The 144,179-nt window shown below is 33.9% G+C and overlaps 5 protein-coding genes, 1 long non-coding RNA gene and 2 pseudogenes across 7 annotated transcripts in view; 4 read left to right on the forward strand and 4 right to left on the reverse strand.

Annotated features, from left to right (window-relative positions):
- Positions 1 to 687: 687 nt before the first annotated feature.
- LOC128162206 (uncharacterized) lies at positions 688 to 5,048 on the forward strand (annotated as a pseudogene).
- A 22,900-nt stretch (positions 5,049 to 27,948) lies between these two features.
- On the forward strand, positions 27,949 to 30,775 carry LOC128162653 (FMRFamide receptor-like). The gene has a single exon (XM_052825901.1). The coding sequence runs from the start codon at positions 27,953 to 27,955 to the stop codon at positions 29,114 to 29,116; it is 1,164 nt and encodes a 387-aa protein (XP_052681861.1). The 5' UTR covers positions 27,949 to 27,952; the 3' UTR covers positions 29,117 to 30,775.
- Positions 30,776 to 33,954: 3,179 nt separating this feature from the next.
- On the reverse strand, positions 33,955 to 45,121 carry LOC128162654 (secretin receptor-like). Its single transcript, XM_052825902.1, has 12 exons — positions 44,830 to 45,121; positions 43,153 to 43,263; positions 42,784 to 42,914; positions 42,517 to 42,611; positions 40,470 to 40,635; positions 40,113 to 40,269; positions 39,577 to 39,637; positions 39,007 to 39,076; positions 37,933 to 38,024; positions 35,190 to 35,349; positions 35,032 to 35,073; positions 33,955 to 34,922 (listed from the first exon to the last, which is right to left on the reverse strand). The coding sequence occupies exons 1-12, from the start codon at positions 44,978 to 44,980 to the stop codon at positions 34,599 to 34,601; spliced, it is 1,560 nt and encodes a 519-aa protein (XP_052681862.1). The 5' UTR covers positions 44,981 to 45,121; the 3' UTR covers positions 33,955 to 34,598.
- A 13,079-nt stretch (positions 45,122 to 58,200) lies between these two features.
- LOC128162651 (secretin receptor-like) lies at positions 58,201 to 89,898 on the reverse strand. Of its 2 annotated transcripts, XM_052825896.1 has the most exons (15): positions 89,751 to 89,898; positions 76,751 to 77,220; positions 68,724 to 68,838; positions 66,981 to 67,091; positions 66,586 to 66,722; positions 66,318 to 66,412; positions 65,598 to 65,763; positions 65,240 to 65,396; positions 64,799 to 64,859; positions 64,094 to 64,163; positions 62,718 to 62,809; positions 61,863 to 61,886; positions 60,025 to 60,184; positions 59,803 to 59,844; positions 58,201 to 59,694 (listed from the first exon to the last, which is right to left on the reverse strand). In XM_052825896.1, exons 2-15 carry the CDS (start codon positions 76,832 to 76,834, stop codon positions 59,371 to 59,373), a joined length of 1,638 nt encoding a protein of 545 aa, XP_052681856.1. In that variant the 5' UTR covers positions 76,835 to 77,220; positions 89,751 to 89,898; the 3' UTR covers positions 58,201 to 59,370. The 2 variants fall into 2 exon arrangements, with proteins under 2 accessions (XP_052681856.1, XP_052681857.1); XM_052825897.1 differs by lacking the exon at positions 61,863 to 61,886.
- A 3,687-nt stretch (positions 89,899 to 93,585) lies between these two features.
- On the forward strand, positions 93,586 to 95,189 carry LOC128162207 (uncharacterized; annotated as a pseudogene).
- Positions 95,190 to 97,083: 1,894 nt separating this feature from the next.
- LOC128163872 (uncharacterized) lies at positions 97,084 to 103,878 on the reverse strand. Its single transcript, XR_008240874.1, has 5 exons — positions 103,723 to 103,878; positions 102,446 to 102,573; positions 101,888 to 101,941; positions 98,694 to 98,847; positions 97,084 to 98,459 (listed from the first exon to the last, which is right to left on the reverse strand). It is a non-coding gene; the product is annotated as an uncharacterized LOC128163872 (long non-coding RNA).
- Positions 103,879 to 109,013: 5,135 nt separating this feature from the next.
- LOC128164064 (uncharacterized) lies at positions 109,014 to 119,780 on the reverse strand. Its single transcript, XM_052827788.1, has 9 exons — positions 119,689 to 119,780; positions 119,339 to 119,477; positions 116,916 to 117,071; positions 116,293 to 116,503; positions 115,357 to 115,573; positions 114,763 to 114,838; positions 113,681 to 114,314; positions 113,386 to 113,486; positions 109,014 to 111,176 (listed from the first exon to the last, which is right to left on the reverse strand). The coding sequence occupies exons 1-9, from the start codon at positions 119,731 to 119,733 to the stop codon at positions 111,043 to 111,045; spliced, it is 1,713 nt and encodes a 570-aa protein (XP_052683748.1). The 5' UTR covers positions 119,734 to 119,780; the 3' UTR covers positions 109,014 to 111,042.
- An 11,267-nt stretch (positions 119,781 to 131,047) lies between these two features.
- Positions 131,048 to 144,179, forward strand: part of LOC128163966 (alpha-1,3-mannosyl-glycoprotein 4-beta-N-acetylglucosaminyltransferase C-like) — a 16,552-nt gene continuing 3,420 nt past the window's right edge. The window contains exons 1-6 of the mRNA XM_052827666.1: positions 131,048 to 131,220; positions 133,402 to 133,472; positions 134,946 to 135,033; positions 138,906 to 139,000; positions 140,333 to 140,411; positions 144,162 to 144,179. The exon at positions 144,162 to 144,179 is cut by the window's right edge and continues 3,420 nt beyond it. Of these exons, the coding sequence (XP_052683626.1) occupies positions 131,121 to 131,220; positions 133,402 to 133,472; positions 134,946 to 135,033; positions 138,906 to 139,000; positions 140,333 to 140,411; positions 144,162 to 144,179 (451 nt within the window). The 5' untranslated portion in view covers positions 131,048 to 131,120. The remainder of the gene's footprint in view (positions 131,221 to 133,401; positions 133,473 to 134,945; positions 135,034 to 138,905; positions 139,001 to 140,332; positions 140,412 to 144,161) is intronic.

The raw sequence follows: 144,179 nt of genomic DNA on the forward strand, positions 1-144,179 counted from the left end.
TAAAGCCTTTCTGTCAATTTATATCTTTATGTTAGGTCTTCATAGTATATAAAAAATAAGATTTTTTTTTTATATTGGAAGTATTTAAAAAAATAATCAAAGTAACTAAAACATTTAAGAAAATTAGAGGAAATGTGGGATAAGCAGCATCAATTTTATTTTAAATATTAATTCCAATTTAGTATACTATAATTTCATTAATTAATAGAAACTTCATATACTAAACAGATGTCTACATAACTTCAGAAAACTACATTTATTTTTATCATCAGTTTAGTTGAGGAAAAATGTAGGGATATTAACCTCACCTTGATGCGAAAACAGGAAGGTCAAATTTGAATAAACTGACAAATCATTTGGTAATATGATCTGTATGACTGTGTCAAAATTTTAAGATTTTCTTAAAATAAGAAGGATTTAGGATAACGAGAAGACTCCTTCCTTAATCAGAAAGCAAACAACCTCAACTTCTATAACTCAAGTAAAAAACCCTTTATCGAACTGTAAGTTCAAAGTATTAGGTCAGCTATTTTCTTGATATACATGTAGTATGCGGTCACGCTCGCTATTAATATTTTTTAACGGCTATATACCCTATTGATATTATTTGAAATAAAAAAATACTTTTCCACATCCTTATCATATATATTTTTGTAGGAAATCTTGTTAATGCTAAATACGAGAAAGATGTTCTTATCAAAATATAAATCAACCCGGGGGACTATACATCTTGCTCGAATTGCCCGGGCTATATTGGGTCCCTGCATTGGTGTACTGCGCAAAGTTCTCGAAAAAGAGATATCTCCACCTGACTTGGAAAGGAAAGTTAAGACTTACATACATCAAAACAAAAAACCTTCTATCAGTGAACAACAAAAACGGCTCGTGTATGGCAAAAACTACTCTGACTTTGACGTAACGTTGCTCTATTTTCTCCTACGTAACATTTGTTCAATTCCTCAACATAGAAATAAATGGGGAAACGATCCAGAGCTTACTGATAAAAGTGTGTCGGCAAACATAGAACGGGTTCGTATTTTACGAAACGAATGGCATGGACATGCTACTGATTTTTCTCTCTCGGACTTGTGAAAGAGCTGGAAGGTTATCTTGGGACTGCCACCAAATACCAGGACACTCTGATCGAATTAAAAAGTTGTTGTATGGACCCTGATTCGGTACAACACTACATAGATACACTGAAGACTGTTGAAGTGTTACAGACTGATGTTACAAGTCTGCAAGGTAACAGACAAGTTGGTTTATCAAAATGGATCATACGATTTAATATATATAAATAGAAACATTGCATGTTTTGGTTCATTAACATCACATAGTATCATGACGCACCGTTATTTAAAAGTTGTGTGGGCCTTTGATTATAAGAAAGGAGAATAATTCACTTAACTGGCAAACACCGTCTTAATTAAGCAAATGTATGAAATATGATCCTAGATAATATTATACCTTAATTTTATAGATTTTATCTTCATTCTTACAGAGGATGTAGAAACTCTAAAACAGTTAATCCAGGTACCAAGTACAGAAGGTACAATAATTTAACTTTATTTGTTTGTTTTTTTTTTTATCATCATGTATATTTCTTTAAATTTTGAAAATCAATGTTTTAAATGGGGTACATTTTGAGATTGAAATGATTATCATTTACAAAATACATTTATAACAATTACATTTTGGACATAATGAGGATGTAAATGAATGCAGTCAAGGGTAGACAAAATGAATGAATTGCTGACGGCTGATAAATTGATATTCAAAGTATTTTCACCATATTCTCGATTTTATTTTACTGGGTGATGAATTTAGGGAAAATAGCAAATATTTATCCGGCGTGTTGATTAAATGTTCAACAGCAAAAAGTGAAATAGGGATATTTATTTATCAAGGTGTCACGTTTGCCATTATGCCGTCTATAGAAATATAGGCGGCAATTACGTCACATGTCTCATCCAACAACGTTTGGCTTTTTTAGAATTACATTTATTTATACGTTACGATTTATTGTTTTTAAACACGTTTATAACCAGCAAGTAGAGGGAACGATATAACCTTATGACATTGAAAAAAAAATTTTGCACCTAAGAGAATGCATAAAAAGCATTGAATTCTTTAAAATATATACATAATATATATATATATATATATATATATATATATATATATATATATATATATATATATATATAAAAGTACATGTACTATATTAAAGGATGATGTGAAATGCGACCCCCAGTGAATTGACAAAATATAAATGTCGGAATTTTTCTCTTTTTAATTTGCATGTACTTAATCTTTGATGTGTGTACTGTGATATCTGTGCTCTTATAGTACCCCTTATTTCCCCAAGAAAAAACAATCACATAAAAGATATTATAAGAATCATTTTCTTTTAATAGTAGGGGTACAACAATTATTTTTTAATCTCCGTAAACTTTTCTATCTGTTTCAATTTTAAAAGTCTTTACTAGGAACATTTTTCTTCTTTATCTGGTCAATAAATTTTGTCAAATTATATCGATAATTTTATGTAAAAGGAAAAAAAAAGTACATCACCATGCTCCTATATAACATAACATAAATGCAAAAGTGCAATGGGCCTCTCCTTTTATAAACTGATCGATGTTGTTAAACTGGTGTGAACTCTCTTAACCCAATGTACTCGTCTGTGCAACGCGTGGCGGGTGACGTAGATTTCGCGTTAAGCGTGTTTGACGTGACTTTATTCCATCTACCTTAATTTATAAGAATACTCAAGGCCTATTTGTAAATTGTTTAATCAAAGAATATCATTTCTGATCGCTAGGTTTTCCCTCAACTGATGATAATTTGACGATAAAAAAGTCACGTAATATGCAAGGGGGTATTTTCTGATCTGCAAAATATCTTTATAATAATATACATATCGTCTAATGATCCACGGTCCACTTATTCTATTTGTGTGTATTCATTGACAAGACAAGGTCACAAACCAGAGCAAAATTCACTGTTACAGGGTGAACAAAATCATCGATAATACGTCAATCGTTATAATAAAAAAGCTATTCGAGCTATCAACATTAATCGGAATGTGCAATTTTTATTCACTCTTGTTTTAAAATTTTCACCAGCATCATGCCATGGTAGATTTTCTTTAATTCATTGTTTAAAAAGAGACCGTTTTCATATAATTAAGTATATAATTCTTAATCGACCCGATTTTCAGCTTTTGTACTGGCAAATCGGTAGATGACCTTCTTGTTTTATATATTATAAACACTGTATCTTACTTAATTTTTTAAATCGAAAAGTATTATTTTCCTAATGGCGCTAATTATTCAATTTGATCTTGAATCTGGCAAAAATACGTGTAGGACCATTTTCTCATCATTTTGCCTACACCGGTGTTTGAACGGAAAGTATCTTTTAATAAAAAAAAATAAGATTCAGGTATATGTCGCAATATGATTGTCGAAACCTGTGTACTGATTTTACAATGGTGTCTGTTACCACTGATTTGTCATACATTTTGAAAACCTGCATCTAATAAACAAACATATAGAATTCTGTGTATAAAATCGGTTAATATTCTAAACCGTTATTACTTCCAGCGAAATGCAATGAATGTAAGTTATTATAGAGATCTTTTATGCTCATTTTCAAAACTGTATAAAAATGAAAAATGACAATAACAAACTGTCAATCATCTGAAAAATTCATAAAGCGAAATACAAAGATTAAGGTGGGATCAGATGCCTAGGAGACGTAAGCATCCCTTGTTGACCACTGTCTTTGGATTAAAACAAAATTCAAACTCACATATCCAACTATTTAAATGCATACTAACTATTTTCGTATATATCCCTTAACAAGCTATAGACTTTAATAATGTAGAGTAAGCTTGATCATTAAGACTATTTTTACCTGGTAATTGTGTAATTGATGTTTCTGTTGATATATTTAAACCTAATATTGTATAATAGTAAAAGAGTTTGATGTTTGCAAAAGCGCTTTATTTAGGCGAAATCCTATGCTAAGAGCGCAATCAACCTCCTCTTACTTTTGTAATTGCAAAGACCTGCGCTTTTGCCCAACATACATGTAGATTCTAGTGAATGGGGCGGATTCACATTTTATAGTTTTACATTGTACAAAGACTCTTGATGTACAAAAGAATTTTTTATAGAACACATGACGATTAAGAATAAACTTAGGACAGCGCACCATTGATGTCTTTATAAATGTGCAAAAGCTATGGATTTGCACGTGGAGTGAGTTACTGAAGAGTAAATACATGGACGTTTTTTCATTCAGGGCAAAATAAGGAAATATATATTTGAATATTTGAAACACGAAAATAATTACTGTAAACAGCAATCTCTCTTTAAAATACGTAGCGTATTTGTAGTGGCGAAGTCACACACAAGAAAATTGTTTAATTTTTTTTTTATTTGGGGAGGGGGGGGGGGGGGGGGCACCTGACAAAACAACATCGTGTTTTAAACTGTGACTAAAATATGTCGAAAAAGGAGAAAACATTCCACATACATACTATAAAACCATTTGAAACAAAATTAAAGGAACATTGGGTGGGGATGGGGCAAAAAAACCTTCCCAAGAGAAAGGCATTCTCTTCATCTGATCTACATCTGAAAAGTCTAATGAAGAGGTGTTTAAGAGAGAGCGTGGCGTAAAGGGCACGATTAGATACTCGATTAGCCTTGGAACCTGTGTGTGTTAATAGGTTACTGTATAGATATCTTTGAATATTATGGATCTACTTTTTTAAAGATAAACTCAAGAATTGTTTCTGTTTTAAACGTAAACGATTTTTTTTCATTATAGAATCACGAATTGAAAAGGCCATAGTTGACCAATGGAAACAGGACGACATTGATTTCATTTCAACAAAGGCGTGCGAGGAAGTAGAAAAAAATATAAAAAGCAGGAATCTGGTAATTGTTGCTGGTCACTCAGGATCCGAAAAGTCAGCCATCATTCAACATATTGCGCTCAAATACAGAGAACAGGGCTGGACAGTAGAAGAATAAAAAAAGTACAAGACATCGTGGATGAATATTCTTCAAGTCGATTTAAAAAAGATGAAACTATTTGTGTTTTTAATGATCCATTGGGAAAAGAATACTTTAATGAAATTTTCTGTTTTTATTATTTGCAATGCTTTAGGAATGCATTTCTAATGATCAAATGAAATTTGGATGCCAGTCGTTGAGTTTTAAGCAAGATACAGGGCTCACAATTCTTCATCATGTAAACAAGGCTTGTGCCCTGTTTTTGTCTACATAGGTTCAATATACCAGTAAAAAATCTTTTTAAGCTGGTTTGTCTATCTTATTATTCATTTAAAGCATAAATAAATAGTTCCAAACGATTCACACATTTATTTTAGGTATCTTCTTGCAGTTATTGCCCCTAAAAGTCTTGAACTTTGATAAAATCACTTCCAACTTTTTTTTACTATCTATCACAGAGACTTCGGACCACTTGGAATAGAGGCGTCAACCCTGACCAAACAAAATGACATAAAGGTCAAAGGTTAAGGCCATTTGGAAAGCTGTTAATTAATTAATTTTCATGTTTTGAAATACAGAATTATAGTAAGGGTTTCAAAAGCTTGCTGGATTGCGCAATAAACCATTCATGTGGATCAGTCAGGTATCACATCAAGTCCTGTGGTTACTCAAGTGGTACTTGTTTTTACAGTCAACCCATTCATTTTGTACAAAGACAGCTAGCCTCTAGAACACTCTCTTCTATTGTTAGGTTTACTGTTTATATGATTGTATGAAGAATATTTACTAGGCTCAGTTTTGTTCACAATAAGTGGGAAAAAAATCGGAAAAGTAATTTAATAAATGTTTACGATATATACAACATTGAATTCTTAAAGAAATGGCTTGAAAATCCAAAAAAGAATTAAATTCATTTATCATTTTATGGCTTAGTGGTTTTCCCATTTTATAGTACAACATGTATCATAGGTATAATGATTTTTTGTATACCTTATAGAGCAATCTAGCAATTCATTAAAAATATTAAGGTGGAAATAATTGTTCGAGAACATTAGCCTACTAGTTATGATTGCTATTCGTCTGCGATAAAATACAATGTAACTGTTTAACAGAACAAACGCTCGCGAGAGATGGCCAACAGTCTCTTTATAAATATATTTCAAGCGGTTGCAAGCATTTGTTTCTCTGAATAGGTCTCTTGTGTAACAAAGATCTCTTGTGTAACAAATGCAAAGGGTTTAAATACCTGTACGTTGATATTGAAGATAAATTTGACAAAACTAGAATGACATGTAAGTTAAGAGCAATTGCAACGGCCCATATGCTTCTAAAAGATGTTCAAACCAATATTTCGAACTGGATAAAACCTATTCAAATGTAAAACAATGAAACTGGAGACCACTTTAAAACTAAAATACACTAAATTTCAAAAGATAACACGCAACAATTTTTTTAAATTCAAATCTTTAAAAAATACCTTTGACATTAACCTTGATATAATTGAATTTACGGTGATAGGACCGACTAGACAAATACACTTGGTTGGTAAAAGCACACTTTTTCATACAACAGCAAAACATGTTGAAATGATATTACTTAGAAGATATATTCTGTAGGAAATACACATAATACATGCGTTTGTTTTTAAAAACTTCTTTTAACAACCTTGAGCTTAATGCGATTTTCTAGTTTGTCAATTACTTTTATCCCAAAGAAATTTAATTGATATCGTTTATATTTTGATAATAGAGCTCCGTTTTGATCAAGCGACACTGAAATCAAATTACCGTGTTTTGTTAAGCCAGTTGTCATTGACAAGTTTGTAAAGCAAATTGTGTTACTGAGAATAGGATTCTGTGTATTGTATTGTTCAATGAAAACCATATTTGGGTGTTTATTAATCGCTAGGGTCTTAGCACAGGGGTCCTTTGATTTTATGAACGTAAACTCTTTAGTTTATAAATATATAATTTAATTCTGGTTGTAACGCGCTTTCTGATTGGCTAAAAAATTATTTTATATCGTATAAAGAATGTTGCCTACGTCATAGTAAGACTAACGTCAAAAACGTATCAATACGCCTGACGTTACGTTTGAATTTTGTTCAATTTTACGTCATTTAAAAGGTCAAATGGCCGTTTTTATCTACAATGAAGAGTAGAAAAATTAAATTATAAGCAATGTATTCAATATTTATTAGTTTTATACGATATAAAATGGTTTGAAACAGTTTACGCTTTTTTATAAACCGCTTCGCGGTTTATAAAGCGTAAACTGCCCCAAACCATTTTATATCGTATAAAACAAATAAATATTGAATTCATTTCTTAAATAAATGGCACATTAAATTATTTACATTTAATGTATGGATCGTTATTTTCAATGTACATTAGATACATACTTTTTTGGATCTAGAATAGGAGAAAAAAATATTTGACCTACTTAGTCAAAAACCTCTTTGGTGCCCAAACAGATATATTCTATAAAAGAGACCAGACGAATGAATTTAAATCATGAGATTTTTTAAATTTAGGTAAAGAACAGTTAAACAGCACCTCATATGACAACAACGTTTCAAAGTCTACGCAAACCTCTAAGAGAGTCGACTTGTGTATTTCCATTAAAGTGTGTCCTGTGATATCGCGATATTTCTTTTCCTCCATTCTAATACTCAACAATTTCGTAAGTAAACAATTTATCTATGTTATGCTTGTTTAAACACTATTTTAATAACATTATTGTTGAAAAAAAATCCTTGCAGTATAACTTTTGTGTCCAAGAAGTAAGAAGTTATTCGGTATTAAAAGAGACTTAACTTAGGTTGTACATAGAGTTTTAACTTGTATCTCTAACCTTGTTGGTTCTCTCACTGGTGTGGAGAAATACAATTTATGCACGTAAATTGCATAATGATTCAATAGGTATAAATCTAGTTGAATTAAGTTACATGATGGTACTATGAAGAAATAGTATAAATTAAGAGAGAGAGAGAGAGAGAGAGAGAGAGAGAGAGAGAGAGAGAGAGAGAGAGAGAGAGAGAGAGAGAGAGAGAGAGAGTTGTTTTTGGATCTCATTGGTGGATTTGTTTGTTTTTTAATTTATTTTATGTTTTTGGTAAACGCATGAATTGTTTTGGAATCACATGTGTATTGTTTTTTTTCGTTTTTTTAAGAAACGAATTTTTTATTTACTAAAAATGTTACTATGATCAATTGTTAAATGGATTGGAAAAGTGTTGCATTTAAGAGATACTAGATAATAACCCGTGCAAGCGAAGGAAATATGACAGCAAACTGATTTGATTTGTATTTTGAAGCGGATGTTTTGGGGTAGTTTTTTTTGTTTTGTTTTTTTTTCATTTTTTTCTTGTCCCTTTACAATTGTAATAAAAAAGTAACTGGTTAGATTTTTATTTAGAGGAGCTGTCAGGGGCTATATTTGATTATACATATAAGTGACCGAAATTCTTTTTGTTGACCTGACAGGACACTGAGTTCTTTTCATGAAAACTGTAATCACCCATTCAAAAAACGTTTTATTAATTCTACATTTGTCAAATTATGTTGTTTCTGTCTACCCTGAATACGTTTTTGGTGTGTGTGTGTATATATATATATATATATATATATATATATATATATATATATATATATATATATATATATATAGAAACATGTTTTCAGTAGACGATAACACAATAATCCATTTCTTTCAAATTTAATCCAGAGCGCTTTCGCCTGATCGGCTCTTCAGTGGATTTCAAATTATAACAGAAATAACAAACGTTGACGTCGTTATTATGACGTCATAAAGTAGACAACGTCACGAACAGTGTAAACAATATTTGGAGATGGCGGCAAATATTTTTTACAAACACATGTAAACGTAATAAAATATGTACAAATGATATTGTTTTAAAATAAGAGGTTATTGAAATGAAAGCTAAATAAAGTCAATGCAGAATAAATAATGCAATTATCGATTAAGTTTAGGTTTAAATTTTTTTATGAAATATTGTTCTTTTGCAAGTCGCAGCTGATCACTTTCCTCGCGGACTTTGTAAAATGGAAAAATTTCAAACCGGCCTCTCCCGCACATATCAAAATGTTCACTACACGGAGTGTTACGAACAGAAGGATCCCTTATCTGCTGTTTATGTACCCTCACACGGTCGGCTAGTTTGGTCCCTGTTTGGCCAATGTAATTTTCTCCGCATCCATTACAGGTCATGCAATAAATGATGTTTTTAGATTTGCAGTTCATATTAGAGTTGACTTTGAAAACTGTACCGTTTTTAAATGAAATTGTTTGTCCTGTCTGAATATAGGCGCAAGTCCCACATCGAGAATCCTCGCATTTTGAAAATAATAACGACGTCAACGTTTGTTATTTCTGTTATAATTTGAAATCCACTGAAGAGCCGATCAGGCGAAAGCGCTCTGGATTAAATTTGAAAGAAATGGATTATTGTGTTATCGTCTACTGAAAACATGTTTCTATATATATATATATATATATATATATATATATATATATATATATATATATATATATATATATATATATATATATATATATATCAATTTATGATATAAATATATAAGTTTTATCAAAGGCCCTTAGCCTAAAATAGCTTTTATTATAATAATAACGTTGTTGAAATTGTATGTGAATTCAAATGTTTGGGTACTGTATTTTCAAAAAGTCGGTCTTTTTAAAGCCAAAAAAGCACTAAGTCGAGCAAGCACAGAAATCTATTATATAAATCTATTTATAGTGTTTTTAGAAAAATAAGATTCTCTAATATACCCTAAAGCAACAGTTTGTTCTGTTTGATAAAGAAAAATACTTAGTACCGGTATTGATCTATGGTGGTAAACGTTGGGGTTATGAAAATTTAGATGTATTAAAAAAAATCATTTGAAATTTGAAGATGGGGGAATAAGATGACGCAACTGCCCATTTGGTTTAATCGTACAATCCAATTTCAAATTGAACATTTTTTTTCAATTATATATATTTGATATATTATAATACAAGTTTACAAAAGGGTAATTTCTAAATATATATTAAGTTGAAATATTTGAAAAAACGATAAGAAAATAATAATAAATCCTAAAGTTTTGTATCGAACCCACAATCTAAAAACCTATGTTCTATAAAGTTACCTTATGCCTGGTTCTCTAACCACTGGGCCATTTCATTCACAACAAAGTCCGTTGTTTAAATGCTTTATGAGACGTTAGCCACGAATTTACGGACTTGTATTATTTTTCTAAAATGTTCAATTGTTCGGCTACAAAATGACATTTTTAAAGTATAGTGGGTCATCTCTACCACATCTTTGTTGATAAAAATTGGTTTAAATTCCACTAAACCACATTTAGACTATGACAAAAATATGGAGCTCAGACCCACTCTATAAAAGAAAAGGCATTGAAGGTATAAAAACGACACTATTTGGAGGTTTTGACACGCATACGCCAGTTTGAATCAATCTATTGCAAGTATTTAGAATATTTAATTAAGGGTTACAAACCGATGTTACGTTAAATTATACATTGTTTTTAATTATTTAAAAAAAAATTATAAGATTTAATTATATTTTAATTTTGCAGCATCTTATCATTCCTCATATGGGCATTTTACACGCCTTATAAAATTAGGTAAAGACATGGAACACATGGAGTACGTACGAACCTGACTACCAAAACCCCTACAACTTCATGATAAAAACTTATTAAACTTAAGTTTTATTCAGCTCTAATTCCTATTCCATCAATCTACATGGTCTCCGATGACAATCTTCCCTTTGCTCCTATCCTTGTCAGTCTGTCTTTTTTTCTTTCTTGGCAAAGTCTGTCAAACTTAACGGTATTACGGGTATACCTATCTTTCTCGTCGTCGCCATTGTTGTTGTGATAGACTTAGCGTGGTATCGCGTGGTCGATTTAAGGCGGGGTTTATTCAAATGCTGTATTTATTGTGGACGCGAAAATAATTATAAAAATTATATATTAATTTCTATATCTTTTTAACCCGATTGATATAAACTGCGTAATTTATTGTAAAGATATATATTTATATAACATATTTAAATAAATCAATCAATCAAATATATCTTAGCATGAAAAAATACGCCACATATACCTTTAATCAGAGATAAAAGAACAGAGGAAATTCAATCTACATAGCTGATATAGAATTTTTTTTAAAATGGGTAAAATAATACTCTTTATTTTATCTCCTGTAATTTCGCCAAGTGCATTAAGTATTTGCTGGTAGAAATTTGTGAAACAATGCACTGTTATGCAGCATATCATTTCTTACCGTCTTCTGTACCTAAAATCAACAGCAGAAGGATAAAACGTACGCTCAACTAGGACCCCAGGTCACCTGCTTATTCACAACTACCAAATCTGTGCACTCCGCTACAAAATGTAGTGCATTGCAACCGCAAAGTAAAACTAGAATAACTAGTACCACTACTTAGCATTTAGAAATGATATACAACAGGCAGAAATGTATTTTTATTAAAGAATACCCCTCTAAGTATTGGATGTACCCTATAGAGGATAAAAAATTCAACATTGACTGTTATTTGAAAGATATATGAGATACGTTATATAGACATAAGGTGACCTGTGGTCCCCCTAAGGATATATAAGTTAAATGTAACACAAAATCCTCCTCATTAAAATATCAAAGTACTTCACCTTCTTACTCTGTATTCGTAGGTGTAGCCTGTAGAAAGAATTAGTTTTGCCCCCCCCCCCCCCCCCCCGCCACCCACCCATAGATTTTTTACTGATACTTTAATATTATGGTACTGATTTGATTATAAATTACATTAGATGACATCTGGTTTCCGTAATGGATGCATGCCAAAACAGTTTTGTATAAAAAAAATATCTGACATTTTCGAGCCCGTTAGTGATGAGAACTGTGTGATATTTTTTTTTTCCATACAGAGCTGTTTTCGGCATACATCGTACTAAAAACACTGCTATTGAATTCCATTGTTGAATCACCTGAGACAGTCTGATTTTGAAGAATATCAGTACTGTAACCACGAGTAACGGTCTTATTTTAAGAAGCTCACTAATATCGGACTGTACATGTAAAATTTTAGACTGCTGGAACAAAGGAATGACAAAGGCAACCTTATAAACTTAATGCTCTAGCTAACATCTGGTCTCTTTATTGTCATTACGGAGTAGGTGTTCCCCTGTCTACAGGTGTTGCATGAGGGTTGGAGTTCACCACTCCCCCCCCCCCCCCCCCCGCTCCACCTACTACTTCCCTGGACTGGATTGTCACTCATCAAATTAAAAAAAAATATTTAAATTGCTAAAATAAACATAGTAAATACGGACCTTTTGTGAATTGCATCTAAGAAATAAATGAAGACGAGCAAATCGTCACCCCTTTACCCCCCCCCCCCCCCCTCCAACTTCCTTTGACGACAAAAAATAAGGAATAAATGTGATCGAAATGTGTACCGTTTTTGCTTATTTATAAAATCAAATCTGAACTTTTGTGTTCAGTAGATTAGAGTATAATTTTTCACACACCACATTTTTAACCTGTTGTCTCCTTATAAGTTATGCAATCTCAGGTCTCCCCAATGATGTACAATATATGGCGAACTCTGGTTCACGTATTTATTATCATCTTAAGTGACACATGTTCCCTCTAACAATTATGTTCTTCCTAATAAACAATATAAATATAGCGCTTGATTTTCGTTTTCTAAAAAGACATAAGATAACCTCTGGTATCCGTATTGATTTTCAAAATATAACATTGATTTAGAAGCTAAAGTGACCTCTGGTCTCCTAATAGACATTGGTTTCTTTACAGTGGATGAATTCTGCATGGTAATTCTCCATCTTGTAAAAGAAGGTGGCATCTGGTCTTTGTATTAATGAACAATTTACTACAATAATTTAGGTCTAAAGGTGACCTCTCATCTCCTTATTGATAATTCATAAAATTTTATCCCTAGTCTCTCTACCGTGGATTACTTTGGTCTCTCTACAGTGGATTACTTTGTTATCTCCACCTTATAAAATGAATTAAGATGACCTCTGATCTCCTTCTTAATTAACAAAATTATTACGACACATATATATCCAATACCTAAAACGAACTCTGGTTTACCTACAATAGATAATATTTTATGATTATTCATAAAATAACATTAACGGATCTCTTATCACCGTATTGATTTACAGAATTGATAATTATACTATATCAATTTCTATCATAAGGTGACCTGTGGTCTCCTTTTGGATATTCCACTTAAGGTGACCCTTGGGTCCCCTACAGTAGATGACTTTTTTGAATCTCCATCTTGTAAAATGACATTAAGTGACCTCTGGTCTTCGTTATTAGTTAACAAAATATAACGACATAGATCGATTACCAAAGGTGACCTTTGGTTTTCCTACAGTGGAAGGCTTGTTGGGAATCTCCATCTTTTAAAATGACATTATCTGACCTCTGGTTAAGGTATTGATCTTTGAATTAAATTTAAACCTTTTTGAAACTAAGGTGACCTCTAAATTCCTTTTAGATATTCCTCTTATAATGACCACTCGGTTTCTCTACAGTAAATGACTTCAGGTCAATGTCTTTCTTGGAAAAGAAGGTGACATCTGGTGTTCGTATTTATCAACAAACTAATACATTGATTTAGGACATATCGAGACCTATCATCATGAAATTCCATTCAAGCTGACCCATGATCTAACAAATGGATGACAGTGAGTATACATCTTGTTTAATGACATTTGGGGACCTCTGGTATCCTAATGATAAACAAAATTATTGCTTCATTAATGTAGGACATAAGGGGACCTAAGGGCTCCTCATGGATATATTACTAAATGTGACCTCTGCTCTCCCTACAATAAATGACTTATTTGAATCTACATCTTGTAAAATGACATTAGGTGACCCCTGATTTCCGTTATTAATGGACAAAATTACAACGACAGACATCGCTTTCCAAAGGTGACCTTTAGTGGATGGCTTCTAGGGATATCCATCTTGTTATGACATTAGCTGACCGTTTCTATATTAAAATTATTTTATTGATGAAGGACCTGAGGTGACCTCTGGTCTCCTTGTGCATATTTTTACTTCAGGTGACCCCTGATCTCCCTACCATGGCTGAATACCTATCATGTAAATGACATAAGGTGACCTCTGGTCTCCCTATAGATAAGGAAAATAATTATTTAATTGATAGGGGACATGAACTGACCTCTGTTCTCCTTATGGGTGTTTTTGTTAATGACATACGTTGACATCTGGACTTCATGTCATTTTAAGAAAATTAAAACTACATTGTCTTTAGACCCAGGTTGACGTCTGGTAGCCTTTTAGATATTCACTTAGGGTAATCCCTGGTCTTTCCACTGTGGATGGTTTTGGTAAATCTTTACCTTGTATATTGATATTTTGTTAAAACTCAGGTCTCCATATTGAATCAAAGAATTGCAACGTCAATCTAAAACTATTGGTGACCTCTGGTCCCCTTATCGATTTTTTACTTGAGGTGACCCCTGGTCACCCTACCGTGAATTACCTTAGTGAATCTCCATCTTGTAAAATAATCTGAGGTAACACCAGGTAGTCAACGAATGGATAAAGACTGATTAATCTCCATCTGCAAAATGCATCTGCCGACCTCCAGTTTCCGTATTGATTTACAAAATCACTACGACATGTGTGTAGGAAATATATGTAAATAGGTCACTTCTCTTTCTCTCATGATATTTCAATTACTACAGTGGATGACCGGTAGCTCTCAATCCTGTAAAATGACATAAGGGGACCCCTGGTCACCCTACAATGGATGACCAATGACTCTCCATAGTGTAAAATGACAGAAGGTCATGACTGGTGATTCTCTGTCCTGTAAAATGACATAAGGTGACCTCTGGTCACCCTACAGTAAATGACCGGTGACTCTTTGTATTGTAAAATGAAATAAGGGGACCCCTAGTCACCCTACAGTGGATGACCGGTCACTCTCCATAGTGTAAAATGACATAAGGTGACCCTTGTGCACCCTTCAGTGGATGACTGGTGACTCTCTATCCTGTAAAATGACATAAGGTGATCCATGGTCTCCGTATTGATATAAAGAATTAATACAACAGTGATAAAAAACACTTACGTTACCTCTGGTCCCCTTATGCATATTTTAAATAAGGTGACCCCTGGTCTCCCTACGTTGGATGGCTTTGGTAAATGTTCACCTTGTATATTGAAATATTTGTTAAATCTGGTCTCCGTAATGACTCAAAAAATTACAACATCAATCTAAAAACATTGATGACGCCACTTATTCATTTTTCACTTAAAGTGACCCTTGGTTATCCTACAGTGAATAACCTTAGTGAATCTTCATCTTGTAAATTGATCTGAGGTAACACCAGGTAGTCAAAGAATGGATGAAGACTGATTAATCTCCATCTGCAAAATGCATCAGCCGACTTCCAGTTTCCGTATATATTGATTAACAAAATCATCACGACATTTGCGTGTAGGCATATATGTAAAGAGGTGACTTCTCTTTCTCTCATGATATTTCACTTAATGTGACCCCAGTGGATGACTAATGACTCACCATCCTGTAAAGTGACATAAGGTGACCTCTGGTCACCCTAGAGTAGATGACCGGTGACTCTCACCTTATGTCATATAACATGATGGAGAGTCACCAGTAATCCACAGTAGGGTGCTCACAGGTCACCTTATATCATTTTGGAGAGTCACTGGCCATCCTCTGTAGGGTGACCAGGGGTCACCCTACATGTATGTCATTTTACACTATGGAGAATCATCGGTCATCCACTGTAGGATGACCAGGGGTCACCTTATGTCATTTTACACTTTGGAGAGTGATCGATCATCCTCTTTAGGGTGACCTGGGGTCCAGTTATGTCATTTTTAACTATGGAGAGTCACCGGTCATCCTCTGTATATCCTTTAACACGATGGAGAGTCACCGGTCATCCACTGCAGAGTTACCAGGGGTCCCCGTATGTCATTGAACACGGTTGAGAGTCATCTGTCATCCACTGTAGGGTGACCAGGGGTCACCTTATGTCATTTTACACAATGAAGATTAACCGGTCATCCTCTTTAGGGTGACCAGGGGTACATGTAACCTTATATCATTTTACACGATGGAGAGTCACCGTTCATCCTTTGTAAGGTGACTAGGGGTCCCCATATGTCATTTTATATGATGGAGAGTCACCGGTCATTCACTGTAATATTACCAGGGGTGACCTTATATTATTTTACACAATGGAGAGTCATCGGTTATCCTCTGCAGGGTGGCCAGGAGTCACTTTATGTCATTTTACACTTTGGAGAGTCAGCGGCCGTCCACTGCAGGGTGACCAGGGGTCTCCGTATGTCATTTAACACGATGAATAGTCACCGGTCATCCACTGCAGGGTGAACTTATGTCATTTTACACGATAGAGAGACACTGGTCATCCACTGTAGGTTGAACAGGGGTCACCTTATGTCATTTTACACGATAGAGAGACACTGGTCATCCTCTGTAGGGTGACCAGTTGTCACCTTATGTCATTTTACGCCATGGAAAGTCATCGGTTATCCTCTGAAGGATGATCGGTGACTCTCCATTGCGTAAAATGACATACGGGGACCCCTGGTCACCCTACAGTGGTTGACCGGTGACTCTCCATTATGTAAAATGATATAAGGTGACCTGTGGGCACCCTGCAGCCGATTACTGGTGATCTCCATCCTGTTATATGACATAAGGTGACCCGAGATCTCCGTACTGATATAAAGAATTAATACAACAGTGATAAAAAATAACTAAGGTTACCTCTGGTCCCCCTAGGCATATTTCATTCATTCATTGTGTAAAATGACATACGGGGACCCCTGGTCACCCTACAGTGGTTGACCGGTGACTCTCCATTGTGTAAAATGATATAAGGCACACTGCAGTGGATTACTTGTGACTCTCCATCCTGTTATATAACATAAGGTGACCCGAGATCACCGTATTGATATAAAGAATTAATACAACAGTGATAAAAAAAACTTAGGTTACCTCTGGTCCCCCTAGGCATATTTCATTTATTCATTGCGTAAAATGACATACGGGGACCCCAGGTCACCCCACAGTTGTTGACCAGTGACTGTGCATTGTGTAAAATGATATAAGGTGACCTGTGGGCACCCTGCAGTGGATAACTGGTGACTCTCCATCCTGTTATATAACATAAGGTGACCCGAGATCACCGTATTGATATAAATAATTAATACAACAGTGATAAAAAAAACTTAGGTTACCTCTGGTCCCCCTAGGCATATTTCATTTATTCATTGAGTAAAATGACATATGGGGACCCCAGGTCACCCCACAGTGGTTGACCGGTGACTCTGCATTGTGTAAAATGATATAAGGTGACCTGTGGGCACCCTGCAGTGGATAACTGGTGACTCTCCAGCCTGTAATATGACATAAGATGACCCGAGATCACCGTATTGATATAAAGAATTAATACAACAGTGATAAAAAAAAACTTAGGTTACCTCTGGTCCCCTTAGGCATATTTCATTTATTCATTGCGTAAAATGACATACGGGGACCCCAGGTCACCCCACAGTTGTTGACCGGTGACTGTGCATTGTGTAAAATGATATAAGGTGACCTGTGGGCACCCTGCAGTGGATAACTTGTGACTCTTCATCCTGTTATATGACATAAGGTGACCCGAGATCTCCGTATTGATATAAAGAATTAATACAACAGTGATAAAAAAAACTTAGGTTACCTCTGGTCCCCCTAGGCATATTTCATTTATTCATTGCGTAAAATGACATACGGGGACCCCAGGTCACCCCACAGTTGTTGACCGGTGACTCTGCATTGTGTAAAATGATATAAGGTGATCTGTGGGCACCATGCAGTAGATAACTGGTGATTCTCCATCCTGTAATATGACATAAGATGACCCGAGATCTCCGTATTGATATAAAGAATTAATACAACAGTGATAAAAAAAACTTAGGTTACCTCTGGTCCCCCTAGGCATATTTCATTTATTCATTGCGTAAAATGACATACGGGGACCCCAGGTCACCCCACAGTGGTTGACCGGTGACTGTGCATTGTGTAAAATGATATAAGGTGACCTGTGGGCACACTGCAGTGGATTACTTGTGACTCTCCATCCTGTTATATAACATACGGTGACCCGAGATCACCGTATTGATATAAAGAATTAATACAACAGTGATAAAAAAAACTTAGTATACCTCTGGTCTCCCTAGGCATATTTCATTTATTCATTGTGTAAAATGACATACGGGGACCCCAGGTCACCCTACAGTGGTTGACCGGTGACTCTGCATTGTGTAAAATGATATAAGGTGACCTGTGGGCGTGACCATGCCAATATAAGGTAAACTCTGGCTTTGGTAAATCTTCACCTTGTATATTAAAATATTTATTAAATCTGGTCTCAATATTGACTCAAAGAATTTCAACATCAATCAAAAACCATTGGTGACGTCACTTATTCTTTTTTTTTACCGAAGGTGACCTATGGTTATCCTACAGTGAATAACCTTAGTGAATCTCCATCTTGTAAAATGATCTGAGGTAACACCAGGTAGTCAATGAATGGATGAAGACTGATTAATCTCCAATTTGCAAAATGCATCAAATGACTGGTGACTCTCCATACTATAAAATGACATAAGGTGACCTCTGGTCTCCCTAGAGATAAAAATTATTACTCCATTAATTTCAGACCCACGTTGACCTCTAGTCTCCTTGTGAATGTAATTTGATATTTAGCCTTCTTACAGTGATTGCCTTTTGGTGAATATCCATCTTCAAAACTACATTAAGGTGACCTTTGGTCTCTCTATAGATTCACAAATTATTACCTCATTGATCTAGGACCTAAGATGGCCTCTGGTGTAATTTTGAATAGTTTACTTAAAGTGACCGTTACTCTTTAGACTAACAAAATTATTTTGTTGGTTAAAGACCTAAGGTTACCTCTGGTCACCTAATGGATATTCCACTTAAGAGGACCCCTTGTCTTCCTACAGTGGCTGAATTATGTTGAAGCTCTCCACCTTGTAAAATCTTGTTAAATGACATAAGATGAACTCTGATCTCCCTATAGGTGAACAACATTTTTATTTGATTGATTTAATACCAAAGGTGACCTCTAGGCTCCTTACAGTGGCTGACTTCTGGTGAACCTCCATCTTAAAAAATGACAAAATGTGATCCCTGGTCTTCTTATAAATTATTAAAGTTATAACAACATTGATAACGGACCTATAGTGACCTCTGGTCTTCCTTTGGATAATCTATTTAAAGTAACCCCTGGATTCTCTACAGTGGATGCCTTTTGGTGCACATCCTTTACACATTTTTTAAAAGATAGAGTTTGGTGGTGAACGTCAAAGCATCAGGTCTACCTTAAATTTTAGAAATTATGTTTTAAGCTATAAACTATATCTTTTTGCAGAATTTTATTATAAAGGAGATCATTATAACATAAAAATGATCACGATCATCGAACCTCCTTAATATGTGACCTCCAGTCTCCCTAAAGATTAACAACAAATTATTACTTCAGTGATCTAGGACATAAGATGAACTCTGGTGTCATTATAAATGGTTCACTTTAGATAACAAAATTATTTAATTGGTTACCTAAGGTAACCTCTGTTCTTTCTATTGGTGTTCAAAGAAAAAATCTTTAAACTCTTGACAAGCAAAAAATAAAAGTTCCTCAAAGTCTTCAAAATCCTAATCCGTGGGGGACTGGGGGGGGGGCAGCCCCCCCCCCCCCCTACTGATGCTACGTGCCTGGACCTCTAATTTCCCTATAGATTAATAGAATTCATAGGTCCTAATATTATATGAACTCTAGGCATATTATGAATATTTCACTTAAAGTGACACCTGCTCTATTAATTACCGAATTATTTTTTCTCTCTTCATATTTAGGACCTAAGGTAACCTCTTGTCTCAAACGAACATTCCACTTAATTTAACCCCCGGTCTCTCTAAAATGACTGACTTCCAGTAAATATTAATCTTGTAAATTGTCATAAGATGACCGGATAACATCTCCCCATTGATATTACACATTAGGTGACCCCTGGTCCCTTCAGTGGATCACTTCTGACGAATCTCAATATTGTAACTTTTGTTTCCGTATTGATTAACAAAATGATTACGACATTGTTTAGGACGTAAGGTGACCTGTGGTCTCCCTATGGATATAGAAAAAAAGAAAGAAGATTTACATTCTTATCTTCACTTGTAAAAGAGTTCCATAAGTGCTCATTAATACACTCATTTTGGAGAACTATTTTTGGGTGCCCCAAGGTCCTAGTTGAGCGTACGTTTTATCCTTCTGCAAATCAACAGACCAACCCGATAACGAACCCGATTGTATTAATAATTCACAAAACCCTGTCGATTAAATTTACAATACAATGCTTGACATTATTATACAGAACTTATTTGTTTGTTAGAAACAATAAAAGTAATGGTACAAGTATAATTGCACGATATTATTACTGACTATATACTTTCCTCGTTTATTCAATACACACCGAACCCGATAACGAACCCGAACATTAAAAAATTGTAATATAAAAATAAATTTTCTCGAAAATATGTCAACCAGACGCTACAAAAGTGTAAACTTGATCTGTAGTTTGACATTTTGAAACTGTTAAGCAAATTTCATATTCCTCAAACGCATAAAGAATTAAGTGTGGAAAACTGAAGTGGGACAGACAGACAGAGGGACAGACGGACTGACGGACGCAGAGGAAAGCTATAGTTATATAGATATAAGAACTGTTGACGACATAAAACTTAGGCGTTGACAGAACCGATATAAAGACGATATAAAGACAGATGCGACGTTCGTCAGTTTAATACACAATCAAAGTACCGAAGTACTGACGGTAGTTGATTTTATCGATTTTTATTTTCTTTAAATTCAAAAATAAGTTATTTTGCATTACAAGTACATGTAGTTTCTAATCTGTATTTGAATAACGCACATTTTCATAATGTGAATTCTAGGACTTTTCAGACAAGAATTACGAGTAAACTCCATATTAATCATGTTTAGTAAGTAAAGGTAGAAATATATCTATCAAATCATGTTTCAGTAATCGAAATACCGGTACTTTTGGAGAATTGTATGGAATCAAGCAATATTGAACTCTAGTCTCGTTCAACCAGACGCTCGGTCGTCGCCGTTAATCTTCGGGAGACTCTCTGCTTGTTGGAGATTTACAGAGACAGACGAGTGTCGGGTTGAACGCGACTATATATTGCACTCTAGATAGGAATACATACGACTACAAAAATTATCTAAAATTGTTTGTAATATTTAAAATCTGACTATTTTCAATGTATTTATATATAAGTTTTCTTGAAAAACAATTCTTCAGCATACATTACATTGAATTTATCGATTATTTTCAAGAAGTAAGTCTTGTCAGCGGTGATGATTTGTGCTGAGGTCCAAACATTGTTTCAGTTCCGGTTTGCCAAATTAACTGCATAGGAGAGTTGATCAAAATCAACTCCCAAAAAAACTGTAAATTAAATTATTCTTGATATAATATTTCTTATTTATTTGCCTTAAAACTTTTTATGCTCAAAAAGCCAGGGTGCATTACAAGGCTAATATCGGAGTTATAATATTTTGAATTTTTCTTGCATTGCAAACAAATTGCAATTAAAAGTTTAAAACTAAATCTTTAAGCAAATATAGACCATCATTTTCGCAGGTCATTAGGCATTGTAAACAGAACTTAAGGGTTCTGGCTATATCAACATTATTTTAATAAAATCAAAAGACTTCGGCCGTCCCTTTGACAGTTCATTTTCCGTGGTCCAGTTTGTCGATAAGCAGTGAAGTCTTCCGGCCTTCTGACGGTCCGACACCGAGTCCGTGCGAGCTCACAGGGGCTGTCAGATAAAGTCTGAATGCCCAGAATGACCTTCAAATAACCTAAATGGAAGTCTTATGATTGTCCGACCAATCAAGCAATCCAATGGTATAACAGTCCTCCAGAAATATCGCCGTCAAGTTAAGTTGGCTCTATACACCACTTTTTGATGACGCAGTACGCAAAAAAGTAAATCTGGAAGCATGGAATTCCGGTACTGGCTGATTTATAATGAGGCGAATTGTGTGGGGACCGCTTTTTTTTAACAACTTGTAAATGAATAGAATTGAATTTCATAATTGGAAAATTCATTACTTACAAGTAATGTGGTATGTGACACATTCACGTTGTGTCGTATTTTTTATCGAAATAAACAATAAAATCAAGAATAATTTTGTAAATAGTTTCTTTCCCATCACCGACATATTACAGCGTAGCGCAGTGGTGTAGTGGATTCCCTACAAACCTGTAGGTCATGAGTTCGAATCCCGACGAGAACGAAAAAAATTTTAACTTTCCAAAATTTTCTAAAAGGTATTTTTTGGTTAAATACTGTGAAAGAAAATTCGTAACCGGTGAAAGTATATCAATTATAATAAAGTTTAATCCACATTAATATTGACAGATGTTCCTTACCACCTTAAGGGGATGGAAGGTACGTGGCTTTGAATTTCTCTTAGGTTGGTTTACATAAATCCTATTATTTAATTTCCCTCTTTATTTATTTGACTTAGTTTTGCGTTAAAGCAAATATATTCCTTTATATAGGCCTATAATGAAATATGTATGTAGTTATAATCCCTACATGATATTTAGGAAATTTTCTTCAACTCAGAAATGAACAGTCCCCAAGGTGTTTGGGGCTTGGGAATTAGGTACAATAACTCTTACCTGAGGAACTTTCATACCAAATAAAATTTAAAATATTTTTTGTGTTTTTTTTGCAATGATTTTCATTCAATTTTTTTATGTCACATTTATTAAGATACATTTTCTTATAATATCAAGCAACTTTTTCGGATGATTTGTGAACAGAGTAAGAATAAATTATATGAAAAATTATGTTTTGAGAAAATACTAAAACAAATTGCAATAATAACATTTTTTAATGTTAAGAAGTGTTATATTTTTTTTAGGTGTCTGAAAGAAATATCAATCATATGACAACAAAATTTCTCTCAATTTGTTCATAGTCATCTTCGCTAGCCAAGGGTTTTCGGTCCACTTTGCTCCCCATAAACCCTTGGCGGATTTCATTACGAAAACTCGGTGATGTGGTGGCGCTACCTAGCGAGCAACCTGAGTTGCGCCCCTTACACATTTACATTTTAATCGAATTAAATAACGGGTTATATACACACTAGTGACACTACGGCATTAATATAGCTTGAAAACATGTTGACTACCGAATATCGGAACATAATTAACGATGCTATTAAATACGAATTAAGTTATAACCTAGGGAAAGCATGGAATGTTTTATACCTAGTGTTTTGTAAGGACCTGTGTACCGGTGTTATATAGTGCCTTTTCGGATAACCATGGCATTTAGTGCCCCGGAAAAATGGCTATACAGCAGTTTTTCTCCCAAGGAAAGCTGACTATATAGTGGGCTTTCCCCCTTTTTATAGCCAGATTACCCCCACGGAAAACCTACTATATAGTGGATTTTCCCCCATTTTTACTTTCCGGCCATGTTTATTGCGGACCATTCGTGACAATAATTTGCAATAACTGATATGATATGAATTTCTCACAAAAAAGGATAACCATGGCACTTATTTTTTTCAACTCCAAATATGAACTAAGGGATGCGCCTTCATAACATGCATGTGTCATCATCGTTTATTTCACCTGTTCTCACCCCTTTTTGGAACAACTTTTACACGGATTTCGGAATACCTCGAATCTTTTTCATCTAATCGATGCTTATCTACAGTTTTGACTTCGACGTTATGAACACGAGTGAAAATACGCCGGTTTGAAAATTTGATTTTCCAATGTATTACCATCAATGTACAAGCTTCTCCCAGGGAACTAACTGACCAATCTTGACTTAATTTTGTAGAGGAAGGGAATAAAAAGTGGAAATGTATTACTCCCTTCGTCCAAAAGGCTATCAAATTTAAATTAATACCGTTAGAATTGACGATCTTAAAAACAATTATATATTTCTTCTTCTAAATATCAAACGGGAGACAGGGTGCAATGATATAATGAGAAAATGAAATGTTTTAGTTTTACTTTGATTGATGGGGTTCTAAATCATGGGTAAGGGGTATTTTAATTATGTATTAAAAGCATGTGTAAAGTTAGTGTTTACCATTTCGTTTTAAAGTTACGCATATCCATATTTTCAAGCACATTTCTACGAAACGCGAGATACTATGATGTAAACATTTTATGAGTGATTGTGTATTTTTAAATGATGTTTTTACTTTTAAATGACCGTAAAAATATGTGCATGTGGTTATCTAGAGTTTTTGAGATATGGGGCCCTAAAAAATACATATTCTTTATAACTGGATTTCAAACATCGTGCTCGAAAACAACAAAGGCTCGTACCCTGCATGGGGGCTTAAATTTTTGGTGTCATCTACTAGTGGTATACCACTACCACTGTGAAAATATGGTTAATTGGTCATCTCTAGAATTTGAGATTCGGGTCCCCACTTATAGAACACTATTCAATCATAATAATGGGGTTTTAAACATAGGGCCCTGAAACATCAAGGGCCCCTACCCTGAGGGCTGAAATTTTCAGAGTCATCTTCAAGGGGTAAACCACTGCCACTATAAAAATATGGTGATATGGTCATCACTAGTTTATGAGACATTGGACCCTAAAGAATATGCACTATAATTACTATAATAGGATTTAAAAAATCGGGCTCTGAAACATCGGAAACAAAATTTCTCTAAAACAGAGGTTTAGCTTGGATGAAATTTTTACAAACAGACAAACAGTCTGATAGATTTATTAAGAAATTCTTAAAACATTCTCGTTTACTACAATTTCAGAACACAGAATTATGCATATAAGTGTATAACTTGTAAAACTTTTTTTCAATAAATTACCTAAATTAAGTTCCATTACACACATGTTCAACTTTCAGCATTGTCTATAAAAATAACAAATCGGCAAAACGAAACTTAACCTGTACAGATGAATGCAGATATGTACATGTGTGCAACCTGGGAGTGTAGAAACATTGATTTTAATCCTTACTGGATTTCCATAAATATTTTTTATAAAATCTGAACCAAAAACGTGAGGGAGAAACCCTACTATGGGGAAAAAGGTACTATATAGTAGCTTTCCCCCCCGGGGGAAAGGCTACTATATAGTAGGTTTTCCGGGGGGAAAACTGCTATAAAACACCGGGAGTGAAAAAGTCGCCGATTTATATGAAAGCTTTCATCCCATAAAACCAGGTATCGTTGTCGTGACCAAAGAAATTAAATAAAACAGAGCTCATTGAACCTTTAAAAGCAATAACCATAAACAGGAACGTATATACTAACGGGATAGGCAACTTCTACATTCGCCATGTTTACTTCCCATGCTATCACGCGAGCCTTGACAAGTTTGTAGAACTATGTTCAATCCCAGTAAAAAATATTGGTTTTTAAAGCGATCTGGTTAGAACATCGTTGGGGAGGCACTGTACTCGAGAACTGTTAAAAGCACCGAATGTTTTACCAAAGATCACACGTGTTTTCTTTTAAAGTTTATATTTACAAGCATGCGATTGGATCAGCTACTCGCAGCTGCAGCCAATCATAAAACGGAGCTTGTCACCGAGTTTTCGTAATGAAATCCGCCAAGGGTTTATGGGGAGCAAAGTGGACCGAAAACTCTTGGCTAGCGAAGCGAACATAGTTAACTTTTTAAAAATTATTTTACAAAAACACGAAAAAACATAAACAAATTCTTTAAAAATACCTATAGTATCCCTATCATCATTTTAATATTTGATAAGTATATGTTTTGTGGTCTTCTATTGAAAATTGGAATAAACTGTGGGTGTATAGAGCCACCTTAATTAAAAGGCAATATCTTTCTGACGCGTAGTGATACGGTCAGTGTGGTGTCACATTCCGCCATTAAAACCTTTACCACTTCCGGCGGTGTATGCACACCCCGTCTCGCTTCAAGCCAGATCGACGCGGGTCCACTTAAAAGAAATAGAACCCAGATTAAACCCCGAATATAAGATTCATTGATTGCTAAACAATAACAGTTATTATGGTAATGTCCGAGGGACATCGAAATTTAATAAAATTAAGCATACCAGCTTACATTGCATCTCCTTGACTGTCAAAGCATATTATTGTTCTGCATGTAAATCCATCTTGATGAATTGAGTGAAAAAATCGTAAAACAAATACCCAAAATAAGGTTGATTTTTCAGAATTATTATGTATATAAGAGGTGTTAACATCTAGTCATTTTGATTTGTGGACATAAATAAGATGTCACGAACTTTCAGTGTTTTCATTAACTCCAGGCAGTTTATATACATGCGGTTTCTTAATTGTTCTTATTTATAATAATGTGCCACTGAAACGGAAATTTTAAAAAATATATAATTAAATAGTAATTTGAAGCGATAGTGCATGGTCTGTGTTATCGCCTGGCTACGTGGAGCAGTTCAGGGGTGTTTCTTTGCTTATCATCCTGGGTTTTTTTAAAGGTAAGTCTAACTCACTCCCTCCCAGGAATGAGAGATATGAAATCTTTGCGAAATAGTCTAGAGTCGATACGCGTCTGAATTTTATTATCAGAAGAAAATGTCACCACAGGGATGAGCCAGAGCCCGACGTTAAAATCGTCATTCCAGTTGGGTCGTATATGATGCATTTTTTTCAAAAGACCAGCCAATGGTGTTGATTCAAACTTTAAATCGCCCCCTCCAATCAATATCGAATGCACTGATGGAGAATGACCATTGCGTAATCGCTAGTCACTTAACTATATAAACTTTTTCTGGGCGTTTATTTTGTTTGTGGGTAATATTGGTCCCCGTGTTCGCCGTTGCCTTTTCTATTGGAGAATATTCGCCGAATCGATAGGGTATTATAAAACAAACAAACTTTTCTCCACTTATCTCATAAGCAAAAAGCGCTCATGGTTGGATGTTGACAATTCCTGACTAATGCATGTATGAATGGAGTTTAGTCTATAGTAAACTTGTGTATTCTCAGGAGGTTAACTGGATATACAAGTAGGAAAAGGTAAGTGCGCGAACTTTACAGAACAATTTCCTTCTAATTAAGTAAACAACTTTAACCTAAGTAACTTACTGTCCTCCCTGGAATCCGATACGGTTTTAAAGCTTATGTAACGCCTGGAAGAATGAAGTTAACAAGATCTAATTATTTTTGATCAGCTGCATAAAATGACACGTTGTGCTCGACAGCGAGTATTCTATCGGACGGGTCCTCTCTGGACGCGTCACCGCAAACTGTACCACCAGTATAAACAGTTGTGGGATCGCACGGCACAGCTTCCCGGGTTAACGAGCAGCTCTAACAATTACTCAGGAATTTACCGAATTGAGCTCCTTCAGAGTTTTAGTTGATTTTTTTTTCAAGATTTGCGGTGAATCTTATTGTAACAAGTTTGCCAACAACAACCGTTGTTTTAAACATAAAGGAAGTTTCTCTTGAAGGGGTGTCTATAGTGTCTTGTCTTGCTCTGGTCACAGTATGTGTGCCCCTATTTAGAGAATCAAATGGTACTACTACCAAGAAAACTGTTCGCTTATTCAAAGTCATGTTCTAATTAGCAATCATCATGCCTCACTAGGAAGCTCTATTTAAGTAAAAATTGCTGAACTAATGTAAACTTATTTTCTTTACAGAGACTGAGGCACCATAAGTCTTAGAACGTAACTTCCGTCATGGTAAGGGGTGAGATCAACTTCACGCTGAACCTCTCCTACGGGGACGCAATCTTCCTCCAGGACAGCGGGGGAAACAACACCGCGCTGCAGAACGCGTTATACATGCAGTACGTGGTCAACGGCATAATCCTCCCGATTCTCTCCGTGTTCGGAGTCTTTGGGAACATTCTGACAATGGTCGTACTCTGGCGACGGGAGATGCATTCGACTACCATTTTGTTCCTGCGGGCTCTCGTGTTAACGGATACCGGAATCATTGTAGTAGTCGCGCTAACTTTGACCCCGTTTACTTTGTCTTTCTTTCACCCAGGGCTGTGGTATTTTAAAGATGTGATATACCCCAATGTATTTACCCCAGTGACGTATATTGTGATGGTCATCCAGCAGTGCAATGTGTGGATAACTGTGTCGGTCAGTGTGGAGCGATATATCTCTATCTATCATCCATTCAAAGCAGCCAAAATATGCACAAAGCGAAGGACATGGATTATTCTGTTCGCGATATGTGGAATTTCAATCATTTACAACATTCCAAGAATTTTTGCGAACAGGTCTAAATCCCCGTGTTCCCCTACAGACGACAGAGAATGCTACATGCTTGTGGAAACTACATTTGGCAAAACGACATTTTACAACAAAGTGTACATGGTATGGATGTACGCTGCTTTAATTTACATTATTCCACTGATTCTTCTAGCGATCTTAAACTGTTTGATTATCATAAAATTAATGCGCATGCGTGCAAGGAGAATCGGCACAAATATTCAAGATGACAATGAGGCAAATCTTAGTCTCATTTTGGTTTTAATCGTGATAGTCTTCATTTGTTGCCAGACTCCGGGACTATTCTCACAGTTTGACTTTCTCTTCGATCCCATTGTATTTATTCAGTGGATAGCGTTTGGGAACACTTTGTTTGTGACAAACTCGTCCGTGAACCTCCTGATCTACATGGCCGTCGGGCGGCGGTTCCGCAAGGTGTTACTCAAAATGTTTAAGAAAATTTTCGGACAATCTGTATTCTCGCGCTCAAGGAACTCTGGATCAAGCTCCGACCACGAGCTTTTGGAGACATTAAGATCTACTGTTCATTACAGAGACTCGGAAAAGACGCAAGTGAACGACATACACAAACTCGAGAAAATCAGACTTACTTCTTAATATGGTGTGATCTTTTATCCGCACAAGCGTCTCGTGATTGTGACTTACCTGTTTATCTTATTATTATTGTGATTCATTAATCAGTTGTTTTATTACGTTAAATTGTTAAAGGATGTTTATATGTATAAAGTTTCATTGACAAAACGGTTCTTTAAGTTGATATAGTTAAGTCTTGTCCTTCAAGGTATGATAATGAAATGAGAAATTCCTTACATTAGAATTTCAAATTCACTGTTGCATTATTTATATTTTAAGTATTTTAGTCTGGGCCGTGTGATGGCATTAGTAGGAATTCTGAATACAATTCATACTTCGAAATGTATAAGTTGTTGGCGTAAATTAATTTATTAGATATGCTCCATTCACAGTTCTCTGGGTGCACCTTCACGCGGCATGAATTATGCAATGGTTTCCCCCGGATATTTCATCACACATCAGAAACAAATATATGGAATACCCTCTAGATAAAAAAAAAATCAAGTACATTTGTATTACTCATTCGAACACCTCGTTTTATCACGAAGGACCCGCAGCCAAATCCGACTATTTTAAAGTAACTACTGTTCAATATTATCGCAAGGTAGTCTTTATGTGATCGCAGGTCTCCAAACAAAAAACGAAAGACCTGTCGCAAGACCGACACCGGTGATAGCTCTGGTGCTCATCTTGTTACAACAATAAGGTAATGTATACCAAAAGAAAGTCATTAATGCATGTTTAATTAGGTAATTAGTAGTTTTCTTAGAAATAGAATCATTTTTCCCCATTTTTAGATAGATAATTTTTATATATAGAATTTTTACACTTCGAAACAATGCGATACCCTGAATAATTTAAGGAACTGGATGCAAGCTGACTTTGTGGTTTGATGCGATCATTTTCAAACTTACTACATTCACTTATTAAACTATGAAATCAACAGTAACATTTTGACACTCCCATATATATTTAATATCATTCACTCTTCATCATCAAAAGGTAGAAATATACGATAAAGAGGCGACGACCATCGATCCTCATTAAGAAAATCATCGATTTGTTGTTCTGTGTAGCTTGCAGAGAGGTATTTCAAAAAACGGTGTCAGTAAAGGTGAAGTACGCCGCTCGCCAGGTATTCAAAGTTTATGGGGAAAGTCCTTGTATCGTTTTATCTGATATATTTAAATTTGAGGCATAACCCATTTTTACCATTTTAACATATACAAATATATGTATATATGTATAACATACTTCAATACTAGGTAAACTTTGTACGCTCTCAGTCTAACATGTACGGTGTATTTTAGGAACAAGGAATGTTTTTAGCACAATTCAGATACAGAAGCCCTTAATCAAAGATTCCAAATTATTGGAAACGAGTCAGTATAAAATATAGACATACGATGATCAAACGCAAAACTATTTTATATCAAATATTATCAATGCTAGAAATCTTGAACTTGTCACTACTGCGTAAAACAGAATTCTGATATCAATTTCAATTTATAAGTGTCTTATATCTGAATCAGTGAGGATATAATTTGGGTCCCTAACCCTTTAAATTTTTATTCTGAAGAAAGGATTTGAGACATTTCTTTTTTAACTTAATTGCGGGTGCTGATCAATTTTTGCCCAAAGAAAGATTTTTTTCTCCTGAGATACTATTATTTGGATAACAATAAATCAGATGATTTTGTAAATCTGCAATATTTTTGCGTTGTTTTCTTTTGCGAGTTTGGGAAAATATATATTATTCTAAAAATAAATTTAGACGTTCTGGGACGCCTAATTTTTAGGAACTAACATCAAGCCTAAAAATTGAAAACGCCGAAAATGTTAATATTTCCGTATTTGTTTGCAGGTTTCAAAGCGCTCAACGATGACTTTTTTTTATTACTTCCCTATGTGAAGAAAATACCTGACACTTACATGTATACATACTAGTATGCCAGTCTTTCACTCGGTTTGTATAACAATAGCTTCACTACCTTTACACCTTCTTCAATTTATATCTTCGCAACAATTGAAGTCATCAGAAAATGACACTTTATTTTCTATATTTAATTTGAGTTCTAAGAAATGTGTTCAGATACGCAAACTTGCTATAAATATTAAATTGATATTACAAATTTCCAGGTTTACGGTAAACATTTTGTACTACACCTGCACTGGGTACGTTAAACTTATGTGATGACACAATCTTTGAGCAAACAGAAATTCATAGGAACAATTTCTTTGCTATAGTAAAATTATTTTTCTTATTATAAGGTAAACGGATGTAAGGACTCTTAGCACGAAAATATTACTTACTGAAAAATAAAATAAATCACCGTTCTTACGCCGCCATCAATAATAGATTGAGGCGGGCTATTGTTTCTTACTGAATCTTAATTAATTTTTTCACTTTCTAGTGTGTATGGACACGAGAGGGTCCTATTGATTACCATTGGAATGGAAATCCACCCTCCTCTCCTTCTTCATCCACGGACTTGTCACCAGTCAAAAGACCAGTTATTTGTTACACCGTTCTGTCACGTTCAGAACCCGACGAAAAGCAACCACTCGATTGGATTGATACAGTAGCAGCACTTTATCACGTTTGATAAGATTTACCCACACAAAAAAAATCCATTTTCTGATATAAAAGTATAAACTAATAAACTCCCGATTTGAAAGTTTTTTTCAGAGCTTTTCATTCAATTATTCTAAAGTTTGTTTAAGGTTCAATTATGCAATTTTCCAGGTAAGATAAAAATGTTTCCATTATCAAATATTTTTAGGTGGGCTAAGATTGTTTTTCAAACGGAATTGTAAATCTCTTTTAACCGAATTGCACAAAAGAATCACTTCCAATGATACCCGATTACAAGATTTGTTTTGAAATTACATCATTTTGCTAAAATTCATGGATGTTATCAATTCCCTAAAGAAAACACATCCTTGATATTTTACATGTTTTTAATCTAAAATTTCAAATCTTCATTTCAGAAAATGAGGAATATAAATTTCAAACACATTTAAGAAAACTGAGAAAAGGGTGGCTTGAAATTGTTATCATATCTTTTAGCTGTCTTGATTTACTCGTAGAATATCTTAAAGCAATATGAGCTGCTATATGTATTTTTATAATTTTATTTTGCTGCAGAAACCTGCTAGTATGATAAGTCTGCATGTTACTTCAACTTTTACGGTGAATAAATTTTGAAAATTTCATAAATTTTTGTCAGAAGAAAGATTGCTCTTATAAGGAATAAATAGCAATTCAATTTTTGTACAGGACGACAATAATTTAATTGTGTTCCAATGAAGGCTTCTTTACGGCTTTTCACACCAAAATACAGCTTACATAATTTTAAAACCATGATTTTTTTGTCATTTTAGAAGAAAAACACTTTTTCGTCAAAAGAAATTTCAACATGAAAATCGCAGCTCATATTGCTTTAAATATCTGATATAAAAGGATTCAAAACACACACGCCCATAAACTTGTTTTTCCCACTGGTCAGACGTGCTCGGAGCAGAATAGTGCCCACGTGGCGTGATAGTTGTAAAGCCCGGTTGTTGATTGGACTTTGTGACACTAGTCGTTAGATCGGACATTTAAGACACAACCTCGAATTGGTTTTTCACAAAGAAAATAGTCATGTATTTAGTAAAGTTAAAAACCATGATTAACTACATGTTCTTGCAGTCAAGGGTTTGGTGATTTGTGTATCTTTTTCGAAAATTAGCAAAACATAAAACAGTCAATCAGTGAAACAAGCAAACAAATGTACTAAGGAGTTTTTGATTTTTCGGTTAATCGTGTAATATTCGCACTCTTCTGTATCTTTTATCAACGTGGAAAAAAACCACACCAATCTTTCTGCAATCTATTTTAGAGGGCCTTTCTCGGAGACTTTCATCATGTTCTCCCGGCATGCCTGTACTCTAAAGCTTAGCATGATTAATGTTTGATATCTTCATCTAACCGGGTATCAGTCGGCATAAAACTATTGTGAGTCTGCAAGAACGTCACCATCTAGTCAGAGAAAACAATACGGGAAAAGGCCTGAGTAGTAACGAAAGTCTCATCAGTCCGTGGGGGCTTACCTAGGCACTACCTGCTGCCTTATCCATTTATATATTTACATTATAAAATATGTTCAAATCAAATCAAATACAATACCTAGCTAAATGTAATACATTAACAGTAAGAGTTTTGCGATTTTCCAGAAGTATTTACATGTATTAGAGTAAGTTTATTCTCACCGAGTTTGAGATAATACTTTGCATTTGATAAAACCAAAAGCACAGTCGTCTCATAATTTATCGTCTGCTTTACAAAAAACAAAGTTTGATATACACAAAGTCGATATCTTTATTTTAAAAATGATACAAGTTTTCACCTCCCTCTTGTACAACTTGTAGAATTACGCGGTATGCAGAAATTATGACGTAATACTCATAAAATTAAATCATATCATATCATAAAATATATCATAAAAGGTCGGAACCCCTCCCCCAGCTACTGTGCTATTACACCCCAGAATGTGCCAACAATAGGGAGGGGAGAAGTCTGGATGGCTCACCCAATCCTAGACAGTTTGGGGTGGAGGTATTACTTACTTTTTTGAGTTGTTAAAGGGTCAGTGTACATAGAGAATAACGATTTTTATATACTATGACTTTATAACTTATTGTAAGGTTTCGTTAAAGTTAACGATTTGGAGAGCTCTAGAATTTTGATTTAACGATCGTCTATCAGCTATGTATATGTAGTTGTTTTCACATACTTATTTGTTGCTAAACTCAGTATTACATGTATATGATGATTGCTATATTACTAATGTTTTCTGATCATGAACGGCAAGGCTGAATATTATTGATTACTTCATTTTTATTCTACAAATGTTCATTGAATTTCGATGTGAGGTGTTGAAATACATAATTTATAAACATGGACACAAAAACAAGTATATTCTATTGTTGATGAAAAAGTTCATACATAACATAATGTTTAACAACAAGCATTAAACGCCGTTCTCATAAAATATCAGCACCATCCGCTAGCTTCACTGTCATAATAGAAAAAAAATTGCACACCATTTAACAAGTGTACAGACGAGTTCACGTAGACATGCATGTAGATACATGTTAAACACAAACAATTTAAAGTATAACTTTCTCATGTAATTTTTTCCATTTCCTGGCAAAAACAAAGTGTTTATATTGATCTAGTTAACCACCAAATCCATTCTTTCTTGATATCATGTTTTTTTTTCACGAATGAAGGACTTCCAACAGATTCAAGAATCAAACACCAAAGAAAAATTTAGTCAAGTAAAATACATGATTGAAGAACCTTGAAAACATCGATATGGTACCAGTTCCATCTTTCTTTTTCCATTGAAGTTCTTTCAAAAGCTTCTACATTGGATAATACTTAGTTGCTTTTCCATGTGTAGTCAAGTCGTACTATGGGTGACAAGCATGTCCGAAAAAGAAAATGCGCGTCAGTGTGTCAAAGTTTATCGTCACATTTTTCGGAAATTGATTTGTTATTGTTTATGCTGGGAAAATGCTCCTCAGTGAATTCTGTGTCGACAACCCGGATTTCGTTATCATTGTCAAAGTTTGGGTCCTTTTTAAAAATAGCTAATAACTCTGAATCGAGTTCGTTTTTTGTACTACTGATGACGTCACTATGAGGCGACACGTTTCCATTGGACGTCGAAGGTTTTTTCACGGAATTGCGCGTGCGTGATATAAATGTTCGTGTTGTTCTAACACTTCCGGTCAAGTTTGTTGTATGACGATGCCAAACCTTTTTAAATTCTGCTTGTACCTGAAAAGTCAGCGTACATGAATATTCATTCTGCAAAAAAAGGCTATAGTTTTTATTTAAACTTAATATATTTTCACCATTTACACGGTATTATCAATCTAAAACTTACTTCAGCGTTCAGGAAACAAAACAACATGGCGAGGATGAACCCCTATTGACAAAAATAAACTCTAAATTAAATGATCATTGATTAGAAAAACGCATTAGTTTCATATACATTTTTTAGAAAACGTCACACTTCTTCCCCATACCCCCTCAAAAAATTACCTGAAACGAGTTAAAGAACAATTCGGAGAAAAACAGAATAAAAAAAGCCATGGAGGTCTCGTCTATATAGTCGAATGTTGTCATCACGTAGTTCAGAGAGAAGATGATGTTATATACGCCAAACAGCGGGATCAGGATGAGGATAGATTTAGCCAAACGTCTGCAAAACCAAGAAAAAGAGAACGGTAGTATACAGGTTTCTGATTTAACTGTATAGCTTTCGAGTAACAAAGATATAAAATAAAACATGTTTTCAAGAATCACCACTCAGATTTATTGTGGGTTAAAAAGATCTTTTTGGTCACGTTGTATATATATAATTATATTAACAGCGAAACTTATGTGGCAAAGAATGACAAAGAATTTGGTTCTGAACATTTCATTAATTTTTGAGAAATGAATGAATAGCAATCTTATAGATTCTAACGTACATATACTGTGTATCTATATTCTTAGGAAAACCAGTAAAGATATTACCCCAAAAAAAAAACAACCTTTCACCAATAAGTCATACATATTTTGAATCACTTTTGACACTAACTGTAAGGAACAGGGCCGTGGGAGACATATATATATATATATATATATATATATATATATATATATATATATATATATATATATATATATATATATATATATCAAAGCAGAACTATCACCTTGACATGACCATCATCACAACATATTTCCATCTGCTCTACCTATTTTAATGTTAAATTTGAACAATCTAGCACCGTTTTTTCCTATCTTCAGGTCCAACATGATTTCGTAATATCTGTTTTCTTCTCTCTTTGTGAACAGTTGCATATGGTGCATTACAACACAAAATATGGAGACGCAAAAAACGCATCGAAATACATGGACGGGACGGTGGCCTTGTCCACTCTGTTTGAGGTATCACAATTAATGGCCTTGTAATTAATGTGTAGTTTGATTCATTTACCTGAACGAAGGTTTAAATGATCATTGATTAGAAAAACACATAAGTTTCATATACATTTTTTAGAAAACGTCACACTTCTTTTTCTTTCAGAATCTATAAAATTTTGGTTTTCGTATATATCGTAGGACATAACTTACCTACGCCACAATACGACGCACGTGCGTAACGTATTAATCTGCTTGACGTTACGTTTAAATTTTGTACAAATTAACATCTTTTAACTAATTAGTGGGCCCTATTTTCTGATTTTAGTACTAAAAAATTGAATCATAAGGAATAAATCAAAGTTCTACCTATGTTATACGAGTAGAACATAACTTGGAACAGTTTACGCTTTTTTATAAACCGCTTCGCGGTTTATAAAGCCTAAACTATCACAAGTTATGTTATATCATGTAACATAGGTAGAAATTAAATTCATTCTTTAAATAACATGACATTTTTCTTCTTAAAAGGAAGAGCTCTGTGTAAATAGCAAGTTATTTAAATTATAAATTTTTGAATCAAAAATTCAAGGCTGATATAATTATACATGTATTATATTCATTTAATAAGAGTTTATAGTTAAAGTCACTTAATTAAATCAATGAAAAAACTGATGGTAAAATATGCTGACTCTCCAGTCTCCTTAAGGTCGTTTTGGCTAATGTTAATCTGAATTACATGTAAATGTATCAATCTAGTAAAAAACTGAAATTTAAAATTTTAGATTATGTGTCTTTTAAAATATAGAATTTTACCCTATTAAATAAGGTATTAAATGAAAAATTCAGTGTGAATTTTTTTTTTCTATAATTGCTAATGACTACAATACATGTATGTGTAGTGCTTATAATGTTATCAATTGTACATATTAGTTTCTGAACGTACGAGAATAATATCTACACAATATCTAGAGAAAGCGACACTTAAAGCTGATCATGTGACCGACAATATGACCAAAATTATGAAAAAAGAAATTTTAAAAAGCACATCATAAACATGCTTAAGAAAAGTACCATAAAAGAAATCAAAATGAGACGCCTGTAAAATAAAAATATGGAAAAATATCCAAGGGATATTTTTAATTTCTGATAATGGAAATCAAAGCGATTTATATTTACACAATATGATATCCAATTTAACCCTATTTAAGCAACGATTGTTACAATGATTATCAAAATGATGATATAAATATTTACATCATTTCAGCATTACCTCCCATCGGGTAAGTAAATTAATAAGAAAAAGCAATTACCTTCATTAAAAGATTCAACTAACTAAACATGTTTTAAAGCCAAACCCGCATATAAATAAATACATTCCTTCAAATAGTAGAGTATTTTTTGATCCGATTATTAATCAAGGATTGAAATTATAAAATGAATTCAAATCCGTGATATGGACAAAACTTTCAAATATAAAAAAAACATGTTTTAAATAAACTCTTTGTAAGCTCTTCCATTTACACGTACATAACATAGCTACTGGTCTATGACATTATTTTTTACAGTATAACCTCCATTTCTATTCACTATTATGAATAACTTTCAGATAAATATAAACCAAATTGATTTAAAAAAAAACTTTCTTTGTTGTTTCATGCGAGAAAAAACAATTGTGGCCATGCACATTAAAGAGAAAAAAACACCACATATTATAGGTTCATTTTATTAATTATGTAATCAATCCAATTGCAATATAACATCAATTACATGCAGTTGAACAATACAAGTAAAATTGGAAAAGACCAGACACACACTAATATACCGGTAGTAATAAGTAAAACTGAATGAAATGTGGAAACTCTTATATACTTACCTATACCGGAAGCTGTTTGTTTGATGCCCAGCTGATGCATGAAGTTTAGTATGTAAAACTCGAACAATGTTGGTGAAAATGATAACCTGAATCTACAAAACAATTGTTATTTTTTATGACTAAATAGAATGTTTAAATGAATATTTCAGTTAAAAACAATTTCAAAACAAGGTTTTAATATATATATATATATATATATATATATATATATATATATATATATATATATATATATATATATATATATCTGGGCATCAATTTTCGTGGATTAAATGAAAGTCACTGTTTCAAGAATACGTAAATTCGTGGTAAACTATTCTATCAAAACATTATGTTATTGAAAATTACTTCAATAAAGTTAAATTTCGCTGAACAACTAAATAAAAAAGTTCATGAAAATTGGTATTCAATAAATATATATTGCAGTATGTGGAAAAACCCTCGCTTCTCAAGAACAGAGTCTATCTTGTACATGAAATGAGATTTACCAAACAAATTTTACATAAATTTTGTGTAATTACGTACATTTAAACTTTACTGTGTCGGCGAATTTGAGTGGTGTAACAAGTGTTTGAGATTGACTGCGTAATGTTATGTTCTTCTATAATAAGTTCATCTCTACAGACTAACAGTATATACTAGTAATTTACCAATATATTACTGATTATAAACACAAACAAACAAAATTCTTACCACTTCTGTGATTTTGAATAGACTTTAAAGAATAAAATCCTACCAGTACTGTGATTATAAATGAACTTTTGGAACTTATTTTATCTCTTATGAATACTGTGAGTTTTAATTAATCATATACATGTACAATAAAATCTTATTAATACTGTGATCGTAAAGGAACAATACACTGTAAACTCTCACCGGTAGTATCATTTCAAATGGACCATGGACACTAAAAATGTAAGTAGGATATAGACACTATTATCTTACTAGTACTGTGATTTTTAACGGACCATAAACACTAAAATCTTACCAGTACTGTGATTATAAATGAATCATTTATACTAAAATCCTACCAGTACTGTTATTGTAAATGGACCATAGACACTAAAATCTTACCAGTACTGTGATTGTAAATGGACCATAAATGATGAACATGACAAGCTTGTTTTTGCTGATATTCCAACAACTGTAAAGCAAAAAAAAAACATATCTGTTGAAATGGTACATTATATTGTGATACGTTATAGATAATCATCTAGTGTACTGCTGAACACTCTTTTGTTAGGTGTGGAACCGCTGGTCATCAATAAGAATTTTTTCCTCAACAAAATATGTAAACAGATTGTAATTCATGCATTCAATTTAATCCACTAAATAAAGTCCCAGCGAACAAAAAAAGAGACCTTCTATGATTTTGCCCCATATTATTATAAGGGTTAAACGATTCAAGTATTACAACGTTCACATAAACTAAAATAATCCAATTTTTTTAATAGTAGTAGTACTTCGAAAGAATAACATCATGATGAAAGACATAAACAAAAAGGTAGGTCAGGATAGCATGACAAAAAGAAGTGGGGGATTTTGATTGTTTGACGTCATGTTTTATAACTATAGATTTTTACTCACAGTACGTTTGTAATGATTGTTTGACGTCCTGTTTCAAAACTAAAGATTTTTACTCACAGTTCGTTATACTTTAAAATGCGAACAAGCACCCATGGCAAGATGGAAGTCAGTGGAAATACTGGAAAAAATTAAAAATTTAAAGATATATCTGTAATATTATACGGATATATTTTCCATTTGTAATGCCACCCTTATAATAATTCTCCTTGATAATACAAAACGTTTCTTTCATTTTATTTGCACACAAAATAATGAAAATTTTGTTGCATTTTTTATTCTCTGATGTGGATTCAGAATAATTATCAGACAATATACGAGCAAATTGTAATGTATAGTAATCTTTTAATAGTTTTGGATTATTGTTTGCCCGTATTATCAACAAGCCCCCTGGTACTCCCTTCCAGTGAGTTCTCCCTGGTACCCCCTTCTAGTGAGTTAGACATATTTACGGTCTTGGAATTATTAGATGTTATTTTGCATTGTACGACTAGTATCTCCAATTTTATTGCCAAGTCGATATTTCTTTATACCTTCAATGTGAGTTAAATAAAAAACTATATAGATATAAACATAACCGTGATAACCATACTCACACCATCCCAGAAGCATGAACCATTTGATCCGGTTCTTCTCCATGAAAACGGAAACGGAAATGAGTATCTGTAGATAGAGGGCCTCCACAAAGATCCACATGTAGCTGGCGGCCAGGATGTAGTTATATAGGGTGAAGAACAGATGACACTCCCAGTGCTAAAAAACAATGGAAATCTAAGTAACACAAATTTTAAATTATTTTAGCAATCATTTCAGTCCTATAACAGGGTCTGTTTCAATGTAACAATGTAATAATGTAACATCAAGATAACACCTGTAATATTAAAATTAAAAGTTAAAAATGAAAAGACCATCATGAGAAATCTAAGGGTATTTCAGGACTGAAATGTGCTTACGATGACGTCATCTCTAAATCTAATGAAGCCGTTTTCATTTATCACGTCACCGGGGAAACCCACGAACTTCACTAGAAGTTTGTCTCTGATGAAAGTCATGGTGGCTCGCAAGATGAACGACACAAACAGGTTGATGTGGATGAAGTTGCGCGCACAGTGGAGTTTTCTATAACAAATTCTCAAAGATGTAGTGATATACTAATTGGTATTAAGACAAAAGGCCTATGGGCCACATCACATACCTGAACATCATTCTATTTCAAATTGTTTTATTATGAAACTCTTTAATTGTTAAACTCTCATATAGATTTGACCATACCTTAAACAATTCATAAAAATAAGCCTACTTGTTGAACATCATATATAAATATCTAAGATGCATCAACTGAGTAATCTTATTATCCTTAGCATCAACATAATAAAGATAAAAGAACTCTGAAATGAACTATAAATAGTTATAAAAAAGTAAAATAAGGTTACTGTCACTTTCATATGAGGATATGAATATATAAAAATGCTTACATAGTAATAAAACTAGGCGTTGCATTGTATTTCTTGAAAAGAATATCGTTATTTCTTTCCATGAACTTTATAATTTTTTTTAAAAAATAATGAAAATGAGAAACAAGAACGGCTTCAATTCTTGAATTTATGAATCAACTGTCACCCAAATTAAACAATTGCTTTACGGTTAAATTTCAGCAAGAAATTGCTAAAAAAAAAAACCGGTGAAGTTCAAGAAAAATTGGAAAATCTTAATTTCGAAACGAGAGCTTGTAGTTAAACTGATCCCGAACAAAATTAAAAAAGTAATCATATATCACTTTTTTGCACAACGTACGGGTTGTTTAGCTTTAAAATGGTTTTGTTTATTTATTGATCTTATATATTGCATTTCAATTACTCAGGATAAACTGTATTGTTTTTTTTTTAAATTTCAATTTCCAAAATAAATCTGATCAGGATCACTTGTTTTCAATCAGAATCGGTTTAAATTTGATAAAGTGCAATTTTTCTTAAAATTTTGTATTTTTAGTTTATTTTAATTTCTTTGTAATATCTCATTGATTGTTTAGTGATTTATATGACTGTTTGATATTCTGTGGGTTTTATCCATATAACAATTTAAATTTTCAGAATTGTTTTAATTTAAAGACATGACCGGACATCTTTTGGCATGTATTTATTCATAGTTATAATTCACATCAAATTATTTTTAAGCTCTAAAATACCATATTTGCATGAGTCAAATATTTTTTTTCCATTTCACTGAAAAATATAAAAGCATTATATAAGATAAATGAAAGTCGATACTGGTCTCTGTTTTGTGAAATTGCATTAAAGAAAAGATTCTTTATCGATCCATCAAATAAATTATTAGTGTGTCAAGGAACCTTAACCATTTGCCATTGATGTTGCATTCTAATCTGTTTTATAAACTATACTAAACATGAAAAGTCATCATAGTCTATACATGAATTCTACATTGTAAAAATATCGTTTATCTTTCCATAATCTTTGCGATCTTTGGTTCCTTTGTCTTTCCTAGTAAAGTGTTCATGAACCAAAACTTTGTTAGATCTAAGATCCACACTTTTGAAATTGGTTTCATTTAGTGAATTTCGATCCCGATTAAGTGTAAACATTTTAATTCATAATATCAATGGATACACTTATCACCAAACTATTTAAATATGATAAACGTATCACCAAATTTTCTTGGTTTGTTGAATTCGGAGACCTCTTTAAATTTTACAATTTAGAATCTACACTATAGTACACTTTAATCTCACAAATTGAAGCATTGAGTTCTTGAGAAGATTTTTAAACATATCCCTATATATATACCATCGGTTCAGGTGAGCACGAAATGATACAACCATCACGGAATGAAAAAGAAAAAAAAAGAACACATTCTTTATAGTGTTGATAAAATTAATTGGTAAAAAGTTGATAATTTTCCTTTATACATATTTTTTAAAAAAGAGTATTTACCAATAATGTGATTTGAATAGTTAAAATTGTTATATCCGTGGCTAGGACTTACTTGAAATGGACCATGATAGTTACGGCTATGACTAATGACCCGAGAGACAACCCATACCCAATGTTGCACATAAACTGAACAGATTCTGCATATTTCTGGAAATCAAAACAAAAAAAGAAACGATTGATAAGGTACATCGAATAATATTTTACATTCATCATGTAAAAACGCTTTAAAGATACAACTTTTGGTTGCAATATTCTAACAGAAATGATCATTTTATTTTATACAAACTTTGCTACTTATTTGGGTTTTTAGAACATTTACCTCATACAAAGGCGGAACTGAGAAATGTTTATTGCCTCCTGATCCTGCGCACTGGCTGAAGTTGGTCCAGGAGCTATGATTCGGATGTACAAACCAGGTGCCGTTCTCCATACACTGACGGGAGGCATTTTCTAGAGAAAACATGAAGTGTTCTGACCATGTCAATAAATCAATCGATTAAGGAAAAAATAATCAATCAACCGACTTATTAAGAATAAGATGGGGAATACCGGTATCCACTTCCTTGAAACCCAATCAAACCATAGAAACTATGATATGTAAAAAAGCAATTTATTTCCATGGAAAAAATCGCAAACGTTTTACACTGATCTAACCACTCTAAGCAGGAGTGACCGGAAGTGGACTTACGGGAGTAGTCCATATTCCTGATGTGGCTGGGACAAGGTCGAACGGCTAGCTGACCCGCGGGGGTAGGCGGCCAACACATGATGTTGTCCCAAATCCTCACACACTGGGATTCTGTCAGAGAAAAAAATCAGGTCGTAATTTTCGCTACGATTAAATACATAATAGAGAATTTACAATCATTTGCTAAATCTTGATTCTATTAGTATTAACTACAACTGATGTATATTTTGTTTATCACAAAATCATTAATTATACTATTTCGCACCTTAACCTTGCATATAGAGTCACAATATGATATTCTTGCTTGACAAAATGTACCACGTGAGTAAACTTTTTAATCCAGTTGTTTAACAATCCCATGTTTTCATAACTCGGAACTCAGTAAATGTGTTTCTCGTTAAAAAGAAGAACTTTCTAAGAAAAGAATTGTTTTATTTACTTTGAAAATTTTAAAAGTCATGTTCCACAAATATTACAGGAAATCGACCAAAGTACTATCATTACTTTGATTCATCCTAGGCAGAAATCCTAGTGCGTAATATGTTTGACAACATGCCATTTAGCGTTAAAAGTTTTATGTTAAAAATAGAGGAATACTATCCATCACATATTTAATCAGTATACTCGTTTCATATTATCTTTAGAAACGTTACAAATTTGATTTCGTTGTTTAGTTGATCCACAGTCATTTCTCCATTGAATTGATTGGTTCGTAAGACAACAGACATGAATGCACATCCTACAAACTCTGATTTTTACTAAATTCACAAATATAAATTCCCATGAATATTAAAGAAACTACAGCACGATGTCATTAGCCTATTATAAAACTGGTACTTGTTCTCTTTAACAAACACTACGCGTTGGTATTAAATACGCGGATGCGTGATTTACCAAGTTTTGATATTTTTTTACAATACGCGCGGGGGTATTTTACACGTTTTCAAGCCTACCGCGTAACTTGTGTAAATTTCCTCAACGCATAAATGACCACTTTTATTACAGTTTGTAATAGAATATAAGAATAACGGAGAATGGGGGGGGGACTATTTTTGTACTTTGTACAAGATACGCTACTTCAGTGAACTTCACTGACTCCACTCACACAATGACTAATGGATGTAATGTTCACCATTAACTTTTGACCCCGATGGTTAACCCCACTCGTTGCAAACTATTACAATGTAGCAGCAATGATAAAATAGCGGAGATGAAATGGCGTATATATTCTCTGATCAGTTCATCAGAAGTTATATGTCTTAAGTTAAGAGACGTTTGCTTTAGTGGGTGCTTATCGTCTCCAAAACATACTCTATGAGTAATATAGAAATGTGATTAAGAAACAAACGGCGCATATGACAAGAGTATTTATATCCTGTTGCCAGGAAATAGCAAGATAATTGTCTAGAAAAAAGAAATTTTTCTACACATCTTTTAGGTGATAAGTTTCAGTAATACAATGCAGTACCTACATGTATCTATCACATAACTTTCGGTTTAAGGTTGCAGTGTATGACACAATTTTTAAAATTCTTATCATTTTTAAACTTTTATTTTTCTTTTTGATCGTAACTGTCGTCTGTCTCGAAACGTCAACAAACCAAATAATGTTCATATGTGGTCCTCTCTCTCTCTCTCTCTCTCTCTCTCTCTCTCTCTCTCTCTCTGTACACTCACCGTTAAACGTTGACATATTCCTCTCTTCAGCAATAAGCCCTTCACACAACAACCTCTCCTGAATTAAGATTTTTTGTTGGTCCCTACTGGTTTTAATCGAATAGGGGCCAACATCCTGGAAAGAGTCAACAGCACTGGATCGACTTCTCATTGTTATATTTAATATAGTCCAACTACAAGCTACACTTGTAAAAGGCAAAAAATAGCAGTACACGCTATGTTTTCAAACTTTGAAAAGCTATTGATGAAAAATCATAAATGTTTTGGCCAGTCCGGCTATATGGTACACTTATAAGCACAAAATATAAGGTTCACTTTTATACATGTAGCACAAAACTGGAGACACGATTTGTAGGCGGTGGGTGCCAACAGTCGAGAAGCTATTATGGATAAAACGGAAGGTATATCATTAAACAGATAACACATTATATGGTACTACAGTACTAGCATTTGTCACACCATGGTCGCCTGAATTTTGATTCTTGGGCACCCATTCAATAATCACTGTATATGATTAGTACGTTCGAGGATGCACCAGAAGTCAAAAGGCGTTAACGAACTCCGTATCTTCGAAACATTATGTAGGGGAGGAGCATTTTGTGTTTTAATATAGGGTTATATGCTCAAATCAAATTGAGTTGCTGCTAAGAACAAGTGTATATATTTTACGATGTACAATATGTTATAAGAGAGAGAGAGAGAGAGAGAGAGAGAGAGAGAGAGAGAGAGAGAGAGAGAGAGAGAATTTCATTTATCAAGTACATTGTCACATCACACGTGTTCTTTTTTATTCACAAATAAACCGAGAGGTACATATTTTATGTCAAAAATACTCCGATTATTCCGAGTAGCGAGTTATCCCCAGTGATGTAATCGTATACAGTAGCATTCCTCAACACGATTCGATGTTTCCACTTGAAAGCAGTTGCGATACTTGTACTTTTTGCGTCTCTAAACATGTCAGTCTTTCACAAAAACATTAAGAGTTATAATGGAATTCTCGTAAGAAATCCTCATTTATTTCAACGGATCATTTCTTTAAAAAATATGAAACTGCAACAGCATTCGTGCATTTTTTTACATCCAACTCCGTGGATGTTATCCAGCATGAGACAGAGATTTTTTTATGATCAAACTCATACATTTTGCGATCTTTTGATATTCACACTTACTTTTATTTTAAGATTTCTAAGTATAATTTTTTAAAGGGCTGGGTGGTTTTAATCATTTTAAACTTACGTGTAATAAACCTCATTATGAAGAAGAGATCGGTATAGATATAAAGCATGATCCAGATACATGTATTTAAGTATAAAAATAAATTTCCGTTACTACCTTGAATATTATTTTAAGGCTAAAAATATAATTTTTAACATGCTAAGATAAATCTTATTGTTACTGGTACATTTAATTTGTTAACATGTAGTGTAGGAGTCTAAATACAGGGTACTAAATTATTTGAACATGTTACCTGGAAGTTATAGTAGTAGTAGTAGTAGTTTATTGGCGTATACATAACATACATTGCCATAGCATAAACTTAACAGTAATTACGTCGGATGGTAAGGTTATCCTTCTTATTGAAGCATTCGTCTCACTCCTGGTCGACATATATATTTGTACTTTGATGTGGCTCTGGGTTTACTGTAGTGTTAGGTTTTATCTATTTCTGAATGTGCCTGCATATACTGCAGTAGGGGGATTTATGGAACCGTATACAAGTCTTCTCCACCACTAAAGAGGAGAAAACTTTGTTGCACCTCTGCGTTTTACAACACAGTGTGCATTATCGTGGGTCCGCACTAACAAATGAAAGACGTGAATTAGTTTAAAATTTACATTTATTCACTATTTAGGAGAAACATGATTGTGCCATGCCTGTAAATGACAATTAGCTGGATAACGGTTTGGAAATTGTCCCATATCAATGAAATCGTGCATTTAAGAACATCCATTATCACTGCTTGTGTTTAATAACAAAACGGCCATTTTCTTTACTAAATCAAAAGATTTTATTTAATTTTAACGATAGTGTAAAAAATGTTTCATATATCAGTGAAATAAAATTGTTTTTATAACTATCGCATATCACCTATTATATTTGTTGATAAAAGGACATTGTGTTCTTATTAAGTTAAATTCAAATTTAAATACAAATTAATACGAAATAAAATCTAAATAAAAGCATCTTTTAAGAGAAATAACCCTCCAAAATGCTAGAAGTGTAAAACATTCTCAGCTTTTTTATCCAATTTACAAAGCATCAAAAATGACTAATTTCGAACACTATACTAGCATTTATCAATTGAAAATTTTTTGAAATGATCATGGGAATTTGCAATCAATTATGCAACGGACCGATGATATAAGAATACAAGTCATTGTCAAATTGAATTCTATTTAATGTACATGTCTTTTACACAATGATGCCAGAAACTTTTTAGTGATATAGACCAGCAGTTGTCGTAAAGGCAGTTGTCGTATCGGAAATCATTTCGTTATTGACACTAAGTGTAGTGTTCTGTCGTTTATGTGCAATAATTTTAAAATAAGTTATTTGCAATAAAATTTCAATTTTTTCTGAAAAAGAGACAAGAATTCAAATATTACTCTATTTTCAAAGTCTCCCACCTCTGTGGGTCAACTGATTTGGAACAAAAATGACCTTGTCAGATTTGATTCAACTTAAATCAATAATCCTGATTTAGTCTCGTAATCTGAAATACAAGGCTCTTATTTATTATATCTTATTTATCTATTATATGTTCGTGTACCATGAACCTTTTGAAGAGATGTAATATAAATCTTTGAGAAAGCATTTGACTGTGGCCTGAGAGACTCTCTGAAAGATACTTGTAAGCCTTCCGTCTTACGGATCCAATTGAGGGTCAGCTCAAACTTAGTGATGACAAGTCCAGTATTTCTTTCTCAAGCGGTTTTATTAAGCGTGATCATATAGTTACAATTACATCAGCTAATAGCAACCCAAATCAGGAGTCTGCACAATCTCATTTCATATGGGTATATATAAGGTTTTACTTATGATGGACAGTTTTGACTAGTTCGGCCCATATACGACGATCATGAGTGAACATTTAGTGTTCAAAATTAAGATTAATATTTTATTTCTAAATAAAGTAACAAAACCGTCAAAACTGCCAATCAAAGAGTCTGGATGCAGGATGTGGGTCTCCGAGTCCTGGGTCTCGGAGCCCCCCCACCTAGTATGAGGCATCACTTACTCACAATACGTTCATTCATACACGGCATAAAAGGTTACAAAGGTTAATATATAGAATACACAATACATGACTCAATATAGAATACTAGAGCATTCGTTGCAGACACAGAATCGCCAAATAGGTCACATGTTGTTAAACTCTCAATTTGGATATTATTCTGCCCGTATTATGACCTGGTTTCATAACATCATTTAGGAATACTACGCATTGCTACAAGAGTCACAGAGTTCATTCTGTCAATTATCATTAACACCATTCAGTGCGCAGCATCTAGGTACACATAAATATCATAGTGACCATTATGTAATACTAGCAATTCAAGGTCATAGCATGGCTATCTGTTTACATACGTCCCCCAAACAAAAGAAATATCCCGAAGGGAGATTTCTCATGCCTGGCGCCCGGAATAGGAAAGCGTCCTTGATCTACCCTTGATCAGACGAACTTCCTAGTGACATACCAGTCAGAACATCTATGTTAAGAGATAGTAACAAGTGACATGTTTCCACCTCCGGCTTGGAACACCATTCATCTATAAAAACAAATCTATACCCAGGATGTATACATGTTCATAAAATCATATAGCTTGATTATATCGCATTACAATCATGAAAACAATAATGAATAAAGTATGATAATAATGACCAAGATGAAATAACCCTAGTTGAATATAATCGTAATTCATCATCAAAGTAATACTAAGTATGATTAAGCTTGATGTCACATATATATACAAAGTCAGTGCATGCTTATAAGTTCACAAAAATATCTCTTCCTTCCTAGGGGCGAGGTTCGCGTCATAAGTTCGGAGTCCATCGGTTTCTTCCTGAATTTTTCCAGAGTGAATCAACAAATACAAGATTTACATTAGCACAAGATAACGCACATTTCTACTTTAACACATTTCACATTTTTTTAATTTTCGCTAAATTTCACAATCCTTTCATAAGGAATACACAACTTCTTCGCGGCTGTAGCTCAATTATTCATCCATCATCGGCACCCGTGGATAGAGGGTCGGCGCGGATGGCGAGGCGACTTCTCGCGGAGCGTCTCCTGCGTTCCTCTGTTGCGTAGACATCGCGGCCTTCTCTTCCAGGTATTTACGTGCCAGCTCTGGGTCCGGTCGATAGTATTTGGTCCATGGATAGTCTTCATTTTCCTCCTTTCCAAGAAATTGTTGTGCTTTTTAGTCGAAATTGTCCCCTTGTTACTGGTCAATTTGCGAGTTGCGATTCTTCCGCTTCGTCGGGGTTTCTCTTGGATCCTAGTGTTTTTGGGATTGGTTCAAGTTCAATAATGTCACTAGTGGTCCATTTCTCTGGATTCACACAACAAAATACAGTGTCTTTGGAAGAACCTTTCTTATCTCCGTCACTACCCCTTTTTCGACAACCTGTCCAGCAACCACTACAGCATATACCACCCCACTTTTTAATAGTTTTGGTTTTCTTAATACAAAGTCCTATCGTTATTGTTACTGCCAAAGTTAAACACACATAAAACCAGGGGCTTCCCACCCAAGACGAGGATTTCATGGGTTGCAAATTAATTACTGGCAATTCCACCATTAGTGCATTCATAGGGACAATTTTAATATCTTAAGTCATAAGACATTAAACCATGAAAACCTGAGCAACCTTGTCCCAAACTCAAGATGTTGATCGCAAAATTTGATTGTTTTTACGAATTATCTTAAATCACTTACAAAAATTAGTCTTACAGTTCCTTTACTTAGTCGCTGTTTCATGTATTTCGAGTATATGTTAAGTCTCTTTAACTCCACATATACATACAAATAACCGAGGTGTTATGTCCGCGTTTGCTAGTCGGCGTATCTCAATACATGTTTTTATGTCACAGGGGGTCATCCTGTCATACCTTTTTAAAAGCGTGCAATATATACAAAGCTAAGCTTATTCAAGATTATTTACATCTACAATATACGATAAATTTAACTTATTTATCCTACTAAATTGAGTAATTGCTTCATAATAGCCAAACAATCCTCAGTATGCCTTTGTTTGCTATTTTCCTTACGGGGCTTAGGGATTAGTTTACGCGGTTTAGGAATTGGTTTGAAGCCTCGACCTACTTTAGGGGCTATTTCATCTATTTCCATATTTTCATCTAAGGGTACATTTGGGTTATCTAAGGGTATTTCATAGTCTTGACCACTATTTTCATCAGATTGTTCTGACTCATGGGTCTCATCCGATTCCGAATCTACGGTCTGATCGTTCTCGTGTTTATACTGCTGATCATCCATGATCTTCTTAGCTCTTATACGTCTTTGAAGTTCTGCTAGGGGAATATCCTCTTCATCTGAAGATCCTTCTCTTTCCCATTGTTTGGACTGTATAGCTCTTTCAAATGGTTCTGGTTGCATGTCTTCATTTTCTGACGACGATTCATCTTCCGGTGGCACCACATAGTTAGTTTTTCTTAGAGTTCTTCCACCATCTTCAGTAGTTTGTGAAAGGGGCCAGTGCGAAATATCTGCCAGTCTTAATTGTCGTGCATGGCATTTGGTGGTTAATCCAGTCAATTGATCTCTCACCACGAAACTAACTGGTCCTTTCTGCTCTATGATTCGATAATACGGTATCCACTTTTTATCTAACTTATTTTGTCTTCTGTTGTTCTTAAGGTAGACAGGGTCACCTACCTGAAAATTTTCATCTTTGCTTCTCTTATCGGCCTGAGCTTTCTGTTTCTTCTTGGCTTCCTTCATATTACGATGTACTAGCAGGAAAGCTTTATGCTGTTCTTGAAGGGCGATCTTGTGTTGATCTTCTCCCGCGTATCTCCTTCGAGGTTTCATCAACGTATCAAGAGGTAATACGACATCTCTGTTGTACATAAGGTAATATGGGGAAAACTTTGACGAATCGTTAGGATGGAAACGAATGGCTGCCAACGTCTGATTAAGATGAATATCCCATGTTTGAGCGTTGTCTGTTGTTTTCTTAGCCATCACGTCATGTAGAGTTCTATGAAATCGTTCTACTTTACCATTACCTTGAGGACTGTAATAAGATGTTTTGATATGGTTGATATTCAATTCTTTTAAAGTTTCTTCCACTTTCTTATTCACATTTTCTGTTCCGTTGTCTGTGAGGATTTGAAGAGGACAGCCATATCTTGGATATATTTCTTCTAAGATAAGATGTACTATGTTGTCAGCTGACTTATCAGGAACGGGAAAAGCTTCTGGCCAACCAGAGTAGGTGTCAATAAAAGAAACTATGTACTTGTTTCCCGACAAGGATGTTGGATATGGTCCTGATAGATCAAGTCCTACTTTAGCCATTGGAAAAGGTGGTATATCTGTCTCTTGAAGTGGAGGCTGATTTTTCTTATTGCTCCTCGTTTGGCATACTACACATCCTTCTATATAAGAGTATAACCTTTTGTACAAATTTGGTATGTAGTACTTTTGTCTGATTACGTCATATGTTTTGTCCACTCCCATATGTCCAAGTCCGTCATGATATTGCTGCACTACTAAAAGTTCTAACTCATGTGGTACATACAGGCGAAGTTTTGGGCCTTCTGAGTCTCCATCTGAAAGATAGTACATTAAACCATCAATTTCCAAAAACTTCCTTTCTTCGGTTGCCGTTGCTGTTCCCTTATTTAACCGATTCTTCAGTTTCTTGATCTGCTCATCGTGTTGTTGACTTTCTTTGATGTTGATTTCTTCTGGTAGATCAATAAAGGGTTTGACCAATTCGTCGTGTTGTTTAACTTCACATCTGGCTAATCTCTTAGGCGAAAAGGCATTGGAGTTAAGTACGTTCACTTCAAAGAAATTGTCCTTAACATCTGGTTCATCATGCTCTGATTGTTCTTCCTCTTCACACTCGAGGTTGACTGTCGGTAATCGGGATAAGAGATCTGCACAGCAGTTAAATCTTCCTTCTATGTACTCTACCTTACAGTTATATCCTGCAATACTTAATGCCCATAGTTGAATTTTCTTATTTTGCATTGGAGATTCTAAGATATACTTGAGCGGCTTATGGTCTGTTCTTATAGTAAACTGAGCACCGTGTAAATAATGGTCTAACTTCTGAAGGGCGTAATGGATTGCAAATGCCTCCTTTTCTATGGTTGACCACTTTTCTTGAGTTTTACTCAGCTTGTGGGATAAGTAATATATTGGCTTATCTTCTCCCTCATCTGTCTTTTGAGTAAGGCACGCTCCAATACAATTGTCGCTGGCATCGGTGTACAGGATGTAAGGCTTATTAGTATCTGGATATGCTAGTAAAGGCACTACCGTTAAACTTTCTTTAATAAAGTCAAACGCTTTTTGGCAACATGGCGTCCATTTGAACCTTGCATATTTTCTGGTTAAGTCAATCAATGGTTCTGCAATCTTAGAGAAGTTCGGTATAAATCTCCTGTAATAACTACACATACCTATAAAGCCACGAACTTCTCGGACTGTAGTGGGCGCTGGTAACTTTCTTATAGCTTCGACTTTCTTTGGATCAGGTGTAACGCCATGTTCATCAATGATGAAACCAAGATATTCTGTCTGTTCCTTGAAGAAACTACATTTCTTTAGCTTCATTTTAAGTCCATGCTTCCTTAGGCGGTTGAAAACGTCTTGAATATGCCGAAGATGATCTTCCGGTGTCTCTGAGAATATAAGAATGTCATCCAGGTATGCGATGGCAAACTCCTCTTGTCCTTGAAGAACTATGTTCATCAGCTCTTGAAAGACTGCTGGTGCATTACTCAACCCAAATGGCATCCGGTTGAATTGGAATAGTCCTTTGTGACATGCAAAGGCCGTTTTTTCTTTACTTGAATCTTCTAATTTCACTTGCCAATATCCACTCTTTAAGTCTAGTGCAGTGAAATATTTTGCCTTGCCTAGTAAACATAGGATGTCATCAATCAACGGTAGCGGGAATGATACGGGTTTCACTATCTTATTCAAGCTTCTAAAGTCAACGCACATTCGGTCTGATCCGTCCTTTTTCTTCACCACTACTAAGGGAAATGACCAAGGCGATTGTGTTCTCTCAATTATCTTTGCGTCCATCATTTCCAGTATGGCCTTGTCAATTATCTGTCTTTTATTTAAGGGTACACGGTAGGGTCTGTTCTTTATTGGGTGGTGATCTCCAGTTTCTATCTTCATTTTAACAGTATCAGTCACTCCAAGGTCACTGTCTTTCTTTGCAAATAAATCATTGTTTTTGCTCACAAGTCTTTTGATTGAGTGTTCAAATCTTCTAGGTACATCAATTTCTTCTTTTGTGTCTTGAGTAGTCTGTATTTCTGAGATTTCCTTCCGTTTTAATGCGGTAATTCGTCCTACTATGTAGCCTCTTGGAATTTTATAATTTTTGTTAGTTTGGTTAACGAAGATCATTGGAACTTTCTTATCCTTCCGAACTATACAAACGGCGTCTTTTAAATATAGTCCTGGGTCTTCCATAATGCAGTTATTGTCTATGCTGTTCACTTCAACCAAGTCATTTTTTTCCAGAGGAAAATTGTTATTTATTTTTCCATAGAATACAGTCACCGTGTTTGGTCTCATAATAAGTTTCTTAGGAGTTCTTACAATAGTTGAGATATGTAAATCTTCTTTAAGTTCCGCGTATACTTTGCCATCAATACGCATGAGTCCAAGATCAAAGTATAAACGAACATTGTTTTTCTTGAGCCAATCACGACCGAGAATCATGTTTCGGTTGAGTCCCTTTGTCACATAAAGTTTGTGGTCTAAAGTTAACCCTGAAATCTTAAAGGAAATATTTACATACCCTATCGCAATTAAAGAATTGCCATTTGCTGCTTGTAAAGAGGGGATGTCATTATTAAACAACTTGGGGCGGGGAAATAGATTATCATACATTTTCTTACTAATTAGAGATACGGCTGCACCTGTATCTACCAAAGCTCTAAATTTATTTTTACCTACTTTTAATAAACAGCTACTGGGGTTGTTAGTAAAATTAATTTCATATGTAGGTCTTTGTTTAAAGTTCTTTCTTCGGGCTTCAACGAAGGAAGAACGTCTTAGTTTTCCTGTTTTTGTTTGTCAAAATAAGAGCGTGATTTGAAATTTTGAGACGATCCCCTATTTACTTGGTCGCTAGATTTATATGTTCGGCCTTGACGATTTGATGGTCTGCCCCGATTTTGCTGCGCTCTTTGATACATATGCGAGCCCCAACAATCTGCACGCACATGACCTACTTTACCACAATTCCAACATTCCACAGGCGAACGGGGTTTCTGCTCTATATTATGGACGGGTTTGTTTTGACTGGGTCGTTTATTTATTTGAGGACTGGACCTGACTTGGGGTTTATTTTGAGTACAAAATCGAGCCCTATGACCCGTCTGTTTACATCTAAAACACCTACTATTACGCGCATGGTCAATTTCCATTGGTTCTACATGCCTTGTTTCTACTGAGGTAAGATTATCTGCTCTATCCTTTAATAAGGGAAGAGTAGTATCAAAATTTGAAAGAGTTCGTCTGTTGTCATTACTTTGTACAATTTCTGTCATATTTGACCCTCTTATCACTAGCCTCTGTCTCAGATTTTGTTCTCGCATTGCTATTTGAATTGCGGATTCTAAATCTTTAGGGTTTTCTCGCAAGATTTTCATTCTGAGATAGTCGAATGTCAATCCGTCACAAAAGATATCTACTAACTGTTGTTGTATCAAAGGATCTTTTAGTCTGTCATTACTGTAGGCGTCTTCCGCGATTTGCAATAGTCTCTCGGCGAACAACTGAACACTTTCATTTGAATTTTGTCGAGTCTTACGCATTACTGCTAACGCGTGTTGGGGATCTGTTATTTCTGCAAATCTTTTTTTAAGGGATTCCTTAAGATCGTTCCAAAATGGGATTTCTTCAGACGCATTTGTTTCATCTAAATACTTTTTAATATAATCCCCAACTGAACCCTTACTCGTTATGTATGCAAGCATGGGGATCTCATGACCTTGTTTCCCAGACATAACACTGTACTTTTCAACTTCCTTTATCCACTGTTTAAATTTTTGAGCATCTCCCTCAAAAGGAGTTATCACAGAAGATAGGGGCACTGAGAGTGCGGCTGTTATAGCTTTTACTTGACCAATAAAAAAATCTTTTTCATCATCCTGATCTGGGACTCGGTGTCGAGTTTCACGAGTTTCATACGGCCTAGCATCATGATATGTTTCAAAAGTATTTTGTTTAATCTGCTCTTTTTCTGGGGACTTTTGATCTGTTTCTTTCCCTTTATTTTCTTTGTTCTGACCCAACCCTGCGAATTGTTTTTCTAATTGCTCCATTTGATTTTTAAATTCTTTTTTATCAAACCCATCACCTGTCGCCATATTGGTTGCTTAGACAAAGTTGTTTACTTCGAGATAGCTATAAGAGACATATAGAAATGGTTCTTACCTTACTCTGTATTGAACTTCGCTCAGTCCTGGTCACTGGCACCAAGAAAGTTCATGTAAGCCTTCCGTCTTACGGATCCAATTGAGGGTCAGCTCAAACTTAGTGATGACAAGTCCAGTATTTCTTTCTCAAGCGGTTTTATTAAGCGTGATCATATAGTTACAATTACATCAGCTAATAGCAACCCAAATCAGGAGTCTGCACAATCTCATTTCATATGGGTATATATAAGGTTTTACTTATGATGGACAGTTTTGACTAGTTCGGCCCATATACGACGATCATGAGTGAACATTTAGTGTTCAAAATTAAAATTAATATTTTATTTCTAAATAAAGTAACAAAACCGTCAAAACTGCCAATCAAAGAGTCTGGATGCAGGATGTGGGTCTCCGAGTCCTGGGTCTCGGAGCCCCCCCACCTAGTATGAGGCATCACTTACTCACAATACGTTCATTCATACACGGCATAAAAGGTTACAAAGGTTAATATATAGAATACACAATACATGACTCAATATAGAATACTAGAGCATTCGTTGCAGACACAGAATCGCCAAATAGGTCACATGTTGTTAAACTCTCAATTTGGATATTATTCTGCCCGTATTATGACCTGGTTTCATAACATCATTTAGGAATACTACGCATTGCTACAAGAGTCACAGAGTTCATTCTGTCAATTATCATTAACACCATTCAGTGCGCAGCATCTAGGTACACATAAATATCATAGTGACCATTATGTAATACTAGCAATTCAAGGTCATAGCATGGCTATCTGTTTACATACTGAAGCACTACGGAGTACCCTAGAAACTTGTCTACCTAATTCATATCACATACCAAGGCATGAAATGCACTCTACCAATGCTGGCCAGATGTCTGACAGTTTCGAAGTCAAAACAGGAGTTCGTCAAGGATGTTTGCTGTCGCCATTTCTCTTCCTCCTTGTTATTGATTAGATTCTGAGAAGACTACCACATAGAACAGGAGGACTGGAATACAGAAGACACTCCTGACACAACTTTGCTAATGACCTGGCTCTCCTTTCACACAACCACAATCCGATGCAAGACAAGACAACTAGCCTGACAACTACATCAGCAGGAATTGGACTAAAGATCAACCTAAGGAAAACAGAATCGATGAAGATAAACACCACTGCCCAAATACCAGTTACAGTTGGTGGTAAGTCTTTCAAAGAGGGTGAGTCCTTCATCTACCTTGGGAATATGGTGGACAGACTGGGTAGCACAGACTCTGACATCAAGTCAAGAATCGGCAAGGCAAGAACTGCATTCCCCATGCTTAAAAACGTATGGGCCTTTAAAAACATCCGCATTACCACCAAGCTGCGGATTCTTAACTCCAACGTTAAGTCCATCCTACTAGATGGAGTGGAGACATGTAGAACAACAAAAACATCCCTGCAGAGGATACAGACCTTCGCTTAACACCTGTCTCAGGCGTATTTTCAACATTAAATGACCTGAGAGGATCTCAAATGAAGACTTGTGGAGGAAAGCAGGACAAGAACCAATGGAGATTCAAATAAGACGTCGGAAGTGGGGCTGGATAGGACACACCTTGAAGAAACCACCATCTAGCATTGCACGCCAAGCCCTTACCTGGAACCCACAGGACAAGAGGAAAAGGGGACGTCCAAGAAACTTCTGGAGGCGGGATGCAGAGGCAGAGCTACAGTCACTAGATATGATCTGGAAAAGTGCCACCAGAGCAGCCTAGAACTGTGTTCGTTTGAGGACTGTTGTTGGTGGCCTATGTTTCTCACGGAAGGACAGGCCTTAGTAACTAAGTAAGTAGTATAAATCACTTAACGTACATGTACTTTGACATGGCTCTGGTTTCTCTACAGAGTTGGTTTTAATAGTTTTCTGATTGTGTTTGTAGTTGGGGAACAGTATACCTACAAGCGTGTGCATCTTTTTCGCCACTCTAGGTGAGAAAACCTTGTCGCGTTAATTCGTTTTACGATATAATGTGCGTTTTCGTGGGTCGCACTAGTTTACACTAAATTTTTACATTTTTCAGTGTCTTTGTCTGTGATAACACTGCGAATCGATTTTGTATTGTAATAAAGTTCAATAAACTTAAATGACATCTTGTTGGGCGCAACCGGGATTTGCATAATTAAAAGAAATGAAAATTACATAAATATTTCTAATTCTAATATTTGATCGTACAATTGCTGAAAAGTTTATAAATATAATTAATAAGGAATCATTCTTTAAATATTATGAACTAATAATTTCGGTTAACCTGGTCAAACCTATCATAAAGCTCTTCAGGCTTTATTGGATTTGACCACGCCTCGACCAAAATTATCAACTCATAATACTCAAGAATGATTCCTTATTCATTAATTAACATACTAGTCGGTTCATATTTATTACTATAATATATGTATATCTGCATGAAAAAATTTCGCATTTGAACGTGTACGCCTACGGGTACGTGTGAAGCTACAAGTCTGCTTACACGTACACGTACCAATTTTCGGGGTATTTTAAATAAACTGTACGTGTAAGCGAACATTTAAAGTAATTAGAATTAACATTTTCAACATATTCAGTTTATTCTCACCGAGCTTGAAATAATACTTTGCATTTGATAAAACCAAAAGCACAGTCGTCTCATAATTTATCGTCTGCTTTACAAAAAACATCGTTTGATATACACAAAGTCGATATCTTTATTTTAAAAATGATACAAGTTTTCACCTCCCTCTTGTACAACTTGTAGAATTACGCGGTATGCAGAAATTATGACGTAATACTCATAAAATTAAATCATATCATATCATAAAATATATCATATAAGGTCGGAACCCCTCCCCCAGCTACTGCGCTATTACACCCCAGGATGTGCCAACAATGGGGAGGGGAGAAGTCTGGATAGCTCACCCAATCCTAAACAGTTTGGGGTGGAGGTATTACTTACTTTTTTGAGTAGTTAAAGGGTCAGTGTACATAGAGAACATAGAGAATAACGATTTTTATTTACTATGACTTTATAACTTATTGTAAGGTTTCGTTAAAGTTAACGATTCAGAGAGCTCTAGAATTTTGATTTAACGATCGTCTATCAGCTATGTATATGTAGTTGTTTCACATACTTATTTGTTGCTGAACTCAGTATTACATGTATATGGTGTTTGCTATATTACTCATGTTGTCTGAACGGCAAGGCTAAATATTATTGATTACTTCATTTTATTCTACAAATGTTCATTGAATTTCGATGTGAGGTGTTGAAATACATAATTTATAAACATAGACACAAAAACAAGTATATTCTATTGTTAAAGAAAAAGTTCATACATCACATAATGTCTAACAACAAGCATTAAACGCCGTTCTCATAAAATATCATCACCATCCGCTAGCTCCACCGTCATAATAGAAAAAAAATGCACACCATATAACAAGTGTACGGACAAGTTCACGTAGACATGCATGTAGACACATGTAAAACACAAACAATTTAAAGTCTAACTTTCTCATGTAATTTGTTTCCATTTCCTGGCAAAAACAACGTTTTTATATTTGATCAAGTTAACCACCAAATCCACTCTTTCTTGATATCATGTTTTTTTTCACGAATGAAGGACTTCCAACAGAATCATGAATCAAACACCAAAGAAAAATGTTGTCAAGTAAAAATACATGATTGAAAAACCTTGGAAACATCGATATGGAACCAATTCCATCTTTCTTTTTCCATTTATGTTGTTTCAAAAGCTTCTACATTGGATAATACTTAGTTGCTTTTCCATGTGTAGTCAAGTCGTACTATGGTTGACAAGCATGTCCAAAACTTCCACAAGAAAGTGTGCGTCACAGTGTCAAAGTTTCTCGTCACATTTTTCGGAAATTGATTCGTTATTGTTTATGCAGGGAGAATGCTCCTCAGTTAATTCTGTGTCGACAGTCCGGATTTCGATATCATTGTCACAGTTTGGTTCGTTTTTAAAAATAGCTAATAACTCTGAATCGAGTTCGTTTTTTGTACTACTGATGACGTCACTGTGAGGTGACGCGTTTCCATTTGAAGTCGAAGGATTTTTCACAGAATTGCGCGTGCGTGACATAAATGTTCGTGTTGTTCTAACACTTCCGGTCCAATCCGTTGTATGTCGATGCCAAACCTTTTTAAATTCTGCTTGTACCTGAAATGTGAACGTACATGAATATTCATTCTGCAAAAATAGCTGTAGTTTTTATCTAATCTTAATATGTTTTCACCATTAACATTGTATAATCAATTTAAAACTTACCTCAGCGTTCAGGAAACAAAACAACATGGCGAGGATGAACCCCTATTGACAAAAATAAACTCTAAATTAAATGATCATTGATTACAAAAACACATGTTTCATATACATTTTTTTACAAAAGTCACACTACTTCAAATTTTCAAAAACACATGTTTCATATACATTTTTTTTTTTACAAAAGTCACACTACTCCCCCCTCTCCCCTAAAAAAAATAAAAATACCTGAAACGAGTTAAAGAACAATTCGATCCACCATAGAATGAAGTACGCCATGGAGGTCTCGTCTATATAGTTGAAGCTTGTCATCACGTAGTTCACATTGAAGATAATGTTATATACGCCGAACAGCGGAATCAGGATGAGGATAGATTTAGCCAAGCGTCTGCAAAACCAAGGACAAGAGAAGGGTGGTACACTGGTTTCTGATTTAACTGTATAGCTATAGAGTAGCAATGATATAAAATAGAACATGTTTTTGACATTTTTCAAGAATCACCACCCAGATTTAATGTGGGGAAAACATATGTTTTTGGTCACGATGTATATATATTAACAGCAAAACTTATGTTGCAAAGAGTGACAAAGAATTTGGTTCTGAACATTTCATATATTTCTGAAGAATGATTAAATAAAAATCTTAAAGATTCTTACATTTATATACTGTATATCTATTTTCTAAGGAAATCCAGTAAAGGAATGACAAAATCATCCTTTCATCAATAGGTCATACATATTCTGAATCACTTTTGACACTAACTGTAAAAGACAGGGCCGTTGGAGACAAACTGATATATATGAAAGCAGAACCATCACCATGACATGACCTTTACATATTAGACACAACAGGTCTTGCTTTACAAATAACATAACCCAAACACAATGATAATAAGTACCATCAGTCCATCACCAAACGCTGACAATACATCAAAACAAAACCAGTTACTAGTATTTGATACTGACACAAGTAAGTTTAAATTTTCATATGCAAATGGCTATATATATATATATACGTATTTTTTCTTTCACCTGAATGCATTACTTGGGAGGTTTTGGAGACGTAAATACATGTAATAGATCATCGGTTTCTTTTAACTTTAAAGGGGCATGGTCACAATTTTGGTCTAATTCTATTTTTCTGATTTTATTATTACTATGCATTAGGAATGCATTTCTAATGATCAACGAAATTTGAGAGTCATTTGTAGAGTTATAAGCAAGATACAGGACTCACAATTCACTGTCAAATAAACAAGACTCGTGCCCTGTTTTTGTTTACATAGGTTAAATAGACCAGTAAGAAATCTTTTTTTAAGCTAATTTGTCTATATTGCTATTTATTTTAAGCATGAATACACAGTTCCTAACGTTTAACACATTCACTTTAGGTGTAAAACTAGAAATTTCGCCTCATCATTCAAAATGTAATCAAAAGCTTTGTTTACATAGCAAAGAATTATAAGTAACTCGCTTATAACTCAATGAATGACACTCAAATTTTGGTTGCCTATTAAAAATGCTTTACTGAATCATTATGATTTAAAAAATCGTAAAAATAATTTCCGACCAAAATCGTGACCATGCCCCTTTAAATAACATGGCATTTTCCTCCTTAAAAGGAAGAGCTCTGTATAAATAAATAGCAAGATATTTAAATTCCAAAGCTAAAATATATGACTATTTTATTCATTTAATAAGAGTTTATAATTAAAGTCACCTAATAAAATCAAGGAAAAAACTGATGGTCAAATGTGCTGACCCTCCAGTCTCTGTAAGGTCGTTTTGGCTAATGTTAATCTAAATTACATGTATCAGTCTAGTAAAAAACTGAAATTTAAAATTTTAGATTATGTTTTTTTTTTAAATATACTAATTACCATATGAAAATTAAGGTGATAAATGAAAAATTCAGCGTAAAAAATTCTTCTATAATTGCTAATGACTACAATACTTGTATGTGTAATGCTTATAATGTTATCAATTGCACATATTAGTGTCTGAACGTACGAGAACAATTTCTACACAGAGAGAAAGCGACACTTAAAGCTCAACTACCTCTTTACCTGATCATGTGACCGTCAATATGACTAAAATATGAAAAAGATAAAACATGCTTAAGAAAAATAACATAAAAGAAATCAAAATGATACGCCTGTAAAATAAAAATATTGAAAAATATTCAATAGATTTTTTTTTATTTCTGATTATGGAACTCAAAGCGATTTATCTTTAAACAATGTGATATCCAATTTAACCTTATTTAAGCAACAATTGCTACAATGATTATGAAAATGATAATATGAATATTTACATAATTTCAGCTCCCATTAGGTAAGTTGATTTATAAGAAAGAGCAATTACCTTCATGAAGAGATTCAACTAACTAAACATGTTTTAAAGCCAAACACGCATATAAAAATATACATTTCTTCAAATCGTTGACTATTTTTTGAGGCGATTATTAATCAAGGATTAAATTTACAGAATGAATTAGAATTAATAATATCGGCAAAACATTCAAATATGAAAAACATCTTTAAACTAAACTCTTTCTTAGCTCCATTTACAGGTACATAACATAGCTACTGGTCAATGACATTATATTTTACAGTATAATTTCCATTACTATCCACTATTATAAATAACTTTAAGATAAATATAAACCAAATTGATTTGAAAAAAAAAACTTTCTTTGTTGTTTCATGCGAGAATAACAATTGTGGGGATGAGCACTGAAGTGAAAAAAAAACACTACATCATACCGGTTCATTTAATTAATTATGCAACGAATTCAGTTGAAATATTACATCAATTGCATGCAGTTGAATAATTCAAGTAAAACTGGAAAAGGCCGGAAACACACTCCTGTATGGAAAGTTATACGTTAAACTGAGTAAAATGTGGAAACTCTTACTTACCTATACCGGAAACTGTTTGTCTGGTGCCCGGCTGATGCATGAAGTTTGGTAAATAAAACTCGAACGATGTTGATGAAAATGATAAACTGAATCTACAGAACAATAAAGGACTTTGTTATATTTTTATGCCCAAATAGAATGGTATGATGAATAAACAATCAAAAACAAAAAATTGAACATTTATTTCGCTTGATTAACAGACTGTGTAAAATGACAGGTTAATATTTCTGTTGAATACAATATCAAAACAAGGTTTTAATATAGTTGTTTCAATGATATATTTGGGCATCAGTTTTCGTAAATTAAATGAAAGTCACTGTTTTAAGGAGACGTAATACGTAAATACATTACCAATACTGTAATTTTGAATGAATCATAGACATTTTACCAGTAATAAGATTGTAAATGAATCATAGACACTAAAATCTTACCAGTAATAAGATTGTAAATGAATCATAGACACTAAAAACTCACCAGTAATAAGATTGTAAATGGATCATAGACACTAAAATCTCACCAGTTATAAGAATGTAAATGAATCATAGACACTAAAAACTCACCAGTAATAAGATTGTAAATGGATCATAGACACTAAAATCTCACCAGTTATAAGAATGTAAATGAATCATATACACTAAAAACTCACCAGTAATAAGATTGTAAATGGATCAAAGACACTAAAATCTTACCAATACTGTAATTGTAATTGGACCATAGACACTTAAATCTGATCAGTTCTGTGATTGTAAATTGACCATAGACACTAAAATCTTACTGGTACTGTCATTGTTTATGGACCATAGATACTAAAATCTCACCAGTTCTGTGATTGTAAATGGGCCATAGACACTAAAATCTTACTAGTACTGTGATTGGTAATGGACCATAAACACTAAAATCTCACCAGTAATAGAATTGTAAATGAATCATAGACACTAAATCTTACCAATACTGTAATTGTAAATGGACCATAGACAATAAAATCTCACCAGTAATAAGATTGTTAATGAATCATAGACACTAAAATCTCACCAGTAATAAAATTGTAAATGGATCATAGACACTAAAATCTTACCAATACTGTAATTGTAATTGGACCATAGACACTTAAATCTGATCAGTTCTGTGATTGTAAATTAACCATAGACACTAAAATCTTACCGGTACTGTCATTGTTTATGGACCATAGATACTAAAATCTCACCAGTTCTGTGATTGTAAATGGGCCATAGATACTAAAATCTTACTAGTGCTGTGATTGGTAATGGACCATAAACACTAAAATCTCACCAGTGATAAGATTGTAAATGAATCATAGACAGAAAAATCTTACCAATACTGTAATTGTAAATGGACCAAAGACACTAAAATCTTACCAGTGCTGTGATTGCAGATGGACCATAAATGATGAACATGAGTAGATTGTTTTTGCTGATATTCCAACAACTGTAAAACAAAAAAAAGCTATAGGTTGAAACGGTACATTATCTTTCGAACTTTTTTGAAGTATATGTTACAACTAGTCTTCTTGTGTACTGCTGAACATTTTTCTGTTAGGTGTGGAGCCCCTGGTCATTAATAGGTTGTTTTAGTCAACAAAATATGCAGATTATTGCATCATATTATTTTAATCCATTAAATAAAGTCCCAGCTCACAAAAAGACTTCCCACGATTTGACCCCCATATCATTTGAAGGGTTAATCAGTTTAAGTAGTACAACGTTCCCATAAACTTTAATCCAATTACTGTGGAATCATTATAATTCGTGGTGGCTCAATTTTTGTGGTATTCGTGGGTAGCCCTTGCCCACGAATTTATATCCTCAACGAAAAAAATTTAGAAAGAGTATTCCTTTTTACTAAAAGGGAAAACTGACGCACCCACGAAATTAAATCCCCATGAATAAGTAAAAAACCAACAATGCACAAAAATTAGCCCCCATGAATTTAAATGATTCCACAGTATATTAAAACCATTAGTACTTCAACGGAAGGACAAACATGATAAAAGACATGGGGGAAAAAAGAAAATTAAAATTGTTTGACACCATGTTTTATAACTATATGTTTTTTTTACTCACAGTTCATTATACTTTAAAATCCGAACAAGCACCCATGGCAAAATGAAAGTCAGTGGAAATACTAGGGAAAAAATTAAAGATATTTCTGTAATTATATAAATATATATTTTCCATTAGTCTTGCCACCCTTATGATAATTCTCCTTGATGATACAAACATTTCTTGAATTTTTTTTCGCAAACAAACAATTACAACTTTATTGCATTCTTTTTTGCCTTTGATATGGATTTGGAATAACTATCAGACAGAATACGAGCAAATTGTCATTAGTCATGTAGAGTAAACTTTTTAAAAGTTTTAGACTAATGTTTACCCTAATTACCAACAAGCCCCCTTATTTATATTATTTATAACTAAGAAAGGTTTATTGTTTATTGAAAGCAATCGAAATTAACACAAAAACTAAATAAATATAGATATAACCATGATAATCATACTCACACCATCCCAGAAGCATGAACCACTTGGTCCGGCTCCTCTCCATGAAAACGGAAACGGAAATGAGTATCTGTAGATAGAGGGCTTCCACAAAGATCCACATATAGCTGGCGGCCAGGGTGTAGTTATACAGGGTGAAGAACATACGACACTCCCAGTGCTGAAAAAACAAAGGAAACACAGTCACTTAAGTTTAAAATTATGTGTAGAATACAGTTAGGAACAATCGTTTTTTTTTTATAATTTGGAAAATCTGGTTCAAAGTAACATCAAGATAACATTTGTGATCTTAAAAACTAGTTCAAAAGGAAAGGACTATCATCACAAATGTAAGGGTATTTAAGGACTGAATTGTACTTACAATGACGTCGTCTCTAAATCTAATGACGCCATTTTCATTTATCACGTCACTGGGGAAACCCACGAACTTCACTAGAAGTTTGTCTCTGATGATAGTCATGGTTGCTCGCAGGATGAAAGACACAAAGAGGTTGATGTGGATGAAGTTGCGCGCACAGTGGAGCTTTCTAAAACAGATTAATGTAGATTGAGGGATATACTTAATAAAAACCAAGTTCTTCGTGGTTATTAAGTATCACGTTTTCATGGGCCATAAAAATTCGCTAAAAGGAACGAAAAACTACTATTGTGGTGCTCTTTTTCACTTTGAATAACTAGGTCAATGACCTAATTATTATGCTATTGATCCCTGAATGTTTACTGAAAAATTTGTCAAAATTGTCCAACCTTTCCAAGATTTTCTTTATTTTGTAAATATTTGAAATAAAAAACAATTTGTTGGTGGAAAATGATAAAATAGGAATATCTTTGAGAAGAAGATTTTTAAAGACATGGCCCCTATTTTCCTGTTTTTTTCTTTTAAAAACCTTCGGTTCAGGTGATAATACACAACCAAAAAAAATGAAACAGTAAAAAGTATGTATTTCTCATAGTTTTAAGAAAATTAAAAGATGAAATTTTGATAAATTTTCTTCATACATCTTTTTGATACATTGTATAAGTATTTCATAATAACGTAATTTGAATAGTTAAAATTGTGATAACCGTGGCTAGGACTTACTTGAAATAGACCATGATAATTACGGCTATGACTAATGACCCGAGAGACAACCCATACCCGATGTTGTACATTAGCTGAACAGAGTCTGCATATCTCTGGAAATCAAAACAAAAAGAAATGATTGATAAAGCACACCGAATAATATTTTAGATTTATTGTGTTAAGACGCTTTAATAATTTAACTTTTTGTTGCAATATTATGATGAAGATGATCATTGTATCCCTAAATTTAAACAGACCTTGCTATTAAATTTTTTTTAACATTTACCTCAATCAAAGGCGGAACTGAGGAATGTTTATTGACACCTGTTACTGATAAATAACACTGGGTGAAGTTGGTCCAGGAACTATGATTCGGATGAACAAACCACGTGCCGTCCTCCATACACTGACGGGAGGCGTTCTCTAGAGGAAACAGGTAGTATGTATTGAACCATGTCAATCAATCAATCAATCGATCGATTAAGGAAGGAACAAATATTTAATTAACAGATCAAATTAAAAATCAAATGAGGAATATGGATATTCACTTTGTAAAAACTCAATCAAACCATAGAAAATATCAAATGTAAAAAAAAAAAGGCAATTCAATGAAAAATAAAATCGGAAACGTTTCACACTGATCTAACCACTCTAAGCAGGAGTGACCGGAAGTGGACTTACGGGAGGTGTCAATATTCCTGATGTGGCTTGGACAGGGTAGGATGGCTAGCTGACCCGCGGGGGTGGGAGGCCAACACATGACGTTGTCCCAAACCCTCACACACTGGGATTCTGTATAGGAAAAAAATCGAGTCTTAATTTTTGCTACGATTAAGTAAAAGATAGAGCGTTTACAATCATTTGTTGAAACTTAATTTTAATAGTATTAATTACAACTGATGTATATTTTGTTCTTCGCAAAATCACAAATAATACTTTTGTGCATCTTAACCCTTACTGCATATAGAGTCACAGTATGATGTTCTTCCTTGACAAAATGTACCACGGGAGTAAACTTTTTAATCCTCTCGTTTAACAATCCCATGTTTTTTATAACTCGAAACTCGGTAAATGTGTTTCTCGTTGAAAAGAAGAACTTTCTAAGAAATTTATAGTTTTTAATTACTTTAAAAGTTTTAAAAGTATTACAGAAGATCGGCCAAAGTACTCTCATTACTTTGATTTATCTTATGCAGAAATCCTAGTGCGCAATATGTTTGACAACATGCCATTTAGCGTTCATAGTTTTAAGTTAAAAATAGAGGAATTCTATTCATCACATATTTGATCAGTATACCCGTTTCATATTATCGTTAGAAACGTTACAAACTTACACTGGAATCTAATTACATGTCGGTTCGGCGCATTGAAATAATATAGTTTCAGCGACCATGTATTAGGTAAACATTTTCGTTGATTTCGTTGTTGAGTTGATTATTTATGCATTGAATTGATGGGTTCGTAGGACAATAGACATGAATGCACATCCTACAAACTCTGATTTTTACTAAATTCACAAATAGTAATGTCCCTAAATATTAAAGAAACTACAGTACGATGCCATTAGCCTACTATAAAACTGGTATATATGTACGTGTTCAGTTTAACAAACACCGCGTGGGTATTAAATACGCGGATGCGTGATTTAACAAGTTTTTATATTTTTTTACCATACGCCGCGCAGGGGTATATTACACGTTATCAAGCCTACCGCGTAACTTGTGTAAATTTCCGCAACGCATAAATGTCAACTTTTATTACGGTATGTAATAGAATATACGGATAACGGAGAAGGGAGGGGGCTATTTTTGTACTTTTTACAAGATACGCTACTTCAGTGACCTTCACTGACTCCACTTACACAAGGACTAATGGATGTAATGTTCACCATTAACCTTTGACCCCGATGGTTAACCCCAACTTAATGCAAAGCGTTAGCAGCAATGCTGAGACGGAGATGAAATGGCGTATATATTCTCTGATCAATTTGTCAGCAGTTATATGTCTTAAGTTAAGAGAAGTTAGCTTTAGTGGGTGCTTATCGTCTACGAAACATACTCAATGACTGAGAAATATAGAAATGTGATTAAGAAACAAACGGCGCATATGACAAGAGTATTTATATTCTGTTGCCAGAAATTAGCAAGATAATAGTCTAGATGAAAGAAATTTTTCTACACATCTTTTTGGTGATGAGTTTCAGCAATACAATGCAGTACGTACATGTATCTATCACATAACTTTCGGTTTAACGTTGCAGTGTATGACTCAATTTTAAAAATTCTTATCATTTTTACACTATTGTTTTGAGTCGTAACTACCTTCAGTCTCAAAACGTCAACAAACTAAATAATGATGTGCTCTCTCTCTCTCTCTCTCTCTCTCTCTCTCTCTCTCTCTCTCTCTCTCTCTCAGTACACTCACCGTTAGACGTTGACATGTTCCTCTCTTCGGCAATAAGCCCCTCACACAACAACCTCTCCTGAATTAAGGTTATCTGTTGGTCCCTACTGTTTTTAGTCAAATCGGGGCCAAACTCCTGGAAATAGTCAACAGCATTGGAACGACTTCTCATCGTTATATTTAATCAGTCCAACCACAAGCTACACTTGTAAAAGGCAAGAAACAGTACTCGCTATGTTTTCAAACTTTAAAAAGCTATTGTGGAAAATTCATAAATGTTTTGGCAAGTCCGGCTAAATGGTACACTTATAAGCACAAAATATATGGTCATGTAGCACAAAACGTTTTACAAAACACGATTTGTAAGCAGTGAGTGCCAACCGTCGAGATGCTATTATGGATAAACCGGTAGGTAAATCATTAAACAGATAACACATTATATGGAACTACAGTACTAGCATTTGTTATACTATGGTCGCGTGATTTTCGATTCTTGGGAACCATTCAATAATCACCGTATATAATTAGTACGTCCGAGGATGCAATGAAGTTCCCAGAAAGTCAAAAGGCGTGAACATTCTCCGTATCTTCGAAGCATTATAAATGGGAGAAGTATTATGTGTACCAATATAGAGTTCTATGCTCAAACAAAATTGAGTTGCTGCTATGAACAAGCGTATGTATTTTACGATGTATAATATGTTATGAGAGAGAGAGAGAGAGAGAGAGAGAGAGAGAGAGAGAGAGAGAGAGAGAGAGAGAGAGAGAGAGAGAGAGAATTTTATTTATCAAGTATATTGTCACATCATGTGTGTTCTTTTTTTATTCATACCATCATATGTGTTACAAACATAAAATATAAACCGAGAGATACTTATCTCGTGTCAAAAAAAGCGACTATTCCGAGTAGCGAGTTATTCTCAGTGAATAAGTAAACGTACACAGCAGCATACTTTAACACGATTGGATGTTTCCACTTGAGAGCAGGTGCGATATTTGTACTTTTTGCGTCTCTAAACATGTCAGTCTTTCACAAAAACATCAACAGTTATAATGAAATTCTCGTTAGAAATCCTCATTTATTTAAACGGATCCATTCTTTAAAAATATGAAACTGCAACAACATTCTTGCATTTTTTACACACAACTCGGTGGGTGAAATGTAGTATAAGACGGGGATTTTTTCATGATAGAACTTATACATTTAACGAATCTTTTAATATTCACACTTGATTCTATTTTCAGATTTCTGATTATAATTTTTTAAAAGGCTGGATGGTTTGTTTTGATCATTTTAGATTAAATAAATCTCCTTTTGAAGGAGAACTCGGTATAAATATAAAGGTACGATCCCGATTTTAAAGCCAAAAGATAAAATTTTCTTTACTACATTAATTATTATTTTAAGGTTGAAAATATAATTTTTAACATGTTAAGATAAATCTGGTGGTTATTGTTACATGTAATTTGTTTACCATCTAGCCACCTTATTAAACAGTTAATAATTGACCACTACGACCAATATGTATGATCAACAACATATATACATGTATCGGTATATGGAATTCGGGCCCTGACTTAGAGTTACATGTCCTATGAGTCTAAAATGATGGAAACCTATTGAACAAATATAACCTTGTCAGCTTTGATTTAACCTTGAATTACATAGGCGTCGTAACCGGGTTAGACATAAGTGTAACCATAACCCCCCCCCCCCCTCCCAACTTTCAATTTGATTCCGAAGCCACTGAATTAATAATCCGGATCTTTGAGCTGAATCTACAAGTAGTCTCGGAGTCTGAAATACAGGTTACTAAAGTATTGGAACATGTGCCCTGGAAGTTATAATTGAAGCAGTAGTTTAATGGCGTATACATTACATACATTGCCATAGCATAAACTTAACAGTAATTACGTCGGATGGTAAAGTTATCCTTCTTATTGAAGCATTCGTCTCACTCCTGGTCGACATTTATATTTGTACTTTGATGTGGCTCTGGGTTTACTGTAGTGTTAGGTTTTATCTATTTCTGATTGTGCCTGCATATACTGCGGGGGGGGGGGGGGGGGGGGGTGTTGTATGGAACCGTATATTACAAATCTTTTTCACCACTCTACAGCAAAGTTCGTCGCGGTAATTCGTTTTACAACATAATGTGCGTTTTTGTGGGGTCGCACTAATTAACACCAATTAACACATTAACACATCTGTTGGTTCTGCGAAACACTGGGGTTTCATACCAAGACAAGAATTCAGAAGGTTTCGGATTTTGATAATCACACCAAAGCACACTTGTTGCTGTCATGTGTTTCTTTAAACCATTTTTGACAATTTTCCCCTCAGTAACTTATATTTTTCAGAACAGGACCCCTTTATATTGTGATTTACTTTCTTTTGGACTAACACATTGAAATAGCAATAATGTTGTGCATTTTGTTTTTCAGAACCTTGTTCAAGTCTGAAAATGTATCACTACGATGAAGCGCCATCTTATAAATAGCAAGTTTGAAACCTGCTTGGGCTGGTTCAGTTTTTTCCTCTCAAGAATGAAAAATGTATAATTTGAATACTTCAAAATTTAATTTTTTTTAAATATGAGGTTCTTTCATCCACATAAATATCTAACAATCGCAACTTCTCGGGCCTTTCCGGCAGGCTCGGAAAAAACATCTCAATGTGTCACATACCACCTAAAAGTTACTTTCATTTTTAATAAGTCAAGTACAGGATCGGAATCTCAATATTCACATTGTCATGTTCATGTTGCATTGTGTTTGAGCTTCATGCATCACACCAGGGCCAAATGAAGGACGTGAATTGGTTGAACATTTTCATTTATTCACTATTTAGGAGAAACATGATTATACCATGCATTTTATGGCAGTTATCGCATAGCAGTGTGAAAATTGTTTCATATCAATGAAATCGCGCATTTAAGATATATCCTGTATGACTGCTCGTGTTTTATAAGTAAAAGGCCATCAAACGATTTTATTTAGTTAAAACGATAGTGGAAAAACTGTTTCATATATCAATGATATAAAATAATTTTTATAACTATCGTTCCAATAATTTGTGTTGATAAAGGAGCATTCTGCTCTCATTAAGTTAAATTCAAATTTAAAAACAAATTAACAATATATGTAACCTAAAGTAAAGCATTTTTTTTTATCCTCCAGAGTGCTAGTGGTCTCAAAACTTCTGAGCTTTTTTCATTCAATTTACAAAGTGACAAATGACCCATTTCAACTACTTTGCTAGTATTTTTAACTTGAAGCTTTTTTTCAAAAATTATTGTGAGAATTGGCAATCAACTATCCGTCACCAAGGAAAAAAATGATGCAACAGGCCGATGATGTCATTGTCAAATTGAATTCTATTTAATGCACATGCCTTTCACAGTGATGGCAGCGAGATTGTACTGATATAGACCAACAGTCGCGTATAGGCGGAAATTATTTCGTTATTGACAATTAGCATAGTGTTCTGTCGTTTATGTGCAATTTAAGATAGGTCAATCAAGTTCCAATTTTTTTCTTTTCTGAAATAACAATTATATAATAATTACTCTATTTTCATGTGTTTTCCAGTTGTGTTCTCTCTCTCTCTCTCTCTCTCTCTCTCTCTCTCTCTCTCTCTCTCTCTCTCTCTCTCTCTCTCTCTCTCTTTCGTCGGTGGAGCAGTAACTGTACGTAAGAATCACGAGAAATTCTAGTATGAATTTGAATATATGTACTACACGCCCTTATACATGTATCTCGAGCTTTTGCAAGAGTGTATGCTAATAATAATTTCATTACTGGACGTCCATAGATGTATATGCCTAGCGCCACCGGGTGTAAGCGATTGTTTTATATCCTAATCAGACAAAAACTCCCAATGTTTCATTCATGCGTAAATCAATTATAAAACTGAAACAATGTGGGATAAAATCTCCAACCCCTCGCATTGTCCACGGCATGGTACAGGTGTCTACGCCTCTATGTCTACCTTTGTTTCCCCGAAATCAGATTGTACAGTAGAGCCATCAATATGTAATGCCAGGTGCAGCGGACAGTCGTATAAATCAAGTACGCCAATGATACAAAGCCCGGAAGTAATCAATCATTATACAGATCGGGACAATATGTACTGCCTTCCGCAAATTCAGTGTCACAGCAAAATCTAAACACACAAATATTCTTAGATGCAGTTTTTTTCTAAAAACAATACAATTTTATTATATCCATTTCTTGACCTCGAATATTTGAAGAAAAAAAATAAGGCACATAAATTGTTTCCTGTTTTTACGACAGCCATTTCGTAGAAAATTGATTCGTTCATAAAGGATAGCCCCACTAGGACATGTGAATCCAGATTTCTGATTAAAAAAACCTCTTGGAGTTCTCAAAAGACAAAATCAATCAGTGCTTACATTGAGGGAAAGAATGATGTTGTTAAAATTTCACATCAGCTTAAGGTGCATCGCCTCACGTTGCCGCCGGTTCGGCCCGTGTAATGAGAAAGTGATCCCAACTCATTTATAGCGCATTCCATTTCAACGACGAATTAAGTGAACATAATATGAGAGAGAGAGAGAGAGAGAGAGAGAGAGAGAGAGAGAGAGAGAGAGAGAGAGAGAGAGAGAGTTATAAATGTAAACTTTAAAGATTTTTTTAATTTTTCTTTGACTCAATGGTATGTTATCAAACTATAAGGAATAATTCATATTTTACCTATTTTATGTTTGTGTAAGATTTCTTTGAAGATGTTAGAATTTATTTCTCGCAAACTCCAACACTTCTTTCATTTCTTGTATAAAATAACTGTATATATACTCATTGATAAAGAGAAACGACAAATCAATATACGGAGAAGCGACACAAAGAGGGCATAAACTCTTCATGGGCCACAGGGAAATGTTGTCCGGACAGTATAGGAACTATGGACACTTGGAGAATACTCTGTAGTGAACATAGGAAGTGGGTTCTAGAATACATCCAAATTGGAATGCCTATAAAATCATGAATGTAATATTGAAGCCCGATTACAGCCCTACCAAAACACTCCAATGGATGGAACATATTAAATAAAAGTTTACCAAATCATAAAACTAATATATTATGTGATTCTTTTGTATTTTAATTTTTAATAATTATATGAATTTCATATCAACAATTTTTCTTGGTGTAAGTCAATTTGAAATTGAACTCGACAAATTGACAATCAATATTTCAAATAGGCGAAGGTAAATAAAAAGTGGAACTTTGCCTTTTCTAAAGTAGTCACTCCTCAAATTTCGCTATCAATTTTGACATTTTCTTTTTTGCTGCTGTAATATCAATGCAGGCCTTTTATGTAGAAAATAGGACGCTATTCTCCTTTGGTAACTACTCTCGCCCTATACACAATAGAGAATTGACTAAACAATAATACACAACACAAAAACTACAAACCATGCAGGTAAAGAATATAACGTACCGATTATTGTTGTTTGGATCCTAGTAAATAAACTTATAAAATAATAATATTGATGATTTCTACATATATAAAAAAAAAGATTACTGTCACTATGTATGATTTGATGTCATAATTTCCTAGGGGAGTAAACTCCTCCACCACCTGTGTTTTTGGGTCCCATGTGTAATGGGTGCACTTTCAAGACTGTTTGGAAAGGCCAGACCGTTTTGTCAGATGACGTGTTAAAATCGTTCTCTATGTTGATGACGTTTCAGTGTTGATTAAAAGGGATGAATGGTCGTAAACATTTTTAGACCACTTTGATTTCCTCGAAAAGAAGAGTTCTTAATGAGGATATTTAGTAAAAATACAAATGTATATGGATTTTTTCTTTACAAAATGATAGTTGATAGCCTAAAAATACAAAAAAAAAAAAAAAACAAAAAAAATAAAAATTTAATGTGAATCAGATGGTTAATTACAGCCTCCTTAAAGATATGCATATATTTTTTTTAGGATATGCCGGTTAATGAGGCAACTGAAACGCAACAGTAAAATAGCGACTTGAGTAAACTGATAGTGATCTAATTATACAATCAACGCCCTTCATTAAGTGTGTACCGGTTCCAGGGTAGAGCTAATCAAAGACAGGTTAACACCGAATTCTGGTCGTTTTTGTCATGCGTCGTGCACGTGGCGGTTTGAATTTCTGTTCCCCAAGTGACATTCTGTCTCCCACGGAAATCAAATGACTTGAACAATTGAATCCCAATTGCTACATATCATTCCAACTGATCTAAGATGCAGGAAAAACTTGCCTTGTTGCCGGTCATCTTTCAAAAGGAGTGACATCGATATTAAAACAGACGTGTTTATTATTTTTGCATTGGGTTATTTTTCACACACGCATTTACAGGTTATATTTATTTGATGCATTTAGTATAGACATTTGTAGGAGGATTTGTTTAGCATGTACTATATGATCTCTATAAAGTAGCTGCTAACGTTCAAAGTTTGTTTCATCAATAGGGGAAACTAATATTGGTGCTCTTGCAAAACACAAAGAAAGTGAAGTTCGAAATGCACTTATATGTACCAATCAGTTATAATCAACGCCAAGATGCCGTTTCCACCTCTTTTTGCTTAGTAATTCGATATTTACAAATACCTTCGTTTTTAGACTAAATTCATTCACTAGAATTTAGAAAGTCTCTTCTATCGTCTCAAGTTGCAATACAAGTAAAACCTGTACTTGGATGATAAGTTGAAACATCTTGAATTATCGTGCGGGGTATTCCGAGAAACTTTCAAACAGAAAATAGATGTAAGATTGTTCCGGTAAAAATCTCTATAAGAAATGTTTTCTGTATTGTGAATTTCGCCGGTTAAAAAAGATGACATGTCAATAATACAATTTGAGATTGAATTGTACTTGTTTGACAGATATGTTTCATTCATTAAAATTGTCACAAAAAATTGACGGAAATTTTGGAACTGACTAGATACATACACCCCCCCCCCCCAATCCCCGAATCCTTCTTCTATAAAGAGGTGCCACCCTCTCGCCGTCCCAACAATTACCCTCCCCCTTCCAATGATCACCGTTAATTCATACATCGATCTCTAACCGCCGGTTGAAAGCCTAACATTGTTTGTTGAACAAACTGTTTATTTCTTAAGGTAGATGTCAACATATGCTTTGCATTATCATATTTTTGTATTTGCCATATAAAATAAGCTGATCCTCTTGTACGAACCGTTCCATTAATCATCGTCTTAAATACAACTATTTTGTGCAATCATTTACGATGTCTACTGAAATATTTCCCAGAAGGTCTTATTGAATTAAATCCGTCGCGTTTTTGTCACACTTGAAGAGTTCGTCTGACGTTGATGAAGATGGTTCTGATCACCAACACGCTTTTATCAGTTTTGCATGCACAGTTATACATCGACCAAAACTCTATACTGATATAATATGAAAAATATGATAATGCAGTCAATAACTTTACGCATCTTTGTCAACTTCAGTTTTTTACAGCCAAAGCTCATTATAGAAGAAAAATTTACTCAACATACATGCAAATGCTTTTTGCCCAAGAACTTTTCAATATTTCTCTTCAAAAATCATTTGATATTTTGGGAGGGGGAATTTTTGCATGAAACTAAGCCATGATTTTCAAATATTGAACCTTGAGATTAAGTTGATTTTTAGCTGATTTTTTAGGTTCGATTCAGACTGGGAGACTGGGTGATTTTGTCCATCTGAGTCCCGAATCCAAATCCGGACAAAGGTTCTCTCCACGAATTTGCAACGTATAATTATAAGCAAATATCAACGCGCAGAGCATACTCTCTCTCTCTCTCTCTCTCTCTCTCTCTCTCTCTCTCTCTCTCTCTCTCTCTCTCTCTCGTGCACTTTGCATTGTCTTGTCTTTCTCTTATTCTTTTACATGCATATCAGTACATGTGGATAGGGAGTTAAATGACAATATTTGAAAAAGAAAAAAATAATGAACAAGATTATTTATTTCTTCAAGACAACAATAACCACTTCATCCCCACCTTGTGAAAAAATTAACGAGAAAAAGAAAACAAAATTACTTACGGTACACAATCCGATGTCCAGCAAAACAAGGGAGATAATTAACAGCCCTGTTGTTCTCCAACCCACTTTGGTCCATCCTTCCATTGCTACAGAGAGACGTTCACCAAATTACCTCATAATCAAAATAGTTGTTACTTTTTCAATCTTATGTATGTATCTCCTTGTATAATATATCACTGCCAGTTTTCCCCTACAGAGGGCGCTAAAGCTATCTCTACTTTATGAAGACGAGTGATTTTTAAAAAAAAAACGAATTCCACCACTCCCTTCCAATCAGAGAATGAATCAAATATCTCTCTGCTGTCACATGATATTCCCAGAATGTCTGCTGGAGACAGCGCGATGCACCGTTATTCCGGGAAATTCCGAGTCACTCGTATTGGTTTCCAATTCACATCAGATTTCGCAGGTAGTTGAGACGCTTAACATAATTGAATGGCGTATCACTTGTTTTGCTTGAGTCCCAAAATCTGTCAAAAAATTAAAAACATTGATTACAGAATATATAGTGCAGAACACATTATTGTTGTTTACATCTTACATATTATGCAGACTTAAAAGTTATGGAAAATAACAGTAAAATTGTTTTCTGTGTGCATATACTGATGTTAACATTTAAACCACGTGTAGCGTTGTATATATAATTTTTTTAAAGGAATTCTTTGACCTCAGAGTCTAAAAGTGTTGAAGTAAGTTACAAATAAGCATAATGCAGGTTTGACGGAAAAGTCATCAGACATCATGTATTGATTTTTAAAAACAAGAGGGTCGTATTGTTATTTCATTTTTTTTCATTGATACCTTTTTAAACATCAATTTCAAATCATCCCGATTAAACTTGAGTTTGACAGTAAACTCATTGGTTCTAAAATATTTAACTGATTGATCGATTGCAGGCAAAAAACTATTAACTTTGTCAGACACTCCAATAAAGAATAAGTATGCAGAAGTTTACAATTTAGCTTTTCAGACTTGTTACTGGGATATGATTGGCTCTCAGTTTGATATTTCACATTTTTGTATAATGCCCCTGTAACGTAGCAATCCTTTCCATTACATGATCTATACTCTTGATATTCATAGAAGAAATGAATGTTTATACAGAAAAAAAGATAAAACGTAAAACTTAATAATCTAGCAAACATAAAAGAAAGAATGTTGCGTTATAGTTATGTGTTAGAATTCTGTTTGTTTTTATTTTAAATTTAATTCACAGAAAACTGACACATCCTTCAGTAAAAAGATTCATTTTATCTTAGAGAATAACATTTAAATTTTTAAAACAAAACTACTTTTATACTTTGTTATATTGATTTTATATAAGAGAGACAACTCTGCATTAACATGTCAAGGTCATAGATGCGCAATTCTTATATATTCTCGTGTACTAGTATACCGTTATTTTACAAACAAAAATCATACCCTGATGAAAATTCTTTTTAATTCATTAAATCTAGGTCTGCAACAATTTGAACTTGAAGAATTTATTATTGAACAATTACAATTGACACATGATCGTCTTGTTGATCAGACCTCAATGATATTTTTCAAAACTACAAGCTTAATATATAGAAATGTTTGGTTGTCTATTATGTAGGTGATAATTCCAATTGGAGTCCATGTGCACGTCGGTACAATCCACACGTTGGCGTAATTCTTCTTCATCACGATAACATCTACTTCCGGAATGAACACTGTAAAATCAGTACACGACACGGGCCGAGTCTCGGTTTGTCACAGACTAAAGCCGAGCTTAACATAACACAGGAGACTGGTAGATCCCTCGCACGGGACCAGAGTGCTATTTGTCGTGTTGTACAAAAATAACTGAAGTCTTATGTTATCAATGATTTATTGTCTTCGCACAGACATAACGTTTATAAATAGATGCATTGTTTGTTACAGTGGGACTTAAAACAAGCATTGTTGTAACACCTTTTAATTCTATCTTCCGGAGATTAACTTTTTGCGCATGTGCGAAGACAATAAATCATTGATACTGAGAGTCCGTATGCCGATCGTAGAACCCTTCTTATGAGAAAAGCGCGCAATGTTGTAGAAATTTTATTAACGTTATAAATTTTCTGTCCAGATAAAATATTATGACGTGCGAAAAATTGCTTCCATCCAATTGAATATTTTGAAATCAATGCACATGCGACTCAGGATAACAAGCCTGATATAATTAATGAAAAATCAATGCTTCAAATGAATTAAAAACGAGATATGAGAGAGAGAGAGAGAGAGAGAGAGAGAGAGAGAGAGAGAGAGAGAGAGAGAGAGAGAGAGAGAGAATTTCATAGCTTGTTGATGAATGGAGAAACTTGCCCAGGGTTACTACCGAATGTGTCTGTTAATAACCTATTACTATTGACAAGGCAGTTATCTGTTTAACATCATCCTAATTTGATGAAGATGTATGGTCGATCTGCGTAATAAACCAGTTAGCAGACTGTTGTTTAAAACATTGTGAAACTGAAATCTCTCTCTCTCTCTCTCTCTCTCTCTCTCTCTCTCTCTCTCTCTCTCTCTCTCTCCTGTTTTTTACAAGGGAAAAATATCATTTTCTACAAACACTTATTCAGACAGGTATTTTTCCTGTAAGACTTTAAAATTTCTTAACGGATTTTAAAAATACTATGGGAGTTTTGTTCAAAACTTATCGGAATTTAAATTTCTATGAGAACTTTCTTATGGTACAAAATACCAAATATCCTTTAGAACAATAGTGTTTTTCACTGGAAGAATTGTTTTCCTGTAGAAATTTTTTAAAGGTAAATATCTCACCGGACAGGTGAGATAATCAAAAATCTTCATCATATTTTGTCAGGTAGAGGTGGCACAGCACAAATTAGAACAATAGTTTTGTAGAATATCGGTTTCTAGAGATAGTTTTTTTTACCATTCATTGTATTTCAAAAGAGCCTTGCGACATTAAAGTTAGAAAATGGTGTTTAAATATACTTTTCGACCGTTTTGCAAAACGTTTGTCATTTTCGAACATTCACAAATGCAACATTTGACCGAAAAACCTAGCCATGCCCTCAAATAAAATTGTTGCACAAGCGTCTGAACCACTCTACTTATTGGGACGATGTCCCATCTCCGGCAAAATACTCCAACTGTCGTCTTCCGGTCGATCGTTTCATAAAATATCTTCTGATCAGTGATCATGGCAGTGACCTCTCATTGATCGCATGCGCAGCAACGGATCTATTCTCAGATAATGTAATTACTCGCTTCACCGATAAAGAACACTGCAACTGTGTATCAAATTCAATTAACCAATAAATAAAGCTACTGAGTTTATATCGCTAAAGGAGAGACAATTCTAAACATGACGTCATTTCCTGGATGTATTCCCGGGGCCTTTGTCATCAGGTTTTATCTCTTTATATTTACATTTTCCAGTGTCTTTGTCTGTGATAACACTACGTATCGATTTTGTACTATATAACCCATAATACAAATGACGCCAAAGTGAGGCGCCAGCGGGGTTTGCTTATTTATATTTATATATTTAATCATATACGATGGCTTAAAATTATATAAATATAAGTAATAAGGAATCATTCTTTGAATATTATGAGGTGATAATTTCGGTCGGGGCGTGATCAAATCTATCTTTGGGCTTTCTTGGATTTGATCACACCCCGACCGAAATTATCACCTCAGAATACTCAAAGAATGATTCCTTATTCCTTATAAAATTTAGAAACAAAAACTTGATACAGGTTTAATTAGCAAACAACGTTAACGAATTTCCCAGTGCTGTGTCTAACGTGTTCAGTGCTAATAAAAAATCGTGAAAATTACCCTCCCCCTTTCCCCGCATTTCATTAACAAAGATATTTTAACATAACTTGGCATATACAGGGCAAACAGACGACCTGACAGACAAGTCAGACAGACAGACAGACAGACAAACAGACGGACGTACAGGGAACATCTGAGAAATTGGAAACCACCGACTTCTAAGTGCAAACTTGATAGCGTCCCATAGCGTCCGGTGTATTATCGCTTGCGACGTGTTCACACATACAAACGATTAGCAATCGAACGCGCCTCACGGGAAAACTCGGATATAAGCGATAAAATTAATGAAGATTTAGCAGTACAAATGAGAGGCGAATTACAGCGGGATCTAAGATATCGAATGCGCGCTGTAATACAATTAAGTTGTTACCACGGCACTTTCAAGCTAATATGTGGACGCAGACCCTAACAGTGAAATCAAGAAATAAATACTGGAAGAATTACATTGGAATTGGAACTGTTTGTCAACAGTCCAAGCCATTAAGGAACCAGCGAAAACTGTAATCAAAGCGGATACACATCAAAAGCGATGTTTACTTAAATCACCATGAGCTTCAAATTGCAACATTTCTCTATTTCGTTGAAAATAAATGATATTGGTATAGATACTGTAAGACTAAACCATTCCTTATTCGTAAGGACAAATACCTTAAACAACACCTTGAATTGGGAACTAATAACTTGTCTATACCACTAACGCAATTTGGCTATGTTAACAGATCTAGGCACCGTCTTTAAAATTTGTGATTCGGCTATTTCCAAAATTTCTGAGCACAAACAACTTTGAAATTATGTAACTGACGAACGGAAATCGGTCGGACGTTAAATTGTTAAGGATCGAGTCCGAAACCCAAAGAGTGTGGGTCTAGTATACCTGTCCACGGGTTCTGGGGGGGGGGGTGTCCAGAACTGTTTGCAATAGATATTCAGGGTTGTTTGATTGAATTTAATATTGATTGTTATGATCTCCCTTAATAAAAATATGCTGTTGAGATGAAAGTCAACTTATATTGGGAGCTGTATTTCTGCCTCCTCTTCTTATACAGATTGAGGTATGGGTGAAACTTTTGGTGTAAACATCTAGCCAGGGTCATCTCCAGGTGTTACAGATCACAGAAAAAGAAGTAAACTTTTACTTCGTTAACAGTAAAATTAAAAAAGGATGCAAAAGTTGGTATGACTGATTTGTTCACATGTTTGTTACACTCCATTAAATATATGTAGTTCTCCAGTATTTTATTATTATCATATCCTATAACAGTTTGTTCGTACGGTCTCTGGATCTACAATCCAGAGTTGGGACAATACGTCACAACTAATTAATATTCATCTGATCTTGATGGGACGAAAATCATCGAAAAATATTGCCACACTATAGATGTTGATTGCCTGTATATATGTACTTTTCATGCACGGATCCAGAATTTTTCCTAGGGGTTGAGGGAGGCAAGAATAATTATCTATATTCCACTGTTATGTATTGCTCATTAGAGTTTATAACTAGAGCAGAGCTCGTGGCAAAGCCCCGAGTAGGTCTTCCGTTGTTGCTGCGAGTTGAAAATATATGTTATATGGTGTCAAACGATTATAATGACTATACTTTCAGTTCTGCTTTTGTTATAAAAACGTGTTGTGATTAAAAGCCTGTATATAAAACGTGTTTTGAAACAAAGAAAGGAAGAAAATATTTTAGGAAAACTATTTGTCGAGCAGAGTTTATGTAATCGTTTCAAACATTCTTTAAAAAGTGAGATGTTTAATGGCGAGTTAAATTTTCAAGGGTAGCAAGCATTGTTATAAACAGTATGTACTCATGATTCATGTCAGGAATTGTATTTCTTTTTTAAACTGAACCCGCCTACAAAACACGTAAACCTTTCTCAAAGATAACTTCTATATTAAAATATTTCTAAATTTTTGAAGACTATGTGCAAGTTTAGAATTGCGTGCTGACAAAATTTACAGACCCTAAAACGTACTACTACACCAAAAAAGCGTGCGGCCTACGTGCGAGAAACGTTTCGTGTAAACCTTTTAGAGTTTCATGTAAACCGTTTAGCGTTTCGGGCAAAGCGTGTAAATCGTTTGGAGCGAAGCGTGCGAGAACCGTGTGAAACGTTCATCAGATTTCATTCGGAACTCTCTGACAAGTTAATTGTTTCAAAATGGCGCCCGTGTTTTACATTACTTTAACAAAATTGAGCGAATTTTTAACAAACAAAAGAAAGGTATATATATGAAAAGACGACTAGTAACAGATAATTACATGTATATTTAACGTTTTCATGCGATGTTTCAGTACTGAAACAATATTAAAATTCGCTATACATAAAAAATATTAAACATACAGTTAGCGAAACATGATTTCTATTGGAACAAACCTAAATCAACTTTAACTTGCACGATCATGATTTGATAAGCATGTATTTTTATTATTTATTTACATCGATAACTCTTACTGAGACCATTCCGCTGTGTACAAGCAGCACACATAACCTCGGACATCGGGTGAGACCTGCACCTGGCTAAACCTGTCAATCAAACTCTGTGTATTTGTTTTCATTGGATGGTCAGTCAAAAGCCAATGGAAAATTAATGACTTCAAGGTAATCGGAATACGTATTTGATGAAGCACACAATTTAAATGATAGAAAATTTATTAATTATTTGAACAAAATTAAATGTAAACATAGAAAGGTAATAAAAAATTAATTATTATGGGAATCTATACGCATGGTACTCAATTCAAATAGATTATATCATGATTTTATTATTTTATGTAGTAAAATCACCCTTCCAACTGTTACTCAATTACATAACAATTGATGACCTGGGGCTATAAATGTTCTGAGCTGTGTGCGCTGAAGCGACACAAGATTCTCGGTCGCATGCGGCAATTGAATTAACACAGACTGGCCGAATAAACAAAGGGGTGGGAAAGTGAAACAAAATGTTACACATAAGAAACCACCAAAAATGATTTTCGACAGATCTTGCTATCTCCAATTAAAAAAAAAACAGCGCGAGCACCTGTCAGCGGGGCGGGAGGAGGGGGGGGGGGGCAGCAATGAGTTCGCTTCCACAATGAAACTACAGTAGTGATTAATATGTGACCGATAGAATCTAATCTAAAGTTGTTTAAACTCATGTGAATATTTTTTGAAATAATCATCGAATGCCTCAATTCAGGGCATACCTTTATCGTGCTAGCACCTACCGCAAACATGTAACATGGAACTTTGATTATAATTTGATTTGATTTTTAAACTACCTTATACGCTATCGTATAAATCAATGCTTAATCAACTGTACAAGTAAAATAAATTTATCTTTTCATCTTAAACCAATATAATAGTTGAAAACATAATAAAATATAGTTGTGTCCGTGCAAAATATGAAACATAAACGCGTCATAAGGTACATGTAGAAGAACACTAACCGACCGCGGATCACTTATCCACTCGCGCCGGATCTCCTCAGCCATGTGCGAGGGATGATCATCATTTAAATGTTTAATATTGGAGGGGGGGGGGGTGTTGATTTATAACATTAATTGTACAGTTTTTAAAGTAGTTTACATAAACAAACCAACCATTAGTTTATGTCTAACGATTTTTCCGATTTGAAGTAATATCGTTCATTAATATTCATTTACACTCAAATATTGAATTTTATATATACAAGTAGGACAAACTTTTATAACATAAAATTAAAACAGTTCTTGTATATACGGCTATATTAACTCAAACACGTTCATATGCATGTAAGTGTAAGTCGCGGTGTGCGAATCTTGTGTATTAAATAACCGCTTACCGCTAGGTAATGCAGCCGTCGCTGATCTCCTCGGCCGTGGGCAAAGAATATATTTCGTAAAGGTACAACGCACAGAAACGCACAGCTCACAACCAAGGAAGATTTGAAAAGTTTGCAACATAATGACCTTACTCTATCAGATAGAAGTTATATATTTTAAACTTAAACCCCACAATTGATCTATGTCTATTATTGCTTTAGAGAATGACATTGCTTTTATTAATTAAATGAACTATTTCTTACTTGACATCCAATCGTTTAATTCATAAAAAGATTTTGTGTAATCAAAACTAAAACAATTCTTGAGTTCGCGGCTAAATAAACTCATATATGAGAGACGCAACTCTCGTGTATTAGATAACAGCTGACCGCTAGGTAGTCCAGCCGCGAGCACGGTGACCGATTTTCTCGGCCGCGGGCGAGGGAGAGCTTACGTAATGGTACACACACACACAGCTCTGATTCAAGGTAGATTTTAAATGCATGGAATTAATAAATAAAATGTAATGCATAGAGTTTTTTAATTCCATATTTTGTGGTTAAAAAGAAAAGAAAAAGAATGTTTTGTTTTCCAATTGCCGTTTTTAATGATTGTGCACTATAAGAACTTAACAACAATGACTTAATCTCCTAAAAAAAAAGCATGTACTCCAACAACAAAAAAATTCTAATAAATTAATGCCTCCTGTATAAACCAGCATACTTTCTGCGGCAACTTTATGCCAGTTGTACGCACAAAGACTTTCGTTAACTTGTCAAATGAAAACAGGTACATGTCAACATGTAAAGCTTTTTACACTCATACTACACAAATCACTTACAAAATAATATTGTTACGACCTTTATGAGATCCCAACAAACAACTTTTCTAGCGACATCCATATCAAAATCCAAACCGTTTTTGAGTTATTAAGCAAAAACTTTTAGGGGCTATTGGCCCTTAATTTAAGGGGCCAGCCCTTTTTTATTGGTGTCAAATGAAAGCCCTTGATATTCTGCACAACTTTTATTCTACATGTCTTAACAAAATATTTTTTGTTAAAAAGATATAAAGGAAAATATGTCTAAATTTTTGCACTTTTTGGAATCCTGTTTTTTGACCCCCTACCTTTTCCTAAATAAGGAACGTAATCCAAAAACAAAAACCGATGTATACAACTTCAATGTCTTTGTTATTCAAATTCGTTGGATTCCCATTCCCTGCTATCATAGTCTCGGAGCCTTTGTCTGGAAACCAAAGGCCCTAAAAATTTTTAAAAGGGGAATAACTCGTTAACGGAAAGGGAATTCTAACTTTTATGAATTGATGAAGATAGTGTTTTGTAAAGTCCATTAGCCCTGAAAATTTGAGCAAAATCCGTTCAGAAATGAGAACGATATGAAGCCTCAAAGTTCGCGTCTAGGAAGAAAAAAAACTAGAGCAAAGCTCGTTGCAAAGCAACGAGTGGGTCTTCCGTTAATGTTGGAAGTAAAGCTGGAAGTTCCTGTAAGAAGCAAAGCTCTTAAACCAATAACAAAAGTAACTAAAATAAAAAGATGAAAAAAATCGAATATTCCTGGTACGACTTAACAAAATACGAATGATTTTAAGTACGACTTAACAAAAACCTTTCCGATTTTAAGAACGACTTAACCAAAAAAAATCCGAATGTGTTACAGTACGACTTAACAATTATTTATAGTACGAGTTAATTTTACTTTTAACATTACGCTATTTTTTAAACCAAGGACGCGGAATCAAAATTTCCGGAAAAATCAATTTTTAAACCCCAATATCTCTGTAATGCATCGTCCGATTTTAAAACGGCTTTCAGTGTTAGATTCAGCTAAGTAAGCTCTATAAAACACATATTCATTTTTGATTTGATCTGAAAATTCATTTTTTCGAAAAATTTGTTTCACTTCCGGTTTCGACCGGAAGTGACCGATTTTCATTTCGAGCCTTATTACAGAGGTAAATCGATCAAATCATAACCATTCAAAATTTCAAGCCTCTATCTTAAAGCGTTTTTGAGAAAAGTCCGGGACAAAATGACTTTTTGAAATTTTTAAAAATGACGTCACGTCAAAACGGAAGTGACGTTCTCTTTAAAACTTTTACATTTTTGAGGGACGCTAACTTGCAAAAATCTCTGAAAATTTCATTAAAATCGGTTTAAAACCTTTTGAGTTATGAGGCAAAAAAGGAGTCAGAAGAAAAGAAAAAGAATAATAATAATAACTAGACACGATCTCGTTGCGAGCAACGAGGAGGTCTTCCGTCCGATTTTTAGAATATGGGATGACCTTACTCTTGATCTTCGTTAACGAAACGTAATTGGAAAGGATCTATGAGTAATGGGTGAAAGACTATCTATCCTTTTGGTGTCCCTTATTTGAAGGATCCGCTTAAAGTTAAAAGGTATTTTTGTGTACCGCTAATAAGTGTTTAGAAATTGGTTACCGTTTTTGAGATATCTGGGAAAAATCGTTTTGATATCCATTTTAGGATCCAGATAACAAACAATATATGGTTGTACATTGTTAAGCACATTTTTTTGAGTATCTTTTGTTAAAGACTGCTTTCCAGAACTGTCCTCTATTTCGAGCTATTGAGGATCAAAGTGATGGACTTCTGGCCCCTTAAAATCCCGAATTACATAACATAGGAGTAATGGATTACCATGTATAGGTTAAAAAACTTATAATGAACATAATTGCTTCTATAACGTATTAAAAAATATTTCACAGTAAAATGTTATCATTAAAAGACTTTAGAGCCCCCTCAGCCCCTTATTTGAAGGGCCAGCCCCTTTTTCTTGATTTCAAATGAAAGCTCTTGTAAATTCAAACACATTTTGTTCAACAAGTGTTTACAAATTTTGTACTGTTCTCGAGATATCTTTAAAGGGTCGTTTTAGGGGCCGACCCTTAACTCCTTTTAGGGACCGCATAACAAAGAAATTATGGTTGCATATTGTTAAACTCAATATTTTGAGCATCTTTTGTTTAATATTGATTTTCAAAATGTTCCTCAATTTTGAGATATTGAGCATCAAAGTTTTGGACTTCTGGCCCCTTAAAATCCCTAATTACGTAGTATAGGAGTAAATGATTGCAATGTATAGGTGAATAACATAATTGCTTCTTTAACGTATCACAAAATATTTCACAGTAAAAAGTTATCATCAAAAGACTTAAGAGCCCCTTCAGCCCCTTATTTGAAGGGCCAGCCCCTTTTTCTTGATTTCAAATGAAAGCTCTTGTCAATTCAGACACATTTTGATCAACAAGTAATTACAAATTTTGTACTGTTCTCAAGATATCTTTAAAGGGTCGTTTTAGGGGCCGACCCTGTAACTCCCTTTAAGGACCGCATAACAAAGAAATTATGGTTGCTTATTGCTAAGCTCAATATTTTGTTCAATATTGCTTATCAAAATTTTCCTCTATTTTGAGATATTGAGCATCAAAGTTTTGGACTTATGGCCCCTTAAAATCCCTAATTACGTAGTTTAGGAGTAAATGATTGCAATGTATAGGTGAATAATGTTAGAATGAACATAATTGCTTCTATAACGTATCACAAAATATTTCACAGTAAAAAGTTATCATTAAAAGACTTTAGACCCCCCTCAGCCCCTTATTTGAAGAGCCAGCCCCTTTTTCTTGAATTCAAATGAAAGCTCTTAACTTAATGAAGATTTTTTGTTCTACATGTTATAAAAAAATACTATCGAGGAAAAAGATATTGAAAGAAAACCACAAAAAATCAGGATGCTTTTTCAACCGTAATTTTCGAGCTCGGGCGAGCTTAGGCGCTTTTGGTCACAGGAAAATATATATACCACATGTCAGATCTACAACCTTTTGTCTACAATCCCTGAAATTTTGAACTCAATATCTTAAATCGTTTAGGAGTTTACCCCTGGACAAGCCGACCCTCTGAAAATCGTTAAATTGTGAATAACTCAAAACCGGAAGTGATTTCATAGGTAAAAAAAATTTCCAATAAGGTTCAGATCACTCTCTATCAAATCTGAAAGTTTCGTGTAAATTGGTCGAGTAGTTTCCGAGAAATCGCGTACACAAAATTTGTAAGAAAAAAAAAGAAAAATAATAATAAGAAGAATAGGGAAAAAGAAACCGAACGAAAACAATAAGGTCTTCCGTTGGAAACGGAAGACCTTAATAATAAAAAGAAACAATAGAATAACAAGAGGGTCTTCCGTTGGAAACGGAAGACCCTAAAAAAAAGAAAAATAAGAATAATCTTAACCCGCACAATAATAGAAAGGTCTTCCGTTGGAAACGGAAGACCTTAATAATATATACTTATTACATGTATTGTATTAATGTAGGTCCAAAATATTAAATTAATTTCATGCAATGTTACATAAATTAAACCTAAAAAAAATACAAATACATAAGGGTTCCTTCGAATGAATTGATAATTTCCTTGTCGCTCTTTTTGTTATTAAAAAATTAACGTAATGACGAAAAAATACTGTACATGTATCAATTTTACAGCGTCTGTGTGGCAGCAAAAAATGAATGGACAAGCGCATGCGTTGAATCAAACTATTAGAATATATTTAGATTATGCTAAAGCTGTATCCAAATGAAACGAATAGCATTGCCATGATGGCTTGTCTCCAAATGGTTTTATAAGTTTTAATTAAGATTTTGTTTATTATGGGATTTATTGTTTAACCATACTGGCTTTACATTAAACAAATCTTAATTCTAAAATAAAAACACATACTGTGAAATCGTTTATATTCGTGGGAGTTAACGTTCGTGGGTAGCCAGAATTTTCCTGGTTCGTGAGGACGTCATTTCTATGGTATTGTAATTGGGATAATTTTAAAAGATGTCAAACAAATTATTGTGTATAGGGTCGTGGGAATGTAAATTCGTGGGCAAGGGCTACCCACGAAAGCCACAAACACTGGTCCCCCACGAACAATGATGATTCCACAGTACGTTTTTAAAAGCAATTTACGTTGTTATTACTTTGCTCTGACTTTTTTCACTAGGAAGTGTTATCATCTGATACACCCAATTAAGTATATATCATACATGTTGACGCACGTCGTGCCAAACATTCCTTTACATGAACATTTTATGCATAATTTTTTTAAAGGTTTCCCTTGCCTCCCATAAGCACAAAAGCTTATAATTCTGTAGACGAGGCCCCCGAAATCTGACCTAGCGCAGTACTGCTAAATATCATTTGATTCTAGCACTGATCACCCATCCCTTCCAACATGTACTATATAATTCTCAATTTTCATCCTACCGATTTTTGTCACCAAACTGCGCTTTTCAATTTCTCGCGTGTTAAAAATATTCATTGCGAAAATGGAAGAAAAATAAGTGTCAAACTTACCATTGCGGATTTGGGAAATACATTGCTTACATTTCCTCAAATTAGAGTTGACACAGAAAAAAAAACCCCGAAAATAAGGAATGGCTTCTTTAGTCGTCTGCGATGAATCACTTTCTTCGGGCGGCCGAGACTTTGTGGAGCGCGCTGGTTATCAGCAATTAGTGACAATACATATTAATAGAGGCCTGTTCTGACCAACTCAGAGAAATAAAAGCGGAGGACCGATAAAAACGCTAACAACTTATTATAACCCAGGGATAAGGTAACCGCGAACAGGTGCCCGCCTCATAAAGCGGGCGGATCTAAGGATGGGTTACAAGGTGTGCTATATTATTTTTAGTGCTAGGCGGATCCAGTCCTCGGCCGGAGTGTTTTATTGGTGCTCATTATCATTGGAGGTAGGCGGATCTAAGAATTTTATTGACATATGTGTAAGGTGATAATAACTTTTTATTACGCTAATAGGCGGATCGACGAAACTATTACCAGGTGACAAACATAACATCTGCAGTGCCATGTGCGGCTCGGATTATGAGAGTGGCAAGGGGGGGGGGGGGGCAGGTGAAGGGTCCAAACCCACCCCACCCTCACTCAAAACTTTGTGAAATATAGTTACCAAAAATATATCCACCCTCAATATAAAAAAATATATTCCTCTTCCTCCTCGGACCCATCCTCTCCTTCCTCTAAAAAATAATGCAAACAAATCATGATCCGCCTCCTTATGTATTTATTCATTGAACTATAGAAAAAAAACCCAAAAGTCTGCAGTATCCCAAAACAATATTAATAAATCACAACGACAAAAGCAACCTTCGCGGTTTCTTATGAGGGCTTAGTCGATGCAGTTAGTTCATACGTACCTATTGATTCGTATTTATATATGATATGCCTTGCGGTTTCTTAAAACGCCGATTTTGTGTTACTTTTGATTAGTAAGTGCCACCGTTCAATTTACATGTAGTTTATAATTGCTGTATGTATAGATTTCTTATATAATTAGACAGCTACATAAATCAATAGATCATAACAGCTAACACTTTTTTAAAAAAAAAATTGCACGTCGCTGATTAAAAAGCTTAAACTCCTCCAATCCATTGTTTAAGGAATGCATTTAATTTTAAACTAATATTTCACATATTATGATAACTCATAAATTTATTAAGATGCTACCGCTTTATAGGGCGCGAAACGGATTAATAACATGTATTATAAAGACGCAGACATTCTCAAGTAATTATAGATTTTTTCACATTTAAGTCAATTACATTAAATCCACTCTTTTTAATTTATATTTTAGCATAAAGTTATAAAAAGTATTATAGATTCATAAAAAAATTAATCATTGTCGTTTATAGTATCAAATTTGTTGGCTATCAAAACCATCCTGTAAATGAAATAATTAGCTAAACTGTTTGTAAACATGATATTTTTATCAATACTTCACGAAAGTTTGATATAAATACGCTGCGACCGTAGGGGTGAGCATGGAACATAGTACATAACGTTCGAGCTGTGCACTATGTTATGCTTTTGACTGACTGAGCTGTGAAGTGAAAATCGAAAATACAGGATTTGAGCTTTTGAGCCAGCAGAATATATGACACAGGCATAGGATTAAATATCTAAGCAAAACTAAAGTTCTCATTAATCTTCAATACAAACATTTTACAACAGACTTTTCAGAGAGCATGTAAGACTTTAAGGTACTTCACAGGCACGTAGCAACGATTTTGAAAGGGGGGGGGGGGGGAGCAGACTCGTCCAAAAAAAATCTTGACAAGCGAAAAAGAAAAAAAAAGAAAGGAGAAAGGAGAAAGGCAATTCCCCAAAATCTTCAAATTCCTAACCCCTAATCCGGGGGGGGGGGGGGTATATCTTATAATTTTCAATTTTTCTCATTTTCATATTTCCATTCCAATTTTTTACTTACTCCCAAAAAATTGGGGGGCCAACTCCATGATGCGAGAAAAAGTTGGGGGGGGGGGGGGGGGGCAGGCCCCCTGGTGCTACGTGCCTGCTTCATATACACGAACTTACAACTGTCATCACATTCAGTTCCTTACACAGTATGTTGCCGAGATATTCCCTGTCTCCTTTAGACATATAAGCACCATACCAGTATCTAATCCTTTAACTCACTTGTAGTAGTAGTTTCCTTGTCGTATATTCACCCTTGCAAACGTGTTTAACTATCTTTTCTAAGTTTGTAAGGAATCCAGAGCTCGCTCAAATGAAACTGAACCAGGCTTGCCTTCTGATTTATGCAGTTTCTGTAAAATTGTTTTTCAAAAGAGGGATGGTACATGTATAATTTGTTTGCTTTTCCAATTCATCGCCAGTGATTTTCAGTAATAACACATTGCGTAAGTAAAGGTCAAATGGAGTTTTCCATGAACAGATAAAGGATGGATATCATTTTATAGTTGTCATAATAGCTGACTCCTATTACACCAACGATCAACCAATACAAGCCAAGATTAAATGTTACGATCTTTTCAAGTTTACACGAAAATCACCTTAAATATAATGTATGTTAACGTCATAAGTCTGTCATATTATAAACAAAACCCAAAATTTTTGGGGGAAAAACATTGTAACAATCATGTTAAAACATGATTTAAAAAAACACTATGATAATCCTTTATTATAATCCCATTAATTAAAAGGTATACATATAAATGTTAAATTGTTAATTGTCACTTCACACATGCTCAAAACAAACTGGTGGTACGATCGAAAGCGCTTTGCTTCATTTTTAAATTGCACTGTGGCAACGCACTTTAAAAACCAGAGTACTGAAAGTACTGAAAGCCGGCTTCCCTTTTTTGGTTTGCTTAGGCACATAGGTTCAATTGCACAAATTTCTTTAAATAGTGATTCATGTTTCAATAAGGCAAATATCTACTTTTGCCAGAGTCTTTAAATATTACTATCCCTATAGGACTGGTATATTCACACACAAAAAACATCATCTGTTTAACAATTTGTGAAAACTCCTTACTAACATCCAGATAGTGTAGAGTGTAGATTTAAATTCGTTAAATCCTTGAACACCTTCCATCTTTGATCAATTTTTATGCACTTCAAGAATTCAAAATTCAACGCAAGAATATTTTGGAGAAACTGGTTGAAATCTTATCACTTTCTGTCATCCTACAATTTGTGAAATTCAGCAGTTAAAGTTCAAGTTGTTACATATCTTACAAAAACGCAAAGTTACTTTACTAGAGCTTCAAGAATTAACTGGGTTGCTGAACTTCTGTATTCGTGCTATCCCAGCTGGTAAGGCATTTGTTAGAAGGTTGTATGATGCATCCTGTGGGCTGTCGCGTCCTTATCACAGGCGTAGAGTTACTGAGGATATGAGAAGGGATATTGACAATTGGTTAATGTTTCTGGAAAATTTCAATGGAGTTACATCATATAGACTGGTCTATTAGTCAAATGATTTTGATCTCCAATTATATACAGATAGTGCAGTTAATGCTGATTTGGGATGCGGGGCAGTTTTGGGTCATCATTGGGCATACTTGGGTTGGCCTGACCATTGGAAGGCATCGGATATCTTCTCAGACATAACATTTTTGGAGCTAGTTCCTATAACTATGGCTTTTGCAATTTGGGGCAGCAATTTGTCTGGTAAAAGGCTAATAATTCATACTGATAATGAAGCCTTAGTTTCAATTCTCAATTTTAATACCTCAAAGTCCAAAAGAGTCATGTATTTGCTAAGGCATATAGTTTTGCAAGGTCTGATGCTTTATATTCAGTTCAAAGCTAAGCATATAGCAGGGATATACAATGTTCAAGCAGATTCTCTTTCCCGACAGCAATGGAATCGATTCAAGGCCAGTTTTCCAGGAGCAAACAGCCATCCACCCGCAATTCCTGCATCATTTCTGCACATGATTTACAGCTTAGATCCCAGGAGCTCCTGAGTTATGCTTTGTCAAACAATACCTGCAAACTGTATGATACTGCAGTAAACGCATTTCATTTGTTTTGTCAAGTCTATCAAAGTCGGCCAGTTTGGCCCCCATCTCAGTCAGATTTAGTCAATTTTGTGTCATATCTATCACTGCGGAAATTTTCAGCCAGCTCAATTAAAACATATATTGCAGGTATTTCTTACCTTTGTAAATTACATGGCTTCCCAGACAGGACCCAAGATTTCTTACTTTAAAAAAGTTTTGCTGGGCCTGAGCCGCAGCAATCCCCACCATGACACTAGACAACCAATTACCTTGCAGATTTTAACCAGCATGGTCCAGACCCTCTCAAGCATCTGCCATTCATATTATGAATCTACACTTTTTACAACTATATTTGTTACAGCATTCTTTGAGTTTTTCAGAATGAGCGAGTTAGTACAAAACACAAAGCAGGATGTGGGGCATGCTTTTCAATGTACAAATTGTGTCATATTCACCACTGGACAACACAATAAAAATTGTCCTTCATCACTCAAAGACTGAGCAGGCGGGTAGGGGTGGTGCAACTAGTATTCAACTTAAGTCTACACATAGGATTGTTTGTCCTGTGTCCTGTATTAGGTTATATTTACAGTTGAGGCCGAAGTGTAGGGGGTCATTGTTTTGTCATATTTCAGGTAGTCCGGTGACTAGATACTAGATAGTATCAGTTTTCAATTTGTTACCAGAGAAATTAGGTTTAGACACTAGGGTGTACAAGACACATTCATTCCGTATTGGTGCAGCATCTAATGCTTGGGCGTCAGGAGCAAGTCAGCAGTCTACCGCAATTGAGGGTAGATGGAAATCTTCTTGCTTGCTTAATTATATAAGACAGTAGCTCCTCTTTAAAAAATGTTAAGGTATTGAAGGTGACAACCTTATCTCATGTTTTTATTTACATGTCAATTTTTTTTTAGATTATACAAGAATCTGGATTGTTGGGTCATCCATCATTAAACATGCTTTTTGTCTTGCAAGGAAGTTTTGCCGGGGCACTGATTTACAGCTAGATAGACACAAGGCATCCATTTTCTGGCAGGGCAAAGGGGGCATGAGGTGGGGTGAACTTTACTCTAAGATTAAGACATTGCTTAAGGTAGAAGATCCACCTCTGATTTTGGTCATACATTGCGGAGGCAATAATATCCCTATGCAAAACGGGGCTTAATCGATTGAACTGCGATTTAGTATTATCAAAACCTTGGAAAAACTTTATAGACTGAAACCATCCACCACTTTAGTTTGGTCCCAGATTCTGCCAAGGGGTGTATGGAGGGGTGGGAGGAATCCAGTAGCTTTAGAAGAGGTTAGGAAGCCAACAAATAGGGCTGTTGCGTCTGCACTAAAAAAGTTGGGTGGTAAATATATAAGATATCCAGAGTTGCGCATTGATAGCCCTGGTTTGTTTGCCACGGACAATGTACATCTTTCTGGCCTGGGCAATGATTTATTTCTGTATTGATTGCAACAAGCACTACAAACATTCTTGTCCGACCCCACTGTGTTTGCGTCGCCTAGAGTAGGGGAAGAGGGGCCATGGCTGCGCTATGACTAATTGGTTCATAGTTAGTCACACTTGACGGTGACTTCATGTTGTTGTTTCTTCACCTAGTCTACTTGGTCTCAGTCATGTTGACTTGAGAACAAATTTGTGTGTTTTTTTTTCTTACTTGGTCAATTTTCAGACCATATAACTATTGATAACCTATTGTTTTACTTTATCATTTCAAGCAAGGGCATTATTTCACTCCGACAACAAGTAGTTGTCTTATACTCTTATGCCTTTGGGCATTAATCTTCCCTGCCCTTAATGCTTTGATCTTGCTTTTTAATTTGTAATGGCTTTATAGTATATAATGATTAATCTCAACCTATAGCCCTCGTTCATGAGTGTAGCTCTACTGGTGGCGCAAACTATGCTGTGCATAGTCTCGTGGCGGCATTCTGGCTTACCAGTAGTGCTTATTTCAACAATATCAATTGACAGTTATTTGCATTTGTATATATATTATGGACTAGCTGAGCAAGCAGTTGACCATCTGTTCCCAGGGCTCAAGCTTTTGCTTTGCTTGTTTGTTAGGGGTGCTCTGTAAGGCAAGAATTGATGCCTGGCTGCCACATTTTTTAAGCAGGCATGGCCAATCATCGCCAAATAAAACTTAAAATAATATACTGTGTAGTTGTTTTTCATTGGGCAATTCCCCAAACTTGTTTTGTTTTCTGTATTTCATCTTTGATAATTACGATACAAAAGTTCTGAGATGACTGCAATTACAAACTGACTGTAAGCTCAAACAAAATAAACTTGCATTGAAGGGGATGTTAATTATACGTTTAACAAAGGAATATAGAAGGAAAATGGTTTATTTCAACTCATTTTCATCCAGGTGTCATATATTAAATTTTGCACTTACTGGGTGGGTGTAAATACAAATTGTACATTGTTGTAATTTTTTTATTTAAACCCACCCAGTAAATTCAAAAACTAAAGTTACTATATGTGATTTCACTATGCAAGTATCCGGATATATAAATATTGTTAAAGTTCTGACTTTTCAGCAAAACAGAGCTATTCATTACAATCAGTCATTTAATTTCAAGGCATGTGTACGGAGCTCTAATGATATTGATGGTTTTTTTTTGGTCAGCTGTTTTATCAGCTGTTGTATCACAAACACTGTCATGCATCATCTCATGACAGAAAATCATTCTTTCGAGACGTCTTTCTAAATACACTTAACTGTTATATTAACTTAAACCAATGCTAACTGAAACAGCCTTTCTGGATCATCTTCGACGCCTCCAACATACTTTAAAGTCCAACAGTTCGATAAGATAAATAACTTTATTTGTTTAGTGCAGAATCAATGCGAAGCCTAGTCAAACATTTCTTGGAAAACTAGAACTATTTCAAAATACCAATGTTTATTTGGTCTACTTAAAATACACAATAGTAAGACAATCACCTGTGTTATGTATACTCAGCAGAAACGAATAAATAACTAAAGTCGACGTTTGTTTACATTTATGGATGATTTTGATTTTTCATATTTCATAACCTGTCAAACAATATGTTTGACAGGTTATTTGTCAGATAATTATTTGTCAGATAATTTGGCACTTTTTTGCTTATAATGGGAAAAGTCATCATGCAATATTCAACAACTAAAATTGGATGAAAGTAAAGATCTACAAAAATGAAAAGAGTCTTAAGGTTTATGAAAATTAGATATAAAAATTCTTCTTTACATATTAGCACTTTAAAAAAAAATAGCTCCTATGAATAAAGTGTACAGAACTTAACTACTAGGTGAACACGAAAAAAATATTGTAATTTAAACTATGTTGTTGATAAAATATTTAGGATACATGCATCTATATTTCAGTAAAATGATAATAAATATGTTTTTGACCTTTCTTTGGAAAAATAAATGGAGTAAAGATTCCCGTTATACTTTTTACAAGAAATGAAATCGAAAGTTTCGAAAATATCTTATTTTTGACATACATATTTTCTTAAAGTATAAAGTACAGTTAACATGAACAAAATCATTTATGATATCAAAAAAGCTCTGGAAAAAATCAACTTAAACCCACGAAAATCATTTTTAGATTTTGACACTAGGAGATAGTTATACATACATGAAACATCAGTGTAAGGCAGACCTAGCAATGATAATTAGTTATCAGACCTACCTTAAGTTTTAATGTATGATTTTTCTAGCTATAAACTACCGTAAATTCCTTATTAAACGCGAGAAATAAATATCCGCGTAAAATCGCGATAAGCACATCTCGCGGATTTTAAAATCTCTCTTTAATTTGTGTACAGATGTAAACTATTTGGAATATGATAAAAATTCGGCGTTCGCGATTTTACATTCTCGCGATTTGATGCTAAATCGTTGAATCGGGGAATTAGGTACTCGAGTAAAATAAGGAAATTACAGTATTATTCAGTGAAGAAATTTTTCATAGATATGTATTGTAGGTTGTAAAATTTTAATATCTTTTTATATCGTTGTATATTGAACTTATCTTGAGGTGATCGATATTTTCTATAAATGATTACAAACATCCAGCCCTCTAAAGATGGGTCCTTACTGGACAACATCGTCCATAGTTAGAACCATTTTAACAAGACCTTGGACTTTCAGAAGTGCGTAGCTATCTATCTCTTGCGTTGAAACAAGTTACGAATGACGCTGTTTCAAGCAAAATATACACTGATTGCGTAGTCTTAGCTCAAAAGCCAGACAAATCTTGCTGATTTCAAAGAGCCATGGCTGAATTACCAACAATGAAATAGACAGGCCTATGTCACATTGCTGTTTGACACAACTACCCAAAGTCCAAGCTCTTGTTAAAATGGTTCTATATTGTACTGTATGCAATGTACTGAGCTATATAATAATCATTATTTTTTTTATGTTAAACCCATTGTCAGTGATAATGAGCTTACTAGTATTTAGTAGCAATGCAGTGAATGAATGTATATCTTTTCGGTTTCAACTTCATATGCACAAAGCCATGTCTAAATCTTACATTATTTATACATATTTATTTTTGGAATAACAAATACTTCTCATAAGTTAATTACAATAATTATTTAATCATTAGGGAATAATTTAATGCTAGTATTTTAAATATTTAACAGTCCTCATTCTTCTGAATTTTTGTCTTTTTCAGCTGCCCTGCGTGAGGCGTAAACATCCAGCCTTTGTTCTAAATTCTGTGGAAGAAACATAGTGATAATGGGTGCTAATTTATCTTGATAGAGATTTTCATAGTTTGATAATAAATAACAATCTGGTAATTTATTTTCATGCACCAAAATTAGATGAAAGCAAGATCAAAGAATTCGTTAAATTCTCTCTCTCTCTTTCTCTCTCTCTCTCTCTCTCTCTCTCTCTCTCTCTCTCTCTCTCTCTCTCTCTCTCCTTTTTTTAATTGATAAAATTTTTACCTCTAGTTTACAATCCATTTTCTGAAACTCCTTCTCCCACTTCATTTGAGTTCTTTCCACTTGCAGAAGTTGGACATTCCTTTCTTTCAATGACTTCAAGTATCCAATCCATGCTCTTAAGATTATTTCACTATGTCCTTGACCATTCCTATTGCTTTTTAACATCAACAAATTAGTCAACAAATGTTTTATCTGATTCACCTTAGAACCGTTCAAGTAATTTTTAGCTCACCTGAGCTGAAAGCTCAAGTGAGCAATTCTGATAACATTTTTCCGTCGTCCGTCTGTCCGTCCCTCCGTCCGTCTGTAAACTTTTTACATTTTGAACTTCTTCTTTAAAACCGCTTGGTCAATTTCAACCAAATTTGGCACAAAGCATTCTTATGGGAAGGCAAATATAAATTGCAAAAATAAAAGACTGACCTTAATTCAAAGCGAAGAAAACCTCGAAACGAGAGAAAAAGGGGATGCATTTTTAAAAATCTCAACTACTGAGTGAAATTCAATGTAATTTAGCATAAATAATCCTTATGGAAAGGAAAATATAAATTGCAAAATTTATGGGCTAATTCTTTTTCAAAACTGAGTTATTACGAAAATGATAATAAAGGAAAGGCGTGTTTCAATCAGTTTACAGCATTCCATGAGTCTTGGTAAAATGGGCAGGCAAATCCGGGCCGGGGCTAAACAAAAGATTGGCAGTTATTAACCTGCCAATCTCATAAAAAATTTTAGGATATGTTATGGACCAGTTTATTTGTCTTCGCTTTAAATATTGCTGCAAAACAATGCGTATTTTGGAATTGGCGATTGTCGATTTGCCCCGGCTTTAATTTATTCTGCCCCGGCCCGGTTTTGCCTATGCATTTTACCAAGACTCGTATTCCATACTTCTAAAACGGGGTTCTTGTTTAAAACAGCCATGAGATATGATAAACGGGTCGATCTGACTATGATGGATTTGTTTGTTGTGCAATAGTTCGCATACGAACAGAATCTTTGAAACATGCAAAATACATTGGTGCCGATTTTGTGAAGAAAATTAAGGTTAAATATTTAAATGCGTTGTCAGTTTTCGCATATGACGGTGGTGGTAGCTTGTTTTGATTTTCGTTTCGTTTTCATTATTTATGCTTTGTAACCTGGGAACTATCGCCTGTATTTTGTAATTTTTACGAGTCAAATCAAACAGAGACTTCGGTAAATCAGACAGTTAACTGTTTACCTGCGCAAATTAAGGAAAATCTGATGTATCAAAAAAGTACTAAAATACAATTCATTCTATCGATAATTCAATATCTTTTGCGTAATGGAAGATTAATGCAATGTGTTTTGTTGAGATGCTCAGCATTGTCTCGAGTTTATTCAGTTTAAATAGAGTTCAATATCGTTGACGGAAATATGTAGGTATATACATGTATATGATTCATTTTGAAAAATAAATTGTGCTCTTTATTTGTTTTAGTGCATTTTTCTAATGTTTAATTGTTTACAATTTCTATTTACTAACCATATTTGAGTGTTTCGAATTATAAGCAAGATACAGAGATTTGCTCACAATTCTACGTTTGTACACAGATCTGAGGCCATTCTTTTTTCCTTTTTAAATGCTGAATAGGAAATACCAAGTTAAAAATCTTAAGCTGAATGTAATAAACTCATGTGAACAAAATCTGACACAAACCTAGCAGAACTGTGAGCTCTGTATCTTGCTTATAATTCTATAATTGACGCTGAAATTTTGGTTGATCATTAGAAATGTCTCGCTAAATGTTAAATACCTGTACAAAAAAATTAAAGGGTGATATGCTGTATATAACTACTCTCTGGGGCCCCCTCTTTACACAATGAATGTGAAATCTACACCAATTTGATAGTTTTCCAGACAGGAGTAAATAAAAACGACACCGTTAAAACAGTTTCCATGATAGTTCTGACACATTTCTGCTGGGATAAAGGAATTATTGCTATTCCTAAGAAAATTTTACAGCGGAAAATTATCCTGGTTTGTAGCCATTTGTTATTTTTTAATATAATAAACAATGGGTGGGCCTTAGTAAAATAGAGTGATGTGCATGCAATACTGTAAAATTGATTTATTAAAGCTCTTTAACATGTCACATGACAACATTTTTTCATTCCAGTGTATTCATCAATCAAGTGTGGGTAAAGTTATAAAAGTCACACGAGTTTACGCCAGGTAAACAACAGTCATTTAATTATAATGGAGAAGACAAATTAAATTTTTGAATGTTTTTAATTTGAGGAATTGAGCGCATTAAGGTACATTTTTCTTCTTCACATCTATAGGATTTTTTGTATTAAAATACAATAACTATTTTATTATATTTAAAAAAATACAATAACTAGTAAGTAGTTGAGGAAGAAAATGTACAATCATATGCTCGCATAAATTTTGATCGCTTTATAAAGTGTGGGAGAGGGGATTTAGAACGAAATGTAGGGAATTGGAAGTTAACAGTGTACTCCTACCAAATGTTTAGTTTCATATTTTGCGTAGGATTTTCTTATTCTGGGTAAAAATAGTATTCCATAAAGGTACAATGTCAAGGATTACGTGTATGCAAAAATAAGTGTAGAATTCGAATACTTTACAATATTTATTTTTTTTTTGTTATTCTACCGAGGGGCAACATGGCACAATATCTTTTGAACGCCCATTGTTGCTCAGGTGTCGGGTGAGCGATGTGGCCCCATGGGCCTCTTGTTTAACTTTACTCTTCTTTACTGAACTGACGTTACATGTAACTGTGATTGAATGGTTTCTCTGTGGGGTTTTTAAAAGAAAGGTTTTTCTTTTTTGTAGGTAAAAATAGTATTATAAAAACTGTCATAACTATTAAACCCTTACTTATTGGTTGTTGTGGCTTTTGTAGGAGAAGAGGAATTGTCAAAAGAAGATATTTGTCGATTATATACATGATAGATTTTTCATTGCATGTACTATACCTCTGAGTACGATGTAGGGTTGCTCTTAATACTCTTTGACATATAAAGACTAAAAGGAAATCTAGTTAGTATAACAAATTTTTGGTTGAGACAGGTGGGTAAAAGATGTAGTTTGCGTTCTATCGACATATTTAGGTAATGATATGCATTGGCTGGGTTCTAAATCAAACCAAATAAATGAAATAAAATTGAAATTAGGTGTTATTTGCTTTCAAAAAACTTACTTCTTATGAACACGCTCTTTGACTAGTCTCTTCCGGTTGTTCATATCAAATTGGCTATAAAGAAAAAACATTGGAGAATTGTTGTAAAAGGTGAACTTTGTTTTGAAATGCAAACATAAAATGAAATACTTATTTGACGTTTTTGGGAAATATTGCAAGTGTACATACCGTACGATATATTTGAAACGACTTATTATTCAGTCATGATACATAAGTCAGTGTTACAAAAGATCTAAAACATTATTTTACATAGGTGAACATATTTTAAACACAAGGAAACTTAATATACAGAATAAATTATTAAATAATGTATATCACACATATATATATATCAAAAGTTTGACAAAGTACATTAGAAGATTTAGAAAATGTCTTTGATAAATTATGATAAAACATTTTCATATAATTGATAATGTTTATCAGATTTTAAAAAAAAAATAGAAAATGCAATCATACGGTAGTCTAGAAAATATGTATTCTTTTCAAGTTTGTTAGGAAACTTCGTTAGCAAATAATACAGTTGAAAGAGAATGGGTCACCTGCCGCAGGGGATCTAACCTTAGATTAAGTAAAGATACCAGCACTTTTCGATAACTTCTTATTCGCGTTTTTACTGGTAAGCATCACCTGTTGAATTTTACTTCCGAGTGTTCATTTGTTTGGATTTTCTTAACTTTGAAATCATTCTGCAAAAAAATTGCAATTGACAAATGTACAAAACATGCATCAGGGTTTATATGTTGTTCCGGCGAGATAAAATTATGTCAAACATTATATGATTACTGTCTTCAGCAAAAAGAAAAAAATTGTTAAAGATATAGCTTCATACAAACATTGTAACAAAGTAATAGTTCACTGTGTATGTTTGTAATCTTTGGAATCAGTTGAATTTGTTTTTCAATTTTTTTTCAAATCATATTTTTCCCCCAGAAACAAATATTAGACGTTTTTGTCAAAGGCAGTACACTTTATTCTGCTGTGGATTGACAGGTTTATGTTGTATTTAATTGTCATCGTCATATGTATTGAAAATGAATTGATAATCTAAAATGGAAACGTTCAGCATTGATGATTACTTAATTGTAGTGCATGGTATGGCAACATGCGTGTCAAACTTTTAAATATTTGATAGAAAGTTTTTATCATAGTATTTTATTCACTTTTTATTCATTTTTTGCGACAAGCTACACGACCTAAGACAATTTGTTGAATATTAATTAATCATTTTTTCAAAAACCACATAAGAATAGTCAAACAAGATTTTAATTTATTTCTATTTTTATCACTGTTCGTCAAAAGTAATTGAAAATGATCTTACATTTTCGTAATCTTTTTTATTATTTAAATTATTAATTATCCGTGCAAATCTTACATGACAAAAAGATTTACAAGATGTACAATGGTTGTTTTAGAAACACTTTCCCCCAGTTTTTCTAATATTTTTTCCAAATAATTAAAGGGTCTGGCAACTAGATTATACTTGCTGAATTACATTTATATGTAAAGTACAATATTTCGATTCTCCAATAACTTTATCACAGAGATTAATTGCCAATATAAATTTATGAAATTGTTTCAGTATAAAGAGTATGCAAATTAACTTGTAAAAAAAAATATTTATATAGCAATAATTCATAGCCAAACAAACTGCTGAAAATATTAGATACAAAGAGCCAGTAGACAACTTACAGATAAAGTGAATAAAAGTCACTGGGAAAAAGATATAATTCATTGAATCCCATAAATTAAAAAATAAGAAATGGAAGAAAATATCGCTCCGAAAACATATTTTGTGCACATTAAAAATAATAGAAAATATAACGATAATTGTTTACCGTGTCGGTGTGGAATTACTGGCATCCCCAGCCTGATCAGTCTGTTGAACAGGTGGATTTTAAAACAGCTTTTTGGCTAGTTAACAAAATAAATGCAATACTTGAATAAACCTGACAGGGTGCAAAAGTGTCAAATGTTGAACAAGGTGTGAGAAGGTGATGGCTCGGTTAACGATCTTAATTTTTTTAGTCTCTCTCCGGCTGGCACGTTCAACTTTCAGCAATAAATCTCAAGAAGTGACAGCTATCATAGATCTTCACACTAGATGGAATAACATAATTAGTATGAGAGAGAGAGAGAGAGAGAGAGAGAGAGAGAGAGAGAGAGAGAGAGAGAGAGAGAGAGTTTACTTTGTGAATTTTTCAAGATAACATCTTGCGTTTAAGAAATGAATTTTATATCTTCATGTAATTCATGATATGCCAAGCACTTACAGACTTTCTGTGGTATATAAACACACGTTTATTTCAATTCCCAGTTGGCGTCTTTACCTGAGTTAATCCATTTTTGGGTCAAATTTTTCAGCTTTTAATTTAAAACTTTGTCGTACATCTTTTGGGAAAACGTGCTTAAAGTTAAGGAATTGACGAAAACGTTAATAAAACATACATGTATTTGGAAATAGGAATTAAACTAACGGGGTTAATTTTGATTTTTTTTTTTATTTGAAAAAGATCGTTTGTCATTGCTGTGGAACCTATCATTACCAGAAAGAGTTGTTTGTTTTCTGTAACCCTTCTGATAAAAAGATGATATTGTATAAATAGATGTGGTTTTTCATGTTGCACTGAAATCTATTTCAGATATAAAGTTTGAATCTATTCTTCGATGAATGATAAATCATCACACTGTCTATCATGCAGATTATACAACTAAATTAAAATAAATATTTAAAGAAATTGATATTGCTTAGTCAGTATTTCCTCTAATTTTCCTACTTTTGATAATATTTTGATTATATTTATATGTATCTAATACTGAAATAACTCTGATTTTTTCACATCTTGAAGACTTTATAAAGGCACGTAGCATCAATGGGGGGGGGGGGGGGGGGGGGGCTGCCCCCTTTTTCTCGCAGCAACAAATTTTCTGCCCCCTTTTTCTCGCAGCAACAAATTTTCTTAATATAACATACAAAAAATTAAAATTTTTATGGAGTTGCCCACTCCCCCCCCCCCCCACTTTTTTTCGGACCACACCCCCCCCCCCCCACCCCCCGGAATAGGTTTTTGAAGATCCTGAAAAGTTGAGTTGCCCCTTTTTTGGATTTGGCTTACCTCCAACCCCCCCCCCCCCTTTCACAAATGATGCTACGTGCCTGTTATTTATAGATTTAATTGACAAAAAAAACTATTATATATTGACCGTTGAGTAATAAACTCTAATTTTACTGAATTTTGTTTACATATATTTATAAAATAGGCGCTTAAAAATCTAACAAAAATGTAATTTGCTTGGAAAAACATATTTTAAAAACAATCTGAGACCGAATTATCTAGTCATTAGTTCTCAGTAGTTGAAAAAATTCAGCGTTTATGTTATTGTATTTAAAATGCTTATGAAGACCATAAAGCTACAGTAATTCTGAATTACCAAAAAATGTGATATTTTCCAAAGTCACTCTTCCGCCAAAAATATAGTTCCTGTTGTTTTCTATAAACTTTGATTACTATTTCTATGCCAAGTTGTAAAATAGCAAGTATGATAGAAAAATTTGATCTTTTAATTTCCTTTCAGCTTGATCAAATGAACTTTTGATATTTTGACAAGACTTAGTCGAAAACCAAACACGGCTCCTTCCTTAACGTACCAACTCTTTGTTCCCAGCGACCACATACAAATTCAGCGACTGTGTCTTTTCTTTAAGGTGCCTCACTACACCGTGGAATATTTTCTCTAATCAGCAGAAAATTACTTGATTATGATAGATATCACTATGGATAAGAAGTATTTAAGTCTAAAAGGCAAAAAAAAAAGTTCAATTTTGGATGAAAAATTACATTTTTAAAAATTTAATTCAGTTAACATGAACAAAAGCTCCAGGCGGATTTGAACTCATGATCTGCGGTTCAGAAGTCTAATACTTTAGCCACTGAGCTACGACGATATACAACCCAATCGAACAATAAAAAAAGTTTAACAAACATTTAAATCGCCATCTTGTGACGTAGTGTCTTAAAAAGTATAAGTGTAGGTGTAGTGAGGTACCTTAAACAGTCTATACAGGGATATAGAGGTGCATCCCACAAAAACTACTGTAGTGTACACTATATGCATAGTGATTTTCTTATATCTAAAAAATCAAAAAAAAATTGTTCCAAAAAGCTTGTTTTTTTGAAACATTCTTTACATTATTACCCTTTATGTCATATTTCAAAGTCAACAGTTTCTGATCCGCTCCGCTCTACATAAACTGTGAGAAGCGGAGCGGATCAGAAACTTTTGACTTGGGAAGATGCCATTCTGTAAGGATAAAATTTTAAAATGAGTTACTCAGTACACTATATATGTTATTCCAGAAGTAACAAATCTGTATGTTGTTATTCAGCAACAGATGGTTGTTTAAAATGGAATTCAAAATCAAAGTACAGCCTTTCAAAATTCAACTATTAATAATGACGTCGCCACTGCTGTTGTGTGTAGCTGATTTAAAACAAATTGTAAATAATTTGACTGGGAATGAAGCGTTTATTAACTTCTGATAACCGTTCGCTGCCCTTTGCTTAAGGCCTTTCTCGTAGAGATCTGTTACCATTCCCATACTGTTTTAAAGTTTTTTGTTTTTTTATTTTGTGTTTTGTTGTAAAATACCAAATAATGTCATGTGATTTTGGTAAAAAGAAAGAAAGCGTAACCAACGAGAAAAAAAACTGCGCAGGTGTTGATTTATTCGGCCGTTAATTGTATTTTTCATTAAGCGATATAGGTAACATTTATGCAACGAAGAATTTCCAAAATATACTGATATTTAATATTTCCATGCATATATGTAATGTAAATTATTTTCATTTCCATTGGATTATAATTTTTCATGATTAAAATCTCACCTGTCAGGTGTGCCAACAAAATGTGTTTTGTACTCTCTATATAGGCAATGGTCTATCATGTGGTATATATACGGATTTTATAAAACGGCATATTAAGCGGGATCGATGATCGTGTCCATTTATAGACTGTATTGATCTCACTTAGAAGAAGAGTTCTATATAAAAAAAAAAAAAAAAAAAGCAAAATTGAAAAGAAAAACAAAGAACCTTTTCTTCACTGAATAATAGTTTTGTAGTTAAACATACGATTTCTTAAAATTCTGGTTAAATATGATGGTTAATTTGTAGACCTCCCAGTCTCCTTAAAGTGACATGGGACACCTGCCGATATTTAAATGCAGATAAAAGTACATTATAATCAAAATGTCTTCACCGTTTATGAAATTCAAATTTTACAATATTTGACCTATAAAATAATGTGTACAAAATTTTGGGATATGGTAAAAATTATAAAAGAGCTGGATTCGAACTCATATTGTACAATTTTCGTAGTTAGTTTACGCTCTAACTCCTTGCGTTACGCTGTTAGGTCACAATTTTGGGAAAGAAAAGAATCACACTGAATGTTATAATTCATTTCGATTAGGACTAGAGAGGGAAGTACGTCACATAATGGAGGTGTCCCATGCAACCTTAAGCGGATGCAAAAATGCAACCTTGGCACTGGCACACCATCCGACACAGTGTTATTGTTTGTAAAATTCTCCAAAAATTAATGTTTTCGGTAACATACTAGTAATATCTTAAATAGTTATTCTTTTTTTTTTTTGGTATGATTATAATCTTAAATGAATTGTTTATTTATTTGGTAAATACATACAAACGAAACATAGAACGACTTTCAAAATGAATTAAAATAATTTGCACACAAGCAGTATTTTTTGTTTGAAGTACATGTACAGGCTCGTAGTATTGGGGGGGGGGGGGGGGCTCCCCCCCCCCTCCCCCTTTTTCCGCAGCAACACATTTTTTTAAATTTATATAGAAAAAATTGAATTATCACGGAGTTGCCCCCCCCCCCCCCCCCCCACACTTTCTTGGGAGCATTGAAAAATTTAATATGGAAATAAGGAAATTAGGATTGAAATTGAAGTTATACTTCACCAGGCGTCATTTCGAAGAAGAGAATAAAATGAATAAGCTTGTCTGTAAATAAATTTACATACAGGTTACATTATGTCCTTTTAAAATAAAGAGCTGAACACACAATAGGTTTATTCTCAAATGATAGGTCTAAAAGGTGTCTTATAATTAGTTATAAACCTACTTAACTTTAAACCCCCCAAAAAATCATTATAAAAAGTACTAGAGTTACATGCACAGCCATCATGAAAAAGTATTAGGGCATGCACATTTTGCATTAATTTAAAAAAATATATATATCGTATTTGATAAACACAACTTACGTAGATTTTATGCCATCGTGCTTGTTCATAAGCTTATGAATTTAAGACAGTTAAAACAAAGTCATACATGTACATTGATCTCTATAAAATTCATCATTTTTGTTTCTGACATAGTCCAATGTTTTTAACCAAATTACAGATCCACTTGGAGTTAATTTGTCGCAAACATATTCACATAAAGTAAATTGATTTTATATTGGGTGGACACTTGATACTCCAGCGATGCAGTTTTATTCTCTAGTTTAATAATACAAAAACTCGTGTTCTCTATGTGTGAATTGTTGAATTACACAACCTACATGTAATAAGAAAACTTTCACCGAGACACTGCTAATTGGATAAGCTATTTGGAAACCATTCCGTTGATATTCCATTAAGCAAAAATGTCAATCATTTTGAAAGTCTCAAGAATTTGGACCAAGACCAAATTAAAGTAATTATCACTATCAGAGAATGCTAACATACTAATCCTGCAAGTCGCACCATTGTTACAGTAGTTTTTGAAAAGATTTAATTACATTTCCCTATATGTTTAGAACTACCTTCAATTTTTAACCCCTCTTTGGGCTCCGGTGTTGGTCCAGGGTTCACGGGGGGGTTGCGCTTGTGATGATCAATTTTGTTAATTAATGAAAATCAATCTTTTTAGGATACGTTATTTCATAAACAATGATCTTGTCATTACAAAATGTTAATTGAAATGCACTTCAATGGACATTCAATTTTGTGGATCAACTTAACAATGAAATCCACGAAAATGGTATTCACCGAATATATTAAAATATGAAACCAAATTATATCGAAAGTTTAGATAATAATAAAACTAAGACAAAAAAGAGCAGTTATACATGTGTATTTTCTTTCAGTAGATAAATATAAGTGAACAAAGAATGATGTTTTTTTGGTAAAATACAACAGATACAATGCATTTCTAAGATGTGAATTTAAACAAACAACGCCCATCGGCGCATCGCCCTTTTTGACTTAATTAAGTTCCGTTTTTTTAAGTTTTTTAAACGAAATACAGAAAAAAGCCTCTTAATTCCACTAACTCTAGCAAATTAGCAATTATATACTTCAACAGAAAATTATTTGCATTAAACTCCAACATGGCAGTTTACACCCCTCCAGAAGCTCCACTATTGTCCAACGCTCAAAGTTTGAACTTTGCATTTTTCACAAGCGTACGTGTGACATGTCAAAGTTTGGACAAACTTGAATATACACTATATCAGTTACTTGCACAGCTTCCTTTATTAATCTTTCCACTCTACTATTTTTTTTTCAAACAATGAGACCACTGTAATTTTAATCAGAAGAGCTCAATTGAGCCTTACGACCATTCCATTCCATATTTTCAGCACTATTTAAAATAAATATTAAGTTGTATTCAAATCATAATAAATACCGACTTATCTAAACTTGTGTTAAATGTAAATTGGAAAAAAAAATAACAAAAAATATACCCCGTTTCCAAAATTTTAACAACAATGTACATAGGTTTTCAACTGTTAGCCATGAAACAACTGGAGCATTGACACTCGAGTGTCAATCTCCTTAAAGTGAACAATAAAATCCGTCTATTGCTGTTTACATTTTTTAGATCAATTTATGCTTAACAAAATAACAGCAATTTTAAAACATAATGTAGCAGACGGGCTTTTTATGAGATTTGCAAAAAGATATAACTCAATTTTCATATAATGACTTGAAATTAAATAGAAACTGGTTTATTTCCCTCTTCAATAAAATTAATTCATATGGCAGCATTACATGTAGACCTTATGCAGCAATGCTTGAAAACTTGCCCATTAACTTTTTTTGCTTCAACAATAAAACATCAGCTGTAGTGTGTAATCACAAGATATTGCTTTTTTTAGTGTGATATTTCATAAACTTTCCATCCAGAGCTAATTAACGCTTAAAACACTTTTAAAAATGTATTGTACACACTGTAAATACGTATCCATAAACTGGGTCATTTAACAATTTTTTTTCCACAGAGAAACATTCAAAATATTCTTTCCCTTAATGGTTTTTTAATTCATATAATTATCAAGCAATGCTTGGAAATATCCACAATTAGGTTATATCTACTTAATATATAATCGAATTAGTCTTCCACTCTTAATCCAAGTTTTAAAATCTAACATGATTAAAATATTCTGTCTCTAAAACACAAACTTTTATCACTCCATCCCATTGCTAAAATCTTTAAAAATCATTGGCTCAAACATACAATGACTGATTTTAATACCAAATATTAAAAAATAAACTTGTACATTGAATGACCAGCAGGCAATTCTTTCAAACACCTTGGGAATTTCCATAAATATCCAATAACCACTTTCTGAACAATTTCAAATAAAAGAAAGTATTACTGGTAATTAAATTTAACAACATTTTGTTATTTAATGGTTTTTTATTTTGTTCAAAAAAGTAGGTACTAGTTTTTTGCAAGAATAAAAATTTTAAACTGTATTCATTAACAGTGAAAAAAATCAAAGTTAATCCCCCCCCCAAAAAAAAAAAATTAACCCAAGTAGTTTGTGAACTAATCTTGGCATCAGAATGAACACGTTTCCATGTTCCTGTTTATACATATGCTGATGACTATCTATGAACAGGCTTATGATATTCTCCGACATCTAAGCCTAAGCAGAAAATGTTCTTTACCCTGAGATTTTGAATGTACATGTATCTAAACAAATCATCTAACAAAGAAAGGTCTTAGCAGCAAGAAATATATTCAATGCACATTAATGTATGATCTGAATGGTAAAAAATGACATCTAAACTCTGTAGGAAATGATATCCAAACACATGAATCTGAGCTGACCATGTCCTAAGAGACTTTAGCCAGAAATCACACCATGCAGACAGCAGCATGTACTTCTATTGTTTCCTTGGAGAACAATTCAGAACAGAGTGGACATTCTACAAAGGCTGACGGAGAGTCCAGCGTATACTCCTCAAATACTGGTGCCACCTCTGGTAAGACTAAAAAAAAAATATTGAAAAATATCACATTGAAAAAAAAATAATACAGATTCAGATTGTTTTCCCCTGCTAACTGTAACTGATTTAAATGCTAAAGAACTATATATGATAAGAGTTAAATTTGGCCCCCATAATTCGCCATTTTTTAAGTTTTTCGGGTACAATAAAATGTTAACTTGTTTTTTAGAAGAGTTGATATTAAATATATTTGCCATCTATTTATTTGATTTTTTGCACTTACTGGCAGTATATGACGTCAGAAGTGACGCTATTTCTATAATTCAATCAAAATCAGCCAAAAATTGACATTTTTCGTATCTATTTACGAATGGGAGATAAAGGGCGCATGTTTAAACAAGGAAAATTTTTTGTCACTTATTAGTCTTGGCTAGCTACATCTCTGATTAAAATATTTTGTTTGTTCAAGCATGCGCTCAATGTTTTCGGAAGGAAAAACTGCTTGAAAACATGCAGTTTTATGCTAAAAATGCAAAAATGGCGGGAAAAGGTTGTATTTACGATGTCATAATTCTAAATTGTGGGCACTTGAACCAAAACGAATATTATGTAAACACATCACATACATATCTTGACTAAGAAAACAAAGAATTATAGTAAAATGATGATGTTCATTTAAGGCCCACATCATATATATAGAGGATATCTATATTGTGTGATTTTATATTTGCTTTATCCAACGAGTTGAAATGGTGTATATATTCGCGAGGCTTGCCGAGCGAATATAACCATTTCAACGAGTTGGATAAAGCAAATATAAAATCACACAATTATAGATGTTCTATTTATCTCATTCAATTTGATTTATATTATGAAGCTTTTGAGACAGTCCCTTGTGTGACCCAAGGTTTTTTTTTTCAAAGATTAAAAACGATGATGCAACGTTGTGTTATGCGGCTATTGTGACCTTGCGCAATACAATTTAGTACGTCATTCCTGAGATAAATCTAACTGTTTTAATGTAAAGTTTCACTGAAATAAACCTTAAAATAATTTTTTAGCTCTAGATAATTTTTCTTAGAGCTTATTCACTTGATTAAATGGAAATTCCGATTAGAAGACTTAAATAATCAAGTTTGTTGACATACACAAAGTTGCGAATGCTCGTTAGTTTGAATATTGACTCGAACGAGGAACAGTTGTTGATGCATGATGTTTAATAAAACAAACACTAGGCTAGCCTTATGAAAATTGAAAATAGTGAATAAGGATGCTTACTGGTGGTGGAATAAAAGTCTCATGAAACATTATTTCGGTAAGTTCTTGTATATAAACACAACCCGAGCGGTCTGTTTTCATCGCGTCGTCAGGATGAACTCCTTGATAGTTAACGTAATTTGTAGTTTTATAAACTTCACAAAGCAAATTGAAAGTTGGAAGTGGGCTAAATTTATCAAAAATCTTGACAAACAAGAAAAAGGGTCTTGTGGTTACGGTTATGAATAACTTTGCAAAAAAGGTATGGGGGGGGGGGGGGCTAACCCCCCCCCCCCCCCCCACTCATAATAGCCCCCCGGTTCCGACGCCTGTGCTACGCAGTTATGTGTTTTCCTTCATATTTGTAATTCAAATCTTTGACAAAATCAATTTTATATTAATTTTTGTAGTAGATATAGTTATGTTGAAAGTACTAGCAAATCTTCGAAAATAGGTCACTGAGGCGTTGAAGCGAGGGGCTGTGTCAAAAGTAGTTCCGACCGGAAGTATTTGATATAGCATCACCCGTGTGATATAGCAAAGGTTTATCACACGGGTAATATACACCACACGTATGAGATAAAGTCCTTTATTGAAATGGGTCAAATATTCTTTGTATAGAAAGGACCCAAAAGGCAAGGATTGAATACCGTAACCCACTCATTTAATAAATTACTTTAAGAAGTCTGGTTAGCCAACCAAATTACCATTCAAATTCACTTATAATTCTAAATATGATACATGTATATATCCTGCAGTTATATAACTGTACCATTTTTTAGGCAGGAGAGATCAAATTCTTTTTAGCTGCAAATTCTTAAATAATTATATATTTCATGTAAAGTTACACAGCTCCTTTTTTTCAGGACAAAGAATATCCATCCTGCCCCTTTAAATCATAAAAAGAATCACCCTTGTGGTGTATGCAATGAATTGTGAGCCACTGAGGATTAAAATCCGATTTGAACCGAAATCTCCACTTCTGTACATGTACCTGTTTCAACTAGGCAGATGTCAGGCTGTTGGTTTCCAAAGGTATCAGCAGACGTCTGCTCAATATTTTTTCTTCCTCCTATGTTGATTTTATTATTTTTCCTATTAAATATATAAATAACAAATACAATAAAATGCAAGTTAGTCATTACCATAGTTTATTGTATTGAAACATACTTACAGGTACTGTTACTTTGTTATTTTCAACATCTGAAAACTTTTGAATCCCCTAACAATTTCAGTTTTAGACTTTCTATGTAATCTTTATCTAGCAACAACTCCTGCAAGTATCTCACCTTGGTTTGCCAAAGTTCCCTTTGCCCTTTCCCCCAGATGACCCTGTGGCTGACCCTGCTGCTGTAGACACCCACCTCGACCTCCCCACCCCCTCCATCCCCAGCCAACTCCTCTCCTCATCCTCCAGCTGCTGTCGCTTGGCTCCCCTGTTCAACTTGCTATCCGACCCACTGATGTTCCTTTTCCGTTTTCCGCTGCTAGGCGGAGTGGAACAGTTCAGCCACTGATCATCAGTGGATGAAGGTGGATGAGGGTTCACGGGTCGGCTACAGACTGTCTTACCCACAAAGGAGCTCGATTTTACTCTCTTGGGACTTGTCAATGAATCAACATGTCTGCCATGTTTATGAGATGGTCCAGTTTTTGTCATATGTAAACTTGATGATGGATTTTCACTAACTTTATCTACAATTTTACTCTTGTCTTTTTGCACAGGAGATTCATTAGACATGGATTCAGTCTGTTTACACTCAATTCTAGAATGTCCTGTCCCTGCACTGTCATTTTCATCATTTCCATTCTTATTGTTCATGAATATCTCACAAATATATTCTTGACTCAGTCTAATGAACACCTTTTTTTCTTCTACTGTAAGCTTTCTTTTTAGTTTCTTCTCAAACTTGTGCCTTATATCTGAAAAAAGAAGTCTTGTAGCAAGAAACACTGCTGCATAATTGCAAATTACAAGTAAATTGGACTAAAACTTATCAATTTTGGTGTCTGATCTGTCTCTGGGTTTGACACTTTCAATGGGTACAAATAGCTTGAGGGTCAAACTTGCTGAGCCCCTGAGAATCATTTATCAATTAAAAAATCCAAAAACCAGGTTACATTGCAGCTTTTACACCACAAGTTGCAAGAAATATATTCGTATATGTATAAATGTCAGCAAAACATATTGTAAAATATTCTACAATACAAAATACCGAGGGATTGGTAAATGATTCAGTAAATGATACGCATGTTTTTTCTGAGTAATTTTGCTACAATTCACTATGTTTCTGTCAAAGTACTCTACATGTTTAAGATGTCATTTTGCTTTTAAACAATTACAGACCAAAGAACAATGAAATACTTTTACCTGCTATTGTGATTTTGTCCAGTTCTTCCCTCTTAAACTCATGGTCATCTAGAAATGTGAGGGCTTGTTCCTCAAACTAGAAGAAAAAAAATTGCAGGATAATTATGGTTTTGCTGCATACTTAAATTGGTAAGAAAGTAGACCAAGAGGAGCACGCACAAGTAGAACCATTTTAACAAGACCTTGGACTTTCAGTTGAACGTAGCTATCTGTTTCTTGCGTCAAAACAAGTTACGAATGACGCTGTTTCAAGCAAAATATACACTGATTGCGTAGTCTTAGCTCAAAAGCCTGACAAATCTTGTTGATTTCAAAGAGTCATGGCTGAGTGGCCAGCAAAGAAATAGACAGGCCTACGTCACGTTGCTGTTTGATACAACTACCCAAAGTCCAAGCTTTTGTTAAAATGGTTCTTAAATGTACACAAACTGTTGAACTGGGAGGAAAATAAAGCAAGATGAGTGACCAAAAAAAATTGAAGGATTTAAAGAAAAGTAAAAATTTAAAAATAATCTACTCGAATCAAGAAACGAAACGAAATGGTGTCATATTTAAAACAAGGGCAGTTTGTGGATTTATTTGTAAAACACAAACCTGTGGCGATGCCTGCTGAGCTGTATGCATCGAGTACAGTTTTGATTTTCCTTCAGGGGACTCGAGTTTAGAAGGGACTGAGAGCTTGTTCACACTTCCTGATGCAGCAAGAACCAGTTTAGCTGTCCTGTTCAGACAGTGCTCCTGTCCAACTCCATCTTCACCCGACCCTGCTATCTTCATTAATCTAGATTTCAGTTCTTTGGTTTTGCCATCACTGGAAGAAAAAAAGATAGAGAAAACTAGACATATATGTACATGTAGTTCATTCGTTATGATAAACATTAATGAGTCATTGCAAAATTCACTTTTAGTACATGTACTGTAGACTCCTTATTTTGCGTGGGTACTTAATTTAGCGATTCAACGAATCTTTATCAAAATGCGAGAATTAAAAACGTGAATGCCGAATTTCAATCATTGTTTCATGTAGTTTACTTTCATCCGGAAAAAGCGAGATTTTTAAAATCGCATGATGTGCTTCTCGCAATTTTACACAGATATTATTTCCTTGCGTTTAATTAGGAATCTACAATATTTGTTTAAGTAATAAATAACTTTAAATTATAATAAAGAAATATTGATAGTTTTTATAAGGATCCTTGTGCATCCATGTACAAGCAATTATCTCCTCTACCTGTTAGCTCTCCTTAACAGAAATACAGTTTTTGATGCATCAATATTAAAAACTCAACAATAAAATCCAAAGAAAATTAGATAATGTAATCACCAACAATGCCAAATACTGTTTTAAATCTTCAGAGTATGCACACAGCACTAACATGTAATTTAGATATTCCATAAGTTTATAATTTCTGTCAAGAATTTTTTAAAGAAAACTGAAGAACTTATGATATTCAACTCCAGATTTTGCTCCCATCAGGGTGAAAAAGACATTAACAAAGACTTCAATTGCCCTCTGACAGAACTGTTTACCTGGAGGATAACTTCCCAAAGAAATGTTTCTGGATGGACTTGACAGACTTTGGTGTGTTTAATTTATTTTCTGGAGAAGAAATTGCATCAGCTTCTGTTGTCTTAAAGCAGACAAATGATAACCCCATCTGTACATTTCTTCGGAAAGGTTGGCGACAGATGATTTTCACCCTGTCCCATTTCTGTTTCAAAACATCCGTGGCAAAGTCAGCTGAAATGTAAAATGAATTGATACACTGTACTGTGATTTCATATATATATATTTTCTCTGACAGCACATCAATAGTAATTTCGCAAAGAAAATGTACCATAAACAAAATATACCAGTTGGATATATTTTTGATATTTTCTCTCTCTCTCTCTCTCTCTCTCTCTCTCCTCTCTCTCTCTCTCTCTCTCTCTCTCTCTCTCCAATCAATCTAACACAAACTGCATTATAAAGCAATAAAGCTATTGCCAATTTAGTAACTACTTTCATTTATTTACAGATCCCTATATGTACATGTATAAATACATTATGTAACATTTTAAAAAAACAATATCTAATAAGTTTTATGGTCACATATCTTTAACTAAAAGCATAGTTTCAACAGAATTTAATTGTTTAAAGAGAAGATATTTACTTGGTCCAAACATGCGTGTTTTGTTGAAGCTGGACTCCAGCCTACAATCCTGGGGGGTCATCACACTAGAGGTGGGGGCCAAGGTAACAAATTCCTGATTCAGCAGCCACTCTGAGCGCCCGACCTTGATCTCCACTGTAGCACACCATATTGTGCCTGTGTCAGAAAAAATTAGACAATGATAGCAAAATATAAGCATAAAAAGAATCTTAACCTCAAAATCTTTCCAAAATTTTCCACTTTCCGTTCATGAAAAAGTTGATTTGTTAATGGTTTTCACTGTGTCGAAGCATTTAATATACTCTTTGAATTAAAAGAAATAAATTATGGTAATAAAAAAACATTTTTTTTCTTTAAGTCTCTAATTAATTTAAGTGCCTTTATCATATGCTAATTAAGAGGTTGGGTATGCAAAAACCTCATTGGAATAAAGTCTCAATTATTCACAATTTTTTTTACCCCAGAATCAATTATAGATCATTCATACTTTAAAAATGGAAAAATAAAATTTTAAATTACACTGCCTGGTAGTGCAAGAATGGGCAATGTGATTAAGGCCAAAATAAAAAGATTGTATGTTTGCCCAAATGCGACCGACCCAAAAAAAACCGCCGACTCAAATTCTTTTTTTGCTGTTTTTTGGAAGAATTTTTTTTTTTCAGATATTTTTCGTGTCCGCTCACAGGGGCTTGTCACAAAGTTTTTTTCCCGAACCTTTTAAATCTACCACCTCTATACAATAAAATACACAAGGGAGGAATCAAAACTCGAAAAAATCGCTACCTCCCGATTTCGGTCGCCTCGTATTAATTCTTCTCGGACGTTAAACCCTGCACTCTAGGTATCATTAGATCGGGAAAGGACCATAGTTTTTAGGAATACCAGCAAAATTTAAACATCGTCAACAATTTAAGAAGTTGTCACGCATTTTCTTTCAGTTTACTCTCCGGTGACACTTTCTTCGATCAGATGTTGCGCACCAAATTTATTCATGCGCTCTCATTTGTTAATTTTGTTGATCAAGATAAATCGTACGTTGACTCGTATTTTAGAGGGATATTCAAACGATGAGTGAAGAAGTTCTTATTACGTGGTGAGTATATGTATTAATTTTCATATTTATATAGAAATAGTTTAACCATACCTCGGAAATTCGGTAGGACGTGACTATGTATTTCTTGCATCAAAGCAAGTTTGAATATCGTTTGAAAATCCCTCTAAAATACAAGTCCGCGTACGAGTTATCTTGAGCAATATTGAATTGACCAATGAGAGCGCGAGAAGAACGTCCGAGAAGAATTAATACGAGGCGACCAAAATCAGGAGGTAGCGATTTTTTCGAGTTTTGATTCCTCCCTTGTGTATTTTATTGTATAGATGTGGTAAATATAAAAGGTTGGAAAAACTTCATGCAAATTCTGAAAAAAAAAAAAGAATTTGCCTACCTACCTACCCACACCCAGTCATCATGGGTCGGGTTTGGACAAACTGAAATATTTTTAATTGTGGCCTAAAAGTAAAGTAAAAAGAATCAACTGCGAAGTATGAATATGTTGCAAGTGAATGAAATGCATTTATGCAGGGTTCGACACTAACATTAGACTGTTAGTCACAGACTAATAGATTTTCCTTCCAACTAACAAAATTTCTGTCCAGTCAGTCCAGTCGGACTAACAAAAATGTTTGCTTAAAAAATAAGTAAATTAATGATGTGCGATTGATACAGGAAAAGCATGACTATACTTTTATTATCTAGCATATGATACATTGCGCTGATTATAGAGTTACCTAGCGAAAAAAAAACCAGGGGTATGCATGATGTTATGGGTGACATGAATATTTCTTTGCCCTAGGGGGATTTTTGAGATCATAGATGATAGGTGACAAGCGTGCATGTTCAGAACAATAGCTTCGATAGGGACGCTTATGTGTTTAAAAAAATTAAAGGTAAAGACGAATCTTCCGTGAGTTGTTTAATTCAAATAAATTGTGTTAAATCATTTGTCAAAAATTGCTAATTATTTTTAACCAATTTTTAAAGAACCTAGATAATGAAATTAAAGAAAGCTCATAGACCGGATCTATTGCACTGATCTATTTTATAACATCTGTAATGGCGGCATACATCCAGTACATGGAGATGATGAATACGCAGCTGATTGCTATGTGCTGAATAGAACAATACAACTAAGCCAGTGCTACGCCTGTAAGAAAAACATAATGGTGTATATTATGCACCCTTTTTTTTATTTACAAATTCTATTTTAAAAGTGTGTACCTATTATATTAGGCAAATATTACGGTAATGCAGTTTAATTTATTTTTGACTTAAATTATAAAGACACTAGTCCGGCTGGACTAATGCATAAAAAAGTTGGTGTCAAACCCTGAAATGAAGTCTGAGACAGCTAGTATAAACTTACCTAGATCTATGTACGAAAGGTAGACAGCCTTTTTCAGTTGGAGTGTTACTTCTGCTTGTCCCGATTTATCCGCAGCTGAAGTGAGCCATTTCTTAAAGCCCCCATTGCTTATTAAGTTATTAACTTTGAATTTGTCATCCTGAAAAAAAGCGTAAATATATATCGGTCAACATAACTTCACCTGTTGTTTGATACATACTAACATAGCCTACATGTTCGGTGATGATATGGTTTTTACTCCATTGATCCCTTATGATTGCATAGCTATAATATTCTCGGACAAAAATACCTCAAGCAATTATCATTGTGTATAAAAAAAAATATACATATATTGCATACAATACGCTTACCTGTGAACTGAAAGATACGATATATTCTACAGATATTTGTCCCATGTTTTGAAAGAGCGCGCTAAATCATCTTTACTTCCGGTGGTACTTTTATAGATCAAGCGTACTTGGAATCATTCTATTAAGTAAAGACAATCAATGTCCTGAAAATACTGATGCTAGTTGATAAATGGACCAAGTTTTACGTGGTAGGTAAGTGTCAATGCATCTGATTTTTAAACAGATAAGATAATTAAAAATCCATTTAATGTTGGCTACTGGCCCTCTCTTCTTTAGAATATGATATTGTGATACCCCAGCATTTGATTTATCAACATAATATTTGTATTGCCAATTCAATGTTATTTTCAGAATTATTGGTAATAAAAATTCACTGTTTAAATGTGACTAATTGTACACGTGAAATTTATAGGCAGAGCTCCCGTCGGCATTGTGGAAATACTTGAAAATTAAATTGTGATTTATTTCACACTTTCCTGAACACTTTGGGTAATTTTTCATCATTATTACTCCAGCAATTTAAATATCATTTGATCCCCATATAATTAAATTGTGCCCACCAACCTTCACATATACATATATTACCAAGGTGACATATAGGCCCAATGGGCCGGGTGACCAATATTAATGTACAAGTAGTTGTTATAAAATTTGTATCATATATGGCACAATTGTACATAATATGCACATGTCACTATGATAAATAATTTACTTACTATACACCTGATTTTGCATTGAAATTTACGTCATATAAGTATACGTATTAACATGACATAGGGCATCCAACTCCAAATGACGTATACATGTATACACCCCTTCCGTGAAAAGCAGAGAAAATCGGTTTATAGTTACATTCTCTTATACGATAAACTATCTACAAAACCAAATATAGAGTAGATATGGCGTTTAAAACAGACTTCCAGGACTTAAATTCATTATAGTGAATTCAATGAATTCATTTAACATAGCCGTTTGGAAAACGCAGACTTTTCATGCATGAAATAGAAATACTAAATAAGAAATTATTATAATAAAGCAAGAGAACCTTGGACATTTTGATATAATTAGGCAGACTCGTTGAAACATTTTTTGGACAACCTCTGGAAATACATTTGATAAAGGAAAAATCATATCGGTGAAAGTTCATATTTTAATAAACACACTGAAAAATATTTTAAAATAATGGAGCATCGATATCGATTTTCGGTACAAGCGGTTTTTACATATGTACATATATATACATAATTGTAAGTCCACTCACAGTTTGCCTCGATTTACTACATAGAATTAACTCCTACATGTAATTACATAACATTCTCATATTCTCAGACGTCAGGGGCTCAGCTGAGACCCACGGCCACGAGTGGGCTGAGTCAAGACCCCCGAGATAATACACAGTACATGTAAAAAAAAAAAAAAGGCCCTGCCATAGCCATACTGTACATAAAGGGGTTGTAAAACAAGATGACATCACAATCACCCACATGAATCTATATAATCTAAACTGGACCTGATAATACAATGCATGTGACTCTTTTCTCTACCTGATAGTTCATGAATCTTTGACAATAAGAGGACAGGATAGTCGGGGCCATTTTGAGACTACGCTGATCTATCAAACTTTACAGCTAAAATATATGATAATTTTCTTTACTACAGGCACGACGCATCGTTTCGGAAAATCGGGAGGCTGCAGACTTACTAAGTATATTAAATCTTGGGGGGGGGGGGGGGTACCTTAAACTCATATTTCTAATTAATGTTAATTTTGCATTTTGCATCTTCATTTTTTTTTACAATAGGGGCATTTGAAATACAATTTTCTTTATGTTAATTCAAAATAAAATGCCAATTGTGATAAATTGGAGAAGGTCGGCAGGGTCCTCCCCTTCCCTCCGATGCTACGTATACGTGTCTGTGCTAAAAATAGTTTATAACTTTAAAAATCATATCTTAACTGCATGACTGCTAATTCATTGAATACTGAGTGGCTAGTTTGTTGATCCTAGTCTTCTAAAGCACCCTCTTGGGTGTGTACATTTCTGAAAATAGTTTTTCACAATTCTTGTCCCGAAAAACTTCTTCCACTTGAAACTAAAGAACACACATGTAATTTGATCCAAACATTACGAACCAACTGAAAACAATTTCACATCAATTTTAAAATGTCATTTCCGATGCATTTTATTCAAATTTTGCAAGATGATGGGTGGATAAGGCGTATAAAATGTCCATGCACGGTCGGACAAGATCCTAAAAAATTAAAATATCAGATCAATCTGATATTTCTTAAATCATCATTTCAAACAATATATATTAAACATATCATTGATTTTTAACCTATAAATATGTTCAATACCGGGAATATGTTGACTCAAACAGGCGTTTACGTATCAAAACCTACAAATAGTGTCATTTTTTAGAACTTCAAGGCATATTCTTCTATATAGAGAAGGTATGTGTTAGGTATGTGTTCCATATTTTTCTCATAACCTAAATAAGGTCTAATGGAAAACAAACTGACTTCAATCAACAAAAACGTGGAGAAGTGATCCACTATTCATTAAAAATATCATTTTGTATCCCAACGATTGAAAGTTTTGAAAAAAATAAAACAAGTCCGTAAATTCCAGGCCAAAGTGACACATAGTATATAAACAGCCTACTTTGTTGTATGTGTCTGAAATGGCTCAGTGGCTAGCGCACCCGAGATAGGCTTAAGCTAACCTCATATATCTAGGGGTTTTATGTTATGGGTTCGATACCACAGAAATTTAAGGCAACTTTTTTTCTTCTCTTTTGTTAAATATATCAAAAACTGAATATAGTTATAAATTATGCTTTTGCAAACTTGAATTAAAAGATATTTGAATAGATTCAATTGGCAAAAAAAAATTTCAAAATTGTATTTTGCGACTAAACTGAATGGGCACTTGCGCTTTCTTATCCCCCCATCTTCTTTGAAAAAACAATACTGTTAATATTTCAGTATCAGTGGTCAATTGTTGTTGTGTGTTGTGTCCTTAGAAAAGGCACTTAAAATATTCACACTGCATTAATCTATATCCAGCTGATACTGGGTACGCACCGGCCTGTGCTGGGATTATCCTGCAATGGACTGGTGTCCAATCAATGGGGAGTCAATGACTCTCATCCGCTTATAGGTAGCACCACGGACATCTGGGTAGCTTCCGGTCTGTAGCTGCCGGTCTGAAAAAATTCGGACTAATAACCTGGTCGTTCATCCGAATTTTTTCAGACCGGAAGCTACAGACCTGCAGCTAACATCCGGGATAAGCTGGCCCTATACACTATATGCGTCTTAAGTTTGATCATGGCTCGGGGAAGGTATTAACTTTACCCCCTTTTTGGCCTCCTGTTGTGACATGCCTGTGTGTACTTTAGCATTCAATTTCTGCACACTGAACGTGTTTGATTTTGATTAGAAAACTAAGAGCAGTACATAGTATTAATTTATAATGTAATCAACTCACTATTTGCTCATGTTTTGATCGAATAGTACATAGCTAGTTCTTTAAATAGGGAGCGGTTGATTAAATATTTATATTATCGACAACCATTCATCAGATAATTAGATGTACAGATACATTATCAGGTCCGAACGTCATCTGGCGTGATCAAATTCTCATAAGCTACCTCTGCCATATTCAAATCGAAAAATACAGTATTATACTAGCAGTTCTTTAAAGGGCCTTGGACACGATTTGACTTAAGATTTTCAAATTTTGTTTTCCCATTTTCAATGTTTATACTGATAAATATAGAAGTTTATAATACTATGTCAAAATTTGAAACTCAAATATCAAGTTATAAGCAAGATACAGAGTTCATAATTCTTTGTTTTGTAAACAAAGCTCGAATATAGTCATTTTTACATATGTGTTGTATTGGTATAAGTTTCATTCAAATGTATCTTTCTTTTGTTGATAATAGTATTTATGAAGATATTGAATTAGTTTAAATTGTTTCTTACATGTCATTTTGTCTAAGAAATGGTAAAATTCTACATAACATTTTTTGTAAACATCTATAAGACTCGAGCTTTGTTTACATAACTATCAATTCTTACCTCTGTATCTAGCTTGTAACTTGACTTTAACATTTAATATTTTGGTCAATCATTTAAAATGCTCCAGTAAACCATTTTATACATAAAAAATAAAAATAAAATTTTTGATCTCAAATCGTGTCCCTTTAAATTATAGTTTGAACTGAACAGTGAAATTCAAGAATCTTTCCATAAATGAAATATCATTCTTGACAATTTGAGAATATACATCCAATCGAAACATCGATCACCCTAACAATTTATGTCCCAAGTCGATGCTACAAAATATAGTTTTTCTACATTGAAAACAATAAAATGGCATTTTCAATTGCACTATTTCCTACAGTTTCTTGCACGACAATGGAACAAAACCTTCATTAGTCGCACACATAGGACATTTTCAAAGCGGGTACAATTTATAATGTCATATATTGTGTAACATAGGAATTTATCCTACATTTGGCAGTAATCGTTAAAAAAACCACAACAACATTACAATTAGGGGCAAAGTCATATTGAAATATTTGTACCATAGGCCCAATCAGAGGGAAGACTCTTTTGCAGAGTAAGATATAACCATACCAGGCTTGGGGCGAATTACATTGTAAAGTAATGCATTACATTACCATTACTTCATGAATTTGGGCATTAAATTACCATTACCATTACTTGATTTTCTTGAAGTAATGCATTATACATTACCATTACATGAGTAAAGTAATGCATTACCATTACCATTACTTTGTTTTTAAAAAAGTAAAGCTAATAAAGAGTTTTTGCAAATGTTTCAAAAATAAAACACTCTTTAACATATCTACAGGTTCATGCTCAGTATCAGGTTCAAATTCAATGACTATACAAGAGTCATTCTTTATTTGCAAAATATATAATCTTCTTATGAACAACATATTACATAAGTAAAATGATATTTATAGACATTTGGCATGATACAATGTCAGATACGAAATAGAGACACAGAATTACATGCATAACAAAAAACAATTTATGGAAATAATGTTGCGGTTATTAAAAGCTGAAAAGAGATATTTCCCCAGATTACACAAATCTTTATAATTTTGGGCACTTAATTGTATTAATTCATAAACAGATGGTTTTTTTCAGTTATATTTCTTAATATATTTTAATCGGATTTCTTTATGCTGAGGACACTTTAAGACAAAAGATTGCTGTTGCACTTTATGATCAAAGTTTCAAAGGGTTCATCTTTTAACTGCATCCTGTTAGTTTGAAAATCTTCCCAGCTATACTTAATATATGTTTTACAGGAGCAGTCGAAGCTTGGACTGAAAAATTACTGTTTGACGATCTTTATCTTAGGATATATTAAGTGCAATAATAGAAAAAATACATGAATCTTGTATTTTCTATCAGTCCAAACTAATGTACAGTGTACTTAATATACAAGAGAGAGAGAGAGAGAGAGAGAGAGAGAGAGAGAGAGAGAGAGAGAGAGAGAGAGAGAACATAAGTAAGTAAAATTATTTTCAAATGGGTTATAATATTGGAAGTGATATTGATTTTCATCATGGATGGACAGTGCATTCATTTTGCTTTCAAAGGTGCATGTCTGTCTCCTATTCTATTAGGACATAGCGAAGGGAAAGGGATTGGGGTGTTTAGCACTTCTTATAACAATGATTGTTTTGATACTTAGATTATCCTGGGGGCATAGTGTGTTGTTGACACATTTCTTATTGAAGTGCAAACTGATTGGAGTAAATTGTTTAAATGATTAAAAACTCTTAATAACAACTCTCTTAAAAATGTTATGAAATTGTGCTGTTAATTTTAGTAATATTAACAATTCAAAAATTAATTTAAAAAAATCTTTTTTAATAATGCAATTAAAACATTTTCATCTCAAGAATTATTTCTTTCTTCTTTAAAAGTAAATTTAATCAAATTCAGTTTCAATTATTCATTTATTCATCACATTTTTTTAAAGTGAACATGCATAAATAAGCATAGTAATGCAAAGTAATGCCATGTAATGCCAGCATTACACTAGGTTTTGGAAAGTAATGAATTACATTACCATTACTTGTAATGCTAATTTTTTGGCATTACACATTACTAGCATTACTTTGAAAACATGTAATGCATTGCAATGCATTACCATTACATTTAGCATTACCCCAAGCCTGAACCATACCCATGCGCGGATCTAGAGGGGGGGTCGGGGGGGGTCCCGACCCCCCCTGGAAAATGAAAATTTATTAAATTTACATAGTAAAATTATCGCGAAAATATGCCTCGGACCCCCCCCCCCCCCCCCCCTGGCAAACACAATTATCCTTCGGACCCCCCCCTGGAAAAATTTTCTGGATCCGCGCATGATACCCATAACCCCCCTCCCCCTTTTTTTTTGGCTTGTCAAGATTTCTGATAAGGTCTAGCCCTAGCCCCCCCCCCCCCCCAACTTTCAGTTTGCTTCCGACGCCAATGTGCACCATTAGTTTTCAAGTCTGGACCCCTCTTGTGTATTGAATAAAGTAAAATGTTCACGCGAGAGAGAAAAATCGTTGGTACGCGCGTTTTACTGGATGGGTGTAAATAAAAATTTACAGCATAAGTACTCCCCAGAGATCTCCTGGTGTGCTCTACTAGTATTTCGCATACACGATAATGTCTCACATCTGGACTTTTTCTCTTTTTATTTAAATATATATAAAATGATATCTTTTGAAAATGTTCCATTATATAAATTCATTTTTTAACTAACAGCATTGATGGCACAAACAATTTACTGTCAGTAACAAAACAAAAATTCAAAAGAGCACTTAGAGACTATCTATTTAAATATTTTATTAAAGAATGGAATTCTAAATTCACTATACACGCTGACAAAAAACTAAGTTGCTACAGCACTTTTAAGCAAAATTTTGGCCAAGAGAACTACCTAAGATTACTTAAAAATTTTGAGCAGAGGAGAAGTTTAACTCGTTTTCGCATTTCCGCTCATAGACTTAATATTGAAAGAGGACGATATCAAGACATTCCACGACAAGAAAGATACTGTAATAGATGTAATGTCAAATCAGTGGATGATGAAAAACATTTTTTATTCTCATGTGATCATAATAAGGCATTAAGAGATACTCTGTACAAATTAGCTAATGACTCTTGTAAAAATTTTCAATATATGGACAATAACCAAAAATTTTACTGGCTTATGACAACTGAAGATCTACAAGTACTTGTACAACTCAGTGAAATGATTCTTAAAGGTGGAATATAATGATTATAGTTATATATACAGATATATTACGCAGTGTATTTACTTTGGTGGTGGGGGGGGGGGGGGTTATGTTATGTATAAGCATACTGGCTTGAACACTTTGAGTACAAGTAGACCAGTCTTAACGACTTTGCAGGCACCGTCCCTTGGTACTCTCTGTTTTCAGGCCACTTTGTTTCTGTATAGCTGTTGTATTCACTGATGTGTAAATCCCATACATATATTTCATTGTATTAATGAAACAATTTGCATATTGTTGCCTGGACATTGTGAGCAGTATTTCATTCATTATTTGTTATAATCATGATATTATTATTATTTTTTTTTAATGTATATGCCCCCTGAGGGCCCTTGATTGGTGAATAAATAAATAAATATACATTTATAAAATGAACCAATATCACAAGTTTACGAATTCAAATTTTTGGTGCCTGTAACACGATATTCCGCAAAGTATATCCTCTAAAAATAAAATATTAATATTAAGCTCAACTCTGATAGGTACATGTACAAGGTACTTTACAGCATTAGACAGACATAGCTTAATTTACATGCGCGTCCACTTCACTGAGAAAACCATTTATATATAGATCCCATTCCCTTGCAGAAGATCATGCATCCTGCCAAGACCAGGCGCTGAGGAGACTGCATTTATAGCACACAGCTCATTCCTACCCAGACAAACGGCAGAAGATCGTATAAATGTATAATTATATTGTCGGTGGTTTACGGATCGAGGTGATTATTAAAGCACAGTAGAAGAACCACAGGGCTTTATCAGGTCATGGAGTGTAGGTGTGGGATGTGTTCCTAAAGAGGCCACTTTGCAGCCCTTAAGCCAGAGCAAGATAGTTACCATATGAATTTCATTGTAACGCTTCCATTAGGTGGCAGGGGATAGTTTTTTGGTCGAGGAAATGTGAGGCAGATAGTGCTCATATATGTGATTTAATTTTTCAGTGGATTTTTAAATTTGCTAAAATTGGTTTGCATGCAGGGGACACATGGTCCCGACTCTTGAGAATTTTTAAACATTTCAGAATAAAACAAGTACAACTTACATATAGCACTATAAAGAATAGCCAGGGACGGTCTCAAAATTTTCTGAAAAATTGCCCTTTTTTCACATTTTCACGGGTCCATAACCACGCTCCAGTCCCGAGCAACTGCCATAAACTACCATAGGATTGGTAGCTTAATGTATACCCATGCAAATAATCACCAATTGATGGGGGGTCAATCACCTTCTTTCCGAGTGACATTTCGTGTTCTGAACCCACCCTACTTTTCAAGCAGAAAACCGAAAGTGAAAATTTTGGCCACAGTTTCGCATTTTCATTCCATATCTGATGAAAAGTGCTACCAGTATTAAAGTGTCATATATCAATGAAATTGACATGAGCTCCTCTATCCACAAAATGAATGCAGTAAATATTCTACCAATTTATACCCCTCAAATAACCAGCCAAACCCCAGGTTCTCCCTTTATTTCAAAATTTTGACGGGTCTTTCCTTCGAAACTATCCCCTGCCACCTTAAAGATTTTATATTAAAGCCTAATTTAACGTCTTCATGTTTTCTTTTAACTTTTTATATATTCATAGATTTGCAACATTGCAATAACTCTCAAATTAGATCTACATATTAGGTGAAGTTGGCTTAATTGGGAGTGTTTTTTTTTTCAATAACAAAAAAGAAATTGTGTAAGTCTCTTTTACATTTTTGTCTGTAAGTTCTTGCAGGTGTGGATTCGGGAAATTTTCCAGGATATGCGCGTGCATGTACGTGTGTGTTCTTGTGTGTGTGGGGGGGGGGGGGGTAGGGATGGGCTTTAGTTCGCACATGTAACAGTTGATGGTTTTTCTATTTTCTAAATTCTATCCCACTAAGATCGATTGTTTCCCGAATCATTCGATAAATTAACCCAAACAAAAATTTTTCTTACGAAATCATGTCAAAATCACTTAAAACTCATATTCAACTCACAAATTCATGATTTTGTTCTATGATTTAGACATGATCCATTAAATGAATCATACCCAAATCATAGGTGACAAATAAGGAAGTATGATCCTGATGTGGTTTGTTTCTTGGTTTTGAGTCTGCTATGATTTTCTTGTGATTCTGGTATGTGCTATTATCTTAGAAGGCGACAGAGCATGCGTTTGAAATGATTCGTTAATTGCCAGATAAACTGACCACTAAGAATTAAGATTTCTGCATAACAGGAAGTTGAGTTGCAAATTTTGAATGTTCATCTTGGAGCCTAAATGTGATGTACATGTCAGGAAAATTTGTTATTGTTGGGCATCTTGCTCTATCTTGTCATATTTATAAAGTGAATTTATGGAAGTATTTTGGGGGAATATATTCTTATTCACTTGAGGTAAATAATATTTGATAAAGACTTATTTACAATACACTATCAAGTGATTTATTAAGTGAAGCAAGCAACTAATGCATGGATGTACATTTATCATTAGTTCAGACCGGGAGCTACAGACCTGCAGCTAGGTTTTGAAATGCATACATAATATTTTAATTTGAACAATTCACGTAATAATTGCTAGAAGAGTTTGAAATAACAGTATAATTATCATCTTAATTATGGAAGACTTTAATCCTGCGTTCTAATTCAGATTATATTGGCTTAACGATACAGTTCATGTGACATATATGTATACTATTTGTCATATTTGATAATTGACAATATATTTCAAATATTAAAAGTATAAAGTTGTCTGTTGCAAAATATAAATTAAGTGGTCATTTTTTTTTTTATTGTATAATTGTCCTTTAACAGGTCATATAAGGACCATGGTTTTGATATAAGTTGTTAGTTACAACAGTTCATACCAGGACCATGGTTTTGATACGAGTTGTTAGTTACAACAGATCATACCAGGACCATGGTTTTGATATGAGTTGTTAGTTACACCAGATCATACCAGGACCATGGTTTTGATACGAGTTGTTAGTTACAACAGATCATACCAGGACCATGGTTTTGATATGAGTTGTTAGTCACAACAGATCTTACCAGGACCATGGTTTTGATATGAGTTGTTAGTTACAATAGATCATACCAGGACCATGGTTTTCTTGCAATTTGTTTAGTTTAACAGATCACCCGAGAATCATGATCCATTAACTCATTTGCATGTGAAATTTTCCTATACCGAAATCATCTCAAAACCATGATTTACACACAAGTCATTGATATGATCCCGTAGGCTATTTTTTCTGTTTGGGAACCCCGGGGAAGCGCGGGGGTGGGGAGAGAAGGGTGGGAGGTAACACAGAATGTCAAGTCCAACGGAGAGGAACTCGTAAGTTATAAGAACTCTTTCATCGATTTAATCAATAAAATATGTTTAAACCAACAGAGAGTTCACTTATCCCAGAGTATACAATTGTATAATTTGTAGAATGTCATATATTTAATTGTACGTTTCAGTAAAATATATATTTCGGTTAAATCATAAGAATCATTTTCTCGAATTTGTATAAATACTAATTAATAAAAAAAATCCACGTTTTTCATCAACTAGTTTATTTCTTGTCACTGTCCATGCAATAAGATTTTGAAGAGGCGCCATATTATACTCATTTGCACCTTTGTACTAGCTATATTCTGACAAACCGAAACTATATATATATAATGCATGGATCCGGGTTTTTTTTTCAGGGAAAGGAGGGGGTCCAAATGTATGATACTTAATTATTCTTCGTGATATTCCGAATGCCGAGTTTAATTTACTCTCGAAGTCTTCTAAATATACAAAACATTTAACAATTGAAGGACTATTGATGCTGATTCCGAGAAAAGTTCGATAAACCCAGCGATGTATTCCCATGAAATGCAATTTATTATGGTAATGGCTCTAAGTATAAAGATACCGAATCGTTTATAAGTGAAAAGCTATAATTCTCTGTGTCTAACAATCCTTTAGAATCCGTCTAAATATCTTTTTACCTCCGCAATCGATATTACCCCCTTATGTGCCCCTCGCTGCATTTACTGAACTGATTGTGACGTAAACCCACCTTGTTTCTAAACGCACATGTGTATGTGTAGGCAGAAATGTTTTCGCTAGCTAGAGGATGAGGATAGGGTTTATCAGAGGTGTTGGTTATGGATTATTGTTTATATCCAGTCTCTCTGTCATTTTTCAAGTAACTGTTTACAAGCGATGGAAAACTCGTAAGTACATTTGATTTCATGAATGATATTTAATTATGAGTGCGCATTGTGACGCATTTAAAATGCATCAACAATTTATATTTTTTCGTCGAGGAAATACTTTTTTTTTTAACAAAGAATAATACTAGTTCCTCATATTTTTATTCTCTAACTTGAATTGAATGTTTTCGGAAGTTTTTTTCATGAAGAAGGTCACAAATTGAAATTTTTTGTATATTTGTTTTTACAAAGATAACCTAAAGCATACATGCTTGAGGCACGTGTAAAATTCAAAACACTAGCTTGTGTCATAGGTCTATAATTAAACACAGCAGATGTGAGGTTGTCCGTAAACCAGTTGATACGATAGATGCTCTCTCTCTCTCTCTCTCTCTCTCTCTCTCATTGAGACTCCATTGATAATGCGTCGCGCTATCAATTCTGTTGATCATACTATGGAGAAAATCGTGCGAAGATGTTGCTGAACAACTCCATTGGACTGTTACGATCAATATAGCCTGACCGTGCATAACGTGATGATGCCCCCATACTGATTACTGAGACATATGGCCGCCAAATGTCAGTCTGTGTCGGTACAATTGCCCTGATCGGGGTTTTCTAATCTATATCCTTGTTGCAAGCGGATATGTCTGGTTCCAGAGAAAACATAACACAATAGGCATTTTTCTTTTTATAATGCATTTATGTTGAGACTTTAGAGTTAAAAATAGCAGAGAGAGAGAGAGAGAGAGAGAGAGAGAGAGAGGGAGAGAGAGAGGGGGGTATTTAGAATTATGTTTGAGGTGTCAACCATTTCACTTTTGATAAACGTGCTTTGAAATATTGGCTGTAAAAAGTCAATATTTTTCAAAAGGTTTCATCATTTCAACAAATTGATATGGCTTAATGTAAAAATTGCTATGCCATTTTTAATATCACAGTGTTGCAAATTGCCATTAATGAATAATGAACTTAATAACCTGCAATAGTGTTTCTTTAAGTTCAGTAATCTTGAAATATCTATAAATATATTAATGATAAATCAGAAATTCCCATGAGCATTAAAGTCATCAAAAAGTAAGGGTTGAGTTATTGAAATGCTAAAATATCAAGTACATTAATGTACATGTGTCTGCATACTTGTTTGTGCTTGGGTTAAAGCAATGTGAGGCTCAAGAAAGTTTCCCTTCTTCAAACTAAAATTCTTATAGATTCTGTCAAGACTTCATTGAAACAGGCCCAGCTGACAGGAAAAAGACCCTTCAGTATTCAAAAGGCCTCTTTTTGCACTCTTCCTAGTCAGCCGAATATAATCCCAGTTATATCATTCATCTTTATCATGGTCATAATCGTTGTTGTTGTCTTTCTATTTTTAACAAAATTGAATTGCACAAGTTTTGATGTAAATTTAAACCTTCTTTAATTAAAACAAAATTTAATCAACAGTTATTTTTTAGAGAAGACAATGAACTTACTCGAATAAATTGGAGCTCAACTTTAAGTTACCTGTATAAATTTTTTTTGGAAGGGGGGGGGGGGGTGATGCCATTTTTTCTCAGCTTCAGGCTTGGTGGTGTAGACATAAGTGTAAATTATTGAAAACCTTAGGTATTTACAGATTTTGATTTCAGTTTTGGGAGTTTTGTGCCTCTTGAAATTAAATACATGTAAAAATAAACAAAGGAATTTTGCACTGCATGGTTGTATTGGCCCACCTACTTTCATGAATTTGTTTCATTTCAATGGTTTAAAAATAACAAGAAACTATGATAAAAAAAGAAAAAAACATTGCATAGTAATAATTTTTTGGCAAGGCCTAAAAAAAAAAGTTGTGTGTTTAGGGTAACCCGACCTAACCTACAAAAATGCCCCGATCCTACCATTTTTAGATGTCTGTTTTTTATCTGATTGTGAATTTTACATTATTTCTATTAAAAAATCCGTTTGTAAATATGACACAAACAAACATTCTTAGGATTCATGCAGAAAAAAATATGATAAAATAAAAAAAATCCCTAGCTACCTAACCTAATTTTTTTATCAGTGTTACCCTAAACACACAATTTTTTTTTATAGGCCCAAGCGAGTTTTGTATGAATTTGAGAGCTCTATAGATAATTTACATGCATTAGATGAATCGCCACTATAACTTTTTTATTGTTGATACATATATCACTATAATTTTTTATGTACTATTTGTAGGTGATGTGGTTTCCTTTAAAGCTGAAGATATCTCCAAAAGAGAAAATACATGGCATCATTATGAGCAAAAAGTATGCTTGCTCTCTCTCTCTCTCTCTCTCTCTCTCTCTCTCTCTCTCTCTCTCTCTCTCATACACACTCACAAAGAGTCAGTCTTCTTACCCAATATTTGATATAATCTTTCTCAATATTAGCTTAGCTATAGGTTCAGTATTTAATTTTCAAATAAAATGCAGAGCAATATTGAGTTTTCCTATTATTTGTAAAAATGGTCGAGGCAGTTAGGTAATAGACATTAATGCCAGTTTAGGAGGCAGTGAAATGTTTAATTGAGCTACAATTCAATAATTTGTGTTATGCCTGTGGATTAAGATAATTAACATAAACAGAGGACTACCCGGTACTTTGAAGTTAGGTAAACATTTAACATGTACGTTTAAGAGCCCTAAGGAATGAACACAAATAAATGACTTAGAACCAATTAAGAATGAATGTCAATAAATGCTACAAGCTGCATGTAGAAGCGCTGTGACAGTCGTAATAAATAAAACAGCATGTCAGCACGACCTTAAGCTAGATTATTTATAATATACATGTACTAATTAATTAAAAACCATTTCCTTAGGGACAAGATCAAAAGTTCAGTATCTGGAAAAGAAAGATATTACAATGTAAATTCACATAGTTTTATTCATGGCCACTCTACCACAGCCAAATTTATTTTTATGCTATGAAAACATTTCCTTATGAGTGAGATAAAAAATTCAATTTTTCAAAACAAAAATCCTAAATTCACATATTTTTATCAAAACCTCCTATCCATTGTTCATCTATTCATCTAGATCCTTTATCTCCTTCAAAACTATGATAAAAATGCAAAAATTTTATAACTTCTTTAATTTACAAGATAAAGAAATTCAGTTGCCAACAAATGCAAAGTCCCATGCAGTACATTTTACACTTCAGATTCTTGATTATTGCTAGGGTAAAAGCACGAGAAGCAACTGCCTTCATCGAGGATTTCAAAATCCCTGGAGCTTTTATTTTTCAGACTGTTGTGAACTAAGTGATATATTATAGAGAGAGTTTGTGCTTGTGATTTTATACTCTCACGATTTGATAAAATTGGCAAATTTACAGAATTAATATTACATGTACTCGCATAAAAAAAGGAATCTACAGTGTGCATTAATTATTTTATGTATAATTATAATTATGGGAATCTTGCATTGTACAGTCAGATGGGGGATCATCACATGTGAATTTATGGTAAGACAGGCCTTGAGTTTCTCAAATTTCCAATGGGACCTTTTTTAACATATGCACTTTCAGTCAGTGTGTTTCAAAAGGAAGCTATATATTTTCAGCAGATTGTGTTACAGAAAACACTGTATTGTTACTGATATCTAATCTTATTTCATTCCCTCTCTACACACCATACAATGTCTCAAAAAAAAGGCAAAAATGTCTAACAGGGAGACACAAGGGGGTAATGGAAAGGCAATCTCTGACAATTTATTGATGTATGGTACTCACATTTTCAGCTGGATCGATACAACAGGAGTTTGACTACAGGCCAGAGGATCCCGCCAGAAGATGCTGCTGTCATACAGAAAGTCAATCAAACACTGTGTAAGTCCTGCTACAGAATGTTTTAGCCCTTACTCCCCCCTTTTTTCCTTTTAGAGCTAATATGTATGGCACAAAGTTATCCCTTAATCCTTTAAACAGGAAGTAAGTCAATCTTATTCTCATTAAGGAGGCTGAGTTGTCAACAAATTAACCTTCAAATCTACCTTAACAGTGAACATTTGATCTATTTAGCCATGGACTAATTTACTAATTTAGTAAAGAACAAATTGGGTGTTAGAATTTGAGTATTTGTAATAATTCCTTATACAAAGCTCTCTTTTTAAAGAAGATTGATACAGTCTAAAAATGGCCACAACCATCCAGCGTCTTAAGTCATTAATAATGAATGTAAGTTAATTATATTGTCTACTTATAGAAAATATACCCTTAATTTCTGCCCTGTGCGATATAAACAGAAAATTTGCCTACCCTTCTGGCTCTCTGGCTAACATGTGATGCCATATAAAAATTGCCATGTAATAATCTATATATATATATATCTCATAATCTGTTTGTCCACAATATTCTTTATCTGTTGTAGGAAACAGCTGTGATAATCAAACTCAGAGCTCACAGCTATAGTGCAAATTAAAAGTGATAGAATATAAAATCCATGAAAAGCCAAGTTTACATGTAATTCATCTTCCTACCTTTTTTCCTTTAATCTGAGTTTGTATGGGAAATGGAGCATAAAAATCAGCAATAGAGATTTAAGAGATTCATGGAATTTTGAAGTATTTTCTTCAGAATATGAGAAGTTTTGAATTATTTTGTGGGAACAAGCTTTGAATGCCCCCTTCTTGTTCCCCCCTGTTTAACTGTCATATTCTCCCCCTCTCTCTTTCTCTCTCTCTTTCTCACACACACACACACATATAACATAATAGATAAAAATACTGATAAGTATTTAAAAATAGATCATATCATTATAATGTTCTCTAATGGCAAGCTCTTAAACCTGAAATAGCAACAAAATACTTCAAGGCTCATTTTTTTTCAGCTTCAAAAATAGCAATGATCTAAAGTTGTAAATCTTAAGTTAATTTTAATTTGTGAGGACCTTACTTTGCCATTCAACAGGTGGGCAGTCTGTTATGTGATGACAAATTGGCACAAATGAGCCACTTTCAGTCAAAGGATGAACTTAAGTTTCTAAAATAAATTTCAAATTAAAAAAAAATGTTTTTTACCCTATTAATAACACTACATGTAACTAAATTAAACAGGAAGAGTTCATTAGTTTGATTGAACTAAAAATCAACATTTTAACAGGACACTCTGAATCTTTTCTGATATTAAAATTGAGGAGTATTATTTTGCTGTATCGATCGAGGCATAGCCTGAGGTTAAAAGTAAGGCCTTAGCGAGTCCATTGTTTAGGCCAAGTCGGGTTTTAGAGAATGCCTATGACTTGTAGAAGATAATAATCATTTTTACAAATAAACCACAAATAATAAATTTTATGTTCTGTATTAGAATTATAACTATGTTATTTTTAGCTGTTATACTTTTATTCGCAAGAAATTGGTGTATTGTTAAATTATTCTATTAGCAAATTGTTAAAAACAATTTTAATTGGAAAATATAGAGTTCTTCAAAAACCTTTTAACTAGCAATCATGCATGCATGTGTGATTTCTGGTTCAGAGTCTTATAAGTCCATATTGAAGATTTAAATCTCTCTAGCAACTGGGTATATAAACATGGTGTACTTTACTGAAATGCTGTACAGCCATTACTTATATACCATACATATTAACCTTTATCTGCAGTTTTTTTTTTTAAAGAGAAACAATAGTGCTTTGTAAATTTTATTAGATATTAATCTAGCACTCATTGAAATCTACATATATATCCATCACATGTCCCTATGCAAGCAGGACATTCCCCTATGACCTACTTCCCCCCTTTAATCTTATCTACACATAAAGTGAGATACGCAATTCGAATTTCACTCTAGGAAAAAAAAACCTTTTTAAAAATCTGACATTTTGAAGCTTTATTTACACGTCTATTCTATTGAATATATAGGGATGGAGCAATCATTATGGTTGATTTTTTAATAAGAGATACAAGAGAGATGGCAATGTCATATTGATGAAACAAGTCTGTACAGAAGCAATTAAAGGTCTCCCCCCCCCCCCCCCCCCCCACACACACACACATGAGGGAAAATGACATCCTTGTTTTTATAGGATCCGGTTTAATTAACATTAAAATGAATGATTAACACAATAGAAAACATTTTTCAATCAGATTTTTCATTGGGTCTTTAAGAACTTCTAATGTACTTCCTTGTGTGAAATACACCTAGTGCTTTCACTTTCGTAATGTTGCCGTTCCTTATCTGTTTAAGAATTGATTGCATGTGGTTAATTCAAAAAGTGCAAATCCCCCCCCCCCCCCCACCCACCCCTTTATACATTTTAGATATATAAGCTGAATAATTTGAATGATTGATCTGACCAGAGTGTTTCAACGTACGACCTGTGAAAAATTGAATTTGATAATCGATCATTTACGATCTCCAATACTTCCCCAGTTTGAAACTCGCTGTTAAATGTTATCATGATTTATGTATATTTTTAGTTTCCTCCACTTCTTCTGTTGGCTCTTTACAAGTTCTTTACCGGCAATTGCATATCAAGAATTATGAGGACACTTGAAATATGGATATGATATGGAAGTAATTTAGCTAGTGTATAGGCGTTTGGCTACATTAAAAAGAAACAACCCAGAGAATTGTGTATGTGCATTTCTTCATCGTTCATTGTTCATAAGTGAATCAAATTCTGTTCAGCATTATACTCACCATTTACGTTGGAAAGTACAAGACCCTTTCAGGGACTGTACTGAGGCCCAGATGAATTTTCCCAACAACAATTTGATGATTTTATCCAAATTCTTAAGCCACAGGCTCCTTTTTAAAACCAGAGAGAAATCATCTGCAGTCTGTTCTTCGTTATAATTATTTAGTCATAACAAAGGGAATAATTTCTGCAATGACTTAAGGGGGTAATGAAATCAACAGTTCAACACCTGTGCAGACTTTGACAAAGACTACTAAAAATCCATGTGTTCATATTACAGTAATCTATAATTATATATTGTCAGCAAATTCTTGTACTTGGCAGTGTTTTTTTGCTGTTTTTAAAAAGGGGCCTTTGGCAGTTGAATTCTGAAAATTCATCAAAATTTTGGAAAAACTAGTATTTAAAGTTTATATTATTAATTCCTTTTTGATGTGACTTTCATTTAATTTGACATCAGCGTGGAGTATAGACAATACCTGCCTCTGTACCACAATCAAATAAATGAGTCACTGTTAGATTATAGACATGATTATTATTAAACATAAATGTACCACTCCACTGAACAAAAATTTATGTGGCCACAATTATCTACACAGACAGTTTAGAGTGCAGGCTTGCAGTATCACTTACTGAAATGTTTCGGTGATGGATTGCTACCAATTATGTATATGTAATCCACATGAAACTTGTCATCATCATGAGCAAAATTGCACTGAATTGTTATTGACCACATGATCTTAATAGTCATCATTAAATATGAGAGAGAGAGAGAGAGAGAGAGAGAGAGAGAGGGGGGGGGGGAGGGGGAGGATCTTGTTTGTCAGATTCATAAGTATGGTTATAAAAAAGACTGAATCATTGTTGATATTTTTTACTCCTTGAGAGGGGTAGGAGAGGGGGATTTAGATTTATTGGGAGGGGGAGGGGGGGACAGCTTTAATTGACAAAACCATTAACATTTGCAAAAGGAAAGGGCCAAGATTTGGATATAAACTAACAGTTGAAAAGTCACTGCTCAAGAAAGCGATGTGACTCATGGTTTTTTTTTCCTCTCCAAAAGATTTTACCTCTGACAAAGTGGAAAATGAAACACTGGGGACTGAGTTCCTGGACTATGGTCGCCACCAAATTTCCTACGAAGACTTTCTTGACAAGGTAATGATATAAGTAATAATTAAGGTTTTATTGATTTTGTATAGAATCAAGAATTCATTTCATTTGCATGAGGGAAAAAATTTAATAAATTGATTGGTTTTTTTTCTTGAAAATTAACCCTTTGAAGGAACTTATAGTTTATATTTAGTGTAGAAGGATATATGTGTCACTTGTATAGGGCTATAACAGGCTCTAGTTGGCTCATAAACCTATGACTATTTGTGTACATCTATGAAGTCAGACAAAAAAATTATATTAAGAGTATCTATTTCGAATTACGTAGACATAGCCTATCCATTTTTGACTATTTTCTGGAACTGCTGCTGGATGAAAAATTGTTTTCCATTTGAAATACAATGTATAAAGGAGAAAAATTGGTGTTGAAGCATTACGCAAGTCTTGCCATATAATGTGCATTTATTTTTTATTTTTGTTTAAATTTGAGACTTAACTGTAAGGCTTTGTGTAAAGATATAGCGCCTCATCGTGTTGGATTTCAATTTCGGCTTTTAAACAAGCAATAGGCATACAAGCTTAATACATGTAATTAAAATCAGGGAGTTTAAATAATTTGACACCTTATTTTCCCTACTTATCTTTTATTAAGAGACATGTTCTAGTTGCAGGAAGTTATATAATTCAAGTGTTTGTATGAAGTCTTTTGTTCATGCTGCAACTCAACCATTCAGAGCACACAGAGCAGCTATCAGTAGTCATATTGTGTTTCAAGATTTTGAGATATCTCTGGTATATTTCCTGTTCGCTATTTTTTAAATGGACTTAATTGTTTAATGTTCAACAACAAGCAAAACACACATGTAAATTATGTAATTTGGGACAAAACCTAAGTGGGATTAAGGATGTGCTCAATGCGATCCAATTTTATCGAATTGTGCACATCAGAGTAAAACATTGTACTATTATATAGCTCTTAATAGTTAGTCTCAGATACTTTTTATATATTATCATCACTGGAAAGGAAGAGCAATTATCTTAGCCAATCATAGGATTGTAATCTCAATTGAAAAAAAAAAACTTTCCATGTGGGGAACATGTTACTTCATTAATACATACATGTATCTAATAACAATACCAAGAATTAACTTATTAAATACTATTTAAAAGTGTTTAAAGTTAATTTTCACTATCCAATTATACCTGCGTAGAATGTAATAAAGTAATTTATAAATATTGTCAAAGTTGAGTGTCCAGACAAAATGTGAAGGCACAGAGGCAAATTGGCTCATATATTTATTTTCCTTTAGGAAAAAAAAGAAAAAATTGTATTTCTTTCTTTGAAAAAGTTGTTACATGCCAGTTTGATTTTTCAAGCCATCAGTGGATCTGACCAAGCTCCGAACGAACTGGAGAGCAGATGCCCGGATCATCCAGAATGCCAGCAACAAGAAAAGTAGGTCATCTGGATCTGTATACAATTTAATTACCACAATGTACCAGCAGTATTTTTTTAAAACTTAATTCTTGCTCAATCCACAAAAATGTCTGTAGAATCATTTATTTTTCTTCATTTTTGCCCAATTTTCTGAGATTTCTTTGATACCTCCATCAAATTAATATTTCCTTAATAAATATTGGACCACAAAATAAGAAAAAAGTTGTTTTGGTCTCAGACCAGAATGACACAACTTCATTGGATAAAATGTGTCACACGATTGTCTATATTTCATAGTCGGCAAGATCTATATTATATACTGTATATATAGGGAATTCGAACATAATATAATCCTGTTATAGTTCTTTTTTCAATTTACTAACTTCCAAAAAATTTGCAAACAGGGGTTCAAAATTTTTTTTATGATGGTCAAGTCCAGGACTTAGAGAGTAAATTTTAGGCAAGTCCGAGGAAGAAATTCCCAAGTCCACATTGTCATGATTGATAGATAAAATTATACCAACCTAAACATCACTAAAGCTATTAATTTTAATTTGTTGCAATGAATAAAAACTATATGTTTGAAATTATGTTTTATTTTATATCATTGTATTAAAGCCACGGCCTATCGTCACGCCAGTGGCTTTTGGAATTCGCGAATTCTTTTCTTTTCATAAGTTTTGTCTGAGGAACTATTATTTTTATCACACCTCATGTCACCCCCGGCTTCATGTTCCTCACAGGGTCTTTCATTTGTCGTTCCTTTGCGTATATTACTGCTCGTAAATTCAAAATTCAACAAACTTACTGCCGTTTGTCATAGGGGAGAAACATGAGAAAATGTGTAAAAGCAGGTCTTACCGCAACGGAAAATAAAAAGACGGATTGTATTTTCGAAATGTTCGTAATGCTTATGTGTTCATTAATGCCAAAAAATAACACATTTTTATTAAATCCATGATGGAATTTGATTTATTTTTTATTGTATGAACTTTTTTTTTAATTTAAAAAAAGATAAGCAAGACACAATGCCAAGTCCCTGGACTTTGGCGATTCTAAATGCCGAGTCCGGATCCGGAATTTGTTAGTCCGGGACGTCGGGCTTGAGGAATTTTGAACCTCTGTGCAAATCGTTGACATAATAAAACTTTTATTATAAAGGGTTGAAACTATATATGTGGGGGTTGTAAAAGTCCAAAAAAGGCTCATTCTATGGACTAAATTAACAATCCAACCTATAATCACCTATTTCCTTAGACATACAGTATAAAATAAAACTTTGTGAGTGATAAAATAATGACAGTTCCTGAGAAAAAGGCCAGCACCACAAATTCATTTGATGCCAGAGTAACTTTGAAAAACTGCTAGTTAACATTCCTCTTTTGACCTTTCAAGTTAAGTTATGAAATTGTTGTTGAATTAGCTTTAAATTTGTCATCAATATCCATAGTGATTATGTTTATATGAAATGAATTCAGAAGCTTCAAAGAATCTCAACATTATGACCTTTAAAAAGGATTTTATTTTGAATTAAGTGCCTGTATGTCCTGTAATGTGAAAGGGAAACAGTTGAATAGGGATGAAACACTGCTCTTTTCAGACAGAAGCGATGAGTTTCAATGGCACTATTGTTTATCATAAGTAACAACAAATTTAAAGAAAGCATTAATTTCCTAATTACATGTAAGAAAAGATTACACCAACAGATTCCGTTCACTTTCTTCGCAGAGGATTAACATATTGGAATGAAATTTGGTATACAGGTTTATCCTGATCGATAATATGATCTATATCAAGTTAGATGTTGGGAACAATGGAGCAATTTACGACAGAGTTAGGTCCCTTGGACATAGAAAAATTCCAGTTAGTTGCAGTTTCTGTTCATTTTCTTTGCAGAGGATAAACATATTGAAATGAAATTTGGTATACAGGTTTAACATGATAATATCTAGGTCAAGTTTGATTTTGGGTATGTGTACATGTACGATCGAGCTATTTTCAACAGATTTATGCCTCATGGACTTAAAAAAAAATTCCACAAAGATTTGGTATATAGATTTATCATAATGGTATCTAAGTCAAGTTTAATTTTGAGTACGATCAAAAATAATTTTTAACAAAGTTCTATGTGCCTTTGATATAGAAAAAATTCCAATTATTTGCAGTTTCTGTTCATTTTCCTCTCATATGTTTCAAATATTTGCAGTTTCCATTGATTTTATTTGCATAAGTTTGTTGCAAAAATTTCAATGATTTGAACGTTATCTTGTTTACTGATGTTTTAAGTAATAAATAGGTGAGCTGACTAAAATCTACAAATATCTAAAAAACATAATTTTGACATCACTTAAATAAGGGACTAAACATAAAATTCTTCCCCAAACTCTTCAAATTTTAACATGAATGATATATTGCCAAGTTTGGAACCTTGCATTAACCACTTTTGCAATACACATCCACTTTATCATAATTAATTTACACAAATAGAGTTGTTAGTACGTATTTATGGAATTTAATTAGTAGATTTTGGGGTATTGCATTTTTAATTCTGTTGTTTTGTAATGAGTGGACATACTTGTTTTATAATTATCTTGATATAGGATTAAGATACGCAATGCATTAAGTTAAAATGTCTTGGATATCAAAATGTAAAGAAAATGAAAATTCAATCAGGACCTTAAGAAATGGGGAGTTTTTGATTGCTTGGATTTCAATGTGTAAAGAAAATATCAAGACAATGATAGCACAAGTTTAGTCTGAAATATCTGACGTTTTCCTGGCTTTTTTTAACGATTTTGATGTTTTACTTGCCAAAAAATACTTAATAATGCAATTCCTTAAAATTTACTAATTTCATAAATACTGACAACTAAAAGTGAAAATTCAATTGGGACCATAGCAAATCTTTGGTCGATCTTTGTCTTGAACATATTTTCTCTTTTTTTGGACCAATCAAGTCAGTACTTCACTCACACAGTGTTTTTGGGTGTGCATTGTTCTTTAAAAAAATTCCTGTTTTTTTTTTTTTGGTGTTTATCACACCTGTTATGGTTTTGATCATAACAGACCTGTGTGAAGTTTTTGTCTGAACTATAGTTTCTCTCCATTCAGCGCCCCGGCTTATTCTGGATTTTACATGTACTTTCCATACAGAGTGTTGTTTGGTAAAGGATTTGCAGTGACTTTAAACCAAGGTTATAGGTCAAAGGTCTGGACCAAATTGAACCTGTGTAAAATTCAGGCCCAGAAATACATGTAATTTCGTTTTCCATTGTCCCCTGTCTTTCGCATAGGTAACATGTACATGTAGGTATATATGTCTTCACGCAAATTTGCAAGGGCAAGGTCAATGATGTAGGTCATACAATGTAGCAATCTGTAAAATTCATACCTGGGTCCTATTTTCTTTACTCAAAAAGAGTGTCTCCAGGTAAATAAGGGTTATACAGTGATTATGAACCAAGGGCATGTATCTAGATTTAAAGTCAAAGTACATGTACTAGGAGATTTCTGTAAAATTCTAATCTAGAGGATTTAGAGTAAAAAATACTAATATATTTCACTGAGTTTTGCAAATAATTGACTTTTGAAAGAGACAAAATACATGTACTGTTTATATGATAAAGAACGACAACTGTGGTCAATACCTTTCAAGATCTTGAGTGCTTCCCTTCAAATCCATTCGGGTTTTTTTTTTTCAGTTGGGTGTTTGAGTTGCTATATGAAAAAATTTGATGATATTTTCAAGTAGATTATTTTATTTTTCAGGGTTTTTAACAATCGGCA

The sequence above is a fragment of the Crassostrea angulata genome, chromosome 9 (assembly GCF_025612915.1).
Source record: "Crassostrea angulata isolate pt1a10 chromosome 9, ASM2561291v2, whole genome shotgun sequence".
Classification (NCBI taxonomy): Eukaryota; Metazoa; Mollusca; class Bivalvia; order Ostreida; family Ostreidae; genus Magallana; species Magallana angulata.

Bases quoted from the DNA above. Each gene is read 5' to 3' on its own strand.
- LOC128162653 (XM_052825901.1), top strand. From the start codon at position 27,953: ATGGTAAGGGGTGAGATCAACTTCACGCTGAACCTCTCCTACGGGGAC.
- LOC128162654 (XM_052825902.1), bottom strand. From the start codon at position 44,980: ATGAGAAGTCGATCCAGTGCTGTTGACTCTTTCCAGGATGTTGGCCCC. The intron at 40,636-42,516 runs GTAAGTCCTAGC...AATTTGTTATAG, and splicing joins ACTATCATGGTCCATTTCAA to AAAACTCCACTGTGCGCGCA. The intron at 38,025-39,006 runs GTAAGATTTTAG...ATTGTTTTGTAG, and splicing joins CATTTACAATCACAGTACTG to ATTCAGGTTATCATTTTCAC.
- LOC128162651 (XM_052825896.1), bottom strand. From the start codon at position 76,834: ATGGAAGGATGGACCAAAGTGGGTTGGAGAACAACAGGGCTGTTAATT. The intron at 68,839-76,750 runs GTAAGTAATTTT...GACTATTTCCAG, and splicing joins TGGACATCGGATTGTGTACC to GAGTTTGGCCCCGATTTGAC. The intron at 65,397-65,597 runs GTAAGTACAATT...TTGTTTTTTCAG, and splicing joins GATTTAGAGACGACGTCATT to CACTGGGAGTGTCGTATGTT.
- LOC128164064 (XM_052827788.1), bottom strand. From the start codon at position 119,733: ATGGGACAAATATCTGTAGAATATATCGTATCTTTCAGTTCACAG. The intron at 116,504-116,915 runs GTAAATATCTTC...TTTACATTTCAG, and splicing joins AACACGCATGTTTGGACCAA to CTGACTTTGCCACGGATGTT. The intron at 115,574-116,292 runs GTAAACAGTTCT...TTTTTCTTCCAG, and splicing joins TTTGGGAAGTTATCCTCCAG to TGATGGCAAAACCAAAGAAC.